Below are 144,179 nucleotides of genomic sequence, written 5' to 3'. Positions count from 1 at the left end.
GTGTGCAGGTTGAGCTGGGAAGGTGCCTGGAGTATTTAGAAATAGGCCCAAGGACGGAACGGCCAGTTCACAGCAAGCAGCATGGAAACTGGTGGAAGAGAGGCAAGAGCAGGATAGACCCAAACCTGGTGAGCCAAATTTAGGACTCAGTGTTATGCTAAGAACAATGGAAAATCATTGAGCTATTTAAGGATGCGGGGGGAGCTGAGGGCTAATCAATTCTGCATTTTGTAATGATTGCTCAGGCTTCTGTGAAGAGAGTGGATTATTAGAGGAACAACTATGGAAAGGGGAATCAACTAGATAGTAAACTAATGCAAGATCCAAGTGAAAAATAATGATTCATTGGACTAGAATGTTAACAATAAAGCTGGAGAGAAGCAGATGGACTTAAGAAATATTTAGGAGGCAAAATTAGTAAGACGTGGTGAGGGAAGGAAGTGCACCCAGGAAGATGTCCAGGTTTCTAATTTGAGCAACTGGGAAGATGCTGCTGCCATTGACTGAGATAGAATTCACTGGAGCAAGGCAGGCTGAGGAAGGACCAGAACTGTGATTTTGGACATCGTGACTTTGCAGTGGCAGCTACTCATTATCTGTGTGTCCTGAACCCATGTGTGCAATGCTGAGAACATTACTGTCCTAAAGAGTATTTAAGAAGCCTGGCACAGGACCCGTCAGGGTAAATGCTCAACAACGTCCACTCCCTTTCCCTTCTCACCCTTTTCCTTCCTTCATTAGTTCATTTGATACATGTCAAGCACTCTTCTAGATATGTGTGTAAACCCACAGTCCCTTCTTTTGTGGAGTTTCCATTTGCAAAGGGTAGACAGATGATAAAATAAGCAGACAGTACTCTAGCTAAATGCTAGGAAGATGAATAGAGTCAGGTGAGGAGGAGAGGAGGTGATGGAGAGACAGGGTGCTGTGTTATGTAGAATGGTCAAGGAAGACTCTGGGAGATGACATTTAAGTATGTGACTAAAATGAGGAAGTCAGCCATAAATATGGCAATGGGGCAGAGGGGTCCAGGCATTGGATACCAAAAATCATAAAGATCTGAGGTGCATTTCCTTGGTCTGTTCTAGAAGAACATAAAGAGCTGTGTGGCTGGCACCCAGTGAGCAAGGGGAACTCCCAGTGGTAGGAGTTTATGCTAAAGAAGTGGCCGGGGCTAGACAGACCCTGCAAAGTGAGGACTTTGGCTTTTGCTCTGAGTGTAAAAGTGATATGGAAGCCAGTGGGAGATTGTGAATCAAGAGTGACAAAAGCCATATTTTATAGTGTGGAATGTTTCCACCTATGCCAGAAACCAGAATCCTTTATCAACATAACCCACTCACTCGAATGCTCTCTTCCTTCTACTTCTACGTCAACTCAATGAATGCATATAAAACAGCTGGAGAATCCAATTTATTTTTTTAAATGACATTCATGGAGCATTTTCTATGAATCTCTTCCAGGCCCTTCCACATGTTACAAGTGGTTCCGGTAGCAGCTTCCTCCCATTACGCCTTTGCTGGAGACTAACCACCCAGTTAACATGCTTGCACATTATTTCACTTGGTGTGTGTGACAAACCAGGAAGTGGATTCTATTGCCTACATTTTACAGATGAGGGAACTGAAGCTCAGAGAAGTTAAGTAAGTCATGCAAAGTCACACAGACAATGAAGTATAGAGTCAGGATTCACCAGATGTGCCCGGGGCCTTCAGACTTCAAGTCCATATGGCTTCCACAGGTCCATGACTAGCTGTCTCAGTGGCACCTGATCCTCCCCCGTTTGATATTGAAAGGAATGGAGCTGAAAACAAGCAGCCAAATGACCAGCACAGGAGTATGGCCACATTTTTTTTTCCAAAGTGCATTACTAACAATGAATGGAGAGAGAAATATTCAAGTGCAGAAGGAAGAAGAACCTTCCAAACAGAAAGAAGGACTAGGTGCACATACTGTTTAAGGACCCATTATACTGGTTCCTCACCCCACATTTTAGAATCACGTAAGGTGTGTGTGCGTCTGTGTGTGCATGTCCACAGGTACACATATGTACTGTGGCTTTGCTTAATGTCCATAAAGTTAATATGTTTTAAAAGACCCCAGGTCTATTCTACTAGGCAGCCAGGACTGAAAATGCTGGGTTGTATATTGGTGGTCAAACTTTATCATCCAACTGCTGGCCACCTCCTCCTCCTTTGTCGTGTCACCTGTAGAGGGCTGGGGAATCTGCACCTCACTTAGTAACCCAGGTGATTCTAACAAGTGGTGCAGGGGTGCACTTTGAGAACCACTTTAATCACAACTCAGTAAATGGTAATAAAGATCATATTCACCAGAGGCAGCCATGTCGCCTACAGGCAGGAGAAAGGTAAAAGGCAGGCAGGGCAGGTGTTTAAAACAAGAGGCTGCCAAAAGTTAACCTGAATGGAAAAAAAACATGACTCAGCAGAGCTCAGCAGGAACTTCAAGGGTCCTTCTGATGTATAATTGGCCCAGTTTAAAAAAAAAAAAAAAAGAGTATCCAATACTACAACCAGGAAGTACAGAATTCATAGAATTTCAAACATTTTTCGGGAGAAAAAAGTACTGCCTTTTCTCAGAGTTTGCATTTTCCAAGTGGTTTCTAGGTGCTTTTAATATGGAGGGTAATAACTTGGGCTTTTTTTTAATAGTACATAGCTAATTACCAGACATTCCAGTACTGCAAGCATTTAATGCCTACATAAAACATGGGGCCATAATGAAGATAATTGAAAGTATGACTTTCATCAATATTTAATTAGCATTTGGTACTAACTCATTATTTTGGTACAATTAATTTGACATTCACTATATATACTGAACAGATTTCAATCCAGAGGGTTGTTTTATTGATGAGACATGTGTAAAATCACATGTCCAAAGGTAACAGTATGAAATATGGGGGAGATGATTGACAGTTTAATCTAGTTCTGAATAGCAAAGCCTAATACATTAAAACCAAATAAGCATGTTTACTTTACAAGGCAAATCCAGTACTAATAAAAATCCTGACCTTGCTCAATCAAGTCAGGGATGGGACCCCACTGTTTCAGCACAAGTTTTGGGGTGTCAGCTGTTGCACTATTGTGATGAAACATTCAGAGTAAGGGCATACTGTTGGTCATCTGAGATCAGAAAGTTAAAGAGCTTGCAGGTCTGTACCATCTAAGAAGCTCAAGGTATTAGCCTGCCACAAACAATGGATTCTGCAGCAGGAGAGGAAAGAACACAGGGCTAGGATCCAGGATGTTATGTCAATTGTGGAGGTACAAAAAAATAAAATTTGAAAAACCTTTCTCTCATCTTCTATGTTCTTCTAGCTGGACTAATAATCAAATTGAACGCAGATAGATTATCAGGAGAAAGTTTCCAAAGTTTATTATATGGATGTACATTTGGGGTGCCATAAAAATAGAGACCCAATTGAGGCATTGGGCAGTTGAGGTTTGCATGCCATTCTAAAGCTAAGAAGAAGGGGTAGGGTTGTGGTTTGGGGTTCAGGAAAGTAATTCACATGGAGATGGAAAAGCAAATATTTGGTAAATAAGTGTCTGTGGGGCCATCTTTAACAATGGGAACAAATGGGCGCTGCTTGGTTCCTTCTCTGTTTATCACACACTAGTTTGTATTAAACTATAGTTATATCTGGAACAGTACCTCCCTTCCTGGAGCAGGTCCTCTTTCTAAATTCCTTTAGGCAGGAAAGGGGGAGGATCAAATTTCTTTCTCAGTCTTTTGTTCTTTAATAACCAGCTTATAATCAATATCCCAAAAGGCATGTATTGAGGTGGTGAACTCTACTTCCCTTCATAGTCCTACGATATAACCACTCGTTAGCCTTTGGGCAAGTCATCCATTGTCCCCATGGCTCAATTTCCACACATGTGGAAATGGTAACTAAACCCCATAAACCACTGTCTCTGAAACCATCTGTGGTGAAGGGCCAGTTTTGTGTCTTTCATTTGACTTTGATTTTTAATGTTCAATTGGCTGTGAATGGATAGGTCTTTAAAATATGATTTAAAGAAAAAAAAAAAGAACTGAACGTACCACTTGCTTAACATTGTTCTGGGCACTGATGTGAGGACACAGCAAATAAAAACACAAGTTTCCTGAGTCAATGAACCTTATACTGTAGAGGAAAAAAAGAGGAAAAAAAAAAAAGTAGATAGGTAAGCCAATAAAGAAAAAGACAATTTGGGGTAGTGCTAACGAATGTGAGGAAAATAAACCAGGTCATGAAGTCAGGGGCGTGATAGGGAATGATGGGCAGCTTTTAACTGGATGGTCCTGAAGGGGTCTTGAGGCACGGACTTTGAAAGTTGAGCTTGGGCAAGAAGATCCAGGCTCACCTAAATCTTGGGGACGAGTGCGCCAGGCATCTTTACGGAGTGTGCATTACATTTATCTACACTAGGGTTGCAAAGCTTGCTATGATACAACACCTGCCATTGAAATGGTAATTTTCTAATTAATATTCATAAATAATTGGAATATCTTAATGTAAGGGAATCTAGATATTGTGTTGCCCTCTGGATTTGATTAATTGTTTAAAAAAATATTAATTGATAACACCTTTATTGAGAACAGACATAAGAAACACCCAAACCTGTAGAGAATTTTTATGTTTATTTGAGCCATACGATGACATATGCCAGGGAGCAAGACCTCTGATGCTCCAAAGAATAAGAATTTTGCAGCTTCTTTTATGCATTTAAAATTAAGGAGGGACCATAGGAAGATTACACGGAGGTAGGAGAAGCAAGGCAAGGATTGGATTACAGGATAGTTAACCGGATTATGTGCTCTTTTGAGTGTTGTTAGGGCTTATTTCAAAGGGGTGTTAACCTAGATGCATAGAAACAATGGACAGGGATGCCTCAGGCAAAAACTCAAACTTTTAGTAAAAAAGTTATAGGCCTGGGGTATGACTATCCACCATGACCTGCCCAGTTCGGAGCTTATGATCAAATCATGCTGTGAGGTTACTTTCCACAGAACCCCCTTTTTTTGTCCACAGCACCTACTATGTACCATGTCTTCCTCTAAGCGATTTTCATATATTCACAGAGACCCTATAAGGCAGGTTTGATAATGACTATTACAATATTATTATTACTGAACAGTTAATAAAAAGGCACAGAGTAGGTAATTTCCAAAATTCACAGTTAGTAAGTGGGAGAGACAGAAATGAAACCCCAATAGTCTGATGCCAGACCCAGCACACTTGACCTTTTGTATTATACTGAAACTACTCTTTACTGTATTAGTAAATAAATCCTTCCTATGTGGAATTCAGAGATCAATATGTAAACAAAACAACAACAACAAAAGAAACCGAGGTGCTCTTTTTACTTTGGAACCACATTTTTCTATGCCAAGAGAGTATTTTCTAAATATTCTCTTTAACAATTTTACAAAATGGGAAGTTATATATTCCTCGTTAAAATAATTTCTAACTTAAAAATAGAATAAACAAATAAAATGAAAAGGCATATAAAATAGAGGCCCAATTTTCTTATGATTAGATTTAATAGATGTAAAATTACTCTCAAATTGCAGTAAGTTTCTATACTCTTATTCTCAATTTTTGTCTTTATCTTGTGAATTGGTAAACGTTTGTGGACCACACTTAAGGTACACTGCTTTAGACTTCTCTCAGGAAGAACTAATGGAATAGAATCGATTTTAAAAAGAATTTGAAGAAAAAGTAAAAAGCATTCGATGAATATGAGATGCTACTTCTAGAAAAGAAAGCTGTAGTAGCTTTTGAGTGCAGGGAGGGGACCATGCCTTTTCTTATCATTTAAGTAAGAAACAACAATGGTCCCCAATTTTGAGTCAGTCACCTGTCTGATATTTCCTGGGTCACATGTTCAAGAAAAACACAATTATTTTATGTTGAGTCCTCCTGTAAACAGAAGGGGAATAAACTAAATGGACTAATTGGTATGCTAATCATATGTACATATATCAAAACCTTTGAAAAGCAGAGAGAGGTCTGCTTTATAATATTCTAAGATAGATGTTGTGTGTGTTTTTTGTGATTGTTTTGAGGTTAAATTGACCTAAAATAAACTGCACGTTTCAAGTGCACAGTATAAATTTTGCCATATGTATATACCCGTGAAACCATCACCACAATCATGATAATGAAGATACACGTCACCCCCAAAAGTTTCCTCAGATTTTCTTTAATCCCTCCCTTGCTGCCCCCATTCCCTCACCTCCACCCCATCCCCCAAACCCATGGTTCTGCTTCCAGTACTACAGATTAGTATGCGTTTTCTAGAAATTTATATATTTGGAATCAAAATATCCACTTTTTAAAAATCTGGCTTCTTTCACTCAGCATAATTATGTTGAGATTTTTCCACGTTATGAGATTATATATATATATATATATATATATATATATATATATATATACATATATACATATATATATATTCATATATATTCATATATCTATCATATATATATGATAGATATATTAATACAACTCATTAGCTCCTAGGAGCTCTAACTCCCAGAGCTCTAGTCTGTCCCTTGCTCAGGCCTAGGGAAAGATGTTAAGCAGAGCATCTTAGGGACTGGCAATGGGATGCTGACTAACCATGTTACCTGGAAAGGTGAATGCTGAGGAATAAGGTGAAGATTCCTATGTTGTCTACTACAACCTTGAAGTATTCACCAGCATTTACCAAGTACACACAAAAAAGAGTCACTCTCTTTATTGAGTCAAGTGGGAAGCCGGTTTTATATAGTAGAAAGGGCATGAAATTTGGATTTGGAAAGAGCAGACTTGAATGTTGTCTCCAGACTTTACTGGTTATATGGATTGGACAAATCTCTTAATGCCTTTGGTTCATCTGTATGTTTCCTCATCTGTGCAATGAGTGGAATAATAACAAAACTGACTTCAGAGCAATGCAATGAGGATCAAATGAGGCATATAATTGAAGAAAATGCCTTTAACCAACCAAATTTAGTGGGTTTTTTTGTTTGTTTTGTTTTCTGTGTAGGTGGTCTTAGAAAAGAAGTTCCATGTTGCAAGGTATTCAAAAATTAACTGAAGAGCTTATTAAAAATGCAACATCCAGAGACCCACATCTAGAGTTTCTGATTTTGGGTGCCTAGAGCGTGACCCAAGACTGCGATTATTTAAAATTTCTGTTACTCTAAAGCATGTGGTCTGTGACCCACACTGAGAAATGCTGCAACAGCAGAGACTATAGGGAGGGAGAGAGTAACTGAAAAATGGGCCTGAGTAAGGAGGCTAAGGTCATACAAGAAATTAAGGGAAACTTGGATTTACGCTGTGGGCAAAGAAGCAACATGCAAAGGTTTTAAAATTGGGGAATGATGTGATTAGTACAGTTGTGTAAAAAAAAAAAAAATGCCTCTGACAGCAGTACTGAGGATAAATTAGAAGGGTGGGAAGGTGAGGACTGAGAAAACTATCAGTAGGGAGGCTACTGTAATAAACTGAAAGAGAGTAAATGAGATCCGGAATTGGTGTATTGAATGTGAGAACAAAGAAAAAATGACATAGGGAACAGGGAAACAAATGTTAATAATAAATTTTAAGAGACTAAAGCAAAACAAAAATGTCTATGTATACTGTATGCTCTTATTTTGTTTATTGACTTGCGTGTATATATGTATAAATACACACACACACACACACACACACACACACACACACACACACATTAACATAGAGCAAAGAGAAAAGGAAATGCAACCAAATAGTAAGTTGTCTGTAACTGGTAGGCTATAACAATGATTTTAAAGAATTCTTTAATATACATTTTTCTTCTAAAATGCTCTATACTAAATATGTAGTACTTTTATGATTATATATATCAAAAAGTAATATAAAGAAAGGGGAAACTTCATTATAATGAGGAACAGCTAAAGGAAAACCTATGAAAAAACAAGCCATTCTTCTTGAAGACTTAGAAGCAAATTCTGATGAACCCTATGACATTATTAGTTAACTATGATGTGACTATTTAGGCTTTTTTTCAATTACCTCTCTCACCCTATGTGTCTTTAAACTACAATTAACTAAGAGTTACCATAGGTTGATTGATGGCTGGAATCTCGCTTGCTTGCAAAACGAGTAGAGCTTGAACTATATATTTATTGTACATTCCAGAGGTTAAATGCTTTTCTGTTTCTTTAATGATTTCTAACTTTAGGTTACAGTCAGATATTCACAAGGGAGGAAAAAAATCCATCGTTTTCAAAATTGACAGGAAAATGTGTAAAGCTTAGTAAAAATCATGCCAAGTACCATGATATGGTAATATATCTAAGAAAAAATCCAATATACCAAATCATTCTCCTTAGATTAGCCTTAGATATGTTAATTTTGGTTGTATGAAACTTTCTCATTGATTGGAGGTGAAAAAGAGTAAATGTAATCCGTGACCACAGACTGGGGTAACACAGCATGGAGCATTCAGGATTGGCAATTTCCCTAGCTTTAATGAACTTCTGATGAAGTCCTCGTTTCATACTGTCATTTTATGGAAGAGGCCCAAAGGTTTTCTGGGCTGCCTAAAGTAACCTGTAGTCCTAAAAATTCCTCACAGTGACTCCCCAATGACATCCAACACAAGGGAATCAGGAGACCTCTTGATCTTTACCTTCAAAGACAAAAGTCACACTGGTTTCAATAATTTAAAGGGCTAGTTACCTCACAATGTTAACAAGAGTACAGAGAGGAATTTTCACTAACAATTAGGTTAAGCAGGGACGTATTCGTGATGGAGAAACATTAGGTCAGAAAGAGAGAGGGTTCACACTCAGCCATCACTCCAAGCAAAGGAAATGGCCCCTGCAAAGTTACCAAGAGAGAAAAGCCAGGAAAATATTTAGGCAAAGCTTGTAAATAAGATTCCAAATGTCAGAGTTTGTGTTCTAGAGAATATTGGGACATGGGTAGAAATTTAAACAAAACATTCACAAATACAAGCAGATCTCAAGTCAACACAAACATCAGCTGTTTGTTGTCTACTGTCTAAGAGCTCAAAATGTCTCCCTATAGTCTTGTCCTGGAAAAGCAATTCCCAAATTCAGTGGTTTCTACTTTGTAGACTGTGTAATTCCGGGGGACTGGGAATTTTGCAAGGGGCCTTCATACCTGTAGATATACAAATGAGATTATAAGAATGTAGAATTACCTGTAAAAAGCATTGATATTGCTTCTCACCTATATTTATATATCTACTATTTTAAAAATTTGTAAAATTTTATTGACATTAATCCATAGTAACTTTGGACATTTGATATTTCCTCTGTCAATATCTACCAAAATATGTTATCTGTGGTGTGAGGGACTGTGAAAGTTTTTCACATTCAAGAAGCCCTTCCCTGCTCAAAAAGCCAGAAATGCCTGCCTTAAATAATTTACAATTATCAATATAGGATAGTAAAAGAGTTTCTGATAATAGCTTAGAGCAGTGGTTATTAGTCTTGGCTGTACATTCTAATTACCCGAGGAGCTTTCAAAAATCCCAATGCCCAGGTCACACTCCAGACCCATTAAGTCAGAATCTGTGAGGTGAGATCCCAGAGTCAGTATGGTTAAAGCATGTGTATTTGAATTTTAATTTTTTTGAAAACTGAAAAAAAGCATATGGTAAAAGTTTCTACACATAAACAAGGATGTACAAAGAAAAGTCAGTCTTTTTCCCACCTCTTACTCCAACCCCTATTATCTTTCTCAGACAATACCACTATTACCAGCTTCTTGGCAATGATGCAGAGATATCCTAAGCACATATAAGTTTAAAAATTGATATTCCTATTGTCATTATATGAATTATTAACAATCTATCCTCACCAAATACAGGACAGTCTGTACTGTACGGATGGATGGAGCATAAAGCCGTGAGCCCATGAGTCCACAAAGAAAAAAGCTGCTAAACCGAGCAGGATCAGTTGCTTCTAAGTTTTGCATAAATACTCCTTTGCTATATGTTCACTGATTTTGCCATCTGTTGGCTATCAGTGACAGACAAGTAGTAGCACACACCAAAGGTTAAGACATTCTTTGGGAGACAGATTTCAGTTTGTGAAAAATCTATCAATTATCTTAATTTTTATGCAAATGAATGCTAATCTTAGAATTTAACCTTGGAACTAGTTTGAGAGCCATTGATTGCTTTGAAAGATTCGGAGCAGTGCTTGGGTGGAGAAGAAAGAAAGGGGTAGAATAGAGAAAGGATGGTTTGTCCTGATTCCGTCCATTTAACTATCCAGTCCCTAGAAGAAGAGGGTGAGCCAAGCACAGAAGTCATTTCCCCGGAGTTGTCCAAGATCAATTAGAATTTGCTCTAAAATCCATGTCTTTACCTTTTTATTCCTCTGGCTGTCTCTGGGTTTCCCCTTTTCCACCCACTGCACTCTGCTCCCCCTTCAGTTCAGGGACAATGTCTTGTCCCCAATGCATCCCTAATGTCTTGCACAGTGGCTGGGCCTGGAAACTAAGACCACATAAACAGAGTAATCCCAGCAGATCCACTACAAAAGCAGCTGTCCTTTCAGCTGCTGTAAGAAATAGACGGGAATAAGGTAGAAAGAAATCTACAAACATCACCAAAGAAAATGTTGCCCCAGGAATTTTTCAAGGAAGTAACATGGAAATCAGAAGGCCTGGGTTAAAATTTCAGTGCTCGTACTATCTATGTGGCCTGCAGTTGGACAAACTTTGTGGTCTCTGAACTTTGTTTTTCGAAGCCTGGTTTTCCTTGGAGGCCTGGAGTGGGTGAGAGTATTGTGAGAAAATATTTGAGGCTTGGCAATCTTGCCCCATTTTAGTCAAAATAGTTCTGTTTTACTCTGGTTGGGGGTTCTCTACATCATCTTATTTGAACAAAGAGTTTTCTTGCTCTAAATTTGGTTAAAATCCACTAGACAGATCACTTCTGAGATTTCCTCCAGCTCAAACATTCTAGGATTCAATCATCTCTAGATTTAGAGGCTATGAAATAAATATTTTGGACTCCTGAATTTTAAAATTCATTTTTTCTTTGACCTGAAAGTGAATCATTTTCTATAAGTACCATCTAAAATACAGTGTAAGACAGTGTAACAGTCTTACACTGGCACTCTACATACATGTAAGCATAAATGCATTAATGGCATTTCATTCTTTCCCAGGAAAATCAACAATTCTTTTTTCTGGTCAGATTTGTGTAACAGCACGTAGGATTTACTAGGTATAAAAGTGGCCCACAAAGACTTATCTCTTCCAGTGAAAATTTCCAGTGAAAATCAAAACGTGGAAAATATTTTTGCTGCCTTCCAACTTCCCAAAAAGCTGAGAAAGAAGCACCACTTTTCTGATAGCGCCCATTTCACTTCATTTAAAGATAACAAATGAGAGATGCTATCCTAAGAGGAATCAGAGGACTGAAGGAGTAATTATTTTCCCTGGAGCTGACTCTCCCCACACTGTCAGAGGGCGGGTTTTTCCTCCAGGGAGCTCCCCTGCATCACTGATAATGCCACCTTATGCAGTGGCAACTGAATTTTCAAATTCTCAGGGCCTAGGCTTTAGTAAAACTTAGATTCCTGAGTGTACTGGAAGGGGCACTGGACTAGCATCTAGGAAAACTGAGTTCTGGTCTTAGATTCACCATGTGACTTGCCTGAGTCCAGATTTCTCATCTCAGAGATGGGAATAATGATTCCTGTTCTACAAATCTCAAGGGGGTCTTCATGAGACAAGATTCATGGAAGTTCTTCATTGAAGGTTGCCTTAGCCTGCTGAGACTATTGTAACAAAATATCATAGACTGTGTGGCTTAAACAACAGACATTTACTTTTCACAGTTCTAGAGCCTGGAGAGCCCAAGATCAAGGTACCTGCAGATTCAGTTCTTAGTAAGGGCTCTCTTCCTGACTTGCAGGCGGCCACCTTCGTCTTGTATCCTCACATGACAGGGAGAAGGAAAAGGAGAGGGGGGAGGGAAAGAGAGAGAGAGAGAGAGAGAGAGAGAGAGAACCTCTCTGGTCTCTTCCTCTTTTTATGACACTAATCTCATCATGGTGACCCACCTGATCAACTCATCTAAATGTAATTGTCTCCTAAATGCCCCACCTCCAAATACCATTACATTAATGATTGGGCTTCAACACACGAGTTGGGCCTGAGGGGCACAAACACTCAGTCCATAACAAAGGTGAAGCACTATAGAAATTAATAAACTATGTGCTGTTGGAGAATACAGAATGATGTGATCAGCGTTTATTCCAACTTCTTTCTAAGATGTCTTCCTGTATTATAATGCCTAGAAGTTTAAAAAGACATTTCTCAGAAGACCTTGCAACTGGTGGTCTGGATTTAATTTGGTTTTTGCCAATCATATTTGTTTATGAGCAACTTGAGTATGCAACTGGATGTAGGGAACAGCCCTGGTTTTGCTGATGCCAACTGTAACAGGAGCGGCATGGTCTAACATTGGGCAGCTGCAGAGGCTGCCTGTGGACTGGAAAGGCGGGTTCGTGGTTATGGTTCAGCAATAGGACCCTTGTCAGGTTCCATGGCATAGCCCTGGGAGTCTTCCCTGGATGCTTTGCCTATAGTTAGTTCCCTCCATCCTCCCAATGACTCTGTAAACCATTTAATAATCATTAGCCTACATTGGCTGCAAAAATCTCAAAAATCTCACTAGCTTAACATAACAGAGGTTTCTTTCTTGCTCACAAAAGTCTGCTGTGGGTCCATACAACTCTTTAGAGCAACTTTCTTCCATGTCTTAATCAGCAACCCAAGGTGTGCATCTCAACACAAGTCCAATTCAGGAACTATGGCAGCTCACCCAAGCCTTGGCCTGGAAATGCAATACATCATTCTCCCACAGCCCATTAGCCAAAACCAATCAGGCAACCCTGCCTACCGGTGAGGATGCTGGCAAATGTGGGAAAGCAACTGGATGTTTGCAGAATACCACAGTCTCTCCCACACTGGTCACTAAGGGTATCACAGAAAGAACACAGAAAGAAGGAGGTTTCATGCACCCAGGGAGCCTGGTTGTTGCCTGCCTTACTCTCCTACCACCACCAACATAGGGGGTCTTGGAAGGTTTTTCTACAATTTTATACAACATGTAGAATTAGTTGGAAAGTACACCTGGAAGTGTATATCACTTTCCCCTAGGTTCTGCCACCACCACCATCCCCATCTGTGGCAATGGTTATAAGAATCTCTTCTTGAAGTTGTAATTTCCAAAAGACAGCTTACCCAAAATATTAATATTCCCCCAAAACAGGAAAAATACTTTCATAACAAGTTCTGGAAATAGAGCCAAAAACATTTATGAGTAACCTGTTTCAATCATTATGTGAGATGGTTATAATTGTAGGCACTTTTATTTCTATTATATTTAACGTTTTGCTCAAATCCCAAGGACTGGAAGCCATTATTTAATTTTCACCTTGGAAAACAGGAGCTGGGTATCTGACCCGTTTTCCACAGATTCTGCTGTGACAGGAACAGGCTCTGCAGACTGCAAAAGACCTTTCTCGGGGCCCTGCTCTTGAGACTGAGGGAAGATAAAGGAAGTGTGTGTGTGTGTGTGTGTGTGTGTGTGTGTGTGTGTAGAATGTGGACAATTAGCATCATGGTCCTCTTTTCTTTATTTGATTCTCTCAACAACACACCTCCAAATTAAGATGGTAAGTCCTAATTAGAAACTTCTGCAAAATGATATGGGAGAAGATGGGAGAAATTATGCCCATTCTCGAGCAGCCTGCCAAAATGTTTACAGATCATTTTTTCCCCTGTTATTAGGTACTCTTAAATGTCATTCATTCATTTTTCATTCAACAAATATTAAGAACCAGTGTTAGTACCTATGGAAAGCACTGAGGAATCAATAGTCAATAAAATTGACACAGCCCTCACTCAAGTTGCTCTCTCTAGTGTGGGAAAGAAGCAGTATACAAATAACTCCATAAACACATACATAACTTGCCAGTCATGGGCCTAGGCTTGTTTGCTCTCAGAGCCATTTCCTGCTCTTCCCTGGGTGGTTCAGCCAACAGAAGGTAGTGTCAGGATTAGAGGATGGGAGGAGGGAAAACACCTGAGATAGTTCTCCTCCGTCACTATGTATCCTGGGAACAGCCCTGGCTGTAGATCTGCCTCCCACTATGTGGCTTCTCTCCAAAATTCCAGGGTCCACCTTGCATCCCCAGATCATGGGCTCTGATAACACTTTCTCCTCGTTGTCCCTCCTGTCCCAGGGATGATAGTAGTTTTCAACCTCTGCTTCCCACATATCCAGCATCTCTGTAACCAATTCCCTTCATAAAGTTCCCTCTAGCATGGGCTTCCTTCCTAGGGAACCACATAATGGTAAAACTGTGATGAGGGCCAAAAGAGAAAAGTGTACTGTGCCAAGAGAGTCAACAATGAGGAATCTGTCATAGTCTTCGTGGCCAGAGATAGGTTCCCTGAGGAAGTGACATTTGAGCTGAGATAGGAGGCTGAAGTTACAGAGGTATAGTATATGGTTAAGAGGTTTCCTAGGAGAGAGAACAGCATAGGAAAAGGCCCTGAGCGGTCAAGGAACTCATATGAGAGTGGTGGTACATGAGCATAGGGACATGGAGGGATTGCGTTATAGAACAAGGCAGCAGTTAGAAACAGATTGAATCGTGCCACGTTAAGGACTTCAATGGTTGTCATGAGGACAATGGAAAGAAACTGAAGGTCTTTAAGCAAAAGAAAAAGATGATGCGCATTTTTGAATGATCACACTGTCTACAGTGCAAAGGGTATAATAGAAGTTGGTAAGAATGGATTTGAAAAGACAGTTAGGATGCACTATAATGGCTCAGGCAAAAGGAGACGGCATCTCCGGCAAAGGATAGTATTAGAAATAAACAAATGTTCATGGACTCAAGAGAAATTTAGTAGATAAATCAATAGGACTTGGTGATTGATTAGTTAGGGAGGGGTGATGGAGAGAGGAATGCCAAGGACCACTTCTGGGGTTGGGCTCACACAGGTGGGTGGATGGATGATGGTGTCATTGATCAAGACAGAAAACAGTAGAGGAGGAATGGTCTGTGTGTGCAGCATGTATGAGGTAAGGAGGAGATGGATCAGAGGTTTGGTTTTGCTCATGTTGAATTTAAAGTGCCTTAGAGGTATCCAAATGCATTTGTCTCTAGTAGGCAGCTGGACAGATGAGGCTAGCGTTCTCTGGCAGACTGGATTATTGTTCCCAATTCCTCACTCCCCCGTAATAAGATTTTATACCCACACCCTTTGCCATGTAATTTTGCAGTGACTCTCACCAGTGGGAGGAGCATATTCCCCTATTTGATCTTGGCATTGGCCATGTTACTTTCTTTGATCGGTATAATATTAGTGGACAAGATATAAACAGAGACTTTAAATATGCTTTCATGTTTGGTTTGTGCTCTTTTGATCTTCCATTAAGAGAGCGTTTCAGGTAGCTACTGGCCCTCAAATTTAAAGCCCCAAAATGAAGACATGTGGAGCTGACATGAACATAACATGAAGCCTGGGTCCAACCTGACCCAGCTGAGCACGGTCTTACTTAGTTGGTCTGCATACCTGTAAGCATCATTGTAAACCACTGAGCTTTGGAACGTGTTACGCATCAGAAACCAAGGCATTTTGCTCAATGGAAAGGACCAGACAATAGACTTAAATGTGTGTCATTGACATGTAAATGGTAATTATAACTATGGTATAGATGAGACCTCCCAGGGTTCACATTCATTATGGAATTTTTGGACACATTCACTTAAGATAAGGCTGGACAACGGTTTTTTTTTTGACCATCCCTCTGTCTTCTGACCCAGGTAGTTCCTCCTTCTATGGCACTCCAACAGGCTGATAATCAGGGACTCAGGTCCAAACCTGTGTCACTGAATTCACACCCAAACTCTTCATTCTCTATCCATCTTTTGACTTACATTTCTATGGTGAACTCTGGCTTGGTATGTCTTTGAATGACAATGGCTTATGCGGCTCAAACATTTGTGTTTTTAAAATAGGATCTTCAATGTCTTGGGCCAGAGTCAACCAGAATATCTAAGTGGAGCTGACATCTTTGCCAAAGGAAGCCTCCAGCTACAACACAAGGGTGACTGCCTACATCCATCAATGTAGAACACCATTCAATTTTCTCCAAATGCAAGGGGTGGGGGGCAGGGGGAAGACTTGACAAGGGATCCTTTCTGAAGGCTCAATTTGGATTTCTTGACAGGAGGAAGAGAAGGTGAATATTTATATTATGAGTATTGCTTCATGGCTTGTCCAATAATTAAGAAATTTACTGCTTAATTAAATGATTGCTCCAGCTTAGAGATATCTCATACTCTCTCCCTCTTTCTTTCTCTTTCTCACTGTCTTAGTCCCTTTTTTCTCTCCCCATATGCTACATCCATTAATCAAAACTCTATAAAGGAAACACATCAAAATATTTAGGTAAACCTCTTTTCCTGTTCCCTGTGATAATTCCCCTAGCTTATTCACTACGATAATAGAAGTTATTATTCATTTTCTTCCATTCCTCTACTTCTCTTTGTGTATGAAGAATCCTCTTTCTCATCCATTACATTCAGCAATCTAACTCTCTCTATTCCATGAATGACTCCTTTTGTCGTTCAGAGGACTCTTTCTAATGAATTTTACCCTTTCTCCATCTTAAATCAACCTGTGGTGGTGTTCAAGCCCCACAATGGTGCTAATGAAAAGATCAGGAAAGACCCTGAAGCTTTCACAGCTTATTCAGTGAGTGTTTTAAAGACCACCCAGGCAAGAGTAGGGTTCCACCTCCAGGTCTTGGAATTGGTGGTTTTGTCCCCATAGGTAGTATTCTTCTTATCTTTAAAATGGAGATAATATTGTGTTATTTACTGTATATGATTGTTGAGCTCATCAAACTGAAAGAGCAAAACTTCAAATGTAATTAAATATAAGGAGTTGTAGCTATTAGGAGTGTATTTGGGTAAAAGAAACAACTCAAAGTAACTTTAAGAATGGGGTTTATTTTTCTCATAGAACAAGCCTAGAATAGGTGATTACTGAGGTTGGTTCAGGAATCAACAGTCTCTTTTTCCCCCTTTATCAGGAGAGCAGAGCTTTCTGAGAGCATACTCCTAAAAGACTTGCGCATTTATATCTCATGGGCTTGAAGTAGGTCATATAGCCTCACTTAGCTCAAGGAAAACTGGAAAATCAAATATATGAAAGTAAGCAAGTGGCAAGAAGAAGAGAGTTGGAAATATTTGGAGTGGAGGCACAATTCCTTTGGAATTATCTGCCACAGAAAACTTTGAATTAAAGTCACATTAAATATTACACCTGCAATTCCAGTACCAGTTCCAATGTATGGGTTTTTTTCCCCCCATACCAAGCAATCCCTCTTTGCTACCAGCTGGGTGTCTTGCAATTCAACTCGGTTCTGACACTGTCTGCCTGGCGAGAACATCAGGTCCCACACAATTAGGGCTCAGTCCCACAAGACTGATGCCCCCCCACCCACTTTGGCTGCCAATCGCAAGTCAAGATTATCACCTGTGTTTCTGACCAACCAGCCATAGATTGGAAGTTACAAGGGCCTCCGCCTTGGGCTTCATTCATTTGCTAGAGCAGCTCACAGAACTCAGAAAAACATTTTACTCACTAGATTATCAGTTTGTTATAAAAGAATATAACTCAGGAACAGCCAAATGGAAGACACGCGTAAGGCAAGGCACGGGGAAAGGATGTGGAGCTACCATGCCCTCTCTAGGCATGCCACTCTTCCAAATCTTCACATGTTCACCAACCCGGAAGTACTTTAAATCCCATCCTTTTGTGTTTTTATATCTTCATTACATAGGCAGGACTGATTAAATGGTTAGGTGATTAGTTCAACCTCCAGCCCTTTACCCCAGTATGGAAGGGACTGAAAATTCCAGTCCTCTAATCATATGCTTGACTCCTCCGGCAACAAGCCCCATCCTTAGGTACTTTCCAAAAGTCACCTTATCAATATAAACTCAGGTGTGGTTGAAAAGGCTCTGTTAGGAGTATTAAAACACCTTTATCACTCTCATCACTTAGGAAATTCCGAGGGTTTTAGTAGCTCTGTGCCCGGAATGGGAACGAAGCTCAAACATACATTTCTTATTATAAATCACAGTATCATACACCTAACTCCTTCCTTTCTGAAGGTGCAGTGCTTCCATAGGTATAAAACTTCTATTTGTTCAGAGAGAGCAGAAACCAGAAAGAAAAAGTTATCAATCCTGAGAGCCAAATGCAATTCCTCAAGGCTGTCTTTTCCCTACGTCTAGATTCCGGGTCCAAGAGAATCAGGTAACGCAGTGAGCTTCATAAATGAGCATCTCCACACAGATGCTCTTCTCTGTCTCTGAGATATTTCACCCAGCGACTAAAACGTGCAGCCTCTAGAGTCAGATAGGCATAGGTTGAATTCTAGCTCTTGATCTTGGGCAAGTTAATGTTTACAACACTCATGTTACTCATATGAAATGGAAATAACAGTATTACTTACCTCCTTGTATAACTATGAGGATTAAATGAAAAGCATTTAATACAATGGCTGGTATATAGTAACCACTTAGTAAACGGTAAATGCTTTTAACATTATATTAATAGTAAAACTTTTCAAAATTACAGATTCTCCAATTCTATCCCAACTTTATACACCAAATCAAAGTTAACAATAAAAGTTATGCTTACTAATGATTTCCTTTCATTTGTGTATAAAATTGAAGCACATGATCTCTTGCTGGAATGTGTCCTAAATTCTCTGTAACTATTAGTGTTTGAATAACAAACTCTCCCATACATTTACTAAAGCTTGTAAAGAAAACGATGCCATTCCTGAGTTTGGTGATCAGTCTTGATAATGTATCTACTAAGCTCATTAATTGCCTGTGGTAGTATCTTGCCAAATTCAGTTTGCAAAGACAATAGTTTTATAGCCATTTCTTTTCATCTTGTTTGTAATATTGCCCATTAAATAGAAGACATACAATGCCAGATCTTATTCATTTCAAACAAATTATAGGAGGTGACTAAACTGTGCACAAGGAGAAAGAGTCCCATGTTTCACCAGCAGGGCCACAAAATCAGACATCTGCTTTATGATGAGCTGACAGATCCAAAGAATTGAAACTTGATGAATCTTAATGCTGTCTGTCATGTACACAATGTTCTTCAATTATTTCTTTGTGAAAAAAATGACTAATGATAATTTCTACTAGAGGATCATTTGCATATTCAAGTGTTTTACAGAGAAGAGAATGTCGATTTGTTGAGAGGGCAAACTCCTTACTTCCAGAGTAAAATGTTTCTTTTCTACACACTGCTACATTAGGCTTGCTATTGAAACCCAGGGAGAGATAACATATAATTCACGAGCTGAGTCCAAATCTATTTTTTCATTTCCAAGAAAAACAAAAACAGTGTCTTTTCCTCATAGTTTAGACTAGATTTTTCAAAAACATGGTTGGCAGCTGTCATTGTTCATAAGGAAAAAGTGATCTGGATACAATTGGCCTAATCAACTCTTAATCTGAGAACAGAAGTGGATAATTATACCTAGTGTTATCCATGCAAGCAGCTGCTGACAGCAGGGTCCTTTTGAAAATACTGCTCTTGGAATAAATGCCAGGTAGGTGGCACTGGAGACTTCAGGCTCTCGGGCTCAGAGAAGCAAAGCCATTGCATCTAATGGACCCATCCACAGAGCTAAAAAGTCTCTATCGTCTAGATGAATGAGTGTCAAGATGGCTGTCCCTGTTAGACCACAAGCAGCTGCTAACCAAGGTTGCCACCTTCAAAAAGGGTAGAGTTAAAAGGAATCAACCAAGGCACGTGAAGGACAAAAGAGGAGAGAGGACTTCTGGTAGAAAGAACCTCATGACTCAGGCCCACAAGCTTGAAACACCACAATGTTTGTATCAGTTTCCTAGGGCATCTGTGACAAAGTATTGCAGCAAACTGGATAGCTTAAGAAAACAGAACTGTATTGCCCTGCAGTTCTGGAGGCTAGAAGTCTGATATCAAGATGTTCTCAGGGCCATGCTCCCTCTTACGACTATAGGGAAGAATCCTTCCTTGCCTCTTCCTGGCTTCTGACAAGATAACCCCACTCTCTGCCTCCACCCCATACAGCCTCCTTCACTGTGTCTCTGTGTCTCTCATGGCCTTGTGATAAGGACACCAGTCACTGGATTTAGGGCACACCCTAATTTAGTACGAGCTCATCTTACTTTGATTACATCAGAAAATACCTTATTTCCAAATACGATAACATTCCAACGTGCCAGGAGTTAGGACTTCAACATATCTTTTTGGGAGACACAAGTCAACCTACAACATTGCCACATGAAGAAGAAATAGGAAGCATGTAAGTGAATATAGAAGAGAGGGTCTTGCTGGTAGAAAGAATATCACAAGTCAGGCCTATGGCTGTTGAAACACCACAGTGCTTGTGCAGAAAAACAAGCAGTGCAGTCTTCTGGATTCCCCTCCCTTACTTTTCACTCCCATCAGACCCCTTCATTCCCCTGTGATAAGACCTGTAACATGTATGATTACTTGTTCATGGCATAGAAAGTTCGCTAATGTAATCACAATAGACCAGCCTGCCCTTAACATATGCAAGGGTCAGGATAAGAACACAAATGGAGACACACACAGCATATGTGTAATTATTTTAAAGTTATTTTTCATGCTACAAATTGTTAAATATATTCTGTTCTCCTATTTTGTCAAGCATACCTCCATTACTACAAAACGTAAAGAGAAGTTGGAAAGCTATGGTTTTGATTTAATGAAAGTCACAAAATATCAAAGATGATCCATTTGGATGTTGTGTGAAAGGGTTGGTGATGTTAGGATGAGTAATAAAATAAAGACATACATAATCCATAAATTACCCTGTTTTATTTTATTTATTCCATAAAATTTATTTTTCTTGCTTTAATTTCAGAAAATGTACTAATTATGTTGTTATCAACCTATTCATATAACTTGGGTTTTATTGACAGCATTGCCAAATTAGACCAAAGTCCTTATTGTTTGTAGGTAGTTTTTATTAATTTTAATCTTAAGAAAGTTTGCTTTGCTGAGTCAAGAGCAACTGGTATTTTCAACAAAATACTTAAAGCATACCTAGATTCAGATATGGCTCATGAATGTTTATAGATCATATTCAAACAATTCATTTATATATAAAATTTTATCATTATTACAGAAAATGTTATAATATGTTTAATTTCATCATAAAAATTGTCAATTATACCATAGTTTTGGCCATTAAAGCAATTATCTAGAGCCATTTCACCTTTCTTGAGTTTTTCTTATTTGAAATATTTCAATATTGAGATGTTTACAAAGAAAACTGAAAATAGCAGTATATTATAAGATGTGTTCAATATCTCATTAAAAAGGAATATATTTTAATCTATAATAGCCAGAAAACACTCTTCTGAAAAATTAGTTTTAGGACTATTTGCACATATCATTTGCTTCTCCTTAAAGTCACTTTTGTTTCTAACTTCTAGTTAATTTTCTTATATTTTATTCACATGTCACTTTGGTGAGTAACTCATAGGTACTTTATTTTCTTTTGATTATAAAACTACAGTCTATAATTTTAAATGCATATATATGTATATATATATATATATATATATATATATATATATACTGGGGGTGCCAAAAAAATGTATACAAGTGAACACTGTGGTCAACGTTGCTCAAGCAGTAGTTCGCCATAATCAGAAGTGTCTGGATGCTGATGGTAACCACTTTGAGCACCTCTTGTAATTGCAGAAAGCAAATATGGCTTGTATTCATCTTTTGTTGTCGGTATATATTGAGTATTACAATTTTAATTGTGTTTTCCTTTCTTAAAATGTGTATACATTTTTTGGCACCCTCTGTATATATGCATGTGTATAAAGTATTTGTATTTCTTTTATATTACAAAATAGTCCTCTGTCACAATGTGAAGTATGGTGGATTCCATGCTAATTCATGTCTCCTTTCTGAACTACAAAATGGAACACACAGAAAAACAAGAAAATGAATGTTAGACACGATGAGGCCACCAGTCTTTGGATTTAGGGCACACCCTAATTCAGAATGATCTCATCTTACTTTGATTACATTTGAAAAGACACTTCAGTAGGCAAAATCCAGTGCATCCAGGCCATCAGAGAGGGAAGGCTGGACAAATTAACTTATGTGCCTTTTATCTCAATACTCCTCAAATCCAAATCCTCCTGAAACTCCAAATTAGTGTCTGACTCCAATCCCAAAATTTTGGCAGTGACTCAATCCCAAAATTTTCACAGTCAACTATATTTCAAGGATACAGGGTAAGAAATTTGGTGTCTCAGGGGCCTGATAATATGGGCCTCTAACAGAAGACTCAGAGCAGAGACAGCTGTTGCCCAGGTGTAAGGGTGATAGTGCAAATAGTCATCAGTTCCCTGGGATTCTTGTTTAACATAGCTTGCTGGTTCACTGGCTCAGTACCATAGGAATCTGACAGACAAAAGTGGCCTTTAGAGTCACATTCATAAAACAAGACCTGTAAAAATAGCACATGTGCATGTACACACACACACACACACACACACACACACACTCTGGTATGGTGACTTTAAAAAGTTCATGTGTATACCTTAATTAAAATCATTTTCAAATGATGATAACGATGTTAATAATAATAAAGCCAAGGAGAAGGGGAAAAAAGCAGCTACTATTAATCAAAGAATTCCTATGCACCAAATATTATCCTATATACCTTAAGCATATTATCTCATTTAAATATTATTATCCTTATTTTACAGATGAAAAATGAAGACCCAGAGAAGTCACATAACTTATACAAAGGCACAGCTGGTAGATATTCAAATAATATTTGGATCACAGATTAGTCTGACTATAAAGTTTATGTTCTTACCCAATATAGCACATAACATTTAATTTAATAGGGCAAGACAGCATCGTCAATCATTATTTCATTTTTTTCTCTATATTTTAATGATCAAAATGAAAATAGTTACACGAGTAATAAAAGACAACATTCTCATATTAAATGATTCAAGAAACACAATCCTGTATATAGCAAAAGGCTAAGGTCACCTTTTACCGTCCACCATGATCCTTTTCTCCTTACTAGGGAACCATATGTGTAGCTTAGGACACATATAAAGTTTCCTTTCACTTCAGTTAAGTCAAGAACTATGTGTTATCCAGTGACTGGCCTTTTATTAACATAGCAATATGTTTTGAAGTATTTTTACATCTATATCTCTAGATTTACCATATTTTCAATGGCCAGCATTTTAACTATCCCTCTATCAACTGGAATTTCGACCATTTATATATTTTGCTTTTACAAAAATGCTGCACTAAATAGTCTTATACACACATCTCAGTGTATTAGGTGGGTGCAAAAGTAATTGTGGTTTAAAAGATTAAAAGTAATTGCAAAAAACAATTACTTTTTCACTAACCTTATACATTGATTTTGAAGAATTCATGAAAAGGATTTGAATTGCTAGGTTCCAAAGTATAGTCATTTTCCACATTTTGATAGAAATTACCAAATTGACTTCCAACATTACAAATCCATACTCACACTAAGACCGTACATGATTTTTTTTCTCCCATCAGAGATGGCTTTATTTAAGGGAGTATATTTGCAACTCTGTTTTTCTTTTTTTTTTAACTTGTTTCCACCTTTCTTGAAGTATGATTGACAAATAAAAATTGCATGTTTTTAGATTATACAACGTGACTTTTTTCTAAGGTGTACAATGTGATGATTTAATATACATATACATTGTGAAATGATTAGCACACTCAGGTTAATACATCCATCACCTCACAGAGTTACTTTTGGTGTGTATGTGTGTGGTGGGAACAGTTAAGATATACTCTCTTACCAAATTTCAAGTATTTAGTACAGTATTATTAACCATAATCACCATTCTGTATTTTAGACCCTCAGGACTTACTCATCTCTTAACTGAAAGTTTATACCCTTTGACCAACATCTCTCTATTCACCCTACTCCCATCGCCTCAGCCCCTGGAAACCACTATTCTATTCTCTGGTTCTATGAGTTCAATATTTTTAGGTTCCTGAGGGTGTGCAGAAAAGGGAACCCTTGAATACTGTTGGTGGGAATGTAAATTGGTACAGACATTGTGGCAAACAGTAAGGAGGTTCCTCAAAAAATTAAAAATATAACTACCATATTATCCAGCAATCCCATGTCTGGCTCTATATCCAAGGAAATAATATCAATATCTCAAAGAGTTATCTGTTCTCCCATGTTCATTGCAGCATTATTCATAACAGTCAAGATATGAAAACAGTCCAAGTGTCCATCAATGGATGAATGGATAAAGAATTCCATTGTGTGTACAGTAAAATATTATTTAACCATAAAATGAAGGAAATCCTGACATTTGCAACAACACAGATGAATCCGGAGGCCATTATGCTAAGTGAAATAAGCCAGGCACAGAAAGATAAATACTACATGATCTCACTTGTATGTGTTTTTTACTTTCATATATTTCGTTTCCTTCATAAAGTCATAGAATTTTAAACATAAAAATAATCTTATGTTTTATTGGACTTGGCTCTCCACGTAGTTAGAGATGCCGCCTGGTCAACATTAGGGACTCTTGTTATTCATCATGGTCTCCCCCTAGCTTTGCACTGTTTGACATTTGGGAAGCAGATAAATAAAGACCCAGGCTCAAGCGTTCTTTTGAACAGAGCCTGGGGAGTTTGAGTTACCAGCCCAAGGACATGGGGTTTCCTAGTGGCAGAATCAGAAATCTTAGCAGCTAAAATTGCAACACTGATCGGCCACAGGGTCCTGTCTTCTGGTGTGGATACCCAGCAGGTCATGTCTGGAAACTTCACCCATAACTAAAACTCATCACCTGGTATGAAAACGAAGAGCTCTTCTGAGTATATTTTCCACTTTCCACCTGTGTGCTGACTATAAGGTTTCTGTTTGGTTCAATTTTTTTTCTAATTTACAAATCAAAAGCATCTAGTAAAATAAGTAGAAAAAACAACCTGTCTAGGTAGCCACATGGTTTTCCCTACAGAACCATTTGAAATACTTCATTCTTTTTCCCCTCTCTCCTTCCCTTGCCCCCGTGATTTACATTTTCCTTTTGGATTTTATGCTAATTAGAGATTGGTGGGGAAAGAGCATATACATCAACCTGAATTTCCTAATGTCTTTAAGGGAGGAGCCTGACTTAAGCGAAGGTAGGCAGCAGTATAGAGCCGAAGCAGATACAGTCTGTCTTGGAAGCTTTGACCTGAAGCTTTTCTCATAGGTAGGCACACAGCAGGTGGTGACACTGTCTGACCTGGCTGGATCTTCTGAGCAGAGAAAACCCTGCATATATGCCTCTCCACTGCCTTTTTAACATGGGGCTTCCACTGCCAGTCCACAAGAACCTACTCTTATTTAAAAGGTTTCAGATTCAGCTGGTTCTGGAGCGAAAAGCAGTGTCAAATTGGCCACATCCTTCTCCAGGGGAGAAAAGCAACATCAGTGCTTGGAATCCCCAGCATTGCCCCTTCTTGTCTTCTGGAAATCCAGATGGCTTAATCACTCCTCTTCCCAAGTGCTAAAGCAGTGGGCCTGGCAGAGTAACACCTACAAAGGTGATTAAAGCATGGTTTCTGTCCCCAGAAGAAAGATTTTCATGGACCACGTAGGCTGTGTCTCTGAATAACAGTGCAAATCAGTGGGTCTCTGAATAACAGTGCAAATCCATATGTGATCGACATCCTAAGAGAGAAGTTCTAAGCATTCTAAGAGGGAATCATTTGTTCTAGCCGGGTGGCTCAGGAAAAGACAAAAAAGCCAGAGTAAACACTTGTCTGTCATCCCACATGCCTCACATCCTTCCCCAAACAACCAGCACCACTTAGTCACACCTCCTTTCTCAGGGGAATAGAGCTGTCAACTCACTGTGAACCTCACAGGGATACACCCAGTTAAAAAGGACAAGATCATCCAAGGGAACATGTCACAACTTAATTAACAGTTAAGCCACAGGAAGAGTCTAGCACCCCAAATAATATTTTTTTCAGGAGTTAAGAAAAAATATCAGCAAGTCAAGCCAATTCAAATTACTTGATATAGGTTGAGCATTTATGTAGTACAAGTCATACTTTCTATAAAAGGGCACAGTCCCTGATAGCTATTGCTTTGTCATTTGTTGCATAGCCAGCTTGCTGTGGAAGGATTTTAAGCACTGCTCTAAATGTATGGAATCAGTTTATGTTTAGAATATATATAAAATAGAATATATAGACTATATATAAAACAGGCTAGGATACTATAGAGACGCAGAGAGGAACTATGACAGTGTTCATGAATTACGTCTATTCAGAAATTTACTTTGAGTGATTAACTGGTGGGACTACAGTTGTTTGTGTCAGCTCTCGTATTACATAATTGTGTACCTGACCCTCAGAAGTAATATTGAAGTCAAGAATAGTCGCTGACATGTAAAAGGTGGCATATCAAATCAACTGTGATGGATAGTAAAACAATTGGCTATGCAATTGAAAAAAAATATTAGATTCTTATCTCTTACGATATACAAAAATTAAATTTATATGTATGAAGTATCCAAGGAATAGGCTATTAAAATGTCTAAGTTAGGCCCAAGACGGCATTGCTGACGCTAAAGTCCACGCCAGCAAATCAAAACTTAACCAAGTTTCTATATGTGGCTCCCCCAGAAAAGAAAAGCCTGGCCCAACTACTCACTGCTTGTCTGCTCATCACAGGTTACCTAACCCTGTTCCGCTTCAATCCGTGAGCAAATGCCCAGTATAGCATCCTTTTTCCTGCTCACTTTGGTCTATAAAAATCTCTTGTCTTGGGCAGCTGTTCAGAGCTCCTTTCTATCAGTTAGGTTAGATGCTGTGCAATTCATGAAGCACTGAATAAAAGCCTATTAGTAAACTCTCTGTGGAAAATTTTCTTTTACCAAGACCAACTTAACAGTTTGGTTTGTTGAATGCTACACTCATCATAGAACACTACACTCAAGGCATTTTATTTTAGGTAAGGTATATCTCAGTTAAAAATATCAGAAAACAAAAGTTATTTGAAAAACATCTGGAATTTCTAAACAAAACTCAAAAATCAATGAGGCCTATATGAAAAGATGAATAGATCAATCCTCTTAAAGTAAAAAATATATATATACGTATATAGATACATATATATGTATATGTATACACACACACACACACACATATATACATATTAAAGACACCATAAACAATAAAAAGACAAATGGCAAACTAAAAAATGAGTTGCGACATATGAAACAAACTTAATATTCTTAATAAACAGGAGTTCATTCAAATCAGTAAGAAAAATATAAGCAGTTTGAAAGAAAACCTGTCAAACATACTAACTAAAATAAAATAATAATATCCTTCAATTAAGAAATTCCACTTTCCGTTTTCTACACAGAAATACAAACTAAGAGGCAATATGTACAAGATTTCTACTGTTTATGACATTGAAAATAAGACGTCAAGTGGTATATATGTATTTTACCATTCCTCTATTGATAAGCTACAGTACAGCCACATTATAAAATTCATCAAGGTAATTTAAAAAGAATAAAGTAGATATATAAGGTACACTCACACTGAAAGATCTCCAATACGTACATTAAGTAAAATCGTGAGCAAATGGAAACCAAAATTGATTTTGATTTCAAAATTGATATTTGGGTTATTTTACAATAAAAAATAATGGAAGATATCTAGCTCTACTTTTTGTTCCTCGACTCCATCCTGTACAACTCAGTTCTGAGGCCATTACTAAGTAGGGGGTGGAACAAGATAGGTGCCCACACCAGAGAATGGAAGAGCTGCAGTGGTCCAGGGTAGGATGTTAGAGTACAACAGGCTGAGGAGGATGCCCATGTGACCTTGGAGGTGGTGCTGGAAGTCAGAGATTGATGTCACTCAGGGAAACTGATCAAATAACTAAATATATTAAGGATAAAGGGAGCCAGTTTTATCACTAGCAAAGAAGGGATCTATAACTATGAGAACATTTAACTGTGTGTGATTTATATTGAATTCGCAAATATCGATTTAAACTTGTGGTTTTCAATATACAGATGGACATAGAATAAATATAGAAAAAAAAAAAAAAAAAAAAAATATATATATATATATATATATATATATATATATATATAAAATATTTCCTAGCTCTGTCTATTAAAAGGATTTGGAAACAGATATTCCAGTAGCAATAAGCATACCAAGTACCCAGATCCTGGCTTCTAAATACCATTCTCCACTAAAAGAAACTGGGATTCCTTGATGAAATGACTGATTTTAGAGGTGAGGTAGAAGAAATATAAGTCTGAATAAAGCATCTTCCTGTATCAGGGAGCACGGAAGTGCTTAATGAATATCAGAAGATAAGACAAAAGGACACACAACTCAGCTTGATGAAGACCTCAATGGCCAAATCAGGGACAATTTGAACATCAGAAGAAATTATAGGAATACATTATAACCCATTGACTAAAATAGAAAAATCACTGTTCATACAGATATAAATAAACACATAAACAAATAAAAAGTTTCATGAAGAGTGGATACTTACATGGTTTCAAAGCAACATCCTCACAAAATGCTTATTACAACTGACCACTGAACAACTTGGGAGTGGGGGGGGTAGGAGTGCTAACCCCATGGTCCCCACGCAGTCGAAAACCGAAGTATAACTTTTGACTCTAGTTGGTCTTTTGCACCCACACCCATACCCGCAGATTCAATCATCCCGGATGAAAAAAACAGTATTTTCCTGTGGTTGGGAATGCAAAAATACAGTTTGTATCCCTGTTAGGCTGAATCCATGGATTGGAAACCCGTTGATATGAAGAACCACCAATATTTATTGAAAAAAATCCGCAAGTAAGTGGACCCATGCAGTTCACACTCGTGTTGTTCAAGGGTCAACTGTGAATACAAAAGGATAAAAGGGTAACATTACAGTGGAAAAGCCCTGCAGACAGCACCTTAATTAAATGATCAAAGTGAATATAATCAGTAATGGGACAAATGGGAATCACGGGTCACCCAGTAAGATACAGTGAGAACACACATTTACTTCTCACATTCTGCTAGTGCATTCCTATGTGTAACCTGAATTTAATTATGAGCAAAAAAAATAATCAAACCAACCCAAATTGAGGGACATTGTACAAAATAATTCACGAATTATCTTCAAAATTGTCAAGGTCATGAAAGTCAAGGAAAGGACAAAGGAGACTAAAGGGAGATTACAACTAAATCCAACATGTGATGCTGAATGGATCCTTTGGCCATAAAGAACATTATTGTGACAATTGGCAAAGGGAGAATGTGGTCTTAGATTAGATGGTTTTAATGTATTGATGTTGGTTACCTGATTTTGATCATTCTATTGGATTACATCCCTGTATGTAGGAATTTCACACTGAAGTATTCAGGGTTATGGAGTATCAGGCCAGTAATTTCCTCTCAAATGATTCAGGAAAGGAAATTCTTTATTCTGTACATGTGGCTTCTAAGTTTGAAATTGTTTAAAAAAAAATTTTTTAAGACAACCATGCAAAATACTAGTATATAAAGTACATTCCAAATATGAAAATAGAAAAAACAAAACTATGTGTAGTTTTACATACAGACCTATGGAAATATGCAGAAAGAGCTTTAGATGAAGTGGTTACATTTGGGAAAGATAGTTGCTTGGGGAAGTTAGGAAGGGTTCTTGTTTGTGAGTCAAAATATTTCTGTATTGTTTTCATTTATATACAATGATAATATATTCATATATTGCTTCTATAAAATGGGAAGGGAGAGATAAAACTATCACTATCTGCACATGGTATGATTATATACTTGGAAAACAAAATCAACTTGAAAACTACTACAAGCAGTAAGACAATTCAATAAGGTAGCAGAGTAGAAAATTAATATGCACAAATCAATAGACTTCATATATACCAGAAACAAGTTGTGCGAAGTAATAGAAGAGGAAAAAAATCCCATTACTAATTGCAATAAACAAAAACCCATATAATTTCTAGGGGGAAAAATAACAAGATATCAGTTCTCCTTAAATTAATTTAGAAATGTAATGTAACCTCAAAAGTACCAATGGGATACTTTTTAAAAAACTTTTTAAAAAGGTGTTTGTAAAGTTTACATGGAAAAGTAAACAAAAATAGTTTGGAAATTTTTTTTTCAAAGGAACATTGAAAAGGTTCTAGAATTATCAAATGTTAAAAAAGATAATAAATCTTTCATAATGAAATTAGTGAGGTATAGGAGCAAGGATAGACAATGGAACAAAATAAATACAGAACAAACTAAATATCCAGAGATAGACCTATATAACAGTGGCATCTGAAATGATTGGGGACATGATGGGCTTTTCAACAAGTGGTATTGGAAAAACTAGATAGCCACCAAAAAAAAAATGATGATTTAAATCTTACATTCTACAATACGATAAATTTCATAAGGATCAAAAAATTAAATATTTATAAAAAATAAAGTACTAAAAGAAAACTTGAGCAAAATCCTTTACAAACTTGGAGTAAAGCCTTTCTATGATTCAAAATCTAGATGCTATTAAGGATGGATAAGTAGTTGGATCACCTCCATAAATATAAAAATTTCTACACAGTAAAAAACCCAAAAATATAAGCAAAGTCAAAATATTAATATAAGTGAATAACTGGGAAAAAAACATTATAATTTATGTAGACGTATAGTGCTAATCTTCAATATATAAAGAGTTTCTAGAAAATGATAATAACAAGACCCACAACTTAACAGTAAAGGGAGAAAAGAGATGAAAAGGATCTTTATGGGAAAAATTGTTCCTTAAATGGAAAAAAAAAAAGCACGCTAAGGTTTATTTATACTAACAGAAATACAAATAAAATGCTACTTTCCTCTATGTTGGCAAAATTTTTAACCATTTAACAACATATCCTGTTGGTGAGGCTGTAGGAAAATAGGATTCTCATTCATCGCTTGGCAGGAACACAAACTGTCCCTGTGGAGGCAAGTGCCTTGATTATCAAAAGTGAAAATACATTTGCCATTTGACTCAGCAATTTCATTTCTGGGAATGCATCTTCATTTTTAAAAGAATGTATGTTAGCCATACATATGCACACATAGGCCATAATGGTGGTCTTATTCTTTACAACAATGTTTATAACAGCAAAAAATTCACCTGAGATATTAATAGTCATCTTAAAAATACCATCAACCTGAAAAATCCATCAATTGGCACTGATAAAATATGTCATATTACACTCTTACAATGGACTACTTATATACTTGTGTTTTTTTTTGTTTTTTTTTTTAAGGAAGGGCAAGGAGGATAATTTACTGATATATAAAATATGTTGTTAAATGTTTTTAAATAACAAGGTACAATACAGTGAATATGATATACATACTTCTTTTTTTGCAAGTAAAGGAAAAGTAAAGAATATGTATTTTTATTTGCTTATATTGAATTAAAGGTATTCTGGAAGGAAACAATAAACCAGATAAAGGGTTATCCCATATGAAATTGGTAATATTTAACTATTTGACCTGAAAAATAGTAATTTCTAATAGTTACTATTACTATTGCCATTTTACAGATTTTGAATATATGATAGAGTGTTAAAGAAGAAGGGAGATGTTGATATTGTTGGAATGTTGTCATCTGATCAATTGCATTAAGAAGTCAACATTAAGAAAGATGTCATCTAGGAATTGGTATGTTTCCTTTCACGGGATAGTATTAATTCAGCAGCTTTCTCTTTTTGCCTTGACATTAAATGTATTGACATTTAATGGTTGTCATGTTTTCTTTTGCCTTTTTCTTCTTAACTTTTGGTTACGCTTTAAATTTTTTTCTGTAGTATTTTTATTTGTAAAAGGTATAGTATAAAAATAATTGTAGTTGGTAAAACTGGTGATCTCTTTATCTAGGAAAAATGGAAGAACTAAACAGTAGTTGGATATACCCGAATAAATTAAACCTTAAGTTCAGACAGTCTCATAAGAGGTATGGTAGGCCCCCATTATTCACAGGGCATTCATTCCTAGACCCCCAGTGAACCTTTTATATTATATATTTTCCAATACATGCATACCCATGATAAACTTTTGTTTATAAATTAGTCATTTAATGGACACAAGTCATTCTTACTGCAGATCTTAGCAACCTCATCACACAATTTTTTTTTCTTTCCTTATTGAGAAGTTTTACCTTTTCACTTTAAAGGAAGCAGTTTACAAAGGTTTCCCTTTGGAATATATGAATTGCCAGTATCACTACTTTTGCACTTTAGGAACATTAAGCAAAGCAAGGGTGACTTGAACACAAGCACTACGATACCAAGACAGTTGATCTGAAAACCTAGATGGCTACTAAGTGACTAACTCTACTGTGTGGAGACGCTGGACAAAGGGATAATCCACATCCTGGGCAGCAGGGAGTGCGACTGAACAAGATTTTATCACACTATTCGGAACGGTGCACAATTTTAGACGTATGAATTTTTATTTCTGGAATTTTCCATTTAATATTTTTGGATCACGGTTGACTGCAGGTAACTGAAACCATGAAAGTCAAAATCATAGATAAAGGGGGACCACTGTACTGGGAGTTACTGCATGCACTGTAGTTAAAGAGTCAAGATAAACACAAAATTATTTGTTGCCACTTGGACCCCTGAAGATATCTCCCTCGTAGTGGCAGTAAGGACAGGAAGACGCAGCAGACAAACTATTAAGGAGAACCCTGGGGACAAAGTGAGGAATGTGGATTAAACATCAAATAAAAATGCAGGTTGGACCTCAGATTCAGGGGGCTGGAGAGGCATACAACAATTAAGTTTGCGAACTTATTGCAATAATGTTGCTAACCTTTTTTGATATCAGAGGGATCATTCATTATGAATTTGTACCAACTGGACAAACAGTTAACCAAGTTTACTATTTCAAAGTGCTGAAAAGGCTGCGTGAAAAAGTTAGACGAAAATGACCTCAACTTTTCGCCAACAATTCATGGCCTTTGCATCACAACAATGCACCAGCTCACACGGCACTGTTTGAGGGAGTTTTTAGCCAGTAAACAAATAACTGCATTGGGACACCCTCCCTATTCACCTGATTGGACCCCCAATGACATCTTTCTTTACCCGAAGATAAAGGAAATATCGAAAGGAAGACCGTTTGATGACACTCAGGACATCAAGGGTAATACGATGACAGCTCTGATGGCCATTCCAGAAAAAGAGTTCCAAAATTGCTTTGAAGAGTGGACTAGGCGCTAGTGTCAGTGCATAGCTTCCCAAGGGGAGTACTTTGAAGGTGACCATAGTGATATTCAGCAATGAGGTATGTAGCGCTTTTTCTAGGATGAGTTTGTGAACTTAATTGTCCAAACTTGTATGATCTAATCCAAGATTTGCCAAGGTTTTTCTGTACCATGAGTGAATATTTTCTCAAAAAGTTATCTTATGGCAGATTTGAGGTGGTATATCTACCAGAAACAGAGAGATAAATACCCACTTCACAATTCTGAGAAATACTTCCTTCTCTAAGTCCACAATTACTTCTATCGGTGGCTCATGAAGTCTCCTTTCTTTATTATGATGTTCTGATTTTACCATTGGTTGTAACCCAACGTGCCTGGATCCATATGGTCTCTAGGCAGAAGTTGTCCCCTGGAGACAGCTGTCTCCTGCCTAGATGTTATCAGTAGTCACCTTGTCAGGGTGGCCTGAATCCCCCTTAGGTCCCAGTAAACAGTATGAGAACCAATGAGTCATTTCTCACTCTCCCAGTCTTTCTTGAATGACAATGAAATTAAGAGGAAGGAGCCAGGCAGAAAAGAAAATGACAGAGAAGTGGAGAGAAAAGGAGTAGGGGAGAATCAGCTAAAAAACATAAGCCTGAAAACTATACATAGACGGTCGCTTAACCTGAGACAATTTTAGGAAGAGATTCTCAGCATCCTTTTCACAAAACAAACTTAAAACCCTGAGAGGTACAGACTTTGACCAGAATGACAGGAAATCACTAAACTTAAATGTAAATGAGAGGCAGAGATGCATTTTAGTACAACCAAGGACTACAAAAGGAATAAATACAGCCATCACTTAAAGCCCTTCCTACAAATCTGAAAATAAAGAAACATTTTAGAGAGGAAGGGAAGGAATGAAACACTGCCTGATTGGAAAATACAAACAAACATGTCTGATCCAGGCAGAAGGAATATAGACCATGTGAGGAACATTTAATTTACAGATTAACAAGATGCTGCAGTTTCATCTGTTTACTCTCCTAGCTTTTCATCCCCATGGCTTCTATCTTAGAAAGTTGGTTCAACATGCTTTTTTGAGAGTTGAGAAACCAGAGCATTCTTATTAAAATTGGTCTTCTTATTAAAAAGATGATTGTTTCAGCTTCCATAAAGATGAAAGTCAAATTTAAAATAATTAGATCTTCCTTAAGTTGATCTGATCTTGTCCATCTACTTTTTCTTTACTATTTATGGTATTAAAAGTCATTTTTCTCTCAGGAAAATATGAATGGATTCGCCCTTAGGAAGTCAGACATTGATCTGCAAAATTTTGAGTGTAGGAGATCACAGGAAACTACATGAAGCACGATAACAACAGTACCTTAAATGAGAACTGATCCTGTTATAAATCAGTCTATTGGGCTGGCTTTCTTTACAATTCTATGAGAAGAAAAAGATCAGTGAAAAAGTAGTTTGCTCCTAACTTTCAGTTTTCAATGTGCAATTAATGACAAAATTTGTAGATATTTACAGGGATTCTTGAAGGCTAGGAACAAAAATGAGTTCAATGGATTCTTAATAGTAGTTTGCATTGAAAATATTACATTGTGAATATCCACAATATAAATATTTCATATGTAATCACTGCATAATCTCAGAAACAATTCAAGCCCAATTTCTGATTTGTAAGACATAAAGATTTCCTAGATTTACCATTCATAAAAGAAAAAGAGAGAGAGAAATTAAGATAAACTTTACTTAGAGCAACTCAGAAAAATCACAAACTTTTCTTTTGGTGTCTCAGGGTCCTGTGTCCTGGCTGCCCCATTTTGCTGGGAGGAAACAAGAAGGCTTGAGAGGTCTCATGCTAATTTGAAAGAGAAAATCATTAGGCACAAGTATACTCAAAGGCTTTGGCCAACATCTGCTCTAGGATGGAGCTGATCCATTATGGAGAATTAAGAATCCGTAGCTAGGTACTAAAAGAAAATAAGTCAATTTCTAAGAGTAGCCCCGTCTGTGGAATGATTCATTCAAGTTTAGTGATTAACTGCAAGCTATTAGGAGCATTAGGAGTGAACTAATGTCCCTTTCTGGAAAAACTGTTCTATCCTGCATTATCTCACTGTCTGGGGTGGTGTCAGGTTTTGTGACGTTTGTAGTTTATACAATTGGAGGGGGGCATTTTTAGGGGGGGAAAAAAACTAAATTACTATTAATACAAAATTTGTTAGAAAAGTGAATATTTATTTTGAATGAGAAACTGCAATAAATTATAAACTTATAAAAGCTGGTAAATATAGACATCATAAAATCCATATAAACACAATGTTTTTGTTAATTAATTGCTAGAAACACACTCTACTTCTTTTTCCTACAGGTTTTATAACCTTTGAACATTTCTTCATATTGACAATTTTGTAATATATTATCTCTAGAAATAACAGACACAAATTCAGCCTGAAACATGGCTGATAAAATTTGTGTTATAGTACTAATGGTTTTTAAAAAAACATTTAGCTTCACTTGTTATTGGTAATGAGATGAGGTATGTTGGGATGCATAAAACATGACTTCACACTCAGTTATACTACATCTGTAATACTGCTACAGATCTTGTGCCCTACATACATAGAAATTTTGATAAACTTCACAGAAATTCTATCACAAAAGAAAAAATGATTGTGCATTGATAATTATATATGGTACATTATTGAGTATATGCTTACAGAACACAACTTCCATTTTTTTCCTAGGTATTGAGAACTGAATTCAACTCTTAAAAATTTATGTATCTGAGGGTTGGAAGTTTTCCACAGGCCACTTGACTCAAATATTGTTTCTCATTACCTATAGTCTTCAATGCCAGGCACTGTGGGGCATGTTTATATCATAATGCAAAATCTGGTCCTGCATCTTTTTAACATGTTTTCAGAAAGTTGGCATGGTTGGCAGTAGGATTATTCCTAGAAATGATTCCTACATGAGAACAGCTAGCAATAACTTAATCGTACATGAATATTTGTGACCTACGTACACAGGTCCTACAAAACCCAAATTAAATTCCCAACTCATCTTTGCTTGGTTGGAGCTTCAAAATGCCTTTAGGCACTCCAGTATTCCCCCAATATGATGCAAAGAGTGACAGAGAGATGAAGTGAAAAGAGGCAAGTTGTAACCCATTGCAATCAAAACACTTCGTTTTGCAAATTTTATGAAAACATGAATATGCAATCATGTTACCAGAATGTCTCCCAGAGCCTTGGAAGGAGCTCATCTGTGCAAGTGAGGGGCTTTGAAGTGAAAGCCTTATTAGTTTCATGGTAGCCCACGTTTACACACTGGTCACATTAGCATTGTTTGAAAATATTAGGTCTGCTCCTACGTCCAGTCTCATGGCCATAAACCTTAGGACCTCAGCATCTTTGACTGCAGTTGTTCCCCAACTCTCCCTTCTGTCTCCAGCTCCAGCCTCTCCCTTTCCCTAAACTTCCACATTAGCCTCATTGTTCTCCACTTTGTTTTCACACTTCCCACGTCAGAACCTTAAACGAATTGCCAATTCCCTCACGGAAAGGTGAAAACTGCTGATCCTCTAGAGAGCAGGTTTCCTTAGTTTAGGAGAGCTGGTGTTTAGTGTAACTACTGATTGATCAGGTGACGGTGGCGGTAGGTGATGTGACCATAAGTACGGCATTCATGTCCACTCTGTCATCCAATCCCTCACAACATTCCGATAAGATAATAAAGTTATCGGCATTTTAAAAGAATAAGGCAATACACTCAGAGTTTAAGTAATTTGCCCAAGCACATACAGGTAGTAAGTAGTGGAGGATCTGATTACAGCGATACCAACTCTGAGTAACTTAATTAAATCTGTGTGCGGAGAACAGGACAATACAGCTGGCTGGTGGACCCGCGTTCTAATCACGTGGCTTAGATTCGGGGTCCCCTCAATGTCTATGCGCTAGCTCCAGTACTATTAACAGGCATACTAAATCCTTCTCGAGGCCCCAAGCACATCTGTCTGGCCCTTCAAGACAAAATTACGCATAGGACTAGACTTTGTTTTATACCCATTTGATTTTAAGCATCTTGACAGTATGCTGTCCAAAGCAGGACGTCATAAATTATAGCGATGGTATGGACATCTGATACTGGCACTCAGATATTCATAAATAAAGCTTATTTTGGTTATCCAGAAAGCAGAAAAAGAACACAGCTTCAAAGGACTGCCAATGTCTTTTCAGTGGGGGAAACCTGAGACTAAGTAGAAGAAAAAGAAAAACTACAGAAGGAAATACATATAAAATAAAGTAAGAAGTAAAGTGTCAGCTTATAAGAATGAACATGACAACAAAAAGAAAAAGAAAATTAATGGAAATTTAAATGATTAAATACATCCTCTCATTTTCATCACTGTGAGGCCTCAGGGAGAGGCAGCTGACACACTGCTTCCATTTTAGTCTCATGCTGATCTCTTTGTAAAGAAAACAGAATCAGACCACCCTTCAGTTTCCTACCACCAAACATAAACCTCTTCATCAGCTCTGATCCTATTATCCTTCCCTCTTGTTAAACAGGCCAGAGCAACTATCTTTTCTACTACTTAAGGCCACTTACTTTATTGAATATCATCCCGATGTGTATACTCAGAAATCTTACACAGTCCATTAGTCTGTTTTTTATATACTCATGTTTTCCCTCTCACTGGGATATTCCCCTTAGCTTAATAATTGTTTTTGTTATCAGAGTTGTACATGAACATAATATAAAAAGTCCACAATAAAACTAAACCTATTATGAGAAAGAGCAGCCCACTACTTTACTGCAATTTCTGCTTCTCAGAGGCAAACCCTGCCAACTCTGAACTCTTCCCTCCGGAATTACCTTCCTCTTTCCAAACTCCAAATTACTGTGATGCATATTTATTTATTTATTTGTTATTCTTACTTTTTAGTTCAGACATTATCTATTGATTTCCCAGTGAGAAAGACTAAGCGTGTAAAATCACAATTTGTGGTTATGGCAATATTTAGTGTTTATACTAACATGCTAGTATAAAAACATTGTTCCCGGCTGAGCCATATCCTATGATCTGATTGAATTTGCTCTCTGAAGAACATTTTTGTTCCCTGGAGTTAACAAATGTTTATGTTTGTATATTTGCTTAGTTTTCTAATTATCCATCATTAACGTATCCACAAACTCTCTGCCAGAGCTTTTTAAATAAATGCAAAACATCTCATGGAAACTCAAATCTATGGGAACAAATAAATAGCACTCAAATAGTAAATATGTGGGTAAACAGAATATATTTTCTTTCGTTTTTCTTCTCTTAATTTCTTTAAAAGATATTGTTTACAACAACATAAGATATTACAGAGCTCATAATGTATGTAGAAATAAAGTATTTAACAAGAGTGACACAAAGGATGGGGAGGCAATAAATAAATTTAGACAGTTGTGCTTTTTTAATAGTTTACATGAAATGATGGAACATTAATTATAAGTAGACTGATAAGTTAAGGATACATATTACAATGTCTAGAACAACTAACAGAAGTGCAAAAAATTATAGCTAAAAGTAAAAGTTGGAAATGAATATTAAAAACATTAAAAAACAACAAACACAAAAAGAACAGAAAAGGAGCAACAGAGAAACAACAACAGCAACAAAAAATAACGGAAGGAAAACACAGAAAAGAAATATTAAGATAGTAGATGTAAATTCAAACATACCAGTAATGACATAATTAAATTTACGTAATGTACTTATAGTATATACACACCAATTAAAAGGCATAACTTATTAGTCTGGATCAAAAAGTAAGACATAACTGTGTCTATAATACACTAACTTGAGATATAAAACCACAAAGGGGTTGAAAATAGAAGGGTAGAACTATATGTACCATGCTATGTAAGCTTTAAAAAGCTGGTGTAGTTATGCTAACATTACTAAAGTAGACTTCAAGACAAAGAGAATATTATCAGATATAAGAGGAACTATTTTATTATGATGAAAAGATTAAGTCATTAGAAAAACATAAAAGTCCTAAGTGTGTGCATATCTAATTAAAAGTGCCTCAAATACAAGACTTAAACATTGACAAGGACTGAAAGGAGAAATAAATCCACAATTAGAATTAGTGAGATTGAGATTAACATCCTTCTCTCAGTAACAGATAAAAAGTAGATAAAATTTTGTAAAAGTATAGAAGATTTGAATAGCATTATCAACCAATTTGATGTAACAGGCATTTATAGATCGCTACACAAGACAACTAAAGAATACACGTTCTTTCCCATGCACATGAAACATTTACCAAGATAGACTATACGCTTAGTGATAAAACAAGGATCAATAAATATCAATGGACAAAGTATTATCCTCTGGCCATAACAGAATTAAGATATATATATATATATATATATATATATATATATATATATACACACACACACATATATATGTATATATCTTAATTTATATATCTTTATATATATGTGTGTATATATATAAATATATAAATATATATATATTCCTATTTAGATCAAGATAAAACACTTCTGAAAAAACTCATTGGTTAAAGAAAAAAATCACAGGAAAATTAGAAAATGATTCAAATGGAACAATAATGAAACACAAAAAGCAATTTGTAAGATGCAGTTATAAGATTTTGTAATAGGACAAGTTATGGCTTTAAATGATTGTGATATGAAAGAATAAAGGTATGAAATGCATGATCTAAGTTTCTACCTTAAAAAGCTAGAAAATGATGAGCAAATTATAGTAACTAAAAGGAAGGAAATAGTCAACAAGCTGGAGATCAATGAACTAAAATATAAACAATAGAAAAAGAAATTCAAAAGATTAAAAAAACAAAATTTGACATTTGGTAAGATTAATGAAAGCTTATAAACTCTTATCAGACCAGTCAAGAAAAAAATAAAAGAAAAAAAAAATACCAACATCAGGAATGAAAAATGGTTATCACTGTAGGTGCTACAAACATTAAAAGCACAAAAAAGGCAATATTATGAACAACTTCATGTCAATTAAGTTTGACAACATATATAAAATGGTCATAAGTGAAAAATACAACTTACCAAATGAACACAAGAAGTACAAAATCTGAATAGCCTTATATTACTAAAGAAATTGCAAGAACATCCTTATTGAGAACATTTCTGGTCTATATAACTTAACTGATGAGCTTTTTTTCAAGCATTTAAGAAGTCAGTAATGCCATATTACACAATCTCTTTCAGAAAACAGAGGACAAGGGAACATTACCCAACTTACTTAGAACAATTTAGCTAGAATAATTGCATTATCAAAGTCTAATACAACTATTATAAGAAAATACACACACACACACACACACACACAGAACAATATCCTTCATGAACATACACACGTATATTAGCCAATTCAATCTAGTAATACAGTGAAAGACTAATACATCATGGCCAAGTTGGTTTTATTCCAGAAATTCAAGGTTGGTTTAAAATTTTTAAATTGCTCAGTGTAATCCACCACATTAAAAGAATAAAAGACATGTAATCATGTCAATACATTAAAAAAAGAGAGAAAATTTGACTAAATTGAACACCTGCTTATGAGAAAACTGACAAAAGCAGGAATAGAAGGGAACATCCTCAGTTTGGTAAAGGCATCTTTGATAAACTGAAGGTGTCATCATACTTAATGGAAAAATGGTAAACGTTTTCCTCCTTACTTCAACACACATCACTTCTATTCAACATTGCACCAGAGATCCTAGACAATGAAGTAAGGCATAAATAAATAAATAAATAAACAAATAAATAAATAAACAGCATAAAGAATAGGATTTACAGTCAAGATGGCAGAGTAGGTAAATGCTGTGCTCACCTCCTCTCAGGACCACATCAATTACAACTAAACCACAGAAAAACCATTACTGAGAATCACCTGAAGTCTAGCTGAACCACAGCCCTACATCTACCGACATATAAAAAAAGCCAACTCAAAACCGGAAGGAAGGGCAGAGATGCAGAACAGGATGAACCCACACCAGGATGTGACCATTAAAAATTGAATCAGAAGGAATCTCTCAGCTGTGGAGGTCAACCTCTGAGGAGCAAGGGGTCCCAGCCTCAGCCCAGCCCAGGGTTTCAATGCCTGGGAGAGAAGTCCCCACAACTTCTGGTTATGAAAACAAGCAGAGATTGTGGCTGAATGAGACGGAGGGCAGCTGCACTCCCAGGTGCTCCTCTTAATGGGACCGCGCACAAACTTACTCGTTGATGGACTCACTCGCTCTGAGCTCCAGTGCTGGGGCAGCAGCTCCAAAGGTGTCAGGGACATATGGGGAAGAACTGAATTGTCTAGCTTCAGGGTGTAATCTGGAGGGGCAGCTTTCTCTCAGATGGAGGAGCTGGGGGAAGCCATTGTTTCTTTGTTGAGCCCTCCCACTTCTTGGCGTGCTGACGCATGCTGGCAGATGCCTTATCTGAGTTTCCATCAAACTGACTATCACCATTCTCTGCCCCGCCCCAGTGATTTCCTGAGACCACACCCCACCCAACTTTCAGGCACAACAAAGCTGTTTCCAGTGGCTTTTCCATATAAATGGCTTGCCCTAGCAAATCCTGCATACTTTCCTAAAATCTCTCAAAGGTTCACAAAATCCAAACAAGCAGCATCTGGCTTCGTTGTGTTCTGTACCTCTGGCTGATCAGCTCTAAGCCCAGCACTAGTGGCTTTGGTTGATGGCTTGGACTCTCAAGTTACCTCCAAGCACAGAACGGACAGTGGCCATTTCTAGATTACTTTGCGGCTCATGCCAAGTGGCCCTGGTCAGGACATGGACAGAATCTGAACTTGGCCTGCAGTGAGTCCCCTCCCAGGAGTCCCCAGGTCTGGTAGACACAGTATCTAGCTTTGGACTAGCCAGAGCATTCCCAGCTACCTCCATGGAAACACACCCAAAGAGCAGACTGGGCAGGCACCAGAGCCCTGCTAAAGTGAACTCTGCTCTATAGGGTCATCCCCTGCACAACAGCTCCTCCACTGTAGTCACTGCCAGTCCTCACAACCAATCAGCCTGAGGGCCAATCCCTCCTATTAATGTGCAAACACCAATCAAGTTTCAACTATACATGGAAGGCACACACAATCCACACAGGGACATACCTGGAGCATCTGGCTCTGGTGACCAGGGAGACTGCACCACTAGGTACCACAAGATACCAATTATATAAGGCCACTCTACCAGACTGGGAGACATAGCAGCCCTACGTAATACATAGAAACAAACACAGGGAGGTAGCCAAAGTTTGGAGACAAACAAACATTTCCCAAATAATAAAAAAAAAAAAACAGAACAAAACTCCAGAAAAAGAACTAAATAAAATGGAGACAAGCAATCTATCAGATGCAAAGTTCCAAACACTGGTTATAAGGATACTCAGTGATCTCAGAGAGAACTTCTACAAAATGATAGGAAACAGAAATGGAGATAGAAAACAAAAAAGAACTAGTCAGAAATGAAGACAATAACTGAAATGAAGAATACATTAGAGGGAATCAACAGTAGACTAGATGAAGTAGAGGATCAAATCAGCGATTTAGAAAATAAGGTAGCAGAAAACACTCAATCAAAACAGCAAAAAGAGGCTTTGGCTCAAGCTGCAGACTTTTCTAAGTTCTCTCAAAGGTTTGTGGAACCCAAGACACATCATAATTAAAATGTCAAAGGTTAAATACAAAACGATAATCTTAAAAGCAGTAAGAGAAAAGCAGTTAGTTACCTAAAAGGAAGCCCCCATAAGACTGTCAGCTGATTTCACAACAGAAACTTTGCAGGCAAGAAGGGAGTGGAAGGAAATATTCCAAGTGATGAAAAGCAACGACATACAACCAAGATTGCTCTACTCAGCAAGGTTGTCATTTAGAATTGAAGGACAAATAAGGAGCTTCCCAGACAAGACAAAGCTGAAGGAGCTCATCACCACCAAACCAGTATTACAAGGAATCTTAGAGGGACTTGTTTAAGATGGGAGGGGGGGTAAGGATGGGTGAAAGGAGAAGGGATTAAGAAGAACAAATTGGGTGTTATACAGTAGTCATGGGGATGTAGGTTATAACATAAGGAGTATAGTCAATAATATTGTAATAACTAGGTATGGTGCCAGATAGGTACTAGATCTATCAGGGTGATAGATGGGAACGGGGTTCGGGTCAGGGTGAAAAAGGTGAAGGCATTAAGAAATACAAATTGGCAGTTAATACAGTATGGGAAACATAATCAACAATGTTGTAAAGATCATGTAAGGTGCCAGATGGGCACTGGACTTATCAGAGGGATCACGTCATAGACTGTGTAAATGCCTGACCACTGTGCCATACACCTGAAGAGCTGAAGTAGAATAATATTGAATGTCAACTATAACTAAATATATAGGTATATATAGTCACGGGATGTGGAGTACAACATAGGGAAGGTAGTCGATGGTATTGTAAGGGCTACATAAGATGACAGAGGGGTAGTAGATTGGGGGGTGGGTTATCAATTTATGAGGGGTTTAAATGTCTATTACATTGCTTTGTACACCTGAAACTAATAAAAAACAAATTAAAAATATGTTTATATACAAACAAAACACACACACCCCCCAAAAATAAAAGAATCCCCCCCCCAAAAAATGAGGACAGATTAAGAGGCCTCTGGGACAATATTAAGTCTACCAACAGTCACATCATAGGGGTACCAGAAGGAGAAGAGCGAGAGCAAGGCACTGAAAACCTATTTGAAGAAATAAGGACGAAAAAATTCCCTAACCTGACAAAGGAAATAGATATACAAGCCCAGGAAACACAGAGTCCCAACCAAGATCAACGCAAACAGGCCCACAGCAAGACACATCATAATTAAAAGGCCAAAGGTTAAAGACAAAAAGACAATCTTAAAAACAGCAAGAGAAAAGCAGTGAGTTACCTAAAGGGAGCTCCTATAAGACTGTTAGCTGATTTCTCAACAGAAACTTTGCAAGCCAGAAGGCATTGGCAGGAAATATTCAAAGTGATGCAAAGCTAGGACCTATAACTAAGATTACTCTACACAGCAAAGCTATCATTTAGAGTTGAAGGACAGATAAAGAGCTTCCCAGACTAGAAAAAGCTAAAGGAGTTCATCACCACCAAACCAGTATTACAAGGAATGTTAGTGGGACTTCTTTAAGATGAAAAAAAAAAAAAAAAAAAAAAAAGTTGGAAATATGAACAATAAAATGGCAATAACTATATATCTATCAACAATTACTTTAACTGTAAATGGAATAAATGCTCCAATCAAAAAATAGGGTTCCTGAATAGATAAGAAAACAAGACCCTTGCATATGCTGCCTACACATCATTTCTGATCAAAAGGCACACACAAACTGAAAGTAAAGCAATGGAAAAAAAGATATTTCATGAAAATGAAAACAAAACAAAACAAAAAGCTGTGGCAGCAATACTTATACCAGACAAAACAGAGTTTAAAATAAAGATCATAACAAGTGACAAAGGACCCAGTAATCCCACTTCTGGGTAATTATCCGAAGAAACCCAAAACACTATTTCAGGGAACATGTGCATCCATATGTTCATTACAGCATTGTTTACGAAGGTGTCAAGGCAGCCTGGGTGTTTTTCGAAGGATGAATGGGTACAGAGGAGGTGGTACACATATACAATGGAATACTGTTTGACCATGAAAGGGAATGGGTCCTTGCAATCTGCAGTGGCATGGATGGACCTGGAGGGTATTGCGCTGAGTGAAGTATGTCACACAGCAAAAGACAGATGCAATGTGATTTTGTTTATATTTGGAATCTAAAGAAGAAAATAAACAAACAGAACAGAAACAAACTCATAGATACAGAGAACATTTTGAAGGTTGCCAGATAGGACAGGTATTTGGGGGTAGCGTTAAAAAGGGGAAAGGATTAAGTACAAATTGATTGCTACAAAGTAGTCATGGACATGTAGGGTATAGCATAGAATATAGTAAAAAATATTATAATAACTATGTATGATGTCAGATGGTTCCTGGACTTACGGTGATCACTACTTTAGGTATAGAAATGCTGAATACCTATTGTGTACACCTAAAACTAATATAATACTTTATGTCAGCTGTATTTAAATAAAAATCTTTTTTAAAAGTATAAAGAATAGAAAGGAAGAAGTAAAACTTTCTTTTGTCACACAGGACAAAAATTTATGTAGCAAATCACAAGGAATATACAAAAACCAAAACAAAATCTCTAGTACAGTTAATAAATGAATATAGAAGTTCATAAGTACAAAAGCAATGAAAGAATAATTGTACATCTTTATCTTAGAAGCAAACGGTGAAAAATAAAAAAATTTAAAATACCAAAATCCCCAGTTCCATTTAGTATTTAGATGGTTGCAAGAGCCTCCCACTTTCACCCTAACCATCAAAATAAGCCAGAGAAGGTACAATACCATATTTTTTTCTAAATCCATCAAGAACTGCACATGCAAAACCAGAAACAAAAACAAAACAAAAAAACAAAAACAAAAAAACAAAACAAAAAAACATCCAAGTAATGAAAACTCCAGAAAGTAACTAGCTCTTCATAAGGGAGAAGAAACCCATGGCTGTTCTCACCTCTGGTGAGACAGCAGGGTAACGCAGAATCTATCATAGGTATAAGGTGAAACTAACCCATTTTTTAGACCACTTAATGGTTGTGCATGGACTGGTATGACAAATTAGAATTCTGAAAAGCCACAGTCACAGAGCAAGTCAGGCACCAACCTGCCAAACCTTTCCTATGGCACTTTACAGAGTACTAGGAACCATATACTAAATCTGAGATCTGTGGGCAGGGCAGGGAGGGAAAGACACCCTCTGGCATGCAGAGCCTCTTTCTAAGGTAAGACAGCCACTCAGTGAATTGAATAAATAGAGCAAATAGAATGAGAAAAATTGATTCAAGGTACTTAGGACTTTTACCTATGAAGTGTAGGTGTCAGAGCCTTAGAACTGAGAGAGTATCTCTCACCCCCCATCACTCTAGGCACTCTAGACTCTCAGCTTCCAAGGTATGGGGATGAAGACATATGAGGTGTGATTAAAAAATATGGGGTGTTTAAATTCTAAAAAAGTTATTACAGTAAAAGACACATTGCCATTAATCCCCCTCAAAATACTCCCCCTCACTTCAAACACACTTATCTCTTCATTCTTGCCACTTTCTGAAGTAGTTCTGGAAGTCCTCTTTCATGTCTTTAGTTGCATCATCATGGCTGCCTTGATGTCCTGAATCAATTCAAAACATTTTCCTTTCATGGTCATTTCGACTTTGAGGAAGAGTCAGAAGTTGCACAGTGCCGGATCGGTGAATAAGGTGGATGAGGACACACTGTAATGTTTTTGACCAAAATTGCTGTATCAGAAGTGATATGTGGCATGGAGCGTTGTCATAATGGAGGATGAAGTAAAGAAACTCACACGAAAGAGGATTTTGAGAACTGCTTCAGAAAGTGGCAAGAACGATGGGATAAGTGTGTTTGATGCATGGGGGAGTACTTTGAGGGGGATTAATGGCAATGTGTCTTTTACTGTAATTTTTTTTAATTTAAACATTCACCTTTTTTTGTTTGTTTGTTTTTAATCACACCTTGTATATCTCCAATGCAATCTAGGTGGAAAGAGATCTCCCAAGGAATTGAAAGCCTGGAACAAGACTAAAGAGCAAATGAAACTTCTTGGCTGATAGCATGGCTATAAAACAAGATACATTGGAATATTGCCAGTGATCAGAAGGGAAAATCTTGATCTTGTTTCAAAGTATTTGAAGCCATTGGTGAAATGCATTAACCCAAAGCTGCAACAAAACCCAAGACAGAATCACTACATATCATATTAACTCAGCCTCATATTAGAGGCATGACACAAGAAAGAGCATGCACTTGTGGGGAAACAAATATTATTTACTTTAGTTTCTATTGCTTTTTGTTCATGTGTGCCATAAAATCAAACATTAGGGAAAAAATTAAGAAAAAAAAAATGTGACTCCCTGTCAAGAAAAGTAATAGGCAATAAAAGCAGATTCAGCTATATCCAAGTAGTCAGAATTAATACATAGGGACTTGAAACTATAATACAAATGCTGAAGGAAATGAAAAGCTAAACAATATACAAGAAAAGAATAAGAAACTTCAGAAGACACACCAAAACATTGAAAGAATCAAAGTTCATAAATTCCCTAAGTGAAAATTACATCATTAGGTGAGATTAATAGCAGATGGAATTCCACTTAGGAAAGAATCCATGAACTTGAAAACAGTCAATAGATAGTACCCAAACTAGGAAATAAAATAATAAAGAATGGAAAAAACAAAACAAAACAGAGCATTTGAGATGTTAGGCAATATTAAATGATTTAACATACATAATTGGAGTCACAAAAACAGAGGAGAAAGAGAATGGAAAAGATGAAATATTTAAAAAAATAATGACTGAGAATCTTTCAAACTTGATGAAAGACATCAATCTGTATATCAAAAAGCTCAAGAAACCCCAAAAGGGATTAATGCAGAGAAAAACATACCTAGATATTTTACTGTCAAAACTGCTGAAAACTAAAGATAAACAGCAATTTTAAAAGTAAATGGGGGTGTAGGTGGGAGTTGGGGAGAAGACGTATTACATACAGGGGAATAATAATAGAAATCACCAGAAACAACAGAGTCCAAAATGCAAAGCAATAACATCTTCAACGTGTTGAAAGAAAACAAACTACTAACTTAGTATTCTACATCCCGTGAAATGGTAATTTAAAAATAAAGGAGAAATAGAAACCATTTTTAGGCATACAAAAGCTCAAATAATTTGAAATGCTAATAGAAGCTCTTCAGACTAAATGTAAATGATACCAGTTATAAATAGATAACTAAAGGAACAAAGAACACTAAAAAGGACAAATACTGGGGTAAGTGAAAGTAACTTCTAAAAAAGGTCCACACACATGTAATAATTTAATTGTATTTAATTGTGTATATATATATATATATATACACACACACACACACATACACACTCACACTGTGGGATTTGAGCATGTATACATATAAAATATAAGCAGATAAAAGCACAAAAGGTGAGATTGACTTATACTACTGTATGTGAAATATTATATTAGTTGAAGGTAGACTGTGATAAAGATGCACATTATAGTCTTTAGAGCACTCACTTGAAAACAGATCAAAGGAACTACATAGCAAGAATTTCAATATAATGAAATTATCATGAATGTATAATGAAATATTTTTAAAAACAAAACAAAAAACATGTGATTCACTCCATAGAAAGCAGGAAAGGAGGAAGAGAAAACAAATGGATGGAATAAATACCAGATATCAAGATGGGAGAGTTAAACTCAAACATATCAATAATCACATTAATTGGAAATGGACCAAACACTCCCAAGTAAAATGTAGAGATGTTCACACTGGATAAAAAGCTAGATCCAACTATATGCCATTTATAAGAAACATATTTCAAATAAAAAACAGAGTCAGACTGAAAGGAAAAGAATGGGAAAATATATACTGAAAACAGTATAAGAAAGCTGATGTGACTATATTAACCATCAAAGTGACTTCAAAATGAAGAGTATCACTAGAGATAAAGAAAGGTCTTTTATGAAGATAAAAGGACCAACTTACCAAGAAGATATAACAACTTTAAACATGTGTGCCCTTAAAAACAAAGTTTCAAAATACACAAAGAAAGAAATTAACAGATAAGGGAGAAGCAGAACAATCTACAGATCAAGTTGGAGATTTTCACATTCATTGTTCAGTAATTGCTAGAACAAAGTAGAGAAATATTAGTGAACATATAAAAAATTTGAACAGCACTATCAATCAGCCTGACCTAATCATTATTGCTAGCACACAATACTCAACAATTGTGCAAAACATTCTGTTCAAGTGCATATTAGAACCTTCTCCAAGATAGACCATTTTCTGTGTCATACAACAAATATCAATAAATATCAACTGACTGGAATGATACAGATCATATTCTCTGATCACCATAGATTTAATTTGAACTGGTGATAATGAACATACAACATACAAAAACATTGTGGGATGTAAATAAGGCAGCGCTTAGAAAAAAATCAATAGCTTTACATGATTATTAGAAAAGAAGAAATGTGTAAAAATCAATCATCTAAACTTCCACCTTAAGCCAGGAAACGATGAGTAATAAAGTTAAGTAGGACATCAATAAAATAGAAAATAGACTAACAGCAGAGAAAATCAAGTGTTTTTGATACACATCTAGCAAGATTGATCATTACTGATTAATGACAGTTCCTTTACTAGTCTGTGAGCAAGGTGCAAGAGAGTAAGGGGCCTATCTTTGCTTGTATTCATTTTGTTTTGTTTTACCATCACTGTATCCCCAGCATTTTGCACAGAATAAGGGCTCAATTGTATAGTTGTAACTAAAGGAAACATCCCTTCTTTCTGTCTAAAGCCTTAAATCCCAAGAGGAATGGATCAGGTCAAGACTCCCATGTGCTAAATTCTCCCGTGTTTGTTACCAGTTTTCATTTTTAAAAGATCAGTATTTAATGATCATCCATTTTATGGAAAATGCAAAAAAATAGGTTTATGAAAAATGTCTTTTTAAAATAAGAATTTGCACTATCCTAGCACTTCCATGTCACTTTATTCCCAAATGATTACAAACAATCTCAGTTAAGGACAAACTATTAGGTTGGTGCAAAAGTAATTGCGGTTTTTGCCATTATTTTTAATCTTTTAAACCACAATTACTTTTGCATCAGCCTAATAGCAAATCGACCACATGACCTGTAATATTACGTTCCCCAAGCTGGGGACTAATTAGTCTCACTAATTTCTCTTGATTTTACCACCTTTACCATTCTGGATAGCTTTAAAAAAAACTAATTTATTGACTTTCCCAGAATGTACATTTTTTTTAAATGTTTACTCTTTATTCTAATAATGTAGTACACATTTGTTTTATGGAAATTTTGGAAAATACAGTCCATTAGGACAAATGATTCACAGTATTACATAACCCAAAGACAAATATTTTTAGTGTTCTTATATTTTTATTAAAGTATCCAGTATATGTTTATTAAATATTGGTACATAATAGTATGATTTATCTTATATTTTCCCTACAATTATTTTCCTATCCTTTGGTAAAAATTTGTAGGATATTTTCCTATGTTGTAGTACTCTTACTTCTAAATCTAAGATCATTCCTAGGCCTTTTCATTTTCTGCTGTGCTTGAGATGTTATTTCTTATAAAAGGTTTCCGCCAGTACGTATATCTTGCATATTATCTCTAGATTTTCCTAGCCATTTTACTAAATTAGCATCAAATTTTAAATTTGGGTCTTATAGGAAAATTGTATATAATTTTCAAATATAGGCCTTTCCCACACTTGTACTGCATATTTGTTTCATGTTTATTTCATGGATTAAAATTTCTGGAATAATTTTAAATAATACACATATTGTCAAGCTACCTGTGTTTTAGTTCTGATTTTAATGGGAACTATAATGTGTTATGATGTTGACTAATGGTGAGTGATATTTTTTATGGTGTTGAAGAATTAACTCCCATAGTTTGTAAAGATACCTTGGGTGAAATGAATGTGGTTTTGTAGAATTTAACTAGATGATAATGGCTTTTAGTTTACCTTTTGATGTGGTGTAAAACTGATACCCTAATACTAAACTACCCTTAAGAGTACTAGGTTAACCTTAGGTGACTTGCTTTTTCTCCATTACTGAATTTTAGCTACCATTTTATTTAAAATTCTATCTTTAATATTTTAAAAGAAATGGGCCCGTAAAACTCACTTTTTCGTTACTTGCTTAGCAAGAGCAAGTGGGATTGGGAGCAAATATTTACGAGATCACTGCTACCTCTTGGACATTGCATTAGTGTCTTGATTTCATTTATTTTTTGCAATTTTCTAACATTATCTGGTTTATACTAGCTTGATTAAAAGTGATTGTTTAATTTTTCAGTATTTACTTCAATTCCTGTACCATGGAATTATCAGTTCCTATCAAGTTTAAAATAGTTTCCATATAAAACCAACCTAGTCCCAAGCCTTCTGTGGAGATTATTTTTATATTTGTTTTCATTCTTTTCCTTGATTGATTCAGTTTGGACAATTTAGAATTTAAAAGGGCTTTCCTGACTTAGTCTGACCAGAGTTCTCTCACTTGGATTCCTATCCCCTTAAAAAAAAAAAAAAAAAAAAAAAAAAAAAGACATGCACAGACACACTGCACGTCAACAAAAAGCTGACCTTTCAACTCTACTGCATTCTCAGTAAAATCACCATCCCCTTGCCTGAGCCTTTACACTTGTTCCGTTATAAAAAACTTTCTCCTCTCTGCCTGGCTAGCAATTATGTACTGCTGAGATGCACTACACAACACCCTCTACTTCCCCTTTCATAAGGCTTATCTTTTGTTATTGGTATTATAAATTCCATCAGGACAGGGTGTCTCTCTATTACACACTCAGCTAGTACAATCTGATGAATGAGATCATTGCTGAGTAAGTTTTTCTTCGAGTAGGTGTGCTTAACCTACTCCATTTGTCATACTAGTTCTACTAGAGTTTTGCAGTATTATTACTTTGCCTTCTCCTTTTTTGGTGTCCTAATTGTTCCCCCCCCCCCCCCCCCCCCCCGATTTTGCCACACACACAATGTTTTGTTTGTGCTTTGGAGGATATACAAAGTCTATTTCAAATTCTACCAGTGGATACAGCTTAACGATTTAAAAATCTTTAAATGTTTATACCTCAAAGTTTAAAATTCAGTAAGAAAACATTTTAATTCTTGTTTATGGAAGAGGAAGAATTTTGCACTTTTATTTCCCAATCCCAGTTCCCCATCTTCCTCCTGTTTAGTTTCATTTTTATACATAATACATGGTCACCTTTACATTTATATTTGTAACATTTATAATTTTACATTTTACAGTTTATTTTTCTTAACTATCCAGGGCCTCTCAGAAAGGCAAGACAGTGAGTCTCTTCAGGGAAAATAGTTTAACTGTTTCCATATGTACTCCTGAGGGGTGGGAGAATGAGTGGAGGGGTACCAGAAGTTGGGGTGAGGGAGTTGTGATCAATCTTTACATTGTTTACATTTATATTTGTAAATAATGTTACAATAAGTTAGAATTCCCTCTAACAGTTGAATACTCATTGTCATTCCTTTTAAGACTCAACTTCTATGCTTGTATTAATTTTGATCAATTTTCAGCATTCCCTATGCTTTGGGTACTATGTTAACATCTGTGTAATTTAAATGTTAACTTTAGAAATGAATCACTAAGGAGCTAAGCGTCCTTGAGTCAAATTTTTTTTCACTTATTGTCAGAAATATGTAACTTTTACAATTTTCTTTCTTGCTTGGATGCTCACAGGGATCACTTATACCTTATCACTGGACACATCTTCAGCGCAGTGCCTGGCACTCCATTTAATTCACTGACAGAAATTAAACCGAATCCCCTTTCTTTTAATCTCTATTCTTGTCTTTGTGATCTGGGAGCATTTCCGAATCTTGTCTTCTACTGACTCAAATTTCTGTTATCATTTCTGGTAATTATGAAGTTCAATGCATCTAATTTTACTTTTTCAATTGCACATTATTTTCATTTACTTCATTATGCCTAATTTTTATAATGTCCTGAAGATCTTTTTAGCATTCTAATAGCATATATTCTACAAATGTTCTATTATGGTAGTGAATCTATTTCAGAGCAAAGTGAATAGCAGAGTCATCAGGACACTGTTTTTTGTTTTGTTTTGTTTTTGATACTGTAATTAGTATTCTTAAATTCCACATTTTTCTTTCTTTGCTCTTTGTCTATTAAGGCCCAGTTTGAATTTGGGCAAAAGGGTAAGATTGGATACTATAGGAACTCTCTGGCTATTATGTTACAGTCTGGCACAATACTACACCTGAATCCTTCACAAAAAGATTAAGGGTGGAGAGCAAGAAGCAGAAGAGCTGAAAGGAAGCTCTCCTAAGAGGAACGACCCCACTATCCACTGCAGATGCTGCAAACCTCCCTGGGGCCAAGAAAAGAAAAAAGTAAGAGCAACATATTATATGAAAGATTTCTACCAATGTTTTCTATTTAAAAATAGTGACCAAAACAAATGCCACTTTTGGCCTTCTCTTAGACACAAATGACTCTGAGTGGGAGAATGGAGAACACTCAACATTTCAATGTTCTAAAAGTGTTACAGGCGCTGCCTGCTGCAGAGTGGAAGGGAAAAAGTTATTCAGTTCACTTGAAGTTTAGAATATAACTGCTTGTCCTGTTTTACTATAATCCAATGTTCTTCAAACTTTCTCATATGTTTCTAAGGCAAATTCAGTGTGATTGCACATGTGTATGAGCATGTTGGGCATATGAAAGGTTTTCCACTGTGCACTTCTATTGCCACTTTGGCCATCATTTTCTAGTCAGTTGTGTTACTGTTACTAAGCTGGTCCAGGAAAGCACTGCCCCAAATCTGCTCTTTTTGATAGGAGCAAATGATTAAGTTGCCAGTTGAAATTAAGAAGGGATGGGAGGACTAGGGAAAGGTGATTTTTAACGGCTATATTAAAGTTACAGGACATTAGCATAAGTCATTTAATATTGATGATATTCATATGCTAAATACATGTGCAATACCTCAGTTAAGGAATAAGTTTTTAGTAGGTTTCAAAAAAATACTAGATTTCCTATATTAGATAAGACAACTACTCTGCATAATTTTGAAAGCTATCATATCAAATACATGGCTCTTACACAAAACATCACAGTCATCTAAAAAAGAAGAGTTTCGTATTTTCAAATAAACACAAAATAAACCAATTAATTCTGAATAAGTGATAACAACTTTATTTTAATGCAACGTGCTGAAATGCAAAAGTATTTTCAGCAACAAGATACCAAAAGTATGTATCTCATCATTAACATGAGCTGATTAAAATTGAGGTTGAAAAGTTCAATATAAGTCTTTATACATTTGAAATTTGAAAATCAACTTCCCCCAGAACTAATTTTTAAACAATTTTAGCAGAATTTTATTTTCGAAAGTGGGGCTCACTTAAGTTTTACCTTTATTCTGAAAAAATGAATGCAAAATTAACTGGGTTACAGTATACTATGATAAACTCTAACAACAGAAAAAAATTAAATATAAGAATTCCTTTTCAAATATAAAGTCCACATATTGCAAGCAGAAGACACGGTATGGTGATTTAATTCCTAGTTGAAGAAGTCTTGCATACGGTAGGCACTCAGTATTTGTTTAACTGAAGCTAAAACTCACATCATTCCATGAATAATTAAATTAAGCTCATAATCTGTATAAAAGAGGTTTGCAAAATACTCTTGTGTGAAAGTGCTATCTTTATAATCTGAAAACACTGAAACCCACCCACCCACTTTATTTTGCAAGAATACACTGAATATTTTTATTTTATCCACCAATGAGCTTTAAAATCCAACTCGAAATAATGCACCACTTGAAGTATACTTGGCTATCAGAAAAGCTTGTGTGTTGAATTTTAACAAAACAACTTACCGAAGTCCCTAGTGTTCTATTTTAGTAATACTGGATAGCATCTATGATCCACATTTTCATAAAGAAATCGGCTTAGGTTTCAAATTTATGCACAAACTTAAATGGGTAAATTAGTAATTAAACTTTTGGCAATTTAAGCTCTAACTTAGGTCTAGTTTAAAATTAAGCCAATAACGTTCATGATATTATAAGAGATCTTTGTTAACATTTTAACATTAATTTTAAAATTAATGGTGTCCTAAAAAGGCACTATTTTTAGTCCATCATGCAGTAGTAAATTGGTCACATTTTTGAGAGTTATAATTTCCTTTGTCAATCATTTGTCCCCCTAAGTAAAGCACATTTAAATATTTCAACTAGCCTGAAATTTCAATATTTAACTGTGTCCTAGTTTCAAAAGTTCACTCTTTTGAATATACCACACACAAGTCCAAGTGAAAACAAATACACGTAAACTCACGCACACACATGCATGCACGCAAGCATACAGACACCCAAAGGACCACATAATACATGCAAGGCTCCTCAATTACTATTTCAAGACAATGACACACGAGTATTCAAGGAGGTAACAATGGCAAGCCATAATATTATGGCACCTTCATATTTGTGCTCCAAATACCAATACACATTAATATTCAGAAACAAAAAAGGCACAAATATAGTGTTTCTGTATCTCAACGTAAAGAACAGTATTCCAATGGTTCTTTCTGTAATATGTAACATTTAAAACCAGTCACTACTTTTCTAAGGAGAAGTTCTGTTTAGGTGACAAAAGGGAAACAGGAGCCGGTTGATAATCAAAAACAGAACAGAATCTGTGCCTACTGAAAACAATGTATTTTAAAAATGAAAAAAAAAAAGGCTATTTGAGCACTCACATCAGAAAACATTAACAGTTTTTATCATTGCCTCAAGAACCCACAATGCCAAAAATATACATAATAAATAAAAAAAAATAAATCAACTACATACAATTCTGTTAGTATAAAGGTAGGCATTATATTATCTGAAAAGTGGACATTTCTACAAACGTGGATATTCTTACAGCACAGTGTTTGACGTTTTTGGTACAAAATGTGCTATCAAACTAAAAAAATCTTTATAATAAAACCCTTAAGATTTGCAATAAACATGAAAACAAGTTAAGTAAAGGCAAGCTGAAATGTTCATTATATGGTGTTATTACTGAAGTCACTATGGTTAGAAACGTAGATTCAAGCAGTAAATTCACAATGTGCCTTGTGCATTTGATATAAATGTGTATACCAGTACTGTTTTTGACATGACAACAAAATTCTACAGCCTGAGGAAGGAATTTTTGTTTTCTTATTAGACCCTGACAAAATTTAAATTAAGATCTTAGTTTATATGTATGTGTTTTTGAACTGTACATTGTAAATTCAGTCTCATGGTAAAGTTAAGGAAATGAGTTTCTGCTCCCTGCTGTACTGTTACATAGGATGGAGTCCATTCACACGTAAGAATCTTCTATCCCAAGGGCTTCTTCTAACTTCAAATTCAAGTTAACACAACAAAGACTCAATGAAACTACATAGAAAGACATGAAGATATCTGAAAATATGATCCTTTTAAACTCCAGTTTGTTATGGACAACAAATGTTCATTTGACAGTGTTGTTTAAAGTAAATATGAATCACTCTTAATATATTAGAATTCAGTGAATACCTAACAAAGAGAACAAAAAAAATCTATTTTAAAACCTCAGGCTTAATTTTTTTTTTCCTTTTGTCCTAAATTCAAAAACTAAATAAACAAATTATACAGATTTTAATCTGGAGAATAAAATTATATATGCAAATTTATAGGTATATGCAATTTTCCACTTATGGTCAAATATAAATCTTTCCTAAGAAGCATACTGTCACTGTTACAGGAAATACGATGCAGTGACTTGACACTGACAGCTCCTCCTTCTCCAGGACAATGCACCAGAACAGACCTCCATTGTGAACAGAGCTATCAAACACTGAACATGTGTATGTTTAAAGCTAAAATTCATTTATAATGAATTTTAAAGAATTTTAAATGAATAATAAAGAACTGGCCCATGAAAAGCAGTTTATAAATAGTTTATCCTGTTCACATTACGAAGAATTTCAGTATCATCCACAATGTTTAGTATAGTAACTGAAATAGAAAGAAGTTGCGGGCGGGGGGAGCGGGGAGAAGTAGAAAAGGTTCAGAGTGTGGCCTGACATTTCTAAGAGTTCTCTCCTTTAATCTGTGAATAGTATCAGTTCATTGTTTTTAGAAGGGAGTAGACTGTACAGGATTTATTTATTATTCAGGTGCCTTCTCCAAAATGTGATAAAGCAGGAATAAATTCAATAATGAATATCTGAAATCGAAACCAATTTAACTATAATAAAGGATATCTTTCTTATCAATTATCACAAACATCCCAGTTGTCTCCATCTGTCTTAAAAAATTCTGTCAAAAGTTAAGACACAATTAATTATACCTTATTAATTCCTCAAAAGCAAAAAAAATATATGTACCATTCAGCATACAAAAGTTACGCATTAAAAGTGCATATATATCTTTCTTAATTGGCCCACTCATTAAATTTACATTTGGTCATTCTTACTTTTAACATGTACAGAATTCTTCCTATAAATGCAGGTCACTGTAAATTAAAATAAAAAAATACAGCACAAAACAGGCTTTCTTCTCATTGAAATATTAACCTCAATCAGTTCTAAATCATTTTAAACTTGGATAAACCCACAAAGAAACACAAGCAAAGGTTTGTTATGCTTCTCTTAGTTTGTTGAACAGTTAACATACAGACAAACATCACAAATTTTACTAAAAATTGGGCCAACTCATTGCATATTTGCCCCCTGAAATGAAAAATAAATTAGAACTGAAGCAGTGTATTGCCATAACTTACCTCGGAGGTAAGCAGGTTCTCCTGTATTTATAGAACTTAGAGCGGAGACATTACCAGTTATCTCCAATGCAAGTGCTCTGAAGGACAACCTAGTTTTAAACTTTGAGATAGCACAGCACAAACCCTATAAAATTAATTTTGCTCTTCTCAAGCTAATGGAAGATCCTTTTGAAACTTAATTATCTTCACTTATCAATATTACTGCATTATGGAGCTAGTGCAATCCTGCATAGCCTTGGTCAAAAAGACAAGGCACAATAAAAAAATTAAAGTATTATATGAACAAGAGAAGTCACTGGAGATAATTTAAGGCCTTGAAGTGAATTAGAGTATAGTCAGTCTAATTTAAAGCTGAAGAATAAACCATAAATTATCCACCTGAAACGTAAGCAATATGCTTTTTTCAGCTTCTGTTCTGTGGACAAGACAACAGAAACAACTCTTGCTTATGGTTTGTCTACTAGAATCCTTCTGGACCTGGAGGAATAAAAGTCAGTTCCATTTTTCTATAGTTCATGGAAGGTTTCAGGACTGTTTTAGCCGTTTGCGTGGAATGCCAAACTGTGGACACTGTGCAGATGCTAGCGCTCGGAAGGCCTCCGCTACTAAATGAGGGTGCGACTGAATCATGGACTTCCACCCTGATGTTTCCATTATGTCTGTCGCTTGGCTGAAAAATAAAATGAAGAGATGTTTATTAAAGAGTACTTTTCAAAATGAGCTGTCAAATTTTTTTTTATTGATGGATTTTAAAACGTTTTGAACACTTGCCTTTGTATGTATGTATTCAAACCATCTGAATTCACTAAAATATCATCTTTACCTTACTAGTATATTTTTATTGTTGCAATTGAAACTATCAAATTTTTCTGGGAGGTCTATTCTCCTGAAGTATGTATGTGACACTTGTCCCCACAGGCCCACTCCCAGTGTTAGCATTTTCGTAGCAGCTCTTTGAGCTCTTTTCCCTAGTTTACACACAGGTTTTCTCCCGAATTCCAACTCTTGCTCTCTACTCTTCTCCCTTAACATTCATTATTTATTCCATCTCATCCATTCTTCACAATTTTACTGTCATGTTCAATGATAAAAACTACTGATTCGCTCAATCTTAAGCCTCCTACAACATTCATTCCCACAACCACTTGTTCTCTTTATTTGGATGTGCATCAAGACTCATAAATTCAGGTTTGTTTGATAAGAATTCAACATGTTTCTCCTGAAGCTCCAAATTCTTCCTCCCTCATTCCCATTCAGCTAATGCTTCCACCATTAGCCAGTGATTCAAGTCAGAAACCTGGGAGTCACCCTAGACCCTGTGCTTTCCAATCAATCATCAAAGCCCTACTTTAATTCCCAAAGACACCCTGAATCCCTAGTTAAGGCCCATATCATTTCATGTACGGTTATGACGACAGTCTCCTAATTGGTCTTCTAGCCGCCTATCTTGCTCCTCTCCTCTCACAACCAGCTTCCTTCCATGCTGCCTTCGTAATATAAGTATGACTCCATCAGGTCCTCTTCCATTGTTCCCCAGTGCCTGTATCCAGGTTCTTTAGAAAGAGAAACAGGTTTTCTACTTCCTCTCGTTAGCTTTCCACCTCCCACTTCCGTGCTCACGCATTTTGTAAACTGATACTGAACTGCTTATTTTATCCTATGTACAACATGTTTTCACTGAGCAATCAGAGTAAATACCTAATAGCTAAAATACCTAATTGCTAGTTACCCTTCCATGTCTCCTGTCTTCTCTCCCTTATATCAACCCTGCATCCAAATAATACCCAAATCTTATAGATTGTTCCATCAAAATACTATAGCCGGTCATTTCTCTCTGGTCCCTCTGTCACCCCCAATCAAGTCTAATATCACCCTTCAACTCTTGCCAAACTACTCCAATAACTTTCCAATTTGTCTACCTATATTTATTTAACCTTGCTCCTCAATTACCACACTACCTCAACCTTCCCACAATCTATTCCCTACCCTGCATGAAATGAGAATGCGAAAAATGCAAACCTGATTAGGTAATGCTCTAAGTTAAAACCTTTTACTAGATGCCCTTACTCTTCAAGTAATGTCTAAAAGCCCTGATGTTACTCACATGGCTTTCCAGAATCTGATCCCTGCTGGCTTTCTCCAGCTTCTTCTCATAACCCCCCCCTCTCTCTCACTCTATACTCTTCTTTCTTATCACCAAAACTTTACATACCTGATTCCCTTTTTCTGGGGAATCAGAAGAAGGGATACACTTTCCCACTCTTGCCTCTTCTTCACCAGGGTACTTCCTACTAATGCTTTAGGCCTTTATACAAACTTCCCTTGAAAGGGCTTTCTATGATCCCTAGATTAGGTTAGGTTCCTTTGCGATATGCTCAGATGGGCATGCTATCTTTTATCATCAAACTTTGTTTCAATTACCTGTTTAATTCTTATTCATCTCCTGCTAAACTATAAACTCTGTGAAGCCAGGGAAAACATCTGTCATGTTCACCATTATATTCTTGATTCTGAGCACAGTGCCTTGGGTATTTACTGGATAATAAATGTAAGTATGTGTAAAATGACAGACTACTGTTTCATGCTTTCATACTTGATTCAAACTATCCTTTCTGTCTGCAATGCCTGTTAGTTCCTTTTTAATTCTGCTAATTCTTATTCATGTTTTAAGACAGCTCAGTCATCTCCAGAAAGGCATCCCTAAACCTCCAGCCTTTGTTAAGTACCCTCCTTCATCACATTGCTTACCATATTATAACAAAGCATTCCCGTATTTGTTTCTTTCACAAAATTTCTATCTATATTTCTATCTATATATGAATGATATATGCATGTATTTGTTTCTTTCATTAGATACATTTCTCAAGAACAAGGATTTTTCCTCATAGTTGTTTTTATAGGCAGCACCCTAGCATGATGTTTGAGACACAACAGGTACTAGGTAAATATTTGTTAAACTAAACAGTAGCTAATAATAAAACAATCCCTTTTATTTGCCTCACATCAAATTACAAGTTTGTCATTATGTTTATAATTTCAAATAGTTGTTTGGAATCACATAGATACCTCTTAATATAACTGATGTTTTCATTCATTTAATTCAACAAATAGCTACTGAACATCTGTACGTACAACAGCTTATTCAGAGGATATAAAATAAGCTGGTATTTTTTGACATTGAAAAAGTTATACAATGTAAAATATTTTCTTAACAGAATAAAACTGGAGCTTGAAAATGGCTAAGTGTAATACAAAGGATCACAAAATTGTCTTTTGCTTCGAATACATTGTATTATAAATTCAAAGTGGTATTTTTCTAGGGTCCTATACCATCATGATAATGTATTACCCCACATTGACCAATATACAGAACAACCAATAACTTAAAAGTAGTCACTAATTTTTACTTTGAGAAAAGAGAATTTACAAATTGAGAGGAATTCAGTTAACCAACTTCATATATACCAAAACAGACCAAAGCAAGGGGAAATAATTAAGTCCAACATTCATTTAATTGTCCCTAACACTGCCTTTTTTGACTTTTTTGTAAACTTGTTTTTGACATATCAATTTTTGATAATTTGCGAAAACAGAATTTAAGGGTTTAGAAACAAAAACTAATCAAAAGCAGATACAAATTTTTCAACCTATCAACTCTCCCTTTTTGATTTTGAATAATTATAAACAGTAGAAAAGTGTCTCTAAAAATGAGAGAAGAACACAGAAAATAATAAGTTCTAATAGCTCATATTCAGAAAGTCCAGGCTTAGAAAGATGTAACAACTATGCCACCTCTTATAGTTTTACCAGGGTAACTAAGGTCAAATTGCTCCCATTTTTGGAATGTTAGGCAGCTACCTTAATATAGCATTTGATGCAAGGTACTTGGCTAACCTAAGAAGCAATGGGTTAACATTCAAATGTAAAGACTTCCTAGGCAAATTTGGAGGGTACATTCCTCAAAGGATAAAATGAATATTTTCCGTATTTTTAGAAATCCTTTCTGACGGGACAAAGAAAGGAATTCTAGTAGCCACTGAAATACCTAGACTCAGCTATATATTATGTGAGCATATGTGCTTAAGCTATTATAGCATGCATCCCAGTTCACATTAACAGCTGATCTACAAGGAGTCATAGCCTCAAGAATCCACTAAGTACTCAAATTATTATTTTTTTAAACAACCAGCAGCTTTCTTCAGATAACTAATATCTGGATTCATATTTATTGCAGATGAACAAAAGGCTATGCAAACAATTTTATGTAAGCAGATCAACTTTTAAGTCAGAAACAGAAGTCATCTTACTTGCTGTTCCAGTTTTTCCCATCTTTACATCCAAGCTGTCGAAGTACACTGCACCTGCATTGAAGATTTAAACACACTTAAAAAAAGTCCAGTGAAAAAAGTTGAAGGTGTCATGCCCACTAAAATACAAGCATAGCTCACCTATTAATAAAGTCTATGGCTTGTGCTTTCAACTGTTCTGCACTGTGCAAATCTGCAAGAACAAGGGTATCAGCAACATTTTCTACTGAGAGGTTACTACACAAAGCTTCTTCACACATGACCTTCAGCCGTTCCAGTGCATACTATCCAAAAGGAAAACATAACCATTAAACATTTACTCAAACTACCAAGTTTTAAATACATATTTGTGACTTAGAAAATGAAGTTAAAAGCACATTATCCTTTGAATTGAAGGTACTTTAAAAGTCTCCAAGTTATTTTAAACCTAATATGAAGAAAACATGATAATGTATTACCCCACATTGACCAATATAAACAGGAACACATTCGAGAGCACAACCAATTTTCTTAAGAAAATTTCAATTTGCATAAATGTAAAATAATATATATTTTACGAACAGAGTTTTAGTCTTTAAAAAAATAAACCTTATTTATTCTTTTAAAAAAATCACCTTATTACTCAACACTCTTAATGAGTGTACTTCTCTTCTCTACTATTTTGAACATGAGTGTACCAACCAGTACACTGCATGTTGTTACAACTCAATCTTGAAGAATAAATTATAAAACAAATCATATTCATAACCACCAAAAATCTTAGTGTGTATATTTATTAGAACATCTTAGGCAGCTTTATTGTGGTCTAATTGGCATACAACAAACTACACATATTTGAAGTTTACACTTTGATAAGTTCATACAGCCAGATAATCACCATTAAATCAAGACAGTGAACACATTCATCATGACCAGGAGTATCCTGCCCTGTCATCCTTTCTCTCACCCTATCCCAGGCAACACCTATGATATGCTTTCTGCTGCTATAGTATGCATTTTCTGGAGTCTTCCTTAATTGGAATTTATACTCATTTTTGTCTGGATTCTTCAATTCTTCAACTCAATACAATTATTTTGAGATTCAAGCATGAGATTTACCTCTCTATTTTGTTTAGGTCTACCTGAATTTCACTTAGCAATATAATTTTCAGTATGTAGATCCTGAACATTTTTGACAGATTTATGCCTATGTATTTAATGTTTTTGATGCCAATGTGCTTTCAGGATTAAAAAATACTGGCTTCAAAATATCCTGGTATTTTTGCACTGTTTCCTCACCATCATAAAAGAGTATTATAAAATTAACATTGTTTTTTTTCTCTTTCTATTCTATCATATTAAAAAATAAATCTATGAATACAGAGAATTAAATTAGACACAATACCCAATATTTCTTCCTTTCTTTAAACAGAAGTCAGGCACTGTATCTTAAAACTAAGAATACCTGAAAATTGCAATAAATTATATATGCTATTGTGTGTTTTTATAAAACAGAATAAAGATACACTCAAAACTACTGAGTTCACAGTTTAATCTCCCATGAAAAATTCACTTTCTCCAAATAATACTGGCTCAAGATGTTTTTGTGTCTTAATGATTAAAAAAACAAAATCTCATTTCCTTATTATCCCACTGTATGCTATTTCATAATATTCTCAAGAACCATCTACGAATAGTATAAATTAGTTCAATATCTCAAGTTATTTCGGGTTTTCATTTGATGACAGCTTTCTAGATGCATCAAAACCTTGAGGACATTTTTTGGCTCTTCAAGGCCCCATTACTTACTTTGTCTGCAGCTGCCAACAAGTTGTCAGCCATTTTGTCAAGGTTTGGTGCTTTCCCTGTATAAACGAATCTCATCATTTCTTTAAAAACGTCAGGGTCTACATCATTTATTTCCACTCGATTCTGATATTGAAAACACAAAAAAGTTATACTTAAAGAACATACACACACAAATGAACCAAGGGGAAACTTTGACAGCAATTTAAAAGCCCTAAATCTGCACTCAAGTACTGTACAACTCAAATATACATTAAAGTCTTTTAAAATTGAGGTAAGTAAATATTCCGTAAGCTAAGGAGGCAAAGTAAAACAGGCAGGTCTAACAAGACAAGTATACCCCAGCCTAATACTAACACATAGGAATATAAACCCCAACTTCTCAATTAAAAAGAGTAAAACAAAAAACTTGTAGGCCTGACAAAATATGTCTGTGTTCAGTTTCTAACCTCTACCTTAGAGGAAGATGTCTATTAACTTTTTTTTGCTAAATTCCTAAGTTGTAATGCAATGCCTAAGATTCTATGACTAATGGTTCTGTTCCCAGCTTTAAGCAAAAGAGGGTCAGGTATGTGAGATAATTCTAGAGCCCACAATACCTCAGAACTCTCCCTTTTGCAAAATGCCATGCAATATTATCTATGGACACCTCACTTCTTTGCTTGACACATACTCAAGTCCAAAGGGGACTAGTTCCTTTTTTGCTCTTTGTAAATTGGGTACCTCTCCTGAAATCAATCAAGCGAAATATCTAATACTAAACGATACCAAACTTTTCGGACCCTTTGTAGACAATACCACTTGACATCACTGATGTCTCCTTAGTTGGAAGCGATAAGAAGGCTCATCATAGTACCTGCCCAGACCAACAATCAAAAGGAAAAAAGCAGCTATTTTGTTGCAGCCTCTACTCTGCAGAAAGAATAAAGCTGAGCCACACAAACAAACTCTGGAATTGGAGCACTAAGGATCATTTTTAATACCACCAGCAAAGAATCAGCCTCTGATCTTTAATCTGACATTTTAAGATGACAGGTGACAGAAATGTCTGGGAAAATCAAATAAGTAATACCTTGATTACAGTTAATGTACAATAATGTAATTTATGTCATTTTTGTTAAATCTAATAAATATCCTCTCACTTCAGTGGTAAAAAGAATTTAGACATTGTTTTTGTTCTAGAAAATAAATTCCAGAATTAACTCACAAAGTCTTGACAGGATAAATATATACCTTAACCAGAGAACTCTCCAACAGCTATGGACCAGAACAGTCCTTTGGATATATACTCATTTGGATAACAACTACCCATTTATTTTCCGACCAAGTGGTAATCAAAATAACTGTAATTTGGAATATTCACCCGCATTGGGTTACATCTATTGTTTTATTATGGAATGCATTTCCCCGTCTTTGTATTTTTTTCTAAAGTCAGAGCATAAAAATGAGAACATGCACTGTTCCATTTAAAATATACATTCCACTATTCTGCATTTATACAAATTCAATATTAGCTTTTAAACCATATTTTCTTACCTTTTTGCTTTCTTCCATTTCATGTTCAAACATTGCATTAAAAACTGGGGATCGAGCTGTAACAAGATTAAGCATCATTATTTAATGCACAAACTTATGAAAAAAAATGTACTGTATTACCCAAAAGTAGAAAGTACCTGCAAGTACAGATTTATGAGCTTTAAATTCTTGTCCTCTCACAAAAAAACTGCAATCTGTAAATCTTGTGTTTTCCCAGAGATTACCTAAATCTTCTGCTAGTCGACATTCAGGCACCTTCAAAGTATTTGTATTAGTATGCCCTGATATATTTACTGAATCTTGGACCACACTCACCTAATAAAAAAGGGACAGTAAGAAAAACACTTTTATAATTTACAATAATTAGTTACTAAAACTATATTTAAATTTCTTATCATTAAAATGATTTGAATAATTCAATGTAATCCTGATCAAAAATGCTAATACCTAAGAATTGAATTTACGGACACAATTTAAAGAAAAATAATACAGAAAAATTCGGAAACAAACTAGATCATTTTCAAGTGACACTTTATATGAATAAAAGGGTTATTAATTGATTAGAATGCTTGGTTATTGAAGTAATTACAAAAACCATTTCTCAACATGAAATAAGTCATAATGTTATGTCAAATTCAAACAAGAAGACATGTTTGTGAGGTGGAGAAATTTCTTTAATTTTTATTTTCTCATACTACAGACCTATCAATATTTCAAGTTTGTTATACATACAGTAACCATAGTATCACACTCATAATGGCTTTTACAGTTGTAGTTTACAAAAGGTTGTAAAACTACAGTCTATGATATGCAATTTGGGAAGTATTTCAAGTGCTGCTTCTACATGTTTCAACTCTAGTAAAATTGATTCAAATATTTAATTAAATTGATTTAAATTTTAAAAGTACAAGAATTCTCACAAAAGCAATTATAGTTATTGAAGCTTATGGTATCTTTCATAAAAAAAATCAACAGTAAGAACAATATAAATATAATTTAGTATAATTTTCAGATATTTTATTGCCTATTAACTAATCAATAAATAAAAGTTGATATAGTTACATTCCTTTTACAGACTCCAATATAATATGAATTAAATCATCTCTCATTAAAGATGACCACTATCTACTGAATACAATCTTAAAACACTACTGACCAAGTCTTGCACACCACTTTTAAGAAAAGGTATTCTACTATTAGAAATTTCACATTTAATAAAGTATAGAAAAATACTACCTCAGCAAGTAAAGCATATGTTTCAGAGTAAATGAACCATATTTTATGAAAGTGCTACCATGTTTCTCCAAAAATAAGACCTACCAGGCCCATCAGCTCTAATGCATCTTTTGGAGCAAAAATTAATATAAGACCTGGTCTTATTTTAATATAAGACCGAGTCTTCGTAACATAATGTATAATATAGTATAATATCATATCATATCATATCATATCATATCATATCATATCATATCATATCATATCATATAATACTGGGTCTTATATTAATTTTTGCTCCAAAAGACGCATTAGAGCGGACGGTCCGGCTAAACAAAATAAGCTGTTTTAAACTGCTTGGTTTTGTGGTCATTTCTTATGCAGCAATAAATAACCATGCTCATTTAAAAAACATATTTCATAAAGCTTTTATTAAATAAAAGTAGGTATAAATAAGGAAATGTATAAATGTAGTAAACTATGTAGGAAATGTAAATTGCATATGGGTAAATTGAACCAAACTACTCACACACTAACACAGAAAGTATAATAATGGTCCAGCATAAAATATTTGGGAGAATTAAATTAAATCTCAGAAGTCCTCATTCAACCAAATGCATGCACATATCGCATGTGAATGAATGGACACTTCTAAAGAAAAATTTTATTTTCTGAGTATATTTTTATGCATCACTTTGTTTTTGCCAACTTGCATTAACCTTTTGGAATCATGTCCCTTAGAAATCATCTAATCCAATTACCTTGTTTTGTAAAATGTTTTCAAAGTGAGATCAAGAGACAGTAACTAAAGTGTCCTAAATTACACTGCTAGTCAGTATCAGAGGAAGATTAGACCTATATCTCCAGATTCCTTTTTTGTTTAGCGCTCTTTGCACTACACAATATTTCTTTGGATATTTTTTTAAATTAGTAGTACTTTTAATGCAACTATGATTCATAAAGGGGATTTATCACAATAATCTTTTGAGATGCTTTTCTAAACACAGGAGCCAAAAAATACTGTGTACATAAATAATAGTCTCCTATTGAGTTTTTAATTATTCAAATAATTTTTAAAATTTTAATAACTACAAAACAGAAAAAAGCTTCTCTAATCCTTATTTGATTGCCCCATTACACCATACATTATAACTTAATGATACATAAACCAAGTATGTTGGTGTTAATATTCAAGGTTTAGTTAGGGATCAGTTTTTCGTCATATAGACAGTATTTACTTGTTCTGAAGCATTTCTCTTGAAATTTCTAGATGGCAAGAACTGGATCAATTCAATTACTTGTATAAAGTATGCAAGTGGAGTTATAAAAATGTGATGATATATTTAATTTAGAAATGATTTCTTAAATCCTATTCATTGTCTATTATCCTAACCCAAACTAGTATATTTAATGTAAAAACCTGGCAAAAATCAGGTAACAAGAAATAAAACCATCAAAAAATAAAGCCATTATTATCAGGCATAAAGAATATCTTAGCAACAGAAAAGTAAGATGGGAAAAACGGTATTTGTATTTTGTATGTGTAATCATAATTAAGAAGTATTTATATTATTGACATACGTATCTATATAGTAGTGTCATAGCAACCACAAATTTTAACTGAGACATTTCATACTCCAAAGGATAATCAAGGGACTATTTCTAGATAAGTTAATGATCTAATTAAAAACTGACACGCAATGAATACCTATAATTAAGAAATTACTAAATTTTTAGTTTTTTCTAGTACATATTCAAATATAGATAATGAACATTCCTGTTGAATAGAACCTAAAGTAAAAAATTCAGAAAAAAGGCTGAGATTCTTTCCTCAGGTTAAATTGTTGTTCTTTCAAAGTAAAAAGGCAAGTGAACAATACTCAAAATTGACAAATGCTGCAATGCAGCACCTCAAACTCATTTGACAGTTCTTTTTCAAATTTGCTGTTGGCTTACCTTTCAGAATTCAATTAGGACTACCAATGAACATGCACAGGCTCTAATCAACTATAATGATTCTAGAAATCTGGGTCTCCTCTAGTGTGGTGACAACTGGTTCCAATTTTTTAAAATCTCAGTTCTCCACAAACTAATTCTGAAAGCTAGGAATTTACAAAGGTTCATAGGACTACAAATTTTGCCACTCTAATCAACAACCTAACCATTCCTCATACTGGCTCCAAAGTGAGAAACTTTTAACAGTACGATTTCACATCATCTTATAGGATAGTGGGTCTCAAGACTTTTTCACTTTCATAGATATGTATCCTATTTCTATCATTTGGGTGATAGAAATAGGATTGTCAAGTTTTTTCAGTTTGCCATAAAAGGACTTTTTAGAGAATAAAACCCAACTTCCATCCATTACCACAAGTAGTATAAAGCAGAAAGAATATCTTAGCAATAGAAAAGTAGGATGGAAAAAACGGTATTTTTCTAAATGAAATAATTTAATGAAAAACTCATTATCTATCTTTCTATCTATCCATCCATCCATTTTTCTATATATCATGGAATGGCATGGGGCTGTAGACTATGAGATTATTTAAAATCTGTTGGATTCAAAAGACGAATTAATCTAACCAATTTTCTATTTTTCCTACTTATTCCTCAAGTCCTTTCTTCTATATCACCTTGGGAGAGAAGAGGCAGAGCTGTTTACATGGCTAGAAATCTCTACCTCTGGCTATTGGGTACAAAGTATGGAACTTGCAAGATTAAGTTATGTCTTGCACAAAAAGGGTAGCACCAAACTGCCTTACCTGTCTACAGCACCACTTGCAGGGGAGGGGGAGGAGGCAGTTCTTTACGGAGGGCAGTGCAATGCTTCCTCCTCTTCTGCAAGCAGTGCTGGAGATGCTGTAGAAGGAAGGGCATCAATGAGAGGTATGGAAGAAACGGTGGAGGGCATGAGGAATGTTTGCTCAAAGTGCTTTTTGCCTGTCTATGCCAAATACGGTGCCCAGGGTATAAATGTCTAGATCGATAAAAAGGTACATATTACAATCTCTAAAACCGAATCTGATCAATGACAACTTAAAATGTATTATCATGGTGGGTTCTATTTTTAGGTCACTAGTGTGTATAATCTAGCTTGTAGATAAAGTATACTTGAAAAAACATATACTCTTTATTTCAGCCTTTATTCTGAATTTCTTGGTTGTCTAGGTTCCAATACAATATGCTTAGAAAAATATCTGTAAATAGCATTTCAATGCTAAAATATATATTATCTTTTAAAAGTTTATTCATGAAAGACTTTTAGCTACAGTAGTTTTTTTAAGTTGTATTCACAGCTTTAAAGGTCCTTTAAATTCTAAGATTACAAGATTTTAAAAAATTAACATGCTGAAATTTAAGATAAGTGCTAAAATTCTAGAAGATTATATATTAAGGGTGCTAAAATTTTTAAATAACATGACCTATATTTATTTAGACAACTACTTAGAATATCTATTTATTGACAATAAATGTCTTAGTTATTTAAAAAAATCTTTTAATAAGTTCTGCTCAACACACTGTAGTATGTGCTTTACCAACCAAATGATTGTATTCGTAACAAATTTATTACAGTTCATTTAACTCGTCTAAGTGAAAATAAATGCACTATATTTGCACTATGTAGTCTCTAGAGCCATATTTCAATTATTCTTCTGACACAGCATAATGACATACAATTAGTCTGTAATCTTGCCAAGAAATTTTGCACATTTTCTATAAAGAAATTAAAGCTAACTTAGTAGCAGGTTAAGGAAGTTATCAGCTTCCAAGACACTCATCTATCTACAATAACCTATTGAAATATACTTAACATTGAGTTTACTTGATTATAACCTTTTCAAGTGGCTTTCCTATGAAAATTATCAACTACAATAAACATTTTTGATAAAATTATGTTACTGATGCATATTCTCTATAAACTACCGCTAACACAATATCCTTGAATTCATTCCAAAGATGAATCTCAGCAATTTGTATAGATAAAATTACAAAATGATAACAAAGACAGAAGCAAATCCCAACTTCAAATTAAAGTAAATCGTAAGTTTAAATTATTGGCAGAAGCAATGCTGGTAACTTCCAAAATATAGTATTTTATGCATATAAATATACTTCCTAAGTTTGTCTGCAGACATGGGCATACTTAAAGATTTGAAATGCTATTGCTTATAATGTTAACATTTGATTAAATAAACTCAACTGTTTGAATGAATAAAAAATGTCCCCATCTTTTTCAGGCACTTACTGTTCAAGTACGGATTCAAATTGATAAACTACTACTAATACCTAACATGATCAATCTGAATATAACAAAAAATATTGAACATCTATGTCAGAATTATTCAGGATGAAGAAGGTATTTAAAATTCTTATATAAAGATGTACATATTAATAGTATTCCTAAAAGGAAGAAATATTTAGTATGTGTTAGTATAACTACATACACAATTTATAAATAGAGATGTGACTGAAATTTTTCATAGTGAGCTACTACTGATTTCTAAGACAATCTAGGCAGCTTTCACTGGTAAAACATTTACAAATGAAACCTTATCAATTATACCAACTGTTAATTTTACAGAATACCCAATATTGTTGTAGTTTATGTTTCTGCTTTATCGCTAAATATAACCGTGGAGTTCCTTGAAATAAAAAATGTACCCACCTCACAAAATAACGTAAGCTTGTCATCTGGTAAAAGACCATTAGTTTCATCAAGCAAAAAATCCCTTCGAATGAATTTTTTAAAACCCCAGTCCTTCCCTTGTACAAATCGATATGCTCTTTGGCTTTCTGGTGGGAAACAGAATAAAAGTTTAAATAAAACAAGTATCCAAAAAATAGTTTTGTTAATGATAACATAGTTAAATTAATATGCAAAAATATGATTTGATCAGTATATCCATTATAAAAAGTACAGATAATTGTGTTCCTAAATAAAAAGTCGTAAGAGTTACATAAGATAGAACCAGATCATCCCACAGTAACTACACAAATTTTAGCCATCAAATGAGCTCACTTTCAGATTTCTGGTTATCTAAGTAGAAGAAAAGCCAGATGAAAACTGTGGAGAAGATTTAGGCCCTATAATAATAAAGTAGGATCAAAACACACAGGTATAGGCATACTATACATCGTCTACCATCAGAACCTGATTAAAAATATACCTCTCATGTCCCACTTTTCCTTTAAAGATTGATGCTCTAAATCACCAGGGCATCCTTTAGGCTTTCCTGGGACATCCATCCCACTGACTTTAGTTTTACTGAATTAAAAAAAATTCATTAACTGGTGAAAAGGGTAAATAAAGTCCCTTATCATTCCTAGGTCTTTAGACATAATCCCTTCACCCCTAAAAACAACTTTCATAAAAGTGCAAAAGACAGTGATCAGTATAATTTCTAAAAGATTTCATAAATAAATGTCTGAAGTGAATGTTTCCAATGCCTATCATACTGTATAACAACCATATTCTATGAAGTAAGATAGATCCTCTACAGTAAGAATTCACTATGTTATACAGAGAATTAATTGGAGGCAGAAACCAGTAGTAAATCGAATTGAAATACTCCACGTTATGGACTGAATGTCTGTATCCCATCAAATTTCTTATGTTGAAACAATGCTTCCCAATGCGATGGTAGTAAGAAGTCATGAAGGGATTAGATGGGGTCATGAGGGCTTCAGCCTCATGGGAATGTTGCTCTTATAAAAGAGACCCCACAAAGCTCCTTAACCCCTCCCACCATGTGAAGACACACTGAGAAGTACGCAGTCCACACCCCAGAAAGGGTCTTCATGAGAACCTGACCATGATGGCGCCCTGATCTTGGACTTCGCAGCCTCCAGATCTGTGAGAAATGAATTTCTGTTGTTTATAAGCTACCCAGTCTGTAGTATTTTGTTATGGCAGTTTGACCTATTAAGATATTCCACTATCTTAAATGCCAGACAAAGTAAAAATATATGTATGAAACTATGTATTACTTCAGCAATAAAAGATATTATTTAAACATGTGAATTTGGAAGAGGTTATTTTGTAATAATGTTACTTGATTCTGTGATTCACTTTTACAAAACTCTTAACATTTAATGTGACAGTTCACTGTATATTGTCCTACTATGCACACTGTACATCTCCTACAATGCTCTTCTATTACGAAGCTCTAGGCTATATGGTATCAGTTGGCGCTATGTGTGAAGCTTGAACTGAATTTACCAGGTCTTGAGACTAAGAAAAACTGATTTATTTTCAGTCAGTGTTGTCTATTGTTGAAAAAATTTCTAGAGACAAGATATTTAATCTCTTTTCACAGTGTTCTTTGATTGTATTATCTGGCAAAAACAGTAAGGGAGAAGACAAATATTTCCTGAACACCTGTTATATATGTCAGGCATTGAATCAAACACCTTGCCCTTAACAGGTACTGTTTTTCCAAGTGACAAGTGAATGTTGTTTTAGGAAATGAGAAAGTTGAATTTTAATATTATTTTTTAAAATTTTACATGTCTATTAAGTCCAAGATTTAGTACAACTGTAGTTCTACACTGGCATTTAAAATTAAATAATGGCCAAAGTTAATGTTTTAGGTTAAGCATATTTTAGTAGGAAAAGAATATCCTAAATTTTTCTAGGTGAAAGTGCAGAAGTCACAGTATGTAGTTACACAGACACTTCTTCACTCATGTTACAAATCACTTACCCATTGCTTTTGTTTCTTCCCTTTTAGCATTCAGAAGGGAAAATTTGAATTTTGCTCGAACTTCACTTTTTGGGCAGCTGACTAAAAGCAAATATAAGGACAAGTAGTCTTTACTTTCATCATCTAATCCCTTTGGATTTACCCTCAGGCACCTAAAATAAAACAATAGGCTCACATGGAGAAATAAAATACTTTAAACATTCAAGAAAGAGGCAATATTAAAGTCATTTGTCAATATCCCATCGACATCCCAATAGTTTTTCATAATTCTCTGTATTATTAGGAACTTCTTACAAATCAAGTATAAAATAGAGGAATATCCATTCAGGAACAATAACAGCAAAACCATAAAGTAGCTGAAACTCCAAACAAAACTCCAAAACAATCAAAACTCTTACCATTTCATTTTGTCACTTGGGCTAGATGAGAATGTTGAACTTTTTAACACTTCACCCATTTCTTCTCGACAAAAACTGAAGTTATTAATGGTCCACATGTAGGAAAATTTTACTACTTTAACCTAAGAGATTCAGAAAAACTTTTATAATGACTTTTATGCTTTTTAACCTGTCACGTTACACATTCTATAACCCACTCTCCTAACTTTTCTAATAACTATCCCATTTCTAAAATTATGCTTCACAGTATCCTTAAAATACTACAAAATTTATAGGTGACATAAAGTAAGGCATTTTCAACATGTACCTGTGTATAACACCAGCTCTCTGCTATAGGCCCAGTAGACATATCTCCAGAGAGAGGCGGGGTGGGTTCCCGAGACATTGCCACTTTATTGCAGTCTTCCAAGATTTATGCAATATCCCACAGAGTTGAGTACTTTACTACAAAGAAAAAAAAGTTTCATTTACTGATTGAAAGGTTTAAGTGACTAAATCAAGAGAAGAAAAATTAAACAGTTATAAAACAACTGCTTTCCCAAATTAGATTATATGGGAACATGAAGATTTCATTATCTGTTTAGTCTTTAAGAAATAAAATCAGCCTTTGTAATGTAACACTTGAAATCTAAACAAACCTAATACTTGTAGATAAGGCATTATTTTATAAAGGCAGACTTACCAAAATACCATAAATCATAAACTTACATAGCTTAATAGTACGATCATAAAAATCACAAAATAACATGGCAACAATATCTGATTCACCTTCTTTCATATTTTCATTGGCATAGTCACAAAAAACCAAAGGGTCTGAAAAGTAAGGAGAGTCCTGGAAATTACATATATTAGTCACTCATCTGTTAGCCCCAAAGTTTTGATCAACTGAAACACAAATGGGACCTAATGGGTAATGCTGTGTAAGAAGAATTACATAGATTTCCACAAAGTCTAACTCCATCTCAGATAAACCTGTTCTCTTCTAAGACTTCATCCCTATCATATTGCTCCCCACCAGATAATATGTACTGTATCAGCAACATTCCTCCCAGGTAGCTGTTCTCATACTACATCCATTTGGATGCATAATTAATTCCTCATAACCTGGCCAGGACATTAGTAACTATATGATGATGCTTTGCAACTTGGAAAGTCTATAAGAGGCAAAATACAAAAGAGCTACATATGTAGGGTACTTTGCAGGAGTATAGGTAGGGGGCGTTTCAAGATTACATTCCAACACAGGAACTCGAGTCTGGAGAACCCTCTTTTCATTTAAGAATAAGGGAAGAAAACTACATGATTCCTATAAAAATAAACCACTATGGCAAAAAAGGGTAGGATTTCATCCAAATGGAAAAGAAAATATTTGCTCTATGTCTATACTCAATGAAACAGTATAAAATGAGAAAACAAAGATTGAAGAAAAACACCTGAAAGATACATAGAAACAAAAGGACCTATAAAAGGTATGAAAAACTTTAAAACTACAAATGAAGAAGCATATTAAAAATCTGCACTAGACTTGACGTAGTGGCCTCAGTAGGAGATGATTCATATTGTTCAACTTTGCCCTGGCTCTTGGTTGTCTCTCAAACCTTTGTGCTTGTCTAAGCAACCTTTTACATTTTTAATAGCACCCAGTAGTTAAGCATCTGCCAAGACTTGTCAGTGTCCCAAACAGGAGGATGTCAGCACCTAGATGCAGGCTGAATGAGAGCCAGACTTTCGGGCAACTTTTAAAAGTATGCAAATACATAGAGTCCTATGGGACCACAAGAGGAAGTCACGCTACCCACCAGAGCCAGGTGTCCCTTGGGTGGCAGCTGCAACAATAGGGGCTCCAGGTGTGCATACAAGCTCTTTTCTGGGTGACACCAGCAAGCCGGAGCAAGGCAGAGAGACAGCATCAAGATGGTGTCCACAGCCTACATGCCCTGAGAGCAGCTATGCAGGATGCTAGATGTGAGCCAAACCCTCAGGCCAAACAAAGAGTTTTCTTTCACAGAAAGACTAGGAGATGTGCCTCAGTTTGCTGCCTGTTCATACACTGAGAGTGGTAGCATGCTAAAACCCAGCTCTCCAATTGCCATAGTCCCGTGAATGCAAGCCCCCTTGGCCACCAGAGCCAGATTATCAAGGGGTATCCCCTGGCCAGTAGGCACAAAAATTACAGCACCAGATGTGTGTGTGCATAGCTTCCTTTTGGGGGAAACTAGCCTAGGAGATGTGGTAGTTTCACCTACTACATAGAAACCAACACAGAAAGTGAAACAAAATGAAGAAACAAAGAAATATGTTCCAAATGAAATAATAAAAAAAACTTAATGAAATGAAAACAGGTTAATTTACCTGATAAAGAGTTAAAAGTAATGGTCATAAAAATGCTCACCAAACTACAGAGAAGAACGGAATAATGCAGTGAGAACTTCAACAAAGAGAAGAGAAACATAAAAAAAGTACCAAATAGAAGTCATAGACCTCTAGAATACAATAACTGAACTGGAAAATACACTAAAGAGGTTCAACAACAGACTGCATGAAGCAAATAAATGATTAGTCAATTTGAAGACAAGGCAATGGAACTCACCCAATCAGCTCAGCAAATAGGAAAATTAATTTTAAGAAGTAAAGATAGCTTAAGGGACTTAGGCGACGTCAAACAAACTAAATTCTCATGATACCGCTTCTAGAAGAAGAGAAAAAAAGGGACACAATTCTTATTTGAAGAAATAATGGCTAAAAACTTCCCTAACCTGGGGTTAGAAAACAGACAACAATATCCAGGAAGCCAGTGAGTTCCAAATAGGATGAACCCAAAGGGACCCACATCAAAACATGTTATAATTAAAATGCCAAAGTTAAAGACAAGGAGAGAATGTTAAAAGCAGAAAGAGAAATATAACTTGTTATGTACGAGGGAACCCCCATAAGACTATGAGCAGATATTTTGGCATAAACTTTGTAGGCCAGAAGAGATGGTGCAATATAATATATTCAAAGTGCTGAAAGGAAAATGAAAAATCCAACCAAGAATACTCTACCCAGCAAAGTTGTCATTCAGATTTGAACGGAGATAGAGAGTTTTCCAGACAAGCAAGTTCTAAAGAATTTCATCATGACTAAATCAGACTTACAAGAACTATTAAATAAATTTCTTCAAGCTGAAAAGAAACGGCATCAGTTAGTAACAAGAAAACATGTGAAAGAATAAAATTCACTGGAAAGGTAAATAGAGTAAAGGTAGTGGACTAATCACTTATAAAGCTAGTATGAAGATTAAAAGAGAAAAGTAGTAAAAACTATGATTACAGTAATTACTCAAGGAAATACACAAGATAAAAAGATGTTTAAGATGTGACACACACACACACACAAACCCACAACACGGAGAGTTAAAATGTTGAGTTTTAAAATGTGATCAAATTTAAGTTGTTATCAACTTAAAACAGACCGTTATAGATACAAGTTGATATATGTAAGTCTCATGATAACTACAAAGCAAAACCCTATGGTAAGTACACAAAAGATAAAGAGAAAGGAATCTAAGCATAGAAACAAAGAAAATAATAAAATCACAACGAAAAAGAGCAAAAGAAGACAGAAACAGAGAGAAATTATAAAACAGACAGAAAAACAATTACATACCTATCAATAATTACTTTAAATGTAAATGGACTAAATTCTCCAGTCAAAACATACAGAGAGGCTGAATGGATAGGGGAAAAGAAAAACACCCAAGACCCACCTATATGCTGCCTATGAGAGACTCACTTTAAATGTAAGTACACACACAGACTGAAAGTGAAGGACAGAAAAAGATATTCCATGCAAATGGAAGCCAAAAGAAAGCTGGGGTAGCTGTACTTATATCAGACAAAATCAACTTTAAAACAAAGACTGTAATAAGAGACAAAGAAGGGCATTACGTAATGATAAATATAACAAGACAATATAACACTTGATAATCTAACAAGAGGATATAACATGTGTAAGTATTTATGCATCCAAAATAGGGGAACCTAATTTTATAAAGCAAGTATTGACAGATCTGAAGGGAGAAATACACAGCAATACAATAACAGTAGAGGACTTTAATACCCCACTTACATTAATGGATAGGTCATCCAGACAGAAAATCAATAAGGAAACATCGGCCTTAACTGATATCCTAGACTAGGTAACAACCTAACATACATATTCCACCCAAGAGCAACAGAATATATACATTCTTCTCAAGTGCACATGGAACATTCTACAGGATAGATCACATGTTAAGCCACAAAACAAGTCTTAGTAAATTTAAGAGGACTGGAATCCTATCAAGTATCTTTTCCAACCACAATAGTGCTAAACTAGAAATCAATTACATGAAGCAAACTGGAAAATTCAAATATGTGGAGATTTAAACAACTTGGTACTAAACAATCAATGGGTCAAAGAAATCAAAAGAGAACTAAAAAAAATACCTTGAGACAAACGAAAATGGAAATATGACAAAAAATTATGGGATACAGCAAGCAGTTCTAAATGTAAAGTTCACACTGATAAATGCCTCCATCAAGAAACAAGAAGTCTTAAATAAACAACCTAATTTTATACCCCTCCACCCAAGGAACTAGAGAAAGAACAAATGAAGCCTAAAGTTAGTAAAAGGAAATAAATAACAAGAATAGAGCAAAATAAATGAAATAAGGTTTAAAAAGATAGAAAGGCACAATGAAAGTAATAGCTGGTTCTTTGAAAAGATAAATGGAAGTGACAAAACTTTAGCTAGACTCACCAAGAAAAAACAGAGCACTCAAATAAATAAAATCAGGAATGACAGAGGAGCTATTATAATTGATACCACAGAAATACAAAGGACTACTATGTACTGTATATAAACACATAACAGACTACTATGCTAACAAATTGGACAACCTAAAAGAAAAGGGTAAGTTCCTAGAAACATTCAACCTACCAAGACTGAATCATGAAGAAATAAAAAATCTGATCAGACTACAGACTAATTAGTAGTAAGGAAATAGAATCAGTAAATAAAAAAGTCCCAACAACAAAAATCCAGGACCAGATGGCCTCACTGGTGAATTCTACTAAGTATTCGGGGAAGAATTAATACCAATCCTTCTCAAAATCTTCCAAAATATTGAAGGACAGAACTCTTTCAAAATTATTTTATAAGGCCATCATTACCCTGATAACAAAACCAGACAAGGACACCACAAGAAAAGAAAATTACAGGTCAACATTCCTGATGGACAGATGCAAAAATCCTCAACAAATACTAGCAAGCAGAATTCAACAATACATTAAAAGAATCATATGCCATGACCAAGTAAGATTTATTCCAGGGATGCAACGCTGGTTCAACATCTGCAAATCAGTCAATGTGATACACCAAATTAACAAGATGAAGGATAAAAATCATATGATCATTTCAATAAATGCAGAAAAAGCATTTGACAAAATTCAACATCCATTCATGATAAAAAGTCTCAATAAAACAGGTATAGAGGGAATGTACCTCCATAAAGGTCATATATGACAAGCCGACAACCAACATCATACTCAGTGGTGAAAACTGAAAGGAAAATTTCAAATGGAACAATTTTTCAATTAATCATTAGTTTATGTAATTTCCCTTTTCAATAATGGTGCCTATATTAATACACTCACCCAAATGAATTTATGTAGGTTCCTCACATACAAGAGTTCCTATCATGTAATATATTTGTAGCACAACATAAGGAACTGAGAAATCAGCATGGCAGCCAGGTAAGAAAGTCAGGATGGTTAACACTGGAAATATTCTATCTGAAGCACTTACAAATCACAATCAGCATTAAAGGAGAAGTGAAAAAGAATGGGTGTTCCTTAATTAAACAAGCAAGAATACAGTAGATGAATGATGGAAGAAAATAAGAATGCCTCAAAGAATAATGTTTAAACAATTTAAGAGCATTATATAGTATCATTTGAACAAAAATAATTCACCTCTACATAAAAATTAAGTATTGCTTTTTTAAGTACTTCCAGCTGTTATCTTCAATTACCTTCATAAACCACAAATAGTTGCTTTTATTTAAAAATAGAATAGCAAACACACATATGTAGTCACAACAGTTAGTTATGACCATTAATAGAGTACCGTCATTTTAAAGATGCTGATTCCCCCTCCATGTCTGACAGCATTATTGAGGTATAATTTACGTATCATCACTCATTTTAAATGTACAGATCAATGATATTTAATGAATTCATAAAGTTGTGCACAATATAGTTTTACAGTACTCCCATCACTCCACAAGGTCTTTCCCACACCCAAAATTAGGCAACCACTGATCTGCTTTCTATAGTTATATCTTATCTAGGAACTTCCAGTAAATAAAATTGTATAATATATAGTTTTATGCCTGGCTTGCTTTTTTTCCTGAATATGTGTTATAGTTTCCCATTTTTTTGCATGTCTCATAACTTTTGCCTTAAAGCTATACATTTTAGTTAATACACTGCAGCAACTCTGGATTCTGATTTGTTTCTCTATGGACAATTTTCTTTTATAGTAAATTGCCTGTCTCCACCATATTGTGTGGCTGCTGATGTTTCTGGCTTTTTATACTTTCTTATTTTCTGCCTGGTTAGCAAAACTGTAGGCTGTCCCCTTTCCTTCAAAGTGAGTTTGCTACTTTTAGTGACAAATACCGTGTTCCCCTGAAATTAAGACCTAGCCGGACCATCAGCTCTAATGTATCTTTTGGAGCAAAAATTAATATAAGACCCGGTATTATATTATATTACATTATACCCGGTGATGTGATGTGATGTGATGTGATGTGATGTGATGTGATGTGATGTGATGTGATGTGATGTGATGTGATGTGATGTGATGTGATGTGATGTGATGTGATGTGATACCCGGCTTATATTATATTAAGACTGGGTCTTATATTAATTTTTGCTCTAAAAGACACATTAGAGCTGATGGTCCAGCTAGGTCTTATTTTTGGGGAAACATGGTACATAGGTTCCACACTCCCAGCCCCAAATCTAATTCACCTGATCTGGCAGCAAAGCTACTGTTTTTCTAGGGTAGCCACAGGCTGGTAAAACTGGGCTGGGGTGGAAATAGGAGCAAAAATACAAGTTGGATATTTCTCTTAAGCAAATTCATAGTTAATAAATGTACTGAAAAAGTAATGACTCAGACTTAACAGGCAGGAATATGTGAAAGGGCTGTGTCCTAGTCAATACATATGTCAGTGGCTCTGAAGCAAGCTGATACAATAAACCGTCACGACCGATTTTAAAAACAATGAACCAAGGAAGTACTTGCAATACATACAACACATAAAGGGGTCATTTTCCTAATATATAAAGAATTCCTAAAAATTGGAAAGAAAAAGTAAAGAATTCAAACAAATAATTCACATAAAAAGAACTTAACCCATAATTAGAGTAATACAAATTAAAACTAATTTAAGAAGCCTTTTTTTAATCTATCAGATTGGCAACAATCCAAAAGATTGGTGACAACATAAGAACAAGCATACATTTCTAGTGGGAACATAAATTGTAAAGTTGTCTTAATAATCACCCTGCTCATTTTTTATGGTGAAATTTCTGGCAAAGAGGGAAAGAAATGATGATAATAAGCTCATAATTTTATATAAAAATGCCAATGGAGTTATTTGATGTCCATGAGAATCACTTAGATAGTTTGTGGCAACTAAGAATAATTTCAAAAACATTCAGAAAGAGGTATTGAGATGAACAAGCAATTTGTAGAAAAATAGCTACAAAAGCTACAAACCTCATTTGTAATCAATGAAATACAAAAAGAACCCACAGCATTTTTCACCTACAGTATTATCAAAGATTATTTTAAACTGTCAATCTGTTGGCAAAATTGCACAGAAGCAGATATTATGGGTAAGAATTTTCTGTAGGACAATTTTACAATTAGTATCAACAGAAATTCTGTCAGATTCATCCTAGAAATTCATCCTGGGAAAAGTATTACAACTGTGATAATTCAGTATAAACACAGTGTGCTTTTGTGATATATTTATACACAAAGAACTATGCAACTATTAAGAGTGTATAACATTTTCTCAATGAAGACTTCAACATAAGTTGTATATAAACAAATCACACAAAGAGAATGCCTGAAAGAACCTCACTTTTATAAACGCAGTAGAGATTGAGAGATGTTAGGTCAGAGAAGATGGTAAATCAAAGAAAAGCTTTATAAGACACTCTCAATTTAATCCTAATAAAATACATAAATAACCAGTAAGTTTTAAAAACCTGGAGAAGAAGAGACAGTTCTTTAACAAGTCTGTAAGGGTTATTACCTTTCTCAAGTGTAACTCACAAAATAATTTATATATAAAAGCAAACTAAATAAAAGGTTACAAAGATTTTTGTTTTCTTTCCAGCTACTCCTTCAAATGATGTAGTTATGGGATGGGGGTATGGAGAATGTGGTGAGCAGTTACCTTTGTTAGCACTTACATGTCATTATGCACCGACATTGTTTATTCTTCAGCAACTCATGTGAAATGGGTGGTAATAATGTCATCTTAACCATGAGAAAATTATTAGATCAGTTAGAAGGCTTACTTTACACTGTAAGTAACCAGAAAGTGACAAATTTACCTGGCTCCACTCTGTATGCCCATCCCTTCCAAATAATCATGCTGCCCCTCCTGGTATTAGAGCTGAAATAGCCATTATCTATCTGATGCAATTCTTATTTTACAGATGAGAACCAAGATGAGAGAAATGGATTAGACTAGAAAAATAAACCATCCAAGTGTACACTGTTAGATAAACATTAGAAGAAAGACAAAGATCTCCCAATGTCCATTTCAGTGCTATTTCCAGTATTCTACTTTTTTCTTCTCTTCAAAAGAAAAAAAAAAGATAGTAAACTATCAGTTACAACCACGATATTCTGGACTTCCTATTCTTGTTCTCGCGGAAAAGCTTGTAGAAAGAGAGCACAACCAAAATCTGGAGAATAATTTAAGACAAGCAATCTACACCAATTAGCAAATAAGTAAAGGCTTCTTCCATATTCTAAATATGCCTCTTTTAAAAATGTTAACTGTGATGTTTCCTAGTTTTACTTATTAAAGGAAGACTCTTACTTTTAATCGGAATAAACACATGCAATTTTCTACTTTAACAAAATATCTGTGTCAGACTTAAAGTTTTGTATGTTATAGACATACTCACAGCTACATGAACTATAAAGAATTTCAAATATTCAGAATATATAGTCACATGTCAAACAACCATCTTCCCACCATTCTAGTGTATCCATTTTCCCATCATCAAATCTCCTCCTCTACCAGAAGTTATCTGTATCCTGAATGTGTTATCATATCAATGCATTTCTTCACATTCTTATCATACAAGTTGTGATCAGAAAGTATGGTGAATGTTTAAATACACAAAAAATATTTTTTTTAATTAAAAGCTGCCTTTTGAAAAAAATTTATTGGGGAATGTTAGGGAACAGTGTGCTTCTCCAAGGCCCGTCAGCTCCAAGTCATTGTCCTTCAATTTAATTGTGGAGGGCACAGTTCAACTCCAAATCCAGTTTTCTACCTTTAGTTGCAGGGGACAGAGCCCACCATCCCATGCAGGAATTGAACCGGCAACCTTGTTGTTGAGAGCTCATGCTCTAACCAACTGAGTCGTTCAGCTGCCCCTCTTGAAACTCAGTGCCAGCTCATTGTCTTCAATTTAGTTGTGGAGGGTGCAGCTCACTGGCCCATGTGGGAATCGAACCGGCAACCCTGTTGTTCCAAGTTCGCGCTGTAACCAACTGAGCCACCTGGCCGCCAGGAAAAAAAAAATGATTACAGTAAAAGGCACATTACCATTAATCCCCCTCAGAATACTCCCCCTCACTTCAAACACACTTACCCCATCGTTCTGCCCACTTTCTGAAGCAGTTCTGGAAGTCCTCTTTCGTGAGTGTCTTTAGCACAATGTGCTGCGTGGCTGCCTTGATGTCCTGAATTGATTCAAAATGTTTACCTTTCATGGTCATTTTGACTTCGGGGAAGAGCTAGAAGTCGCATGGTGCCAGATCCAGTGAATAAGGTGGATGAGGACACACTGTAATGTTTTTACTTGACAGAAATTGCTGTACCAGAAGTCATGTGTGACACTGAGCCTTGCTTGTCAGGATGGAGGATGAAGTAAAGACACTCATGAAAGAGGACTTCCAGAACTGCTTCAGAAAGTGGCAAGAATGATGGGATAAGTATGTTCGCAGTAAGGGGGAATATTTTGAGGGGGATTAATGGCAATGTGTCTTTTACTGTAATAAATCTTTTTTAAACATTTACCATATCTTTTCATCACACCTTGTATGTATATCTGTGAATCTTATACTAGAGAGATAGAAGTTCACAGATATGTAATGAAGTATATGTACAAAGACGTCACAGAAAATGGCAAAGTGAGGAAGTCGAAAACTCTATCCCTCCACAAAAGCAATAAATAGGCTGGCAAAAACTGTCAGAATCAATTTTTTCAGAACTCTGGAATCAAAACAACACTTACAACCAGGGGAATGCTTAACGACGAATGCAGCTGTTGAATTTCAGGGAGAAACTGGCATTTTAACATACTCACCATGGCCCCCTTCCCCGTTCAGCAGCAGGCGTGAAGACATCAGCCCACATTCCTGGTGCAGGTTGCTGGTACCAGAGGCAGCTATATGGACCTATTCTAAAAGAACTGTGTGGCTGTGTGCTTTGCCCAGTCTAGTAACTCCCTGAAGAGCCAGCTAGCTCAAGGGCTTACCTTATTTCACCTGCCTTGGAGCTTCCCCATGGTAGAGGCTGCATTCTGGATGGCAACATTTGTCAAAAGCATTTAAAGGCAAATGTATTAGCCGCAAGGCATAAGAGTTGGGGGGCTTGCAAGAGCCAGACAGGAAAGCCTGGGACAAAAGATACTGGAGAAAGACAGTTGGGGGAAAGGAGCTTTGAAGAGTTCCCATACCAGGGGAACTAGAAAACTATGTGCATACCTGAGGCTACATGCATGCTTGGAAAATATGTGAGAAGACCCTGAACTATCAACTTTGGCTGACCTTTAGGTGCCTAGCAAGCAAAAAGTGAAGATTAAGGGTGAGTTGTAAAGGACCTCGCTAAGAGTTTAAGGAGTATCCCAACATAGAATTAATCTCTACAGACTAGAAAATGTTTTCAGCATTTTTAAATTTTTTTTTGGGGGGGTGGGTGGTTCCACACATTTATGGAAATCAAAATAAACTGAAAGTGAAAAGACAGAAAAAGATATTTCATACAAATAACCAAAAGAGAACTGGTTGGCTATACTAAGACAAAATAGACGTTGGTAAAAAATTCATCAAGCTATAACAACTATAAATATATATGCACCAAATAACAGAGCTCTAAACTGTATCAAGCAAAACCTAAGAATTAAAAAGAAAAAGACAGTTCTACAATAATAGTTGGAGATATCAATATCTGACTTTCAATAATGCACAGAACCAAGAAGCTCAATAGCAACAGAGGACTTGAACAACATTAAAAAACAACTAGCCCTAACAAACATTCACCAGTCAACAGCAGAATACACATTCTTTTCAAGTGCACATGAAACACTCTCTATTTAGACCATATGCTAGGCCACAAAACAAGTCTAAAAATGTATGAAAGATTGAAATCATACAAAGTATCTTCTCTGATTGCAATGGAATGAAATTAGAAATCAACAATAAAAGAAAAACTGGAAAATTTACAAGTATGTGGAAATTAAACACATTCTTAAACAACCAACAGGCAAAAAAGAAATCACAAGAAAAATTAGAATATATGTTGAGACAAAAGAAAATGAGAACATAATATACCAAAATTTATAGGAAGCAATGAAAGCAGTACAACAGGGTAATGTGTGGTCGTAAACACCTAAATTTAAAAAGAACAAAGATCTCAAGTTAGTAAGATAACTTTATACCTAAGGTTCTAGGAAAAAAAGATCAAACTAAACTCAAAGCTTACAGAAGGGAGGAAATAACAAAGATAGAGAACTTTATAAAGTTCTCAATAAAGCAGAGAACAGAAAAACAATAGAAAAAATCAAATCAAATAAAAACTGGTTCTTTAAAAAAGATCAACAAAACTAACAAACCTTTAACTTGACTGACAGAAAAAAACCCTCAAGTGACTAAAATCATAAAAGAGAGTAGTGCATTACTACCAACCTTACAAAAATAAAAAAAGACTGTAAGAGAATACTATGAATTATTGTACACCAACAAGTTAAATAACCTAGAGGAAATTGACAAATTCCTAAAAAGCACAAATTATCAAGATTGACTTGAGAAGAGACAGAAAATCTGAACAAACCTATAACCAGTAAAGAGACAGAATCAAAAAGAAAACTTGCAGCATGACAGCTTGAGGAACTCCATGGATTTGGTCTACAGTGAAACACATGAAAATTGTAAAAGAACAACCATTTAAAGTCTCTGGAAATGGTTCTGGGGGCATAGAGAAAATGAAGAAACTATATTCAAGAAAATCTACTAGGGACTTTAAAGAAAAGTGAGATTCTATAGTGTTTGAAGTGGGACCTATCTTTCCCTCAGACCTTCCAGCTCAGGGAGGCAGGAACTCCATTCCAGACTGGTACAACCAAGGGCACAGCACTCCCTCTTCCCCTCAGGGACTCCCCAGGGGATGTCAGTATTTCTCATCCTGCCTCCAGCTACCTGCGTTGAAGCTAAGTTCCCAGATGAATGTGGCCAAGAGGTGTGTGTTGAGGGGGAGGGGTCTCCCTTCTTCCATGAAGCCCCCATTGGTGTGGTGTAGGCTCTACCTTATGTGCGGTGCTGCTCAGGCGCTGACTGCTATTGTTCTAGTTTGTAAGGTGGGAGTTCCACAGTGGGAGCCAAGCCAAGAAGACCTGAGGGTACTGTTCGCTTCCCCTCTCCCCATTCCACCATGTGCTCAGCTCCTACAGCAGAGATATCAATGGAGAGCAACATATCATCACCGCTCCATATTCCAGAGACAAGGCTTGGAGATATTGCCTGTAGGGAGAAGGGACACTATAAAACAGATAGTTTCAAATCTCTTCTCAGAGAAATACTGACTTTAGGGTGCTCTAAAAAACAACCAAAGTCCTGGTGAAAGGCAACTGAGAGGAGACTGGAGAAATCTTTGGACAAAAAGGTCTAATCTATAGTGTAGTCTGTCGGCCAAGAGAGAACGAGGAAGGGAGCTAACTAGGAGGAGCCTGCCTGGGGTCAGAACAAATCTCAAAGTACTGACTTAGGAAACTATCCCTCCAAAGGAACTCAAATTTGGTAAGTCTGTGGAGCAATTAATACTTCAAGGCATTGCTGAAAACAACAGAGATATTAGCACTACGCTAGCGGAGCTTAATAGTTGTGCGTAGTTAGGGTAAGAGACTGTCAAAGAGAGCCCTGCCCAAACCACTGTCACCCCAGGGTAACTGGGAAAACCCAAGGCTGTGCCTCTGAGGAGCAACACTGGAGGCTTAAGACTCTGTGTGACGAACAGGTGATGTATTATAGAATTGTACCCTTGAAACCTATGTAATTTTACTAACCAGTCACCCCAATAAATTTAATTTTTAAAAAAGCATGTGTGTGTGTGTGTGTGTGTGTGTGTGTGTGTGTGTGTGTGTGTAAGGGAGGGAGGAGGGTAGAAGGAGAGAAAAACAGACTGCACTAACTCAGCCTTTCACTAAACAAATAAAGAAGCAAGAAACAATAACACATATTGGAAGGGAGACACTAGTTCCAATAATTTCTACATTACAGGCATGCCTTGTTTTATTGCACTTTGCTTTATTGTGCTTCACAGATGCTGAGTTTTTACAAATTGAAGGCAAGACACTCCACCAGCAAGAAAACTGTGACTTGCTTTATTGCAATACTTGATCCATTGGAGTGGACTGGAACCGAACCAGCAACATCTCCAAGGTATGCCTGTATGTCCAGTTTTGATCAAAAAATTATGAAATATGCAAAGAAACAGGAAATTATGACCTATATAATAGGGGAAAAGTAGGTAACAGAAACTGTCTGTGATTGCAAAATGTTGGAATTAACAGACAAAGCATTCAAAGTAGCCACTGTAAATATGCCTCAAGAACTAAAGGAAACAGTGTTTAAGTAGAGGAAGGTATGCTGACAATGTCTCAAAAAATAGCGAATATCAATAAAGAGGTAAAAATTGTTTTAAAAATAAAGGAAATTCTCGAGTTCAAAAACATAACTGAAAAATGAAAAAAACTCAATTCATAAGGGGCTATAATCATATATAGTAGATATGAACTGGTAGAAGAATTATTAAGCTTTCTAAGAGATCAATAGAGATTATACAATAAGCGACAAAAGAATAAAGAAAAGGGAACAGGGCCTCAGAGAAACGTAAACACTATTACACACATTAACGTAAATATAATGAGAGTACAAAAAAGAGAGGAGTGACAAAAAAGGAGCAAGAAAAAATTTGAATAATGGCTGAAAAACATTATTGAACATTTATTGAAAAAACATTTTAAAAACATTTATTGAAAACATTAATATAGGTAAATTTTAAAAGCTCGACTAACTCTAAGTAGGATAAATGTAAACAGATTCACAAACACATCACAGTAAAAAGGATGAAAGTCAAAGAAAAGGAAAACATAGTGACTAAGATGACTGTAATAAAAAAAATTACCAGTGTTGGCAAGGATACAAAGAAATTGGAAAACTTGTATACTGCTGGTGAAATGTAAAATGGTTCAGTCACTGTGGAAAACAGATTGGCAGTTCCTCAAAAAGTTAAACATAGAATTACCATCCAGCAATTCCACTCCTAAGCATATATCTAAAATAATAAAAAACAGGTGTTCAAACAAAAACTTGTAGATGAATGTGCATAGCAGCTATTCAAAACAGCCAAAAGGTTACTGGCTAATAATCAATCCACAGATAGACACTTCAAATAACCATCAACAAATGAATGGATAAACAAAATGTGGTATATCCACACAATGGAATATTATGTAGCAATATAAAGTAATAAAGTACTGACATATGCTATACATGGATGACCCTCAAAATATCATGTAAAGTGAAAAATGGCAGACACAAAATACCACACATTTCATTTGTATGAAACATCTAGAATAGGCAGCTACATAGAAACAGAAAACATATTAGTGGTTGCCTAGGGCTGGAGGGAGGGGAGTGAGTGTTCAATGGATATGAGGTTTCCTTTTGGAGTAATAAAATGTTCTGGAACTAGACAGTGGTGCTGGTTGCATAGCACTGTTGATGTACTAAACACCGCTAAATTGTACACTTTAAAACTGTTAAAATGGTGAATTTTGTTTTATGAATTTTACCTCACTAAAAATATATATATGCACATACATTACTCACATCTACACACATATTTCTTTTGTGATTAAAAAAGTAATGGAAGCAATTATAAAGTTTCTTCGCTAACCACTGAGTCTAAATTGGCCACTATTACAGGATAAAGTACTAAACAGATTATTTTTAGTAACTCTCAAAATAAAAACTATAAAGCTTTTTGAATAACTGTCTTGAATTGTGCAGTATTCCTAACATGTTGCCGTGTTTCCCCGAAAATAAGATCTAACCGGACAATAAGCCCTAGCATGATTTTTCAGGATGACATCCCCCGAACATAAGCCCTAATGTGTCTTTTGGAGCAAAAATTAGTATAAGACCCAGTCTTATTTTCGGGGAAACACAGTGGCTACTGAGCTTCCAGGCAAAAGAAATATATGAATTATCCAGCGAAGTCGTTTTTTTTAATCACTCTCTGAAGAATATTATCAAAATTCTATCCAGTTATAAAATGTGACTATCACGTTTATGAGATCATCTGTAACCTCTTTCATAGTGTCATCTGTAGTAAGTGCTAGTCTTCCAGGAGCTAGCTTAATCAACTGCAATGTTAATCATAGAGTGTATTTTTGTTTACTAATTCTTCAATTAACAAAATGTAAATCACTCTACAACTATAAAATACTACCATACTTATGTTGAAAGTTATCTGAACTGCTTCATGAAGTTATAACTAAAAATACTGTCTGAGGTCAAAGCAATTTTCTATAGCTAATGACTATGATTACATAATGAAAGGAAATGAATTAATATGTAACAATATATAACGTTCAACAGTTTTGCAAAGACTGTTATCAGAAAGAATAATTAGACCACAATAAATGTTTATAAAGGTGATAATACATGTATCATAAATTTCTTAAATGTCTTTGAATTAAGCATATGACTTCATGTGAGTGCAATAAACATTTATTATACGCTAGATATATTATGCAATCTAATGGATCTTAAAGTACAAAGATGAATAAATTATAGTCCCTACTCTGGAAAAGATTATAAAATAGCAGGAGAGACAATACATGCTGGGATACTTTCAATATAATAGGACAGTGGAACGTATGGAATAATGAAGCACTGTCAGGACAGAAAGCATGTCCTGAAGATAGTCCAAGCTAGACTCTAAAGGAAGCAAATGAATTATAAGACTACAAACTAAAGCACAGATCTTACTTATCACCAAGTATAGAAATACTGAGACCAACCTGAATCATTGTTTTGTCATGAATTCTGTAATCTTATAGACATTGGGCCTTTCCTTTGTCTATCCTTTGACTATAGCATCTCATTTCTCGAATGTGGTTAGTAACTGACTAACATCAAATAATATATAAATACACATAGCACAAAGTGAGTACCAGAAAACACAAACAGCAAGGAAAACTTCACAGGTGACATATGAGGATAAATAATTTGGGTAGTGGTGGTAAGGGTGGTAATAATCAAGTCAAATTAATGTATATTAAAAAGTACTTAAAAGTTATCATGAGGTCTTCTGAGTAGGATGGAATAGTTGGCAGGTGAATTAAGTTCTGCTGTCAAGTAGAAAAATTTGGATAAAAATAACTATCTATTTAAAGGCATCTAGAGCTGCTCAAGCAATCAGGGTTGGGGTCCCACAATTCCAGAGAAGAGGGAATAACCTAAAGGTAAGCTGATATACTACAGCTACTTTCTTCCGTAAAGCTATTTGCTGATTCTAGTTACAAAGAAAAATGAGAATCCAGATTTTGTCCTGGCTGAGGGCTGCTGCCAAGGGGTAGAAATATCAGCGAAGATTTTGTGGGTCTCTTAGGTAGAAAACAAAAGTAAGATACCTGAGGAGCTAAGATCCTAATGCAAAACGCCCTTTAATATTTCTGCTGAATGTTGACTGCATGGAGCAAGATGCCAAGAAGGAAGCCTTCAAAAAGCACAGCGACATTTTCATGTATCTCATATTGCTGAGGAGACAAGGATTAGAGTTCAAGATCCTACAGAAAGAGAGGTTCAAGTAGAACATCAAGCTCTCATTTGAAGGCCTGGAAAGCTAGGCTGTATGAGGACAAACCAAATGGACAGAATAGCCTAATTCAGTCTTGACTCACACAGTCCCTGCCTGTCTCAAAGTTACCAGCCCCTATGCTTTATAACTAGGAGGGGAAAGCATGAATCCTCTGTGAAAGAAGATACCATCTGGAGTCTTTACAATTTTCATAATGGATGGTATTCAATTAATAATTACCAGGGTGTCAAAAGACAGATGCCTATGAATGAAATATAGGAGAGAAAAAAAACAGCACCAAAAACACACCCACAGAACTTTCAAACAGAAGTCAGAAGACAAGAACTCCGAAATAACTGTGATTAACATGTTGTAGTAGAGAGAAAAAGATGGGAAAAATAGGTGAAAATTTTATCAAGAATTTAATTCTTTAAGAAAGAATCAAGTAGAAATTCTAGAACTGGAAAGTGGAAATTAACAATTTAATATATGTTTAACAGCAGACTGAACAGACTATAAACTTTAAAGGTCAATAGATATCTGCACTAAAGTAGAAAAAAATTATGAAAAATACAAAAGGAACCTAAGACAAATGTGAGACACAATGAAAGTATAACCTAGTGTGAATGGAACTGCAATAAGAAAAGGTAAATAAATGAGAATTTCCCAAAATTGACAACAAAACAATAATTGTAATGTCATGTGGAGCTTAAATATGCGTACAATTAAAAAGCATGGCAACAATAATGTAAAAGGCATGGGGGTAAATGGAATGAAAAGTGTTTCAAGGGTCTGTCATTCTTGGGGAAGTGGCAAGTCTAAGAATTAGTATTAGCTGTAAGTCAATGACGCATACTGTAATCACTAGGGCAACCACTAAAAGAAAAGTGAGACAGCATAACAAAATATAATAGATAAAAATAATTACATTTACATGTAAATAGGCTACACACTCCACTTATCAGACTGGATTAAATAACGAGATAACCAAAGGCATAACAACTAAGTGCAATGCCAGGTTTCAGAGTAGTAAAAAGACAGTAGTGGGAAAACTGGTAAAAAATCTGATTGAAGTCTTCAGTTAGTTAACAGTATTATACCAATGTTAATGTCTTGGTTTCATTAAGTTTAATATCGTTATATTATTTAATATAATAACAAGGTTTTTCTATTTACGGGTGTTTAATATGGGTTCAATGTGGTGTTAACATTATGGGAAGCTGTGTGAGGAAAAAGCAACGCAAGTATTTACTGTTCTGGGAAGACTTAAATATACGGATATAGAAAGGTTTAAGTAAAAAGGACGGGAAATATATACTTACAAATCCTAGCCAAAATAAAGCAAGTACACCTATACCATGATCAGACAAAACACACTTTAAAGCAAGCATTAGAAAAGGTAAAAAGGAACATAATGAGAAAAAAGACTAATTGTGAAAACATAATTCTAAATCTGTCTGCATGCAATAACATTGGTTCCAAAAACCATAGGGGACTTTAATTCACTCCTCTCAATAACTAAAAGAATAGCCTAGATATCCACATGTGTCTGTGTGTATGTATATGTATATATACAGAGTGCCAAAAACATGTATACATTTTAAGAAAGGAAAACTATTAAAATTGTAATACTCAATATATACGGATAAGAAAAGATGAATACAAGTCACGTTTGACTTCTGCAATTACAAAAGGTGCTCAAAGTGGTTACCATCAGCATATAGACACTACTGATCACGGTGAACTACTGCTTGAGCAACGATGACCAAAGTGTCCACTTGTATACATTTTTTGGCACCCCCAGTACATATACCGTGTTGTCTCGAAAATAAGACCTAGCCGGATCCGGTCTTACTAATTTTTGCTCCAAAAGACGCATTAGAGCTGATTGTCCGGCTAGGTCGTATTTTTGGGGAAACACAGTAGAGAGACAACATGGCACCCAACAGCAAAAGAATGCAAATTCTTCTCAACTACACAGAAAACATTTACCGAAATTAACCATATTATTACATGATAAAGAAAACCTTGCAAACAAATGTCCTTAATCACAGTGGAATTAAATTAAAATCAATAAGCAAAAGATAGCTACAAAATATCTAAGTCCCCAGAAATTAAACAGTATACTAAATAATAATCTATGGGTGAAAAAAGAAATCACAATGGGAATCAGAAATATTTTCAACTGAATGATATTAAAGATAAAAAATTTCCAAACTTGTAAGTCATAGCGATATCAATGCTTAGGAAACATACAACCTTTCATGAATGTAGCAAAAAAGGAAAGCTGATGAAACACTTGCGCTTCCATCTAAAGAAGCAAGGAGGGAAAAAAAAAAGTCAAGCCCAAAGAAAGTAGAAGAAATAATAAAGGTATGAGCAGAAACCAATGATTGGGGGATGGAAATGTACAAGACAAAATAAAAAGCCAAAAGCTGACTGTGAAAAAATAGTAAAATTGACAGGGTTAGTCAGACTAATCAAAGGAAAACAGAGGGACACAATTTTACACCACCAAAAATGATGCCCTAAAAAATAATGAGGCAATCATGAAAACGTTGCACTAATTTAATTGATAGCTTAGATGAAATGAGAAAATTACTTGAAAAATATAACTTACCAAAACTAATACACAGCATGAAAGAAAATCATAAATAGTCCTACTTTGATTAAAATTAAATTAGTTATTAAAACCCTCCTTCAAAGAAAACTTACAGATAGCTTCATTGCACAAGCTCTCCCGCAAAACGGAAAACAAAAACAAACTTTGAAGCTTGTTTTATGAAACCAATGTGACTTTTATACCAAAACCTGTCAAGCACATTACAAGAAAGTAAAATATAGGAAAGTATTTTTCATGAACACAGGAGTAAAAATCCTACACAAAATAATAGCAAGTCAAACTTAGCATTGCATAAAACGTATAATGCATGACCAATGGGGTTTTATTCGAGTAATGCAAGGCTGATTAACATTAGAATCTAATAATGTAATTTATCTTATTAACCAAAAAAAGGGGAAAAAGGATCACCTTGATAGATGCAGAAAATGTCTGATGAAACTCAATACCAATTCAGGACAGAATCTCTTTACAAACTGGAAGCAAAAGAGAACTTCCTTAATTTTATAAGAAGTGTCTTAAAACACACCCCTACACTAAGTTCCCAGTCAGATGAGACAAGAAAGACCACTATCAGCACTTGAATTCAGCATTGTACTGGGAGTTCTAGCCAGTACCTTAAAGCAATTGGAAAAGAGAGAAATGATCATTATTCACAGATAATATGAATGTATAAATTAATTGAATTAACAGGTAATTTTGTCTAGGTTACTGTATAAAAAAGGTCAACATACAAATATCCATTGTATTTCTATATGTTAGCAGCAATCAGAAAATAAAAAATTTAAAAGATACCATTTTTAGTATTTAAAAATCCAATTCTAGAAACAAATCTAATGAAGGATGTTCACAATCTCTACACGGAAAACTACAAAATGATACTCAGAGAAAGCAAAGGTAAGCTAAATTAATGGAGGAATATACCATGTTCATGAAATTAAAAATTTATCTAATAAAGGATTCCCCCCGGGTTGACATATAAATTCAACACAATCACAATCAAAATCTCTATAGTGCTTTTTGTGGAAATTGGCAGGTTATTCTAAAATTATTTCGCAATGAATAAAAGGGTGAAGAATACCCAAAGTAATCTTGAACAACAAAACTAAAGGATTTTAAGTATATCAGGTATATGACATCAAGACTCAAGTATAAGAAATAAGTATTAAGTATCAAGACTTAAAACACAGTCATTGAAATTAACAGTGTGTGGTATTGGTGTAAAAAATAGAGAAACTGGTCAATGAGTGGAAGAAAATAAACAGGCCAGAAACACACACATTTTAGTCAGTTCACCCATGACAAAGGTAGTAATAAAGTACAGAAGGGATGGTCTTTTAATACATCGGGCTGGGTCAAATGGATAGTCATACAGAAAAATAAAATTTTGACTCCTACTTCACATCATATACAATGGTCAATTCTAGGCATACTTCAGATATAAATATGCAAGTAAACCATTACTGTTTTGGGGGGAGAAATGAGAGAATATCTTTATAACACTGGGGTAGGCAAATATTTCTTAAGCAGAACACAAGGTAGAAGAAATTTGCAATACAGGTATCCAACACAGGACTTATATCTAAAATACAAATAGAATTCCTGCAAATTACTATAAAACATGCAGGCTATCCAACAGATTTGGCCAAAGACTAACATAAATTTGGCCGAAGACTAACATAAAAAGTAAAAAAGAGGACATCCAAAAGGTCACTTAACATATGAAAAGGTATTCATCAGTCTTTAGGCAAACATATTAAGACAAAAATGTGATGCCACTACTCACACAACACAATAGCTAAAATTAAAATTAAAAAAACAACAAAAAACAATAAAATAAATGTTGACAGATATTGAGAAGTGAATAAAAATTACACTAATAGTGAAAGTATAAATTAGTATAGCCACTTTGGAAAACTATTTGCAGTATCTATTAAAGCCAAACAAATGGATACAACCCATCAATTCCACTCCTGGGTATATATCCAATAGCATACATTCACATGTACAAGAATATAATTTGTACAAAAGGTGTGTATAAGAATGTTCATAGAGGGACTCCATATATAACCATGAAAATAAAGCAATAAAGTACTTGTGATAACCAAAAACGAAAAACTACACAAATGTCCATCAACAATATAATGGATAAATTGTGACACAGTTATATAATGAAATACTATACAGCCACAAGAATGAACAATCTATTAAAACATGCAAGATGGATATATCTTAGACATAATGTTAAGCCAAAAAATGCAGACATGCTGTATGATTCCATTCAGACAAAGTTTTAAAACAGGTAAAACTAACTTATGATATAAGAAGTCAGACTAGCAGAGGTCCAAGTGACAAGATTTTGATGAATTATGGATATCAAGATTTGTAGTTTAGAAAACAGACTTAGTTCAGTAACGCAGGGAATTCATGTAAAAGACAGTAAGAAGTTGGGTTTTGGGACAACTTCGGAGTTTGAGATCCCAGTAGGAGAAGCGGGGTGGTGATGGTAGGGTGCTACATGGTCTTTTAAAAAGACCATAAAAGTATACATCATATTTATCACAGCTTTACAGAAGTGCACACACAGAAATGATACAATGAGATGAGTGTTATTTACTGGCTTTCTGAGAGCCCAATTATGCAAAGAGCTATACTACTCCAGTCAGCGCTTCCTAATAAGGGAACAACAATCTCTAGTAGCCAAACCCCTGCAAGTATGCTTGCTACTGACTCCAACAAACCACCAACAAATTTCTTCACCAAGTTTTCAACTCACATAGCAGGAGGATTTTCCTCTGCAAATGCACCTTCAGTATTACAAAGAGAATCACTGTGAGATTTTATTTTATGATAAACTACTTCAAAGCCTTTGGAGAACTTACCTGTTCTGTAAGGAAAGAGCTATCAAAATTCATAACTAACATTTTCCTGAATAGAAGCAATTTAATAATACCAAGAATAGATTATTTTTTAATGACTTTTTATATGCCAGGCTTAAGTATTTATCTGATTTGATTCCTAAAATAACTCTATGAAGAAGGTAATAACTGCCTCTGCCAATGTTATATATAGATGCAAACCTGAGTACAAAAAGGCTATATCACCTGCCCAAAATTATAACACTAAGATTTGGTAAGACCTGCCTGGATTTCAGCCTAAATTTACACTACCAACATATAAGTTCTTAAGGACATCCTTTTCAGCACATTAGTAACAGGGAAAAAAAAAAGACGTCTGGTTTAAAAAACCCACAAAGGGATTCAAATCCTCTCCCAAACTTATGTGACAGTTATATAGCTTTCCATCAATTTTCTAATTTCTAGATAACTACATCAGATATTGCACCCAAGATGGAATTTTGAAAACAGGCCATGGCTCAAGGCAGTGAAGCGAGCACATTTATCTGTCTCTTTTACTTTTCAACATACCAGTGAGATGACAAAACAGTTTTACAAAAGAATGAAGGCATAATAAGGCTGGAAAGTAAGAAACGGTAATGTTAGTGTAACAGAAATTTTGAGAAATTCAAGGCAGATAAATGAGAACAAATTAGTAGAGAAATCAATTAGATGGGAACAAATTAGCAGAGAAATGAAGAGAGAAAAATCACAATCCAAGACACTAGAAGTATTCACAGTTCTTTCAAGGAGGCCCAGATAAGAACCATCCCTTCATCAAATACAAACAGCAGGAAAAGGACAATGACATTCCCCAGGTTAATTATTTTGGAAACAGTGTTTGGGCTAGCTGAGAAAGGTAGAGCCCTCCCCTTTCCCAAGGCTGGCAGTTGTGGGTTTTACCATCATGCCAAAGCCCAAGACTTGCCCTCTAAAGGAAGCAGGCCACTTGTCTGGGCACATTCCTTATGAGAGTGTCAGTGACTGAGAGACAAACAAAGTAGAGATTGGAGTTAACTTGAGTATCATAACAGACATCAGGGACAAGGTGGTGAGAGAAGAGATCATTCCTAACAGACATTAAATACTAAAGCACTCTACCACACAAAATAAAGCCCTCCTTACTCTGACATGTGTACACGTTCGCAACTTACACACACAACCTACAGGTCATTGTTGAGACACTGCCCACCTACACTGAACACATTCACAGTCTTCCTTTTTCAGGGGAGAGGCCTGCCAGGAAACAGACCTAACAACTTCAGGAAGAAAACCTATCAGTCAGATACCGTTACTCATCAACTTACTTGTTCATCTCAAAACATTAATGGAAAACCAAAGACAACAGATATTTGCGAAAAGATCCAAAAATATAAAACAAACGAAATAATCCTAGTAGAAATGAAAATAATTCAGGGAACAGAATGGTACACTTAATTTTTTTTCTCATAAACATATACTTGAATAAAACAAGAACAAGCTACTTTGAAAAGGTGGTCAGAAAACAAGAAAGAATTCTTGTTAGTTAAAAATACAAATGATAAAATAAATTCAACTTCCATCTCCCTTTTAATGCAAGGAATGTGGAGGTAGAGTTGGAAAGGGTCAGACTGATGTCCAAAACTTCTCGAAGGAATTGGGTAACCTTCAAGGAACTTTCTGGAGTAACAGATATGATCTATATCTTGATTGGGCTGTTGTAATACAGATGAACACATCTGTTAAAACTATTGAAATGTACCTGTAAGATCTGTGTATATAACAATACAAATTTAAACATATATATACCGGGGTGCCAAAAAAACAAATGTATACACGACTTGTATTCATCTTTTGTTATCAGTGTATATTGAGTATGACAATTTTAAGTTTTTCCTTTCTTAAAATGTGTATACATTTTTTGTACGCTGTGTGTGTGTGTGTGTGTGTGTACACACACACGTATGCATATATACATATATATATTAAGTTTCATAACCCTTGAACAAGTTACTTTCCTTTTGTGGCCTTTAGCTTCCTCATCTTCAGAAAGGGAATAATTCCTTACTCAGAAAGATGATAGTATTACAGGAGATACACACTTATAGTAGTGTCTGTAATATACTTACAGTAGTGTCTACACAGTTTGTTGCCATCTGGATCCACTATTAACCCCGGGCATTTTTCAAATTTACTGAGTCCTAAAGCATTCATCCGCAATATAAAAGCAATATTCTTTCCCTCTCCTTTCTCCTACTCTCCCCCAAAATCTTTTTAGGAAAATATGGGTAACCATTTGTTTAAACCTTTTGACCCCATAGTTTTACTTTTACAGAATTATTGAGTCTCTCACTTTCATTCTTCATCTCCTGCTCATTTAGCAATGGCTAAAAATTTTACCTTAAATTACTGAAGACTTCTTTATCTATCTTGCCCAAAATTAATGTGCTACAATACCTCCCTCAAGAGCCTAATGTGCCAATGAAATGGAACAACAAAATAAGGAGTTATGGAGATTAGAGCTGTAATAATCGTTGAAAGGTCTGAAAGATATGCATCAATTTTGCAATAACTTCTTGTCAACCTGTAAAGATCAACAATCCCCAAATATCCTAGCTACCCTTAATAACCCGTTATGAAACTACTATCCACCAATTTATGTAAAATGTTATATAATTCATTTCCTGTATTACCTTTTCAAATACAAATATGTCTAATTAAAATTGGGGTAATTAATCTATACTTTGAAAATACAATTGTGTTAAAGTAACAGTTCCTTTTACTAATTTTCAAATCACTTTTTTAAAGTCTCTAAGCAATACTCTTTGTTCTAGAATTCCAGGACACTGAAAGAATTTCACTCTAGCATTTACTGAACAAACATTTATTAGGTACCTAAATAATTCAGGCACTGGAGAAACAAAGATAAGCACCTAAAGTAGAATTACTAAAATAATACTGTCCTTACACCTGTGAAGGATTTAGGGAAAAAAAGTTGAAGTAGAGTTCTTCCAACTCTTCATTGTTCTCCCAGACTACTTTTCCACACTTCCAAAAGTGGCAATTTCATGAGTCCAATATTATTAATATATTCTCTTACCAGCTTCGCCTGTGCTTTGATCTACTCCCCTCTTCCAGTTACGCTCCTTTATGGAGGACTTTCGCACTTGTCTCCATTGCCTTCTTCACTATTCCTGCCATCATCTTGGATAACTTCACGTCTGTGGATTCTGACCAACCAGCAAAGTTCCTTACCTTCCTGAATGATCTCATCCACTTAACATTTTAGCAATTTTTCCCCAAAGATTCTGACTTGGAACGTATTACCTGGAATAGCTTAACCAACTATGAAAATAAACCTCAGTATATCATTTTTATAACAGAACTTATTCCTGTTATCAATTTAATCCTTAATACTTATTATCAACACTTCATTTAGCCCTTCTCATTCTTAAGTCATTATCCCCATACAGCTTCCCTTCCTTATCAGAATCAAAATCCACAATGCATCATTTCACACACTCTCTAGCAAGCATGCTTAACAATTCACTTTTTTTTTTTTTTAACCACAACCATTCTGTAAACCCTCCTTCACTCCATATCAATCTAACCACCCACTGTCTGCTCCTTTATTTTGGCTGCTGGGCAATGGTATACAAAAATCTTAAAAAAACAAAATAGCAACTTCTTAAGTGTATGCTTTCATTAAACACATACTTGTTTTTTAACTAATTGTTGTCAAAATGATTTGTTGCAAAATAAGTCTTACCAAATAATAAAATAAATTAAAAATTCAGTTTCTTAATTGTACTAGACTCATTTTAAGTACTCAGTAGACACAAGTGGCTAGTGTCTATGAAAATGGAAAGTGGAACTTATAGAACATTTCCATTACCGCACAAAGCTTTAGTAAACAGTGCTGCTCTACACATTCTATAGCAGGGTTGCCCAGCCACTATTTCCGCTCACAAACCTGTAATTTCCCACTGATAGCACCTACTAACATCCTTGTGACTTCGTGAATCTTTCAAGCTGCACCAAAGAACATGAAACAACAGGCTGGTACCAAACATTAAGAGCAGTGGCATCAAACCTCTCTCTTACCATCATCACCTAAGACCAAAATTAGTTGCTTCTAATTGTTTGTGTCTAGCCCATGTCCAATCATGGAGATCCCTGCCCCAAAACTGTCATTAAAGGAATATGATCCAGGAAGAGCAATGTGTGAGGAGACCCTGGATTTTAATCCAGTCTTTTCTGAAATGAAGTTAACATGTGGTCAAACTAGACTTAATAAGGAATCTATTGCCATCCACCTACTAATCCTACCTCTCTAACAAGGAAATGTTTTGCAAAATAAACTGAGTTCTTCTCGTACCTCACAGGAGCACTTTACGGACATGAATGCGATCTCAGCTCCTCTGATGATGAGCCAGGAATTCCAAGGTAGTTGCCCCCACCCCCAAGGTTCTTATAACTAGTAAAAATCAGTAATTGCATGTGAATATGTAGAGCACAAGTATTTATCAAACAACTGTTCTACCTTGCAGTTGTACTTTGCGGCAATAATAAATGAAGTAAGATATAAAAATATTAGCTACAAAAAGGCATATAAAAGGTTAAAAAGGAAAATCTATGGGCTTATCTGCAGTTATGACTCTATATGTGTGTTTACATAGAAGTTAACAATGAATTACGATGCCCAAAATGTACAAGAATGGTGCTTCCCCACATATGATTCTAACATGATCGACATTCATTGAAGAATGAAAAGAGACTAACCGTAATCCTAATACTGAAAGAATACGCAGGCTGAAATATTTTTCGCATCCTTGATTTTCACTATACAATTTGAAAATGAATACATATTAGCAACACTGCCTTTTGTGACACAAGAAAAAAATCCATAAATAACAAGAAATTAAATATAAAACAATACACAGCTTATTGTGGGCATATGGTAAATTTTTCTCAATTTGACTTTCAAGTTTTGAAAACTGAGTAAGCTCTGCTGTATAGGCAGTATTTTCCTTATTCAAGAGGTAGCAAAACCTCACAAAATAATGAATGAATACAACCTACAATCTGGGTAGACAGTCAAGTAACAGCAAGTGCATTCCAGCACTATGTAATTACAGCTGTGGGCCAATGTTGCAAACTCACTCAATAAAAGAGCCTACGAAACTTTTCACCAGCTTGCAAAATCTTAAAACCTTTCTCATGTTTAGTAATAGGCAGAAGTGCACCATTTGTCTGAAAATCAGTGAACTATACAGTGAAGCTATAATTTTCATGACGGTCTCATTTTCCTTAAATTATACTTAAATGTGTTTTATAGTCTGCATCTTATCAACTGAAAAGGCAACCAGTATAATCCAACGGGTTTTGTGTAAATAAGCATGTCTCTATTGTACTTTCTGTTGGTGTGCACATGGGAGGGATGTGTAAGTATGAGTGGGGAAAATGGAATCATGTTTATTTTGAAAAAAATAGGCTATCCACAATGCAAGACCACTTTATACTCACTAGAATTGCCAAATAAAAGAGACAAGTATCAAGCAAATGTTGCAGAGTATGTGGAACAAGCAGAACTCTCATTTACTACTGATTAAACTATAAACTGGTGCAATCATTTTGGAAAACAATGTGTAATTTATACTAAAACTAAACATAAACACACACCACAGACCAACAACTTCACTACAAGGTACAGAATGTGCTACACAGAAATGTATTCATGTGTACCAAAAGTTATGTAGAAGAGTACTCTATAGGGGTACTATTCATTGTGGCTCAAAACTGGAAGCAGCCTAGATGTTCACCAACAGTAGAATGGATAAATCATGGTGTATGTGTAGTCATACAATGGAAGAGAATATTACAGAACAATGAGAATGAATAAGCTCCTGCTACAACTACATGGACAGATCACATACAAATGTTCAGGGTAAGAAGCCAGACACAAAGGTGTACATGCTGTATGCTGCTATGTGCATGTCTTTGAACATGTTATATTTCAATAAAAGTTTAACTAAAACAAAAAAAAAAGCAAATAAATATCTAATAAATACACATCCTTGATGCCTACATATTTATAATAAAAATCCTCTTCCCAGTGCCATGTTACTTCCACCCTAAAATTGGGACAGAACACTTTTTGGAATCTTCCCTCATGCTAATTTAAAACATTTTTATATTAAAACAAAGAAGGCTATATTAAGGTAACAGAACATAAAAGTTAAATCCTGTTTAGGAAAAAATACTAATTTGAAAAGAATTTTAACAACACAGTTCTCTCCAGAAAATACTGGATACATTTATGTGCCTCTTTAAAAACAGTCCTTTGACCAACAGGAAATACTGGCTGAAGATGGCAAGTTATTACTAAAAAAGTTCTATGATTTCAGCGTCCTGTTCTTAATGCCCCACTTCCCCAAAACTCAAATTCAAGATATATAGACCTGGATTGGGTCTGTGGCCTTAAGATGTTAGTTTTGAAGGACTCAGTTGGCTGGTTGATAACTAAGAATGGACCATTTGAATCTAAGATGATGAAAGCCTATCCATTTTCAGCCTCTAAAATTAACAATGACACACTGCCAAGTAGAACACTTCCTGATGGGTTTTAATTTTAAGAGGCTGGGTAAGAGCCACTCAAAACATTCTGAAGCCACATAACATTTGATGAGTTAAAATGTGTTTAAGTATATATAGTAGAACAAAACATACTATTAACCAATATCTGTTTATAAAGGAGTAATTTTAATTTTAAAAAAGAAGTGTGTATATAAAGATTTCAGCACTGTGCCTAAGAACTCAATAACTGGACAGGATTAATAAATTCCAAATAGTGAGTCTTTCAGGTCAAGGGCTATTTCCAATTTACCACGGTAAACAGAAAATAGTTGGTCAATAAATATTTGCGGAATAAATGAATGATGTAAGCACAAAACAAACAAAAAAAGAACAAACTGATAGAAGGCAAAAGTGGGAATGAGGAATGAGAGAAAAATCAGGATCAAAGGAAGATCTTAACCTATTTTTGTTATCAGTGTATATGACAAGATTTTTAAATCTCAATATGAAGCAATGAAACCATATACACATAAAACCATTAAAATAAACAAAAACTGCTTCAGTATTAATTTTCCTCCATAGAGTGGAATGTTGATTCTGAAATTACTGCCCATTCCTTTCCAAACATTACCAAACTGCAACACTACAACCTCCAGCACCTGTTCCCTGCTGCAGAGCTTGAAATAAACGTGCCTCTGCACCCACAGCAAACTTCATACTTCAACCAGTGAAGAGGTATATGCTTCTATGAAGCTGTTTTGTGAAACTGGAAGTTGAGGAAGGATTGAAGAAATATTAAAGAGGTGGAAAAGAGACTGATGTGGTGCGGGAAATGGTATGAGGCAAGTTTGACTTCCAGGTTCCTGGTTTGAGCAGCTGGTTGTGATGCCATTATCCAAAATGGGGAAAGGAAGAGGAGCAGGGCGAATGAAGGAAAAAACTGATTCTGAACATTTATGGTATGAATGAAATAGCAATGCCACCTGCAAATTAAAAAAAAAAAAAAAAAAAAAATACATGGTTAATACTGAAACCCTTTAAAATATTTCTGAATGAATTCCTTGTAAGATTGACAGGAATCCTAAGTATATTACAGGTTATTTTCAAGACATCCATCTTATTCGCAATCGATATTATGACTAAATGTAGTAACAGAGGTGAAAGAAAAGCAGATTTCAGCTGATCCTTTATAAGTATCATTTTTATGAAAATAAAAATGCAATTTAGATATCAAACTTGCCAAGACTGCAATCTTACATTAGCTTTAAGAGACAAATCAATAAAATACTTTAATCTTCATTGTATGCACAAAATATCAATGAACCATTTGACAAGGCCCCTTTTCCCTCCCTTTTAAGTACATCATCAACTTATATAGCTTAGATCAAAAATTGCATTACTGCTTTTATTTAACCAACATCTATACAAAGCACTTAACTATGGGGAAAGTATTATTCTAAATGTAAATATAACTCATTTAGTTCTTATAACAACTCTGGAGATAGGTACTATGATTTCCATTATACAGATGAGAACATTGAGGCAGAGATGCTAAGCAACTTGCCTAAAATAGCAAAGCTAAAGCTATGAAATAGCAGTCTGCATGCACACTCTTAACCTCTATGCTATGCTGCCTGGAGAGCTCTGAAATGAAGCAGAACTAAATTTATCCTGACTTTACTTGATATTAGGAGGTTAGCTATTTTGAAGACTGGGTGGTAACCATAAAGCGAGGCAGCACAAATGCCACATTTCACTAATTCTAAGGTACCCATTTTTATTCCATATTTTAACATTTCTGAAATTGATGGTATTTTATAATTGTTATTTACAGTGCGTGCGCGCACACTGTCTCTCTCTCTCTCTCTCTCTCTCTCTCTCTCTCTCTCTCTCTCGTACATAAAGTAATGGTTCATCTGGTAATTGATGGTAACTGCAATTAAAAACTTATAGTATTATCCACATCTCATAGGTTAGTAATAAGTAAATGAGGTAAAATAACTAAAGTACTGACACTGTCTGGTACAAGCACCTTTAAAAAGGGTAGTAGTTGTCTTTAAACCAAAATGATCTACGAGGAAATTCCATGTCATGGTATCTTTACACTATAGTAAACTGTCAAGTTACTCAGGCCCAAGTTCAAATAATCCTGGTTATAGTCTGCTAGGAGAAAAATACTGGTTTCCTTATACAATTTAATGAAGAAACTTTTCTGATGAAGGATTTGGGGTGAGGGGAGGCAGACAGACAACACAGTGGCAATAAGACACCTGAGGAAAAAAATACCAACAGTGAAGCATGAATCAAGATACCTCCAAAATACTGATTCAAGCCAGTTCTCAAATGCCATTGATAAAATGCTCACATGAAAAAGTATTTTCACGTTTTCAAATAAATAAATAAACAAATAAATAAATAAATCTGAATGGAATCAGAAATGACCAAATCGATTTCATATGTGCTCCCGCCCCACTTGATCTTCTCTACCAAACTGGACATATTAAACTTAACCGCCATGTTGAAGAACTGGCTAATAAAGGTTTTAAATGATCCTAAGAGTCGCCACCAAAAAAATTTAGCTAAATAAAATTCATGTACCTATTTGATAGTTTCCTGTGCTGATACTGATACTAGCCTTGACAATTTCAGGATGAATTTATATTCACTAATACTTTGTGTTTGTTTTTTTTGTTTTCGTTTTATAGGATGAGAACTATTTACCTTTCAGGGGAATTTCCCACTAAAACATCAGAAATTGTATCCAAATTACAATGAAAACAAATGCCATAAGACAACTGCACTCTACCTTAAAAATCACTTAATTATGGGGGTGGGGATGGGCAACACAGGAAAGGAGAAGTACAACTGAATTTTACACAAGGAAAACCTTAAATTTGCTTCAGAAAACATACCCACACAGGAAACAATTTTATCTTCTTAGTTAACAAATCTCAAACAATATTAAAAAAGCACCACACTACTTTTCAGTTATAGTACAACCTTTGAGATCTCGCTTTATCTAATATGAGCGAAAACCTTTTTTTGTTTTGAATTGTTATTCCCAATTATTTTTATTCATGTATTTAATAAAGGATGAAAGCAAATATGACAACCCCAAAGGAGTTTGGGGGGAAGGCGGTACTTTCTAAGCACATTCATATTGCAGAGATGAATTATATCTCCATCATTCTTTCACTTCAGGTATGTAAACAACCTGTCCCAACCATAGTTGAGGTAATTCAAATTTATATTTGTAGATCAAATTTTTTTAATCTGCTATCTTTAACCTACGAAAAGTTGTTTTACATAGTTATGTAACACAATTCAGAATACAATGTTAATAATTATTCTGTCCTCCTTTGGAAAACGTAGGCAGGTCTGAAGAATATCACAGAAGGGCTTTACTTATTTATTTATATAAATAAAAAGCCTGGAAAAGAGTGCCTGTAAAAACCACAATAATATATGAAAAGCATATATTACACAAAAATGTAGTAAGATTTTAAAAAAACAAAAACCAGGGAAAAGGCAAGAGCAAAAAATATTAAAGCAAGTTAAGAACAAAAATAAACTTTAAAGTTACAAAAAGAGCATGCAGAATAACACGTTTACACAATCTCAAGAAAGTATGTCAGAAGCAAGTTTTGATGTAGCCCACTCCCTTTTATTTTAAAGCAGGTATCTTCTAGAACCTTTACTGCATTTTTAAAATCCATTAGAACATCATTTCCCCTTCTAACACACTATTTCCTTTGAGGCTTTGATCTTGCCAATTAAGATTTTCCAACTACAATATTCTTCAGAAAGTAATCCCTGCAGATGGACTGTGTTCTATGGTGCAAGAGGTAAGTCCAAGGATGTTTAGACAACTACTTTACATAGCATTTAAGGTACCAGGGGATTGTTCTTATTCTACTGAACGCAAAAGCACCATCATTGACCATCTACCTGAGGTTTATTACTAAACTCTTAGCAATCCTTACCCAGGCCTTCATTTTCAACTCTCTAAATTTGATAACAAGTTATATGTATAAAATTTATCTAATTAAAAAAAATCACTAAAGCATAACTGAAATATTTAATTTATACTATCAGTTACTTAATGATTCGATAAGTATAGGTATAATATATAAAATATAAAGCTAACCAGCAAACATAAAACACTACCTTGGACAATAAATACTACAACAAAGACAATCTTTAATTTCTTAAGGTATTCAGAGATAGTTCCATGTTTGGTGACGACACGGGTGGTGATATTAATCAAACAGCAAACAGAAAGAGGTATTAATTCAAGAGAAAAACTTCTGAATGGCATGGCCAACCTAACCTACCACCCGTATGCTAGAGCCACAATTCCTTGCTCTTGCCTTCGCATGCTTTCAAAATACTACTTAAATATAATTTCCTTAGCCTCCTCTACCACTGTATTGCCTTCTCCACCACTCCACTTGTCTTTCAGAAACACTCTGCCCAAGTGTCATTTTCCTTAGAAAGCCTTCGCTGATGCCCCTTCTCTGTGCTTCCAAGGCAACCTGAATAAACTGCTGACAGCTCTAATCATACTATAACAACAGTATTGAATTGTCCATTGCCCCTAGTCTCTGAGGTCTAATTGTATTCCTAAAAGTCTAGTATTCAATGCCGGATAAATAGTACTTAAAATAACATATTCTGTTGGACTGTGTTGTGAATGAATGAGTTACAGAAATAGAGTTTAAGATGCTTATAGAACATCCAGATGGTGACAAACAGAAACATGGGTCTGAGCTCAGGAAGGAAGATATGGCTCATGATACAGATATGATAATTTTACTCTAAATTTAGGATTGTTGCTTTGGCAGATTAAAACAAAATTCATCAAGTAATTTATGGATGGACTTATTGAGACATACATAATTTCCTTCAGGTTGTTAAAGACAATGTATATTTTGTAGTTCCCAACTTACTTGATTTCTCAGTTTCATTCAACATTGATTAGCCACTCCCTCCTTTTACAGTCTCTCGCCTTACTGGTAGCCTCAGTAATGACCAGGAAAATTTCCTCCAACCTTTGGCTACACCTTCTCAGTCTCCTTTGCTTCATTTCTTTTTCCAATGTTTAAATGTTGAAGATTTATAGGGGACTATGTCCCTATATCTTCTCTCTATATACAGTCTCCTTAGGCAACCTCATCCCACACTAAGACATCAATTACAAGCAATATACTGACTATTCCCAACTGCATTATGATCAATACTCCCTGCCTTCCCAGAAACTAACAAAAAACTGTTCTTCCCCCAGTACTCCCCATGTTAGACACAAGAACCACTAACTCTGGAAATCAGACTTCTCTTCTCTCTGGATCTCCGAATCTAATTCATCACCCAATCCTATCAATTTTACTTTCCAAATATTTGTCAAATCCACCTGCTTTTCTCTATCACTGCCATCCTGGACAAAGATTCCATTATCTCTTGCCTAAGTTACTATAATAGCTGAACTCAATACTACTCAGTATGGTCTGTGGACCAATACTGGTCCACGAACTATTGCTACTGGTCTGAGATAAGATAAATACAGAAACAGAGAGGAAGCATTTAGAAATTTTTATCGCAATTTGACACTTCCACAACATCCATTTTATTGTGTTACTAAAGAACAGTACAGATTAGAAGCTAAAACAAAACACGTCCTTCACCACAGATGAGTTTGAGAAGCACTGGGCTAACTGGTCTCCCAGGATTTATGCCTCTCTCTCTCTCCAATTCGTCCTCCACAGAGCAGCCAAGTGATGTTTTTAAAACAAAATGTAAGTAACTTATTCAGCCGTTTAACATTCTCCAGTGGTTTCCCATTGCTCTTAGGATTAAGTACAAAATGCTTAGCAATGATTGACCATTGTGATCTATTACAGTCTCGTTTTATATCACCCAGGTGCATGTGCTAAGGTCCAGCCCCTACAAGACTTTTCAGTTCCAGAAAGCTGAAATCACCATCCCTTGGGTAACTCCAGTTCATCCTTCAGGTTTCAGGCTCAAAGTCCTTTTTTAGAGAACTATTCACTGATACATTAGTGGGCTTTCACTGCTTACAATAATTTTCCTTTGTAGCAGTTACCATAACTGAAATTATTGTTTTTGTAATTGTTTAGTTTTTTTATTCCCCAACAGACTTTTGCCTCCATGAATACAGACAGGTACACTCTTTCCATTAGCATGTGTCAGCAGAGCCTAGCACAGTGTCTGGCATAGATCAGTTCAACAAACTTTTCCTAAATAATAAATCTAAGACAGGAAACAAAAGAGTGGGCAGGAACACCACATTTTAATGACTTCAGTATCTAGTCATACATAAATAAGACTTGGGATAAGTCTGTGTACCAGGTGCCCTACACAAAGTTCACTTTTTTTACTTCCCTAAACAACGTAAAGACAGGGAAACTTTTGCGATTTAACAAAAGAAAGAGAGAGAAAGGGAGAGCGAGAGAGGATTTTTCAGAAAGGTGGAGAACCTTGTCTTAGGTAACCAACAAGAAATTGGAAGATCTGAGAGCCAACAAAAGGTGATAAGACTGTGAAACCATATTTCCTGGCTCCACTGCTTATTTAGCTAAATGATTTTGTGGAAGTTAAGTAATCTCTGTTTCTCAGGTTCCTCATTTGTGAAATGGAGATACAATGAAGCCTTCTTTAAAGGACTGTTATGAAGTTTAAACAAGTTAATATATATAAGTCATTTGAAACAGTGCTGGGCACAGTGTTTTATAAGTGTTAGTGATTATCATTATCTTTAATATTACCAGTGCTCTCTTATACAATAATTTTATCTGTTTATTTCCTTTTTGTCTATCAGTGCCACTAAAATATAAATTACACAAGAATAGAGTCTGTATTATTGTCTGATGAAGCTTTTGTCAACCAAGGTTCTGTAGGAATTAAATACTACAGTAACTGAACTAAGTGACTATTTCCTCAGTTCTCTCTCTCAGGGCTGGTACAAAGCTAGTACCATTTTAGGTGCATAGGAATGGAGTTAATTCACTGCATACCTTGGATGCCTTAGAGAATTAGGGCTTGATACTCACTGAGACCCCAGTTGAGAAGGGCTGCTCTTGTGTATCCGCAAGGGCTGGCACAAAGTAGGTGTTCATTAAATATTTTTGGAAATAATGAGTATTGACAAAACCAAAGGAATAGTGCTTAGTACAGAGTAGATACAAAATGTCAATTTTATTCCACCCCTTCAAAGTTCCCCTAAGTTTTAAAAGTCTGATTCTAGGGGAGTCATTTTTCTTGAACCGGAGCTGCCTGTACTATTAAAAGCCAAAAATACACAATACAGAAAGTAGGAGAGCCAAGAAACAAAAATAAAAAACAATGTTGGCAGGAACTATGTGAATATAGTAAGAGATGGAAGGAAGATAGGTAAATTTGGATATGCAGGAGAAAGGGCAAAGGTTATTCTAGACCAGGAAATAGCATAAGCAAAAGCAGTGTCACCGGAAGTTTGGAGTACATTCTGTTGACACAAAAAGCTATTAATGAGCAAACATTTAGGCTATACATGAGCAAAGATCTTTATTCTGATAGTTGCATATGCACATAATTTTACATGTAATTAGGACAGTAAATTGTGATACCAAAATTTTGCTATTTGTAACCACATTAAACAGTACCTATTTGGATTGTTTAAGTGAGTTGTTTCAAAAATATATATTAAGAAAATAATAATGCATAGGAGATAAGCAAATATGACAAAAATTGTCAGTTTTAGAGTGAGCAAAATTTGGGAAACATCAAGGTATGGTTATGTGAACAAACGTAACATGTTAAGAGAGAAAAGCCACTAGTATTCTGAATGAAGACAAAGCTCCATATTGACCAGCAATTCAACATAAAGGACATATGGGTGTGAAGAATACCACCAGTTTTGAGTATTTAATCTGTAAAATTATAGTATCTGTAAAATCCTCATTTTCCAGTATGATAAATCTACTATACTTTCAACTTTATTTAATCTCAAAACAAAGATAGAAATTTAAAATTTCCAGACAACTGAAATTGGGAATGACCTGCTTGTAGTCTCGTAACTTACCTGAAAATAGGGAACTAAAACTCTGTATTTTTCATACCAGAAGGAATTAACTTATACAGTAACAAAATATGAATCATATCTACATCAAAAAGGGTGTTAAATGAAAAAGAGCAAAAAGGTAGCTTCTGATTGCCACCTTACTCTCTCAAAATTAATATACCAATAGCCAAATCAAGTCAAGAGATAATGAACATTTGCTTGACGCTTACCATGTGCCAGGCACTGTTGCACTTTACCTGCATTAAGTTATGCAATTATCACCACGTTCTTATGAAGTATATCAGTATCTCAATTTTACAGTTCTAAGAATAAAGGCACAGGGAGATCTTGTCCAAGACCAGAGCTGGTAGATGGCAAGGCTGATGTTTAGATCATGGCAGTTCGGCTACAGTCTGAGCTCTTAAACAGCAGGCACCATTTCTCTCAAGAATACCAGGATGATAATTTGAAATATTCAACTATTCCCATTATGGCAAAAGAGATGTAATTTTCCAAGGCATGAACCTTTAATTACTTAAGTTTCCAGTCTAAGAAAAACAGTCGATTCAATTGTAAGGAAAAACTGGGAACACGAGTATTATAATGGAACAATCCAGGCCCAGGACTATAGACAAAACATCAAAAGTATGGCTGAATGTCACTATTCACAGAGAAAGAAGCCAAAAGTTGGGATAAGCAAATGGGTGAATCTCATTTCTACTGGATCTACTTCGGGGGAGATGCCATCCTCTTCTTTTTACGTGATTCACTACACGAGTACATAGATTCAAGCAATTAGGAGAAATGACAGCAGAAGGAACCAGAATGGGGGGAAATCGAGTCTTGGATTCCGCACCACAAAGTTGGCTTGATGTACCTTGGTGAATGAGAATTTGCGTGGGCAATTTGTGCTTGGAGGTAGGGAGGTGGAGGGCATGACCACCGAGGTGGAGGTACTAGATGTCTGTCTGGGGAGTTGAGAATTTACCCTAAAAATGGGCTAACACGGATGACAATTTCGAGTATGTTTGAAATAGGCGGTATGGATATGGATGCTAGGTGCGGGGGTGAGGCAGTTTCCCACTTTGGGCAGTACTCAGGGAGGGAAGAAGAGACAAGGTATAAATAGGCGGGCATGGAGGTATACAGGTACAGAGGGAGACTGAAAAGGAAACAGGGCGAGGCTTCGGATGCAAGTCAGGGGGGTATCCTGGTAGGTGGAGGCTGGGATATCAATGGTGGGGGGGGAGGGAAGCGCCCCCAGGGGAAGTAGAGACTCCAGGCGAGGGCGGTCCGGGGGGCGGAGGGTGGGACTGAGGGGCGGGGGCGGAAGGCAATCCGAGACCAGAGCAGGCGAGCCGCCGGAGCCGGGTTCCCGAACGAAATGGGATGGGGGCGCGGTGAGCGCGGAGGAGGCCGCCCGGCTCCGACGCAAGCGAGTCTGGGTGTGGGGGGGTGTGGGGGGCGGGGGGAACGGCCAGGGCTGCGGCAAGGACCCCGGCGGGGGAGGGGCACCTACCCGTACGTGCGGAACTGCGGCGGGCAGTCCCGGCCGCGGCTCCTCTCCGGCTGAGGTGGCAGCTGCGGCGGCCCCAGGAGCCAGAGGCTGAGGCGGCCGCGACGGCTGAGGTGATGGCGGCGAGTCCCTGTGGCGGCCGCCTCCGCCGAACCGCATCCCTCCTCCCCGACCCGCCCTCCTTCCCTATCTCCCGCTCCTAAACTTCTTCCCCGGGATAAACAAACCCGCCGCCAGGGGCGGCCGCTCCCGCCCCCGCGCAGCCCCCCCACCCCCCGCCCGGGGCCCGTCCGGGCTCCGGCTTCCGAGTTGCGACTCCAGCCCCAGCCCCAGCCCGCGAGGGCGCGTGCGCGCGGCGGCGGCGGCTCGCGAGGCTCATCCTCACTCCCTCCCGCGCCGGGCACTTCCGGGCCGACCCGGATCCGCCGCCGGGTTTTGGAAGTAGCCACCGCTCCCGGCGCCAGGCGCGGGGCTCCGGTCCGGGCCGCTCCGGGGAGGCCGAGCGCGTACCTCGCTTTGAGGGGACCCCGTTTTGGCCCAACATAAAACTTTCCTTACCTAAAAGGCCCAAGGATAACGCCTCCTAACTGATCTGATTGACCCACGTCGGGTGCGAACGGCGGCAACCGTTTCTGCTCACGAGTTCCTTGGGGCTGTACCAGGCGAAAAAGCCGAGGTACAACTTTTACTGAGCTCCTGTTTCGAGCCCAGACCTATATGAACTGACAAAACAAATACATCAGTATACAGTCTCAGAGAAAGAGAAACGACAAGGACTTAGAAAACAGTTCGACTAGACAAATGAAGTGCCACAGTGGAATGGTTTTCCTTTGGAGAAGGATGCGCCTCAAAGGGAAATAAGTCCCAGGCCTAGGAGGAGAGGGGGCCGCCGGACGACCTCAAGGATACTTGGGAAGCATGGGAGAGGGAGAGCAGGCTTCTTCCCAAGACTAGACTTTGGAAATAAAGCTCTAAGGAAACGTCCAAAGAGTTGAGGGGACTGCCTCGTGGCGTTTGGAGAAACAGGTGACAAAGAAGAGAACTTTATTCAGCACGCCCATTGGGCAAGACATAATTGCTCTAGCTGCTAAGAATATTCTCATTGAAGAGGTTTGGGGGACTAACAATTCAGGCTTTGCCAAAGCAGGCAGGAATGTCATTTAAGGACCCCAGCTCCTTTCACTAAAACTATATATCAATTAAATGACTGACTGCTTACCTGGTTTTCCAAGAAAAGGAGGAGGGAGGGGATGGACGAAAACTTCTATTGTTTTACTATGTGTTGAGCACTGAAAGCACAGACTGCAATTATCTTTTTTAAATCATTTCAACTTCTGAGGATCAGAAAGGATCATTCATCCCAGGGTTACTGGGATTTGAAATCTGGGAAAACAGATCCCCCTCACTTCAAATTAATACTACATTGGCAATCTTATTCATGTATTTAACACACAAAATATGCCAAGAAATAGTAGAAAAAAATAAGCTCAGCCTAACCATAGAGTTCAAAGTTGCCTTGGCCAAGAGTTTAAAAACAAGTGAGAGTGAGCATTGGTGCAAGTGGTGGGGAAAGAAAATATTAGCGTAAAATTTCACATTCTAAACATGAACAAAGAACAGTTAAAACTATTTGCTATATTCATTGTGGGCCTGTGTTAACTTTATGCTATGTAACAGAGACAGTGAAAATTATATGTAAGTTTTGCCCAGGCCTCTTAGTTATTTCAGCCCGTTCATATTATATCATGCCCTCTCTTTCACTAGTCAATCATTAGGCCCTAATAAATGTAATACGCTCAAGGAGACAAATTATAATCCTTTAAGCAGTTTGCCAGTTGGGAGTTAAGAAATGAGTGTTACTTGGTGACCCTTGACACTTGATTGGGTTCTAGTCAGGCAGTGGTTCAATAAACTAGTCTATTACAATAGGCTTTAGTTTATTGTTCCTGTAAGTGACTGAAAAATAAATAAGAACTGGCCGGCCCCGTGGCTCAGCCGTTTGGAGCTCCATGCTCCTAACTCCAAAGGCTGCCGGTTCAATACCCACATGGGCCAGTGGGCTCTCAGCCACAAGGTTGCCAGTTCAATTCCTCCAGTCCTGCAAGGGATGATGGGCAGCACCCCCTGCAACTAAGATTGAACACGGCACCTTGAACTGAGCAGCCGCTGAGCTCTCAGATGGCTCAGTTGGTTAGAGCATGTCCTCTCAACCACAAGGTTGCGGGTTCGACTGCCACAAGGGATGGTGGGTTGCGCCCCCTGCAACTAGCAACGTCAACTGGACCTGGAGCTGAGCTGCGCCCTCCACAACTAAGACTGAAAGGACAACAACTTGAAGCTGAATGGCACCCTCCACAACTAAGATTGAAAGGACAACAACTTGACTTGGAAAAAAAAATGTCCCGGAAGTACACACTGTTCCCCAATAAAGTCCTGTTCCCCTTCCCCAATAAAATCTTTAAAATAAATAAATAAAAATAAATAAGAACTTTATCACTGGTGTAGAGCATAGTGTGCTTCCACCAGTCCTGTATCAGGCTTACACTTTTATGGTACTAACCATTAGGATCATCCAACTCCTTAGACACCAAGAAACTTTATGATACTCATTTTGCTGCTCTTTTGCTAATTTTTTTGTAGGAAACCATTCAGACTCCTCAATGGATGTGGCTCACTTGGAAGTTCTACTGATTGTAATTAATAGGTTGGCAGTTAGTAAAGATAAGAAGAGCCATCCTCTGAGCTTAATGAGCACAGATGAGGACCAGACTTTGCATCTTCTTGACCTAACACTATAAGGCTCTGTCTGGAGAGCCAACCAAGCATTCCACTTTGATAGTTTAGGGACTGCAGCATCTTATTCCCCTTTTCTAAATTAAACCACAGACACTCCCATTTCGTGGCTGGGTATGCACAATGGACTCAGCACTGCCTTCCGTACCACCACCAATTTTGTACTATCATTTTCCAATTCTAGTTGTCAAAACGAAAGCATACAGTGGCCAAAGTTCACAAATCCACTATTACCTTCTGTTTAGAGGTTAAAACACAGTAGTAATATGCTTGTTAGCAAAGATGACATACTTCGTGAACCTTAGGTGATGACTTTCTGAGCTTCCCTGGACATTTTGCTCTTACCCCTACCCTTTTTAATGTGGTCCATTCTTAAGAAGTGTGGTCACTTCTTAAAAAGTGTGGTCACTTCTTAAGGATCCAAAAATTTCAGAACTCTATCATTACACCTACAACCCTTGTATAGTGATATCTCTAGCAAAAAAAGCACCAGCAAGTTTGATACACTTAACCCTCAAAAATCATTCCCAGAAAACAGAACAGGGCCCACCCAGAATTCTGAGAACAGGATAATTTTTATTTCCTTTGTTTAGGTTCTTCATTGATAACCTTTATTTTCCTGTTCCCAGCCACATTATGTCAAATATTTCAGGATTCTCCTTTGTTTCAAATTAAATACACATTCATATATTTAATATTTTGGTCCTTTGGATAATCTGTCAAGTCTACTATAAGATAGGTGATTTTTGTTTCTTTTTCTTTTATCACCAGGTGAAGAGAAAGGGTTGAGTTACAGTTCACTTGCTGGCATACTGTTAACATTTTATAGCAGTTGAGTTAAATATTAATTTTAATCAGGTTTGAAATATTTTTGAGGTTCGTAAAACGTTAGTAATCCCTAGATTCTGGATCAACAATGTCCAATGAATAGGAAGTAGCAATACTTCTACCCAGGCAATATAACATCTTAGAAAACTCTTGGTCAGCAACCTGCAAGTCCTCTACTCGCAGTATAATAGAAGGAAAACAAGATTATCCAAAGGCCCTACAGCATCAGTCCAGGCATGCCCTGAGAACTCTCATTCAAGCTCACAGTTGTTGGAAACCTTTTACTGTGCGGGGATCCAGGCTGTCACTGCAGCCATGATATAGTAATCTGTGATGACCTCTCTCTTCTTCAGCTTGGCCTGCTAAGCTCACTGTCCTCTGGGGGTGCTCTGGCCCTGCTCCTTCTCTGCTCTCAGGTAACCAGAGAAGTTGTTGTTGGTTCTGGACCCTGCAGGGAATCCCAGGTGAAACCTAGAGCTCTCCTCTGCTCTCTAGCCAGAGGTCACCAATCTCTGCAGCAGCCCCAAATGGCTCTAGAAGTGCAGCTGCTCAGTCTGCTCCTCTTTTATCTCTGCTCAGTTATCACAGTGTCTCAGGGTCAGGGTCTTTGATCCCCTCCCAGGGAGACACACCCTTCTGCCTATCAGGGCAATTTCTGGCTAGAGGAGTTTATTTTAAACATCTGCCCCTGCAACAGCCAAAGGGTGCTTCCCTGTCTCTCTAGGCTTCTTCTCTCTGAAAATTGGGGTCACTTCATTCCACTCTTCTCTGACCCTGACTCAAGAAATGGCAATTCCAAGGCTGCTTTCTCTGGCTATTTTGAGGAGCCCTTCCTGCAGCAGAAACAGGCCTCCTGTTTCACTCTGACTAAGGCACACCTCCTCCCAAGGGGGAGGAATATAGAATTGGGCCCTGCATTTAGAAGAGCAATCTAGAAGTCCGAGAAGGTCCATTGGGTAGCCTTGGAACCTCTGGGCCTCAGTGTTCCTTGACTCGCTAATATTCCACGGCTCTGCTGCCTGAGAAGGACTGAGTTCTCCTGCTCAGTCCTTCCTTCCCTTCTGCCACCTCCACACTTTGGAAGCTAAGCCCAGCTATCTAGCTGTTGCCAATTCTGCATCCATACCCCAACACAGCAATGAGTGCCCACCTGCCTCCAGATGGTTCTCTCTACTATTCAGAGCCCTTCTCTGCCAACCTGTCTGCTGTGTTAGAAACCCTGGTATAGCCATTTCCAGAATTACAAGCCAGATGTGCCATCTGCAGGGACACTGCGCTTGTACTGTCCAGCACCTACCTGGTCAAGACCAACCTCTGCAACTGTCCCAAACACCCTCCCCCAAGCCTTCCTCTTCTCCCCTCCCCTACAGTTCTATCCTTGGTGATTTGGGTTTTTGGGTTTCCCCTCCTTACCTGCCCATCCTTACCAAAGTTTTTGCACACTCTTGACCTTCTCTGCCTGATCTATGCCAGGCTGAAGAAGGACCAACTCAAGGGCTATACAAACCCTGGATATTCTTTTAGAGGCTTCATCCCACATGCTAGCAAACACTGGAAAATGTAGCCATATCTCACACGAAAAATACAATGTTTGTTATACAAATGAAAGATGTAAGTTTCCTTTTGAAATATTTACTAATTTCATATTAAAGTTTGGTTTGTTTTTCATTTTAGAGCAAAAACATTTTCTTTTCTATCTCTCAAGCAATTTGATAAAACCTGGAAAAGCTTATGGGCCTTGGGCATTGTGTCTATAGTGAGAACCTGAGCCTTAAAAGGATTAAAAAAGTGGCTTGGGTGGTAAACACACTTTATTCAGCTCCTTCCACACCCCAATCATCCCTTAAAGCTTTCCATTCCCCAGTATTTAATAACCTGGCTTCTCTGTTTGATATCTTGTCTTGGTCACACACCACTACCCACACATCTCACAGAGATACTCCCTTATTCCAAATGTCACCTGCCCTGCCTGGATTTCACAGCATGCTCAACCTCTGGATTCCCTTTCACAGGCTCCTTCCACCACTTAGGGCCCTTGGTTATTGTCTTAGTGCCCCCTGTCTCCAGGAAACTGCAGGTTTGGGCTAAGGTATTTGTTTACTTGATCCTGTAGATATGATGATGTTCTCTGCAGACTGGACTCTAGTAAGTCTGCAGCGACATCCACCTGTCTGCCCTGTCCCCCCTTTCCAAGACAGGTCCACTACTGCATTTTGGATGCTTCAGTCTTACCCTATCTACTGGGACTGACCAGTGAAGTCCACTGTGTCTGAAGCAGGATAGCTACCAGAAATCACTCACACTTTACATTTTCCTACTTAAGTGCCTGCTCACATTTCTCTGTGCTTTGGGTGTCTTGTTCTCTAAAGGAGGCCTTTTATGCCTCAGTTATATACAGCATCACTGATGAACTTCTCTGGAGGCTTTCCTGTTCACTTATGCAAACAGAACATATGCAAGAAAACGAAAATGTCCCCAGAAATTACACCAGATTACATCTCTTCTAAATATTAACCAGTATTTAGTTGAAAAAGCCAATAGAAGTTTGGCTTTTACTTTCCAGATTTCTAGATTTTTACACTAGTGATTCTGTAATTTCAATATACTTATTAAAATTGAATTATGCATATTCAGAGCACACAGTGAGCCAATTTAGAGGGAGAGCCTACAGGAGTACAGTATTGCCTCTTTGTCTCCCTTCTCAATTTTTTTCCCCAGTAGGAATATTAGTCTAGTCCTTTAAAAATCATATTTTGTACAGTCTACAATTTTGAGAGGAAAGGTGATGAACGTTTTTATTTTCTTGTTGCCAAGAATCCGGCAAGCATTTGTTTCTGTTTTGAATGTGGAGCCTACTGTGTGCAAAACAGGTGTGTCAAAAATCCCACCTTCCTTTCCAAACACCTATTAGAGCTGTTTCCTTTCTTTTTTCCTATTGTTTATTTCTCTCCATTGTTATCACTTAAACATAAAGGTCTGGATATTTACACAAAATATGATTGTGCTTCATTTGTCAAATTCCTTCTCTAGTCTAAGTTTGGTTTTTATTTTACTTATTTTGTTTGGTCCCAAATAAAGACATGTTTTCCTTGACTTGAAGGAAAACATGATTTAGGTCCTAGAATATTCACTCGATGCCTTAAATTAATTCACGGTATCTTTCTGTTGGCATAATGCACACAGGATATGTGATGGTTCTGAGCTTCCTTACCTTCACATCCATCCCCTGCCCTTTTCCTTCTCTGTTCCTGCAGGCTGTTTCCCAGGCTCCCACGTCAGCTGGCTTCCTGCTGGGTTAGGCCAATAGAAAGCACTGTCAAGAGCCTGGAGGGAGTGAGGAAGGGGAAAGCCGGTTTACTTCTCCAGCTCTTTTCCCGCCTTAAGTATAGTGTGTCCGCTTCCAGGCTCCATTTCCGGCTGGGCAGGCCTACCAGGGATCAGGCTTGGCCCTGGCAATACCACCTCCTGACTTCTGCCTGGTTGAAGGTGTAATGGCTTCTTGTGGTTGTTAAATACTGGATTCTTCTCAGTTTTCCTGTGCAATAGAGTTCTTGTATCAAATTCTCTGTTTGAAGTAAACTGTGTGGTTTCTGTTCCTTTGGTTGGACTCAACACGATTATCCATTTAATATTTTCAGAAGGGTCTTATCCTGTTTAAAGGGGGAAGGAATGATTTTAACAGGGAAATAGTCGCTTTAAACTTAGGGATCTGTCTATGCTCCTCCACGGGGCTTGACTAATGTTGTTCTTTCTGCTGCTTACCTCCCTGCTTGCTTCCCGCCTCCCATAATATCTATCCAACCCATGCCCTGCCCTCTCCCACATCCTTAGAGCAAATGACATCTGTCTTCTCTAGTCAATATCCCCATAGATGCACAATGATTTGCTTTTCAAATTTTTTAAATGCCTTTTTATATAATGTTCTTAACAAGAATGTCACAACTGTAGGATAGCAAAAAGGTCACTGGATCTTCCACCCAGAATTTGAATCTATGTGACCTTGCTTGAAACTCTTAGCGTCTTTTTGCACAAAAGTGGCTTTGGCAGTAAAACAGGAAAAGGTTTCGTCATCAGAGTTATGAGGAGCAAATGAGATGAAAACATATGAAAGAATTTTGTAAATTATAAATGCTAAGCAAATGTAAGAGGTTATTATTTTAAAACAGTAAATAATACTAGTTAATTTTTCTTGAAACAAATGTAATTTGCACAGGTATTTCTCAGTTGGAATTTATATTGAAGTTTAACAGCATCACATAGCCTTTATATAAAACAGGATTTCTCAACCTCAGTTCTATTGATGTTTGGGACTGGATAATTCTTTGTTGTATGAGTCTGCTCTGTACATTGTAAAATGTTTAGTGGAATCCCTCCCTTTATCTGCTAGATGCCAGTACCACCCTCCTCCTCAGTTTTGACAACCAAAATATCTCTAAATATTGCCAAATGTCCCCCAAGAGAAAAGCAGGAGCAAAATGACCCCCTGGGTTGGGAACAACTGATCTTCTAACCAAATCTACTTGGAAAAATGTCACATCTTTCAAATTTAAGTTGTTAAAATAAATAAGAAGCTTAGCTTTCTAAAGAAGATTTTGGAAAAAAATCTTTTTAAAAATGCAGTTTAGTCATGATACATAACCTGCCTTAGAGATCCATAAACCCCGTGAAAATCAGTGGTTATTATCACAGTAGTGATGTGTCCAGTAAATATTTATGCTGGAGAGACTAATCTTCCTACTCAGTATTGTGGTTGGTCCACCTAACCAAGATGGGCATTCTTAACACAATTAATACCTTTTGTTATTTTTACTAGATATTAAAAAAATCACACTAGTACTTTATATCTGACTATTATATGTTGATATCTTTTGATGTCATTTAAGGCAAGGAAACTCAGATGAAATATTAGTAGGAGCATATATTACAGTCATAATGTGACTCAGATAGTCTCGGTCTGTACCTGTATAGACTACCCTGGGGAGCAGGAGGAGTTAGAATTTTATGAGCATCACAGCTACCATTGAATTTCTAGGACACTGGAAACCAAACCGCACCCAAAAATCTAGATATTATTATTTTAAAAGTACTGACCCCAGCTCTTCAAACATGTCTTTGTTAGCTTGTTTTGTCAACAGGTTTCCAAGACCAGTTTCTCATCTCCAGCTGTGTCGGTTAGCTTTCTTCCTTTCTTAAGAAAATATTGACCAAAGCAGATTATAAAACAGGAGAAGCAGGTTGTAATAGTAGGGCTACTTTTGCTGGGAAGACAGAAGAGATGTATTCTCCTTGACATGAGTATATTTCTAAGTGTTGTGGACACACAATGTCTCCAACGCAGCTAAAAAGAATACCTACTGTTTTAAGAGAATCAGATTCATTCCCTCACTTACTGATATTATGTGTTGCTCTTCTTTTAAAGATTGTGTTTTCATGGAGTATTTCAGTAGAAACAATCTTATGATTGAGGTAGGCGGTAGGAGGTTAGGATGCAAACAGTTCCTATAAGTTCAGCCAGAAAGTTAGGGCCCTTTTATTTGCTATCATATTACTCAATTTGAATTACTGATGACCAGGTCTACCTCTACATTTACTGCCATTTCCACAGTCCATCACATATTACATCCAGTCTGCAACTTCCCATCAACTTCCCATCTATCAGACCCCTGGCTGTAAACTCTGCCGGAACAAAACTTGGGCTAACATTCACACTATGAGTGTTCTTGTAACATATATATACATATATATGTATATATATACATATATATGTAATTTGAGCCAAATTTACCATTATCATCAAAAAAAGGAAGAAAAGGCATTGAGGATGGGTCATTTCACAGTCCTTTCTGCTACCTCTAAGAAAATCTATACGGCCTAGATGGAGTTACAAGGAATAGATTTATCCCCCAACCTGTAACCAAAAAAAAAAGAGAGAGAAAAAGAAAAAAGGAAATAAACAGAAACAAAACAGATAAAATGCATGAAGACACTGAAGTGTCTATCAGGCAGTGAAGGACAGTGATTCCTGAAAAACAGGAAACAAAAGACATGAGAGTTTTCAGGCCATGGCATATGGAAAGAGAACTGAGGTGAAGCTCAGTTAGAACCATGAATTGAAGAGATGGAGGTGAGAATCCCGGGAGATCAGGGCAGTCAGAGTTAATAAAACAGGTAACAAAGAGGAGAAGACTGCACAGAAAGAATGCTGGCAGTCTGTAGAGGGACTCTTGTCAAATATTCAGCAGAGACCTGATCACATGCCTGAAACTACATGAGGCCCTGGAAAGAATCATCTGTAAGGAATAGAGAGAACCTGTGCTTAGGGCACACACAGGGCCAGAGATAGTGCCTATTTCCACTAGCCAGATGGGAAAAACTCATAATTCTTAAGGCATTGGGTAGATTACTCAAGAAGGTATTGCCTCATTAGTGGGAAATAATTCACCCTAGACTAAGAACTGCTCCCAGCCTCCCAAACAAACCATAAATGCAACACTGAAATAATCAAACTGTTTGCAGGTAACTTAAGATCATTTCTGAAATATGGTGAAGATTTATGGAAATTCAAAAGTATCCAGCACCAAACAAAATATATCCATAAAGTATGCATGCAATCAAAGATTATAGGCATGCAAAGAAATAGGAAAATGCAACACACAATGAGGAGAATAATCAGGCAAAGCTGACCCAAAATTGACACAGATAATATAATTAGTAGTGAAGGATATTAAGATAATTACTGTGACTATATATTCTATGTATTCAAAAAGTTAAGCAGAGATTTAAAAAACAAACCTATCATGTCTAGAGATGAAAACCACAATGTCTGACACAAAAAATACACTGGATGGAAATAACAGCAATTTAGATATAGCAGAAGATAAGATTAGTGAATTTAAAGGTATAAGCAATAGAAACTATCTAAAATGAAACAACAGAAAAAAGAATACAAAAAAATTAAAGAGTATTAGTGAGTTTTGGGACAACTTCAAGTGGCCTATTGGGTGGATAATTAGAGTCTTCATAGAAGAAAAGGGATAGGGGCAGAAAAACTATTCAAAGAAATATATCCAAAACCTTTCCAAATTTAGAAACTACAAACCCACAAATCTGAGAAGCTCAATGAAACCCAATCACAAGAAACAAAATTTCACAAAGTTGCATCATCACCAAATTGTTCAAAAATAGTGCTAAAGAGGAAAAAACCTAAATGTATCCAAAGTTAAAGACATACAGAGCAAGAAAGGTAAGAGTGATGTGAGATATTTTTCTTATTGGAAACAACACAGCAGAGGAACATCTTTAAAGTAATAATAATAATAATAATTAATAATAAATAATAATAAAAACTTGTCAGCCTAGAGTTATATATCTTGCTAAATTATATATAATTGAAAAGCAATGGTAAAATAAAGATATTTTCAGACATATAAAAGCTGAAAGATTTCATTATCAACAGATGCATACTATAAGAAATGTTATAAGTGTTATCTAGGCAGAAGAAAAATAATAGCAGATGGAAATACGAATAGACACAAAAGAATAAAGAGCAAAGGAATTGGTAACTACATGAGTCAATGTATAAAACATTTTTCTTATTCTTTATATACTCTAGAAGATAATTCACTGTTTAAACAAAACTAATAACAATGTTCTGTGGGGTTAAAACATGTGTAAATAAAATGCATGACAACATTAGCATAAAGGCCAGGAGGGAGAAATGGAAGTATACTATTGTAAAATTATTGTTGTGGAGTTTAAGTGGTATAATATTACTTGAACATAGATTGTGACAAGGTAAAGCAATCATTAAAATTACAAAAGAAAGACTTACAGTGAATAACCAAACAAAGCAGAAAAAATTAATTCATAAAAAACACTCAATCCAAAAGAATGTAGGAAAAGAAGAAAGGGTGAACAAAGAACATATTTGACAAAGATAAATAGAAAACAAATAACAAAATGATAGATTCAAACCTAACCATATCAATTATCATATTAAATGCAAATGGTCTAAGCACTGCAATTTAAACAGTAAAATTGTCACATTGGATTTAAAGGCAAGACCCAACTATATACTGCCTGCATGAAGGATGGAAAAAATATATACCATGCTAACACTAGTCAAAAGAAAGCTGAGGTGGCCATATAACATTAAAAAAGGAAATTTTCAGAGCAAAAATATATTACCAGCCATGATCCCTTATAATCCTTATGAAATGAGATATTTTTTATTGGAAAAGATCCAAATGAGAACACATCTTGTGTCATTTAATAAGGATTATGATGGTCACTTCATAAGGATCTGTGATCAATTCATCAAGAAGACATAATAATCCCCAATGTTTATGTACCTAATACAGTGCTTCAAAATATATGAGGTAAAAACTTACAAATCTGCAAGGAAAAATAGACCAATCCATAATTATAATCAGAGATTTTAACACTCCTCTCAATAATAGAACAAGTAGGCGGAAAACCAACAATGAAGGAGGAAACTTGAACAATGCTCATGACCATCTTTTCCTGATTGATCTTTACAAAACACTACACACAACAAGAGGGGAATGCACATTTTTCTCAAGTTTACACAAAGCATTTACCATGACAGATTATATTCTGGGCCTTAAAACAAATCTCAGAAAATTAAAAAAGATTCCAATCATACAGAGTATGTTCTCTGATCACAATGGAATTATATTGGAAATCAATAATCCAAAGATCATTGGGAAATTCCCAAATATTTCAAAACTAAATAATACACTTTTAAATCATCCATCATGCAAAGAAGAAGCCAAAAGGGAAATTAGAAATTACTTTGAACTGTGTGAATACAAACACAACATATAAGAATCTGTGGAATGTTTCTCTTAGAAATTTGTACTGTGAAGTGCCTATGACAGAAAAAAAGAAATGTCTCATGTCAGTGAACTCACTTCCACCATAAGGAAGTAACAAAGTAAAGGAAATTAAACCAAGAAAATAGTAGGCATAAAATAATACAGGTCAAAGCAGAAATAAAAAGTATAAAACAAATAATAGAGAAAAACAAATGAAACTAAAAGATGATTCTTTGAGAAATCAAATAAGACTGATATACCCATAGTCAGACTGATTAAGAAGAAAAAGAAACAACACATAATACCAATGTCAGGAATGACAAGGGACTTCACTACAGATTCTACAGACAGTGAAATGATAAGGGGATATATAAATAATTTTATACCAATACATATGAAAACTTAGATGAAATGAATGTATTCCTTGAAAAAACACTCAAGAAGAAAAAAATAACCTGAAAAGACTGATATCAAAGAAATTGAAATTTTTTTTCCGAAAAAAATTATCCAGAAAGAAAATTGCAGGCCCACAGGTAAATTCTTCACAGTTTGGTAAATTCTACTAAACTTTTAAGGAAGAAATAATATAAGTTCTACCCAATCTTTTCCAAAAAATTTGAAGACTAGGGACTACATGATAACTCATTCTATGAGGTTGGTATTATCTTTATTTTTTTTTCCCAATTAAAGTTTATTGGGGTGGCCACACTCCCTGACTTCAACTTGTGCTACAGGGCAACAATAAGCAAAACAGTATGGTACTGGCAGAAAAACAGACACACAGACCAATGGAATAGAATTGAGAACCCAGAAATAAACCCACATAAATATGGACAGATAATTTTCAACAAAGAAACCAAAAACATACAATGGAGCAAAAAGACAGCCTCTTCAATAATTGGTGCTGGGAGAATTGGAAAGCTACGTGCGAAAGAATGAAACCAGACTGCTATCTGTCACCGTGTACCAAAATTAACTCAAAATTGATCAAAGACCTAAACATAAGACCTGAAACAAACTGCATAGAAGTCGGTATTATCTTAATATCAAAACTAGATAAACACATTGCACAGATTATTCTGAAAAAGAAAACATAAAGATGGAAGGCTAATAGTCCCTGATTTTAAAAATTATTATAATGCTATAGCAATGGTAAATAAGTTCATGTAAGTTTCAGGGTATTAGATTAATATAAAAAAATCAGTGTGTTTCTATACTCTAGCAATGAATAATCTAAAAATTAAATTAAGAAAGTAATTCTATTTACAGTAATATCAAAATGATATTACCACATAACTTATATAAAAATTTACTGAAAACAGATGAAAAAAATATAAGAGCTGCAGCTTTAATAGGAACCATAGATGTAAATCTTTATGACCTTATGACCTTGGAGGAGCCAATAGTTTTTTAGAAATGATAAGAAAAGCATAAGCAACCAAAGAAAATCTAGATATATTTGACTGTATCAAAATTTAAAAAAACCTCTTGTGTTTTAAAAGACACTATGAGGAAGTGAAAAGACAACCAAAAGAATGGAAGAAAATATTTGCAAATCATGTGCCTGATAAGGAATTTGTATCTAGACTATATAAAGAACTTTTACAGCTCAAAAATAAAAAGGTAAGTAACAATTTAAAAATGGACAAAATATATGAATGGGCATTTCTCTAAGGATATACAAATAGTCAACAAGCAATTAAAAGATGTTCAACAATAATCATCTAAGAACTACTCATCAAAAGCACAGTGAGCATACAACTCAATAACAAAAAGACAAGTAACCCAATTAAAAAAAAAATGGGCAAAGGGCTTAAATAAGCATTTCTCCAAAGAAGACATACAAGAAGCCAGCCAACAGGTATATAAAAAGATGCTCAACATCAGTGGTTGTCAGGGAAATGCAAATTTAACTACAATGAGATATCACCTCATTCAAGTTAGAATGTCCATCACCTCATTCAAGTTAGAATGTCCATCATGGACCTAGAGAACATTATGTTAAGTGAAATAAGTCAGAAAGAGAAAGACAAATACCATATGATCTCACTTATATGCGGAATCTAAAGAAAAGAATAAGTGAATGAACTAATCAGAAACAGTTTTGGAAACATGGAGGAAAAACAGAGGGTTGCTAGAGGGGCGGGGGGGTGGGGATAAGGGGAAGGTGAGAGGTTTTGGGAACGTACAGAGGGATAGTGGATGGGGGGATGGGGGTTCACACAGTGTGAGGGATATAAATGATAAACGTCTAACTTTTGCTTTGTCTTGTGCACCTGAAACTAATTTAAAAAATAAATAAATAAATAAAAATTAAAAAAAAACACAATAAAAAAATAAAAAAAACAAACAAACAAAAAAAACAAGTAGCTGAACATATGTTTAGTATCATTCCATTTACGTAAATAAATATATATTTAAATATAAAAAAAAAAAAAAAAAGAATGTCCATCATAAGAAAGACAAGAGATAACAAATGCTGGTGTGGATGCTGAGGAAAGCAAACCCTGTGCGATCTTGGTCGGAATAAAATTGATACAGTCATTATGGAAAACAGCATGGAGGATCCTCAAAAAATTAAGAATAGAACTACCATGCAATCCAGCAATTCTACTCTGAGAGTATAGCCAAAGGAAACAACACTAACTTAAAAAGATACCTGCACCCACATGTTCATAGAATTATTTACAATAACTAAGACATGGAAACGAAAGTGTCCATCAATGGATATATATATAATGGAATAGTACTCAGCCACAAAACCAAATGAGGAAATTCTACTATTTGTGACAACGTGGATGGACCTTGATGGCATTATGCTAAGTGAAATAAGTCAGATGGAGAAAGACTGTATTATCTCATTCATTTGTGGAATTTAAAACAAAACAAACGAAAACATCCCAGACTCACAGATCAGATATGTGGTTAGCAGAGGCAGAGGTTGGGGTGAAGGGGAATTGGAAGAAAGTGGCCAAAATGCATAAATTTCTAGTTATAAGTACTCAGTATTAATGTACAAAATGATGACTATAGCTAACACTGCTATATGATGTATAGGAAAGTTGTTAAGGGAGAACTCGCATGATAAGAGTTCTCATTGTGAGAAAAAAAAATTTCTTCTTTCTTTTCCTTATATTGTATCTATATGAGATGATGGATGTTAGTTGAACCTATTGCAATAATCATTTCATAATATATGTAAATCAAACAATCATGATGCACAGCTTAAATTTATATAGTGATATATTCCAATTATTTCTCAATAAAACTGGGGCAGGGGGAAGCAGTGAAATGCCACTTCACACCCACTAGTATGGCTGTAATCATAAAGTTAGATAATAAAAAGTGTTAGTGAGGAAGTGGAGAAATACATCCCTGGTACGTTGATGGTGGGAATGTAAATGGTACAGCCTCTTTGGAAAACAGTCTGGCAGTTCCTCAAATTGCCAAACATGTAGTTACTATATGACCAAGCAATTTCATTTCTAGTTATATACCCAAGATAAATAAAAATATATGTTCACACAAAAACCTGTACATAAATGTTCATAGCAGCATTATTCATAATAGCCAAAAGGTGGAAACAATAAAAATGCCTGTATACTGATGAATAAACAAACAAAATGTGGAATATCCATACAATGGAATAATATTCAGCCATAAAAAGAATGAAGTCCTAACACATACTACAACATAGATAAATCTTGAAAATATGCTAAGTGAAAAAAATGTCACACATTGTATGATTCCATTTGCATGAAATGTTCAGAATAGGCAAATCTATAGAGACAGAAAGTAAATTAATGGTCTCCAGAAGTTGGGGGTTAGATGGTGGGGTGGGGAAGATGGAAAGTGACTGCTAATGAGTATGGGGTTTCTTTTGGGGGTATTGAAAATGTCTTGAAATTAGATCGTGGTGATGGTTGCACAACCTTGTGAATATAGTAATTACCACTAAATTGTATACTTTAAATGGTAAATTTGTTAATTATATCACAATAAATATATTTCAAAAATGAATGTAATCAGAAGGTAACCAACTTACCTTCCCACCATCAAGTCAGTTGTATAAACTGTCCTTCATTTCACTCCTCCCATTCTCTCCTTAATCCATCCCACCACTCCAATGACATGATGTTTTCAAGGCCACTAATGATGTGCATTTGTCTAATACATTGTCAATCTCTGTCCGAATTTTACTCAGTCTTAACCACATCAAAAATAAGTTTATCATTGCATTCTCTTTGAAACATTTTCTTTTCTAGAGTTCCATGAAATCACACTCAGCTAGTTTTCTATTACCAGATTTGTATAACCAGCTGTGTACACATGAATCTTCACTTAGATGTCTAATAGTTGCCTAAAACCTAAAATGTACATGACAGAATTCGTATCTACTCACTATAACCCTATTCTACATAAACACATCAAGCCCATGCATTTACTTCTCCCCAGTCTTTCTCATGAAAGTTAATCATTTACGCAGATGCTCAGGCCAAAAGCTAATAAGTCATTTACCACGTTTAATTGCTCTCTTCCTAATCCTATCACATCTAATTCATTGGCAGGTCTAAATAGTTCTACTCCCAAAATACATGCTTAATCTGTCTGTACTGCTCTTCAATTATTTATTCAAAGAAATCAGAGTGGACGTATGCAGCTATACCTGAGGGATTAGATTCTATGTGGTCTTGTGGGCCACCTTTACTCCAAATGAAATTTGAGAAATTGTTCTAAATAGTAACATGATCTAGCTTAAGTCTTTAAAGATCACTCTGATTTCTGTGGTGAAGTTAAATTATGGTGCAGGGGCAGGGTGGGCAAAAATGAAAATATGGAACTCAATTAGTAGTCTATTACAATTTTAAAAAGAGTGATATTTTGTACAAGAATGTTGGCAGTGGCAGAGTAAGTGGTGGTTGAATTCTGTGCATACTTTTAACGTAGAGCCAAAATAACTTGCTAATAAAGTAGATGCGGAGCATGAGATAAAGAGAAAAAACAAATAATGATATGAGGAGTATGTCCGAGCAACTGGAAGAACGGATATGCTGTTTCCTGAGTAGCAGAGGACTACTGAAAGAGCATGTTTGGGTAGGAGGAGGTAAGAATTTGACTTTGAATATTTCCAGTTAAAATCATTTATCAGGTATCCAGGTAGAGATATCAAGTAGGATGTTGGATATAGGAGTCTAGAATTCAGAGAGGGCCCCGCTGAAGATTTTAAATTCTGCAGTTGTCAGTATGTGTGTGGAATTTAAAGCCACAAAGCTGGATGAAATCACCATTATCAGCAGCATGGACAGAGAAAAGGCCATGCACTGAGTCCTGGTAACCTCCACTAATTAGAAGTCCTGGGGATACGGCAGAATCAGCAAGAAAGGCTATAACAAAGTGGCCAGTAAAGTAGGACAAAAACTAGGTGAGTACATAAACATTTCAATAGACGTATGGGTGAAATTGCAGCAAACTTGAATGCTGGTAATGATCCAGTAGAAAGGGAAAAATTGATGATGGGGGTAAAGAGGTATAATTTGTTGGGGGGATATCCTTAAGCAGGTAAGAATGTGTGGGAATAGGATACTAGAAACCATGTTGGTCTAGATAGGGGCAGAGGCCGTTCATTCACACTAACAGAAAGGAAGGCAGTACTGTGGCACAGATACAGAGAAATGGATATTGTGGTGAAACATTCTCTTTTGAAGGACATATAAGGTCACTGGAAAAGAGAAGAGAGAAGGTCAAGGAACTGAGAGGCCATGGTAAATATTACAGTCCCCAAGAACTATGATAAGAGTCGTGTTGGATAGAATGACAATGAGCTCGGGGCTAAAATCTTTAAGGAATAAGGAGGAGTCTTCAGGGGGTACCCCTACAATGAGGGGTAGTGGTATTTTGGTAGGAAGAGATGAAGTTCAAAGCTGGAGTTTTGGAGAAAGAGGGCAGGAAAATGATCCAGAAGCAGTAAAGTACAAAGCGTAAGGAAGACACTTGAAGCCCCCACCAGGCCCAGGGTTATGGGACACCAGAGAGAAGAAATTGGCACTATTTGTGAGGGCCACAGAGGACGCTGTGTTCCCAGGGAAGATAGGGACATGTGGAAATATGGAAAAGCGTGGATTAAGTTTTTGGTGGTCACAGTGACTAGTGAACTGGAATGCTATAGAAATTAAGTGTTTGGGGAAGAGGGATGCTAAAAGTCCCAAGAGGTAGCGGCATATGCCAACAGCATCCTCACTAGGAAGCTAAAGGTGGAAAGCACATTGAGAGAAGAAGCTGAGGATTCTCACGTGGGTTCCTCCAGGAAGCACCACTGATTGTAAGTGGTTTATTTGGGGGTGCTGGGAAAACTAGTGAAGGAAGAGGAAAATGATTCAGGAAAAAGGGATCAACCAATGGTGCACTATTAAGCCAAGTCCTTCACTGGGTAACTGGAGCTTAACTTTATGGGAATTTAAAATGGGGAAGTCTAAGAAAAGAGCAAAACACTCCTCACAATCTCAAGGGTGAAAGACCTGAGGTAAATACCCAACATCTGGGAGTCATTGACTGAGGATTGTGTATCTGAGAGATATGGGCAAAGCACTGACAGCATCTGTTACCAGGATATAGAATAAAAGTTTATCTGTAGGATAGATTATAACAAGCAGAATTGCTGGGTCTAAGGTCAAGTACATTTGTAGTTTTGGTATACATCTCCAAATTTTCCATCACATAGAGTATACTAATTTCATCACACCAGAAATTTACATTCATGAGAGTTTATTTTTTCATACCTTCCCCAAGTCTATATTCTAATAAATTCTTTCATTTTGCCAATCTTCTAGATAAACAAGTATTTCAGTGTAATTTTAATTTTCATTTATCTTATTAGGACTGAGGTTGAGCAGCTTAACATATATTTAGAAACCTTTTTTGAATTTCCTTTTATGCATACTGCATGTTAATATTTTTTGTCCATTTTTCTTTCAGGCTATCGTGCTTTTCTTATTGATCTGTATAAAATCAACCCTTTGCGATATGAGGTGAAAATATTTCTCCAGTTCATTGTGTGTCTTTGGAATTTCCATAGGGAATGCTGTCCATTTCTCTCCACTCCACTGCTGGTCCAAGCCTCCACCAGCTCCCACCTGAACTAGACCCTTGGCCTCCTACCAGATCTCTGTTTCCATTCCTGCTCCTGGCTGCTATTCTTTCTGTACAAGACAGAGTGGCCTTTGTCAAATATGAATCAGATCGTACGTACTACAGCTTTACTCAAAGTACCCCAAGGGCTACTTCTGAGCACACTTCAATCTAAACCCCACGCCATGGCCATTACAAGCTCGCTTGATTGACACCTTTCTTACTACTCTGAACTAATCTTCTACAGCTTTCTGCCCAGAGAATGACCTTCTTTCATACCCTTGAACAAGCTGAACTTGTTCATCCCTTATGGCTTTTGTGCTTTCTGCTTCATGTTCCTTCTCCCTGGAATGTCCTTCCTCCAAACCTCACATGGTCCACTTTCTTCCTCATTTGGCCATCAGCATACATGTCACCCAGAGAGAGACCTCCCCTCCCTATCAGCGTCAAAATGCTGCACACACACCCATATGCAGTTTTGAGGTCTCTCTCTTTCCCCTTTTGTATTATCTTTGTTTCAGTACTTAGCATAATGACTAGAATATCATAGATTAGACTCTTGATATTTTATCCAAAAGTATGCCTGAGAATAAAACGATATTGTTTACCTTCAGATTCTTGTAATTCTTTCACATTGCAGAGCATTTTCTAAATTACCTTATTTTAAACATGTATTGTTTGGGGAACACAATCAAATTGAAATAGCCAAAATCAATGCTAGTTTTAAATGCTTAGACAAGTCATTTGGCTGAACTGTTTTACAGGAAAGAAAGTACAGTAATATAAATAGATTTTTTGGGGGCGGGGAGGAAGCTATGATCTTACAATTATAAAGATAATCATACAAATAAGCCTTTCAAACATCACTTAAAAAGCAATGTAGCAAGTGTAAATACTGTGAAGATAAATGAAGAGAAAAAACTATCCTAACATTATATTAATAGAAACTTGTAGCTTAATAAAAATGAACAGTTGCTAGCATCCTATACACATTTAAAGAATGCTCTCACTTAAATGATTTTGGTAAAAGTTAAATTGATATGCTCTGAAAACCATTAGAAGATTATAAAAGCAGCCTGATTTCTTGAGTCTCCTTATGAAACACGTTTATTGGAAAAGCTACCTTGACTCACAAACAGACATAGTAAACAAGAAACAAATTATTGTTTTTATTAAGCTACTAAAATTTGTGTTTATTTTTTTTAACCAAAGCATAATCTATCTTACATTGGTAAATACAACTATCTACTCTACAATATAACCTTGAATTATAATATATCTAAAGGTAGATTCATATGGTTTATTTATATCTTTTTAATCTTCCCTACATTCTTTATATATATATACACACATATATTATACATATATATATATATATATATATATATATATATATATATATGTAAATCTGGATATATTGCCCAGAAATATTCTCACCTATAAGTATAAAATTTAAAAACTATTGCTTTTAAAAATAAAAATAATTCCTTAATTTCATCAGTCATATAGAGTTTATACTAATTTGTTTTAAAATGTCATAACCACAGTGTTTGAAAAGTCAGTTTGTGGATCTTATTTTTAAAATATCTACATTTTTTACAAGAAATATAAAAACCAAGATTTTATTCTAAAACAAGAAAAGAATATACATGGTCACATGCACATGGAGTTAGGAGTGCTAATTTACTCCACAGAGATCTTTGTCTACACTGTTAACGTAAAGAATTAAGTCTCCGATTTCATAAAATATTTCAAAACAATGTCATAGAAATATATGATTTAATTACTTTAGTAACATTTTATAACAAGATATATCATACTAGCAAACTGTATTTTCCATATCACCATTTCCCATTGGATGTGAAGATTTCTTAAAGGTTGGCTGGAGATGCCACCCAAATATCTTGAGACTGTGGACATACCACTTCCCTCTTTTGGTGCACGTTGCTCCCTAGGAAAACCAGGATTTTGACTGAGCTATGCTTTGCGGAGACTGACAGCATTCTCTGGAGCAACGGTAACATAATGCACAGCCCATCACTCCCATTTGGAAATGTCCAACCCGAGGTTGCCCATATCCTTTTTTATTCACCCCTTCTAGACCCACCCAAAAAGGGACAGAGGGACCACGGGCAATAATTTTTACCTTATTGCACCAGTGTGTGGTACCACATCTTTCTACATAGGAATTTCATTTTTTTTGTTTGTTTTTCTGATTGCAATTCTTGATTCTAGAATTTTATCTCAGACCAGAATATATTCACTGTGATATGTAGAAATTCTATAGTTATATACATTGGTATGAGAATCTAAATAATTACCAGTAATACCTCCTAATATTATTTACTGCTTTATTAAAAAGAAAAAAAAGTATTTTATTGCCCACAGTGTTCACAAAACCTTCATTTGTTTTAATTATGAAGTTGTTATTGTGAAGATACTCTTTAATCATCGTAATCTAGCTTGGAAATTTCACAGAACTCAATTACTAAGTTAATGTCTGTGGCCTGGTTTATAATAATAATGGCTTAAATCAGCCACTGTTCCAGAAGAGAAACAGCATGGTAGATCAATGCCCTTCATGAGAAGCAATTGTCCTGGATTCTCATGCCCTTCTGAGTTGCAGTGAAACTTCAGCATAATACTGAACTGTACTCCATAAAAGTATAACATGGGCATAATTGCATCTCATTGGTTAGAACACAGGGACCAGAGCAAGATGTTCTCTTCAGGCCTCCTTTTCACACTAAATCCATTGGCTGACTTAGAATCAGGATCTAATTAAGAACTGAAAGTTGTAGAAATCACTTGACTTTGTTGGGTGGAGATCTATTTATGCAGAAATAATATATCTATCCAAAACCCCTACCTAGATAGAAAATAATTACCTATTCTTTATAAAGGAAAAACAAGTACCCAAATTACAAAAAGATTTTTTACATTTTGTTGTTAAATACTATGACTCTGGGAAAGAAAAGAAAAGAAAAGCCAATGAATGAATGTTCTGTGAATCAAGACAGCTCTTAAAAGGAGCCACTTCGTATTTTTCCCTTGCAAGTGTGACAGGAGGATGGCCAAGGATTTATTCCAAGTTTCCCAGCTCCAGAGTGATGTACCGTGGACTAAAAGGAAAGCAATAGGACGGGATTGCAGAAGAAAGCTTTTTTGGTACTCTAAGGCATGCTTCCACCCACTTTAAGTCTTCTTTTCCCAATGAAAATAGAATGACAGCACATTTAGATTTGGAAAAGTACTGATTGATAGAACACCCTGCCACCAATATTCTGGGATCAGTTGGGATGGAACAGGGGGAAAAAGTAAAAAAAAATAAATAAAGAAACACAAATCCTTCAGCCAGTTCATTAAAAACATTTCTATTTGAAATCTCTTTTTGATTTATGGCCTTTCTTGATGACTTCTCCAGACATCTGCTTTTATTCCCCTACAAGTTATTTCAAAGGATAATGAAAGGTGGGTAAAAAAGATTTTTCATGCTGTATGGGAAAAAGAAAGTATAGATTATTTTTGTCCTTGCTTTGATCATTCTTTCCATGACTTTCTAGTCAGCTTCATAAACTATTACTGAGATCAAAACATAATTCCTGTTATCACTGTGAACAAGTATCTGCCTGAGTAAATGTGCAGATGTTTCTTTTCATTGGTCTGCTCAGGAGCATAGTTTTTAGAAATATACAGCATAGAACTCCCGTAACCCTATTCATTAAAAACTTTGATTCATCATTGACAAGGGTTTCTTGGACTCTAAGCATACATAACAGGTATGAAATGAAGACTCAAGTGTCATTTCTTTTTATGTAGCTACAGATGTGTACCGCTCATTCCTAATGATCTCATTTTCCCTTCTTTTGTTGTCCCCAGTTTCTGCCAGCTGGAGACAATAATGGCCTTTTCAGGCTGGACCAGGCTGACCCCAGTTCTCTAGCAGAGCCTGGTCAGGTCAGGAAGTTAGAGCAGTTTTGTTAGCACCACCAATCAATAGAGTCTAGAACTATTCTTCCTAGTTTGTAATTGGCGTGGATGGAGGAAGCTCTTGGATAGGAACATATGAATGTCGTAGGAAGGATTTTTTCCCCATTACCCACCATATTAATCCAGCTCATGAATTTGCTCTGCTTTCCTTTCTGGACTTGACATCGTCCCTGAGCTGGAGCTCACTTGGCTGTGACTCCAGCTACGTATTTGATGAGCACCAAGCCTTTTTCCTGTGGACCCTGGATCCTGGCAAGAAGCTTGCTGCAAGAGAGTGATGATCAACATCATATGGATTCCTGACGTTGTTCTCTGCCTGACTGATGGGGACCCTTAGTGTCTCAACCTTGAGGCTGTCATGTCCTTTAGCTTTTGGACATTTGACTTCCTGGCTATGTACCTCAAAAGCTAGCTGCCCAAGACTGGTTGTTATTCTCATGCCCTCTTTTTCAGTCTCAGCTTCTCTTCCTTCCTCGGATATATATGTTGCTAAGGTACCAGGATGCCTCATGTCTCAGTCTGCTCAATTTATGATGCCATGGTGTTTTCCCTTATGTGCACATATAAATGTATTTGTTTCCATTATTTTAAGATAAATTTGTTTCCATTGTTTTAAGATTAAAGCACTGCATGTCTAATTTTCCCTAGAACCCTCAGAAGCTGATATGGAAGAAGACAGTCTTAAAGCCACTTGAAACCCTTGAAGAACTACTCAACTGACCCTAGAGAACTATACTTACTATTTATAACCTGTCCATCGACTTCAGGATCTGTGAGATGCCTGAGTGACGCTTCATATATTTACCTGAGGCTAAGAGAAACCATTGCTCATAATCCCATTACCTAATGATTTATGGACTCCCAAGAACTTCAGAAGGCATTTCTTTTCCTAACAATCCAATTCATTCCTGAAGTTACTTTAAATTTAGCCTTTGACCCAGTTGAGCAGAAAACATGACGCTGATATCTACATAATGTGATTTGATTGTATAGACTCTGGTAGCTAAAAGATATCAAAGTTGTTACTCTGACACTGGGTGTTTTATTTCCCACAGCTCAACTTTAGTTGTACTGAGTTTCTTCCCATCTACGAAAAGCATTTTTCTATCAACACAAATTTTAATTCTCCTTTGCCTCCTAGAAATCATTTCCTTCCTGGCATCTTTCCCAGATCATTCCTTCAACCTTATGCAGAAAATTTCATTTTCTCTAACACCCCAAATCATGGAAAAGAATTCATTGCTCAGACTTTTTATTTTAACCTTGTATTTTGTAATGGAAATTAGATTTTTCTTCAGAACACAGAACATAAAGTTGATAATAAGCTCAGGCAAAAGCTAATTATGGCACATTTAGGGCACTGGAAGAGTTTTGTTGGTGTCTCTACTCCCTGTGCTCAGTAAATGGCAGGCAACTTGTAGTTTTTGTCTTGATTACTAAGAACTCCTGTCAACATTGTTTTAAAATCTGTCTGTTTTTTGTCTTCTTCTCTTTTGATTTTTATTATTATTATTATTTTTAAATTTATTTTTTAAATTTATTGGGGTGACCATTGTTAGTAAAATTACATAGATTTCAGGTGTACAATTCTGTATTACATCATCTATAAATCCCATTGTGTGTTCACCACCCAGAGTCAGTTCTCCTTCCATCACCATATATTTGATCCCCCGTACCCTCATCTCCCACCCCCCACCCCCCTTACCCTTCTTCTCAAGCTTCCAATCTGATACATATTAATAATTTTTTGTTTATGAGTACGTGTTCCTGTTTCTCTCATGGATGTTAGACAGCCTATCTAACATGGGCCACAGCTATTATCGGGGTTTTTTAGTCACCGTCATCCTGGGATTGCCTTTATCTCTCTTTTAAATTGAATTCCCAGTTGGTTTAATCCTAGTCTTCCTCCTTTTTTTGATGAAGTATGGTCTCTGAGAAAGGTTGTGTTGGAGAATATCAGAGTTCAATCAGAAAAAATAGAACCAACAGGACATACATGCTAAGGGATTTGTTTCAAGGAACTGACTTATGTGATTGTGAAAGTTGGTCAGAGAAGTCTGAAATCTGTAGGGTAGGCTGTCAGAAGAGGCAGGTTGGAAGTCTCAGAAAAGGCTGAAGCTGCAGTCCGCAAGTAGAATTCTTTGTTTCTTCCAGAAAACCTCAGGTCTGCTCTTAGCTTTTCAACTGATTGAATCAGGCCCATCCGTGTATCTAGAATAATCTCTTTTACTTAAAGTCGACTGATTGTAGATATCTATTTTCTCAATTCTTTCTTGAGATCCTAAAAGTTGTTTAAAAGCTATAAGAATAGCTTGGTGAAGTATCCTTATACAATGAGAGTTTATCTCGGGGGATTTAAATATAGTATCTCTTCTTCTTAGTTTGAAGAAATTTTTGTGAATCTTTATTTTTGGTTCCCCATTTTCTAGCTTCACTTTACATTACTGTGCTTCTATAAACGCATCCCATTCTTTCTACAGGTAATAAATTAATATAATTGATTAAGTTACTGCTTTTCTCATTTACATTTGATTCCTTGCCTATATTTGGATCTCCTCAGGAAAAAAAAAATGGTGTCTTGAATATGGAACTTCTAGAGCTGGCTACTTTCATCTACAGTAGTCTTCCCTTATCTGTGGAGGATATGTCTTGAGAACCACAGTGAATGCCTGAAACTATGGATAGTACCAAACCCTATATATGTATACCATGTTTTTTCTTATATGTACATACCTATGATAAAATTTAATTTATAAATCATGTATAGTAAGAGATTAACAGCAATACCCAATAATAAAATAGAACAATTATAACTGTATACTGTAATAAAAGTTATGGGAATGTGGCCTCTATCTCTCAAGATATCTTGTTACACTGTACTCACTCTTTGTCTTTTTGGGATAATGTGAGATGATACAGCGCCTATGTTATGAGATGAAGTGAGGTGAATGAAACATTATTAAGTAAAATACGGGTGCCTGGAACACAAGCACTGTGATACCACAGCCGTCTATCTGATTACCTAGATGGCTATTAAGTGACTAATGGGCAGGGAATGTACACAGTGTGGACACACTGAACAAAGGGATGATTCATATTCTGAGTGGGACAGCATGAGATTTCATTACGCGACTCAGAACAACTTGCAATTTAAACCTTATGAATTCTTTCTGGAATTTTCAATTTAATATTTTTAGGCCATGGTTGACCGTAGGTAACTGAAATTGTGGAATGCAAAACCGTGGATAAGGGGGGACTACTGTACTGTGTGGTTGTTGTTGTTGTTGTTGTTGTTGTTTTTGTGGTTTTTTTTTTTTTGTGTGTGTGTGTGTGTGTGTGTGTGTGTTTATAAATTTTATTGGGGAATACTGGGGGATAGTGTGTTTCTCCAGGGCCCATCAGATCCAAGTAGTTGTCCTTTAATCCATTTGTAGAGGGCGATGCTCAGCTCCAAGACCAGTCACCGTTTTCAATCTTAGTTGCAGGGGGTACAGCCCAACATCCCATTGGGAATTGAACCGGTAGCCTTGTTGTTGAGAGCTCGCGCTCTAACCAACTGAGCCATCCGGCCACCCCTGTACTGTGTTTTAACTCTCATTACTTTCAGTCTCCCAGTTTGACATTTTTCTGATCTTGCCTAAGCTTCTGAGAGTTTTTCATTGTAGCGAGCCGTTAATATAATGTAAGCCATACATAAATTTGAACTGCTAGTATGATAATTCTAAGAATCTGGACATTCTGTTCTTTAATCATTAGAAGGAAAATTATAAAGTTGAGCACCCAATTCCCTACTGCTATGACAAATTCCACACTAAACAGCATGGGAAAAATGCATTCCAGATTCATCCACATTAGCAATGAATTCTAATTCATAACCTTCCACAGTTGGCTTTAGAAGTATTAGCGTTCCCTTCCCACATCCTTATCTATAGCTTCAGCCTCCAACAAAGTCCCCGAGACATATGGTTCTGTATTTCTTGGAAGGTTTGCAGCAATTCATTACTGTGTTGAAAATCTCTTGAGTCCAGCTACAATACTGGATAATTACTGCAATATGGAGGAGAGTCAAATTGCATCTGAACGTGCTTCTGCAATAATTTCTAATCCAAATCTTCAAAGCAACAACACATATTCTTGCTTAGATTTTAGAATTGTAGAGTGGAAACTCAGTTAAGTGTTGTGCATAGTGCTACTTTGTAGAGTAAGCATTGGGAGTAAGTACATGGGCTTTATTCAGCTTTAAGCCATTGGTAAGTATTTAAAAATATTTCTACACCAAAGAGAGGACTTCTCTGTGTCACTGCTACTGCTCAATAGTAGATTTGTCAACAAGCGACTAGATCAACCAAAATGAAGTATTCACAGTCAATCAGTAGCTGGGGCAACGTTACTTATTGTCAAACTATTTTTTTTTTTATTTTATGCTATGTAATCCACTTTACAAACAACGTTGTGTGGAATCTCAATATATAAAACAGACAAGGAAAGAATTGCTCACGTTGAAGAATATGAGATGCAAGTGAGTTTAGCTTTCCCTTCTATCATAGTGGCCAGCAAAGCACATCTGTAGAATCTCAGAGCTCTGCAGAACAAGCTAAGAAAACCATAAATCTATATTAGTTCCAAGAACTAATTTTGGTTATTTACTTAATAATATATTGATTAGTTCTGCTATGTAAGATGTAGCCAATTAGCAGTCAGTGAGCCAACTTTTGGGAGGACTCATTGTATGTAGCCTTAAAATAAACATTCAGGGGAAGAAATTGCCATGGAAAATAAATTTTTTCAGCCTGGAGAGAATCTGAAATGAAAACATAAGAAGGACGCTATTTTGGAAAAAAACTTGGAGCACAAGCAGATATTTAAAAACATGCTAAATAAAGCACACCTGATCTTGTTATATCTGGGAAACTAAGTAGGGCTAATCTTGGTAAGTGTGTAAATAGGAAAAAACCTAGGGTTACCAAGAGCTATCTATACACTAAATCATTGGGGAGCAATGATGTAGCTGTGCTTACCAGGAACCTATGAAACATAATGCTCTACTCACCAGCACTCTGATACAGTTGTTTTGCTTGCTGGGAATACATATATAGCTGAGACACCCCAAGATCCTAAAGTAACTTTTTATGAGCCACCAAGAGAAGATTACACTACATCCATTTGAGGTATAGTTATATGACGATAATATAATATAATGTAATATAATAAATATAACTGTGTTTTATTGTTGGAAACCTTATAGGGTGTGTCAGAAGCATAAATTTCCAGTAACCAGAATATTTGTAGGGCTAGGTATTGCATTAACTGTATCATATAAGAGAAGTTCCTGTGTATATGAGCTAAAGAGCAGCTAAAGTCATTGAAGGAACCAGAATCAAGAATAGGAGGCAGAAAAGTTTTGAGAACTTTAAAGGTTGAAAGTTTGTCAGGGAAAAATAGAAGAAGGCATGAATTATAAGATGAATAAGTTCTGGGTGTCTAATATACAGCCTGTGGACTCTCGTTAACAATTCTGTACCGTATACGTGAAATTTACTAGGAGAATAGAACTTAAATGTTCTCATTAAACATACAAAGTGGAACTATGGGATATGAAGGACGTGTTTCACCTTATTGTGGCAATCATTTCACAATATATACATATATCAAATCATCACATTGTACACGTTAAATTTACAAACTGTTGTTTGTCAGTTAGATTTCAAGCTGGAAAAAAAAATCAAAATTTAAGAAAAGAAGAATCTCCCTTGCTTACATAGGCTTAAATTTACTTTGTTTTTCAATTGACATTTGTCTTCCAAAAGGAGATTTGTATTTCAACAATGGCAATAATGCTTCCTTTGTAAAACTTGTCTATGTGACCATGGCCAAATCAGACTGGGCACAGCAAAAAGCTCACATTTGTTTTTTCTTCCAAACGGTGCTTCATTTTGGTGGCAGTGCCATATGGAAGGCATTCAGATATAACAGTTGTATCTCCATACAGTGGTGAGCCAGTCCCCAGTGATTCCAAAGGCTGAATGTTTTGATTCTGCAATGAAATGATATAATCATAGAGACGTAGCCTTTCCTGGCTAGGCATTCACCCTTTCATTAATTAACATATGCAGTTAGTTTTCTGAGGAGGTTACTTAGGCACTGTATAGCTGCTGTAGGGCACGTAAAGTTTAATCCAACATGGCTCTCCCCCTAAGGATCTTGTTATGGTTATTCTTATATCTTCCCTTCTGCCCATCTCTGAAATTTCTCACTTTTCTTCTTGGAACTCCATACTAGGAGTTGATTTGCTTCCAGGGAGTGGCCATGGCTTAGAAAAATGAGTCTCTTGCTTGCCAGGATCCCTGTACAGATTCTGCCAAGTCAAATTTAGTGCCAAAGGGAATGTGTGCTTTGTTTGATCAGCAGTGATTTCTGAACTGAGGCCTGGAAAAAGAAAACATGGATTTTGTCAGTATCTATGGAGCCAGAGAAAAGTATCCTGATTGCAATCTGTCCCAATTACAGCTGTGCTGGTACCAAGTGTGGCACTCAGAACATCTACTATGGTCTCATGGCAACCAAACTCCATTTCTGCATGCAGCAAAGGCTAGGGACTTTTAAATAGGGCATTTTATGACTTGTAAAGTATGTATTCAGTTCTTGAGTTGGGAGTGACTTTGTCTTTGATAACTTTGCCTTCCTCATGAAAATCCTCTCCTACTACCCACCTGGCAGGTTCCTCCTGATCCCCATGACGATCCTTAAATATCTACCTTGAACTCATGATGATGATTGGATTCAACATTCTAATTGCATATGCCTGACTTTTCCACTCTGTCAACTCCCTCATTCCTGGAGTACCTCCCAGTGTGTATGTCATATCCTGTTAGGTAGATTTGAGCCTAGAGGACTGCGTCACAGTTTCATGAGCAAAGGTCACATTTAATTCTCTGTCATTTTCAGCGCTTAACACATTGTCAGTACTTTGAAAGGCTGAAACAATTCCTTAACATATGTAGTTGTAGGGCATTTATAAACTTTAGAAGTACTTCTATGTTGTTTTCTGCAATTCCCACAGTTACCCTGTGAGTAATGGCAAATCCCTATTTGACAAATGAGGAAACTGAGGCATAAAGGTTAAGTGGCTTCACTGATGTCACACTGATAATGATAGAACTAGATTTAGGATCGAGTTCCCCTGATTGCTAGTCTCAGACCTTTTGTGTTAAATAATGTCTAGTCACATCATTACTCTCTGAAAGCTATTCCCACCAGAAATCTCATTTTAATTAGGTATTTTGTCCCTTGAAACCCTGTAGTGGGGCTAGCATTTACAAAATCATGCTGAGTGGAGGCAGTGAACACTGCCTGGGTTGCACAAAGTAGCAAAAAGATATAAAGACAAAACTAACAGACAGATTTTTACAATGACTCTTTGAAACAGGATAGTGCAAGCTCAGATCCACCCTGACACCAAGTTATGTTGACACTCAGTCTTTCTCATGGAGACCACTGGGTGCCTTTCTCACAGTCACTCCAATGTGGTTCTACAACAGTGC

The 144,179-nt window shown here is 36.0% G+C and overlaps 1 protein-coding gene across 1 annotated transcript; it reads right to left on the bottom strand.

Annotated features, from left to right (window-relative positions):
- Positions 1-54,416: 54,416 nt before the first annotated feature.
- On the bottom strand, positions 54,417-113,323 carry SPOPL (speckle type BTB/POZ protein like). Its single transcript, XM_088794614.1, is given in 13 exon segments — positions 54,417-58,714; positions 62,352-62,405; positions 62,493-62,635; positions 64,140-64,262; positions 65,673-65,728; positions 65,810-65,987; positions 69,650-69,700; positions 69,702-69,746; positions 71,554-71,681; positions 73,592-73,743; positions 73,990-74,111; positions 74,297-74,433; positions 113,069-113,323. Coding segments are annotated over 12 exon segments (1,275 nt in total). The 5' UTR covers positions 74,375-74,433; positions 113,069-113,323; the 3' UTR covers positions 54,417-58,569.
- Between the last annotated feature and the right edge of the window lie 30,856 nt (positions 113,324-144,179).

Source organism: Rhinolophus sinicus, chromosome 17 (assembly GCF_057876585.1).
Source record: "Rhinolophus sinicus isolate RSI-liver-muscle chromosome 17, RSI-T2T, whole genome shotgun sequence".
Taxonomy (NCBI): Eukaryota; Metazoa; Chordata; class Mammalia; order Chiroptera; family Rhinolophidae; genus Rhinolophus; species Rhinolophus sinicus.
This window is presented reverse-complemented; position numbering and strand designations above follow the sequence as displayed.